The 127,386-nt window shown below is 44.6% G+C and overlaps 1 protein-coding gene across 2 annotated transcripts; it reads left to right on the top strand.

The window, feature by feature from the left end:
- The first annotated feature begins 11,851 nt into the window (after positions 1-11,851).
- Positions 11,852-93,431, top strand: Cd86 (CD86 molecule). 2 transcript variants are annotated; one of them, XM_045147716.1, is made up of 7 exons: positions 11,852-11,975; positions 59,252-59,301; positions 72,972-73,307; positions 76,870-77,178; positions 80,047-80,187; positions 89,675-89,748; positions 91,885-93,431. In XM_045147716.1, exons 1-7 carry the CDS (start codon positions 11,962-11,964, stop codon positions 91,903-91,905), a joined length of 945 nt encoding a protein of 314 aa, XP_045003651.1. In that variant the 5' UTR covers positions 11,852-11,961; the 3' UTR covers positions 91,906-93,431. The 2 variants fall into 2 exon arrangements, with proteins under 2 accessions (XP_045003651.1, XP_045003652.1); XM_045147717.1 differs by having other exon boundaries at positions 89,675-89,794.
- Positions 93,432-127,386: the final 33,955 nt, after the last annotated feature.

Here is a 127,386-nt window from a genome sequence, read left to right as displayed (position 1 = left end):
GGGGTACACTCATCACCTCCCAGTGGCTGGTGCTACCTACTCAAGGTCTGCATAATAGGAGGGAACAAGGATGGCATCAAAATAGAGACTAGTGGGAAAGAAGAAGGGATTCAGCAGAGGGAGCATAGAGGAAACTGGAAAATACAAGGCTGACATTCAGAGAAACACTTGGGCAAATAAACCACATCCTAACATAAGTATCGCTAGAAATATTCGAAGCTTATAGTTAACTGAGGTTAATCACGACCACAACAAACTTCAAATCAATTCCATATTGAATTTTGTGAAGTCCTGCTATTATAAACAAAATGAAAGATGCTTCACTCCAAGCATAAGTTATCCTTACCTCAGTACTCACTGTCCTAGAAAACGTATCTGACTTGCAAGTAAAATTTATGAGACATTCAATATGGCAAGAAAATAAACATCTGAAGAGAGGGCTGGAGAGATGGCTTAGCGGTTAAGCGCTTGCCTGTGAAGCCTAAGGACCCCGGTTCGAGGCTCTGTTCCCCAGGTCCCACGTTAGCCAGATGCACAAGGGGGTGTATGAATCTGGAATTCGTCTGCAGTGGCTGGAGGCCCTGGCGCGCCCATTCTCTCTCTGCCTCTTTCTCTGTCTGTCGCTCTCAAATAAGTAAATAAAAATAAACCAAAAAAAATTAAAAAATAATCTGAAGAGATAAAGCAACTGTTAGAACCAGACAAAGATCTGACAAATGTGCCAGAATTATCTGATGGGGAATTTAAAATAATTATAATTAATAGGCTAAGGGATCTAACAGAAAAATACATAACATGCAAATCTTTTGTCGCTGTTTTTGAGGTAGGGTCTCATTCTAGCCTAGGCTGACCTGGAATTCATTATGTAGTCTCAGGGTGGCCTCGAACTCACCGCGATCCTCCTACCTCTGCCTCCCGAGAGTGCTGGGATTAAGGGCGTGCGCCACCACACCTGGCAACATGCAAATTTTGATAGGTTATTTCAGCAAATAATGTACCTTTTATTATAGTTTTTAATTTTGTCCATTTATTTGCAAGCAGAGAGCGATAGAGAGAAAAGAGACAGAGAGAATGGGTGCACCAGAGCCTCCAGCCACTGCAAACAAACTCTAGGTGTATGCACCACTTTATGTATCTGGCTTTACGTGAGTACTAGGGAATCAAATCGGAGTCCTTGGGTTTCATAGGCAAATGCCTCCATCTCCCTAATGTACCTTTCCAAAAAGGGAATTCAAGCAGAAAGACTAAGCTATAGATCAAAACTTTGTACATAAAGACATGAGCTTGGAAAACAGAACAAACGAAGGTAAAATAACATCTGTTTTTCCTTAAATTTAAGTTTGCTAAAAGACAATGGTTTGAAGCAAAATTATAACAATGCATTTGTATTTGCACACTGTAAAGGTACAATAAATATCAGTGATTGCACAACTATAAACATTTTGCTAGGTTCTTAAAAGACTCAGTTTTAATAGGAAGCATGTCTGAATAACACAACACACTTATTCCAGATTATAAGTAGAAAGAATGATAACAATTCCAACCTAGGCCAACAAACCACGCAAAAAGTCAATCCCACATGAATTATGTTATATGTAAAATTGCAATTTTAGAACCCAGAAAAAAAAATAAAACAGTTATATTTCTAACTGGGAAATAAAATTTTGTCAGATGAAGAGGGATTGTAAAAGGACCCATAGTTTTACAATGAGATGTGCAAACTGTCTGAATTTTAATGTGGAGCATACTTGGAAAAGAGTATATATATTAAATGTGTCGCAGAATTGGCAGCTGTTGATACTGTTTTAAGAAGTTCTGGAGGGCTGGAGAGATGGCTTAGTGGTTAAGCGCTTGCCTGTGAAGCCTAAGGACCCCGGTTCGAGACTCGGTTCCCCAGGTCCCACGTTAGCCAGATGCACAAGGGGGCGCACGCGTCTGGAGTTCGTTTGCAGAGGCTGGAAGCCCTGGCGCGCCCATTCTCTCTCTCTCCCTCTATCTGTCTTTCTCTCTGTGTCTGTCGCTCTCAAATAAATAAATAAATAAATAATTTAAAAAAAAAAAGAAGTTCTGGAAACTTTAGTAGGTAAGGCTTAGCTGGTGGAGGTGAGACACGGAGGCAGTATCTGTGGGTACTGTGTCTTGAACTCCACTCTTGCTCCCTCTGCCAAGTTCAAAACAAAACAAAAACCTCCCCGGGGCTGGAGAAATGGCTTAGCCGTTAAGGCGCTTGCCTGAGAGGCCTAAGGACTCAGGTTCGATTCCCCAGTACCTACGCAAGCCACGCGCACAAGATGGTGCATGTGTCTGGAGTTCATTTGCTGTGGCTGGAGGCCCTGGCATGCCCATTCTCTCTCCCTCTCTCTCTATTACACATACTCTCTCACTGTCTCTCTCTCCTTGTGAATATGAGGTTTTTTTTTTTTTTTAATTTTTTATTTGTTTATTTGAGAGCGACAGACACAGAGAGAAAGACAGGTAGAGGGAGAGAGAGAGAGAATGGGCGTGCCAGGGCTTCCAGCCACTGCAAACGAACTCCAGATGCGTGCGCCCCCTTGTGCATCTGGCTAACGTGGGACCTGGGGAACCGAGCCTCGAACCGGGGTCCTTAGGCTTCACAGGCAAGCGCTTAACCGCTAAGCCATCTCTCCAGCCCTATGAGGTTTTTTGAGGTAGGGTTTCTCACTCTAGTCCAGGCCGACCTGGAATTCACTATGTAATCTCAGGGTGGCTTCGAACTCTCGGCGATCCTCCTACCTCTGCCTCCCGAGTGCTGGGATTAAAGGTGTGCACCACCACGCCCGGCTTAATAAAAATATTTTAAAGAAAACGTTCCATGTTACATACTCTGCTACCATGATGTTTTATAAACACGAGCAGACCACCAAGGACCGGATCCTCTGAAACCATTGGCAAAATAAATCTTCCCTCTCTTAAGTTGTTTTTGTCAAGTGCCACATACAGAGATACAGAAGTAACTAATATAGAAGATTGTTACCAGAGGAGTAGAAGGGCTGCTTTAACAAAACAACTATGAAAGGAACCCAGGCTATTGGTGTTACAAGCAGCCCTTGAGAATCTTTAAGATCTCTCACACTTTAGCATGTTTTGAAGAAAACTGAGCATACCAGGAAGTGTTTGGTCTGCCATTTTAACCTTTCAATCAGATGCTCTGTGACCTTGAGAAAAGCATGTCCTCACCAGGCGTGGGGGCGCGCACCTTTAACCCCAGCACTCAGGAGGCCGAGGTAGGAGGATCCTTGTGAGTTTGAGGCCAGCCTGAGACTACATAGTGAATTCCAAGTCAGCCTGGGCTACAGAGAGACTCTATCTCAAATGCCTCTCCCTCCCTCCAGAAACAACCATGTCTTCCATCTTGGGTTCACATCTTGGTGAGGACAAAGGAAAAAAATAAGCACAGCCAAGAAATAAAAGCATGGAGAATGCTTTATCATAGGCTAGAAAGAGCATGGGAATCATTTCCAAAACAGTGTCCTTCTTGAACAAAAGGAAGCGTGGGGATTTGGTTCAGGGAGTCCAGACATATGCATACAGAAAAATACTTTAGGGGCAGGCCCATAGTGAAAAACACATAGGGAAAAACACATAGGGGCAAGCTCAGTTTAGGCCTTAGTTTAAGACAGAAAGGCATGCCCAATTTTCTTCAAGCATCTTTGTTCAAACAGAAGGAAAGTACACTTTGAAGTTCTGTTAGATATAGGAATTTCCCCCAAAGGTGTGTCAGCCTCAATTACTTGGATCACTTTGGTCTGACCATTCCTTTCTATCCCTTCATTCCTTGCTTTTGTAATGGGAATATTTTTTTCCTGTATATATTATATGTTGTAATTATGTAACGTTTTTTGTTTTGTTTTTGTTTTTTGAGGTAGGGTCTCACTCTAGTCCAGGCTGATCTGGAATTCACTATATAGTCAGGGTGGCCTTGAACTCATGGTGATCCACCTACTTCTGCCTTCTGAGTGCTGGGATTTATAGGGGTGTGCTGTACCTTAAAAAAAAATCAGATGGTCATGGCTAAGAGTTTGTGCTGAATCTCAGAGAAGACTTGAATCCTTTTTTTTTTTTTTTTTTGGTTTTTCAAGGTAGGGTCTCACTCTAGTCCAGGCTGACTTGGAACTCACTATGTGGTCTTAGGGTGGCCTCGAACTCACAGCAATCCACCTACCTCTGCCTCCCAAGTGCTGTGATTAAAGGCTTGTGCCACCACACTTGGCTCAGAGAAGACTTGAAACTTGGAATCTTGAGAAATTACAGAAGTGTTAAAACTGTGAATGTTTATGGAGATGAACTGAATGCATTTTGCATCATGGATGGACACAAGTTTTGGGGCCAAGGACAGAATGTTATTGCCTGAATATGAAATATCATGAACAGGCTCATGTTTTGGGGTTTACCAGCTGATGATCTTTTGGGAAGTGTGGTGTTTAAAGTCTTGTGGTCATGGCTGGAGAGATGGCTTAGCAGTTAAGGTGCTTGCCTGCAAAGCCTAAGGATTCAGGTTTGAATCTCTAGGATCCCTATAAGTCAGCTGTACAAAGTGGCATGTGCGTCTGGAGTTTGTTTGCAATGCCTGGAGGCCCTGACATGCCCATTCTCTTTCTCTCTCTTGAATAAATAAATAAATAATTTGGGGGGGGTGTTGCGAGGTAGGGTTAGCCCAGGCTGACATGGAATTCACTATGTAGTCTCAGGGTGGCCTCGAACTCACAAGGATCCTCCTACGTCTGCCTCCCAAGTGCTGGGATTAAAGGCATGCACAACCACACCTGGCTTTAATAAAAATAATTTTTTTTTAAATTTTTTATTTATTTATTTGAGAGCGACAGACACAGAGAGAAAGACAGATAGAGGGAGAGAGAGAGAGAATGGGCGCGCCAGGGCTTCCAGCCTCTGCAAACGAACTCCAGACGCGTGCGCCCCCTTGTGCATCTGGCTAACGTGGGACCTGGGGAACCGAGCCTCGAACCGGGGTCCTTCGGCTTCACAGGCAAGCGCTCAACCGCTACGCCATCTCTCCAGCCCATAAAAATAATTTTTTTAAAATAAATATTTTATTTATTTATTTGAGAGAGAGAGAGAGGGAGAGAGAGAATGGCCACACTAGGGCCTCCAGCCACTGCAAATGAACTCCAGATGCATGTGCCCCCTTGTGCATCTGACTTACATGGGTCCTGGGGAATTGAACCAGGGTCCTTAGGCTTCACAGGCAAATGCCTTAACTGCTAAGCCAAAAAATAATTTTTTAAAAGATTAAAAAAAAAAAAAAAGGCTGGAGAGATGGCTTAGCAGTTCAGGCACTTGTCTGCGAAGCCTAAAAGCTCATGTTCACATCTCCAGGTCCCACACAGCCAGATGCACAGCGACGCAAGCACGCAATGTCGCACACGTGCCACAAGGGGGTGCACGTGTGTGGAGTTCATTGACTAAAGGAGGAAGTCTTTCCTCCAAAGTGAGCCTGTCTCCCAGAGTGGGCTGCGCTTTATGTAAGGAAGCCCCGAGAGGAAAGAGTCCCTCGCTCCTACCTGGCTGCCGCTGCTGCCTCTGCTGGGGAGTGCCTTCACTTGCACGTGCATCTCCCCTTCCTGGCCAGGGGGACCAGGTTTCCTCAGCTTGCCAGTGTGGACTGAAGATCAGCGTCTCTCCAGGAAGCCTCCAGGCCTTCAGTGCTGGATTGAAACTGCTGAGGAATCCAGCAGCTGCTGGGTCCCCTGACTCTGAAGCCTACAGACTGCTTTTGTTGGACTGCCATAAACTAATCCAATAAATTCCCCCCCTCCTTTTTTTTTTTTTTTTAAACAAATACAATTCATTCTACTGGTTTTGTTCCTCCATAGAACCCTGACCAATACAGGCAACAATTGGCTCCTGAGGTCTCTGACCTAACCACTGTATTAGTCCCTTGATGGGTTGATAATATAATGACAAGAAGCGGTAAAAACAAGGGCTGGAGAGATGGCTTAGCGGTTAAGGCGCTTGCCTGCCAAGTCAAAGGACCCAGGTTCGATTCCCCAGGACCCCCCGTAAGCCAGATGCACAAGGTGGTGCATGCATCTGGAGTTCGTTTGCAGTGGCTGAAGGCCCTGGCACACCCATTCTCTCATTGTTTCTCTCTCTATCTGTCTCTCTGTTAAGTAAATAAAAATAAAAAAAAATTTTGTTTTAAAAGAAGAAGTGGTAAAACAAAACAGAACAAAGAGTTGGGACCTGGTTAAAGGAACTAGGTCATCAAGTAAGTATCTCCGGGCGTGGTGGCGCACGCCTTTGATCCCGGCACTTGAGATTCAGAGGCAGGAGGTTTGCTGTGAGTTCGAGGCCACCCTGAGACTACATAGTGAATTCCAAGTCAGCCTGGGCTACAGTGAAACCCTACCTCGAAAAACCAAACAACAACAACAAAAAAATCAAGTAAGTATCTTGCCCCCACCCTTTCTCCTGGGTGCCATGAGGTGACCGCCCTGTGCCACATACTGGGCCACACTGCCCTGATGTTCTACCCAAGTACACAAGGCCCAGGAACCATAGACTGAGCTCTCTGAAACTATGAACCCCGACGTGAATCTTCCCTCCTTTATTCTTCTCTGGCATTTTGATGACAATGACAAGAGAAGTAACTAATACAGTTGGCCAGTCCACATGCTCTGTTCTCCCCTTACCCCTCTGAGGAAGAGGTCACCATGCTGCATTGACCTCTGCTCCACTACAAATCCTCTAGAGCACTGTGGCACCCCGTTCTTTCTTCTTTTCAGTGACTCCCCAGTATCTATAGAATGCTAGGTCCTTTCAGCGCACCAAGACATGCATGAAAGAAACCAGATCCTTGCCTATTTCCCACCTCCACCCCAAATGAAAGCTCTGTAACGTTCTTTCATATCCAATCTTCTCCCTAAGGGACAAGCTGTTGACTGAATCTGGTGTACTAAGGGCTCTCAAAAGCAGTGGCACACTGCCCATCTCTTTTTATTTATTTGTTTTTGTTGTTTTTCGAGGTAGGCTGTCACTCTAGTCCAGGCTAACCTAGAACTCACTATGTAGTCTCAGGGTGGCCTTGAACTCACATAGATCCTCCTGCCTCTGCCTCCCAAGTGCTGGGATTAAAGGCGTGCACCAGCACGCCCAGCCCCATCTCTCTCTCTCTCTTTTTTTAAATATATTTTATTTATTTGAGAGGAAGAGACAAATAGAGCAAAAGACAGAATGGGCACATGAGGGCCTCTAGCCACTGCAGATGAACTCCAGACGCGTGTACCCCCTTGTGCATCTGGCTTACATGAGTCCTGGGGAATCGAACCTGGGTCCTTAGGCTTTGCAGGCAGATGCCATAACTGCTAAGCCATTTCTCCATCAGCCTCTCTCTCTCTCTCTCTCTCTCTCTCTCTTTTTCTGTCAGTGGTCCCAACCATCTCAAGTACACTAGATCCCTAAGTCTATGTGAGACAAGCAAGAAAGAAACGATTCCCTCATGTAGTCCATCCTCCAAATCAGAAACTTATACATCCAGTCATCTCTTTCTCTCTTCAGAAAGTATCCAGAAAGTATGCTTTTTCTCCAGTTGTGTGGTGCTGTACCAAGGGGAGGCCTAAGGTGAGTCGGCTACAATGCTTCTCACTGGCTTTGATGTTGTTCTTACCTGGTGTGATGTGAAGGAGGGAGATCTTAATGAGCTTTAGATCTCTCACATAGAAATCTCACTGTGGGGCTGGAGAGATGGCTTAGTGGTTAAGCTCTTGCCTGCGAAGCCTAAGGACACCAGTTCAAGGCTCTATTCCCTAGGACCCACATAAGCCAGATGCACAAGGGGGTGCACACATCTGGAGTTCGTTTGTAGTGGCTGGAAGCCCTGGTGTGCCCATTCTCTGTCTGTCTGTCTGTCACTCTCAAATAAATAAGTAAAAATAAACAAAAATGCCAGGTGTGGTGGCACATGCCTTTAATGCCAGCACTCGGGAGGCAGAGGTAGGAGGATCGCCGTGAGTTCGAGGCCACCCTGAGAATACAGAGTGAATTCCAGGTCAGCCTGGGCTAGAGTGAGACCCTATCTTGAAAAACCAAAAAAAAAAAAAAAAAAAAAATTAAACAAGAAATCTCACTGTGAAGTGGTGCTTGGATTTTCCTTTCTTCTTTTTTTTTTTTAAATATATATATAAGAGAGAGAGAGAAAGAGAGAGAGAGAGAGAGAATTGGTGCACCAGGTCACCCAGCCACTATGATCAAATGCCAGGTGCGGGCGCCCCCTTGTGCACATGAGCAACATTGCATGCTTGCATCACTGCATGTGGCTAACATGAGACCTGGAGAGTAGAACATGAATCCTTAGGCTTCATAGGTAAGTGCCTTAACTGCTCAGCCCTCTTTCAGGATCTTGAGGTAGGGTCTCACTCTTTACCCAAGTGACCTGGACCTCACTCTATAGCCCAGGCTAGCTTCAAACTCACAGTGGTCCTCCTACCTCAGCTTCCCGGGTGCTGCGATTACAGATGTCAGCCACCACAGCAAGCTCAGTGTACTCTTCACTGGGAATCTCTGTGGGAGGAAGGAAAAACTAGAGTTTCCTACTCTGCCACCTTCCTGATATTTGCTGTTGGTTCTGATCTACATTCCCCTAATGATTAGTGATTTTTTTAAAAACATATTTTCATGTGCTTGTTGGCCACTTTTACATTTTCCTTGGTGAAATGTCTAAACAAGTCTTTTGCCCATTTTTAAACTAAACTGGATTCATTTTGGACATCAATCCTTAAACATTAGTGTTTTGAGCAGCCAAATTGTGGGATAATCTGTTTATGCAGCTATGGCTCACGAAGAAATACTGAAAAATCATATATAAAAATACAAGAATACAAAATTATAGTATAGAAATATTTCTTAAAAAACTGTATGTTGCCTGAAAGTATGGAAATAACATATCAATTTGATCTATGTATACTATTTAATGACTACCAAAGAGTTCATAACATGAGAAAATGCTATGATCTTAGATAAAAATTTGAGTATACATTGATGTGAAGAAACTAAAAATATTCTACTCCTTTAGTGCTTTTCACAAATAGGGTTTATATGAATTTTTGTCTTGCCTTTGTTATCTCATTTGTATATCATTTTATATTCAGTGTTTCATTTAGTTATGAGTATCATTTTATTTATCCTTCCACTCTGAAAATTTGAATCATTTATTATCTATTTTGAAATGTATTTTGCAATCTTCATGTTTTTAAAAATATGTTAAAATCTAGATAAATTCATCAAAGTTGACAATAATTTCCATATTTTTACTTGAAAATTAACAGCTTTATTTTTTTTTTTGCTTTTGCTTCCTTGTTCCAGCTAGCAGTATGATATGTTTTTTTTTTAAATTTTATTTATTTATTTGAGAGCGATAGACACAGAGAGAAAGACAGATAGAGGGAGAGAGAGAGAATGGGCGCGCCAGGGCTTCCAGCCTTTGCAAACGAACTCCAGATGCGTGCGCCCCTTGTGCATCTGGCTAACGTGGGACCTGGGGAACCGAGCCTCGAACCGGGGTCCTTAGGCTTCACAGGCAAGCGCTTAACCGCTAAGCCATCTCTCCAGCCCAATATGTTGTTTTTAAACTTCATTAAAAATAATACATGGACCTCCAGGTGTGGTGGTGCATGTCTTTAATCCTAGCACTTGGGAGGCAGACGAAGGAGGATCACAATGAGTTTGAGGCCACCCTGAGACTACATAGTGAATTCCAGGCCTGCCTGGACTAGAGTGAAACTCTACCTCAACAACAATGACAACAACAAAACCCTATAAATCTTGAACTTTTTTTCATACATGTATAAAATTTAAAAATTATCCCAGAGCTGGGTGTACTGGCGCACACCTTTAATCCCAGCCCTCTGGAGGCAGAGGTAGGAGGATTGCCATGAGTTCGAGGCCACCCTGAGACTACATAGTGAATTCCAGGTCAGCCTGGGCTACAGTGAAACCCTACCTCAAAAAACAAAAAAGGCATCTGGGGAGATTACTCAGTGGTTTAAGTGGCTTGCTTGCAAAGCCTGATGCCCCCAGGTTCAATTCCCAAACTGCCCATGTCAGCCAGATGCAAAAAGTGGTACAAACATCTGTGCATTTGCAGTGGCAAAAGGTACACTTACACACCCACATTCAAATAAAGTTCAATAATTATATAGATAATTTGCTTCTAATATTTTCCCGGTATACCACATCAAGCCGATTTAGACTTACTCTTTCCCCTCTCCAACTTGCTTTAACATTCTATACTGTGTGTTGGCTTTTTGTTTTGCTTTTGTTTTTCGAGGTAGGGTCTCTCTCTGGTCCAGGCTGACCTGGAATTCACTATGTACTCTCGGGCCGGCCTCGAACTCATGAAGATCCTCCTACCTCTGCCTCTCAAGTACTGGGATTAATGGCGTGCGCCACCATGCCCGGCCAGCACTCGCTTCATTCTTATGGGTTTCAAGTTTGATACATTTCTCATGGTTCTAGAGCACTTCATTCATTTGGAGACAGAGTCTTTATGTAGCCCAGGCTGTCCTTGAACTTGCTATACAGCTAAGGATGACCTTGAACTCCTGTCTGCCTTCACCTCCCAAGTGCTGGCATAACAGGTAGGCATTCCACCCCACGCATGGCTTCCCTGAAACACATCTTAATAAGTTAAGAAGAATATTTGGCCTTAGTATTTTGCTGGGATTTTCTTTATCTAGTTGGTTCTATATATTTTTTTAATTTTTTTGTTTATTTTTATTTATTTATTTATTTGAGAGAGACAGACAGAGAAAGAGGCAGAGAGAGAGAGAGAGAGAGAGAGAGAGAGAGAGAGAGAGAGAGAGAATGGGCCCGCCAGGGCCTCCAGCCACTGCAAACGAACTCCAGACGCATGAGCCCCCTTGTGCATCTGGCTAACGTGGGTCCTGGGGAATCGAGCCTTGAACCCGGGTCCTTAGGCTTCACAGGCAAGCGCTTAACCGCTAAGCCATCTCTCCAGCCTTGGTTGTATATTTCTACTGGCATCACACAACTGGTATATTTTCTAGGTAAGCAATGCTAACGGAGAACTAGATACTGTTTTAGTGTTTTCTGCCATTTAGGGCTAAATAAAAGGCCAGGATGCTTTCTTGTTTTGTTCTGGATTCGTTTGTTTCTCGGAACTCATCACTTCTTATTTTGGATTTCACTTTCTTTGTGTGGAATTTAAAGTCTTCACACTGCTTTCTCTAAGAGTGCACCTCCCAAGGTTTGCCTTGGCATACTAAATTAGTGAGTTTCCAAGTGGTGTCCTTTTAGTTCAGGTGAGGAATTTTCTTCTATTGTACAGCATGCTAGAGGAATCCCACATTCCCTTTCCTGGTGTGTCTGTAAATTTTATAATTAATTGCTTGTCTTTCCGCTTCTATTTCTTAACATTCTCTTTGGTCAAGGCCGCCTGACCTTAGTGTCTGCATGAGGCTTCCCAGTCCACACCCAACAATAAAAATCACACTCACAGCCCTCACAGAATCGTCAATGCACTTTTTGTTCTGTTTTGTAGATGCAGTACTCTTCTCCCCCACTTTAAACTTAACTTTATTTTCTTGGGTGTTTTTGTTTCTTTTCTCTTGTTTGATTTTTTTTTTTTTTGTTGTTGTTCTTCATGGAGTGTGTGGCGGGGGCTGGAGGGGGGTTGCTGAAAAAGCTTCATCAGAACAAGCTTTGGAATTGATTTTCTTTCTAAACCCGAGATTTAGACCTAGTGAATTGGCAAAGCAAGGAAAGGGTTAAACTGTCTCCCTCGAGAGTGTGGGCAAAGTCTTAAGAAGAAAAAGAGGAACAACTGTCAAAGCGAGTGTGCGCCAGCTAAGGACCTTCCACGGGCGGGCGAGGCAGGCCAGGCGCTGGCGAGCGCAGCTGGAACCCAGGCTCAGGGCGGCGGTGGGTGTCCATTCCAGAACGTTCGCCACAGCAGAAGCGCCCAAGATGGATCCCAGAGGGTGAGCAATGGCCTTGAACTCTGTGCAAGGGGGTCGATGAGACCTGGGGGTGTGGGTGCGTGAAGGGGAGGGTTAATCTGAGGCTCCTGACACATCCTTCCTGCTCTCTTGTCTTGAGAAGCCTGGGTAAGAGGCCTGGCTGCCTCTTACCAGAACTATTTGCTACATGAATTGAAATGCCAAAGGCAGATCTATTTGTGTGTGTGTGTGTGTTTCCGAAGGTGGTTGGTTTGCCTTTCAAGTATTATATTTACACTCATCAATTTTTAAATCAGGAATAAAGGAAAATTTAACTGCCCAGCGTTAAGCATGACAAAAATGAGCAGGCATTGTGGCCCTGGTACACCAGGGTTAGATTGGCTTAAAGGTGGAGGAGTCAGACAGAGAAGGCGAAAGGAGAGAGGCCCCAGAAAAGGAAGGAGAAGGGGACCTAGAGTCTTCAACCCGTGGGCAACCCCATCCATGGACTCACAGGCACATCTTTCTATGGAAGAAAGAAAATGTGGTCAACCTGTGATTACTGAGTCTGTTCTGAACTTGGCCAGGTATTTGTCGCTCTCATTCATTTGCATTGTATCGGGTATTGTGAGTAATCTAAGGATCTTTCGCGTGCGTGGGAGTGTGCGAATTAGCACATTGTACATACGGGGTCTGAAGGATCCTAAGATCCATCCTCCAGATTAAAAATCAAAACAACGAGCCCCAAACGGGTGGTGGAGGTAGATTCTGCCCAGGGTGGAGCAGGGCTCACGGCCGTGGTGTGTTGTAAACCCAGAATGCCCACGCGCTACCGGTCAGGGTTGTTTTCCACTGAATTTCATCTTCACAGTGGCCTCCAGGCAGCTGGCTGGCTTCTGCTGCTTAACAACCGAGGCAGCGAGGCTCAAGGGAGGGAAGCCACCAAGTAAGGGGCCCAAGGCCCCGCAGTGCCAGGGTGGAGGTGAAATCTCCCTTGCCCACTTTGTTTTATGCCCTGGGGAGAGAGCCACACCCACCCTCCTTTTGCAAAGCAGCTAGTCAGTCATTCTCTGGTACTGTTGATCTTTTGATTTACTGCTTCGGGAGTAACTTTGAATTTCCAAGTAAAGACTCTCTTCTCTCTAGAAGGTTTTTTCTTCCTTCCTCCCCCCTCCCTCCCTCTCTCTCTCTTTCCTTTTTGGGTTTTCGAGGTAGGGTCTCACTCTAGTCCATTCTGACCTGAAGTTCACTATGGAGTCTCAGGGTGGCCTCGAACTTGCGGCGATCCTCCTACCTTTGCTTCCCCAGTGCTGGGATTAAAAGGCATGTGCCACCACGAATTTTTAAATTTTATACATGTATGAAATTTTTTTCAAGATTTATAGTTTTTTTTTTGTTTTTTTTTTAGGTAGGATCTCACTTCAGCCCATGCTGACCTGCAATTCACTATTTAGTCTCAGGGTGGCCCACCTCTGCCTCCCAAGTGCTGGGATTAAAGGCATGCACCAGCGCACCCGGCTAAAATTCAGGGTTTCTTTTGTGGAGCTGCAGAAGTGATGCTATTTAGTTAGGTTAGAGGTCTTTGGGTTCCAGGCCATTGTCTACATTGTTATTAGGGTTCTCTTTGTTTCAGTGCCCTGAAACCAATTATGAACCAATAAATAGCAATAAACAATGTTGAATCATATGAGAAATAAAACTGATGCAAATTAAAACAGTGAATTGACATCTTTCTCTAAGTGGCAAATGTTAAACAAGGCAAGAATTCTCACATTACTAAAGAAGAAAGACTATTTATAATACTATTTATAACCATATTGCCCCCTGATAGAGGTATAATTTTTCTAGAAAATAATCTGGTGTAGCATAATAACAGTTCTTAAAATGTATATTCACTTTAATCAAATGGTTGATTCTTTTAGGAACTTAATAAGGATATAATAATATATGTCAGTAAAAGTTTAGTGGCATGGATATTTTTCTTGTTGCTTCTAATGGGGAAATTTTTAGAAACAAATGTCTAAATATAGGTGATTGGTCATATATGGAGTATCCACAATGTAATGTTATGTAATCATTAAAAACTATGTCAGAACAATTTGTAATATTTCTAGCATAAGGGGAGTAAGCAGGTATATTGTGCTAGCCTTTTTACACATCTCACACACACACACACACACACACACACACACACACACACACAATATCAATCAGAAACATTGGTGCCTTTATTTTATACTGTGTGCCTTTGAATTTGAATCATATTATCTGCAGGAGAAAAATACAAGTAGATTAAAAAAATATTTTACTTAGTCATTTATTTGTGAGAGAGAGAGTGAATGAGTGTATGTGTGCCCCAGGGGCCCCTGCCCACTGCAAATGAACTCCAGACACATGTGCTACTTTGTGCATCTGGGGACTGGGGAATTGAACCCAGGCCGTTAGGCTTTGCAAGAAAGTGCCTTTAACCACTGAGCCATCTCTCCAGCCCCCAAAGTAGATGTCTTAAAAATGAAACCAATAGATTTTCCTACATCTATTTAGGGGTGTATGAGCACTTATAATGTGTGGGATTCCATGCTGGAGCTTCAGTCTTTTGTGTCTTGACTTTTCTTTTTGAGGTAGGTTCTCACGCTAGCCCAGGGTTAACGTGGCGCTCACTCTGTGGTCCCAGGCTGGCCTCAATCTCAAAGCAATCCTCCTACCTCTGCCCCCTGAGTGCTGGGATCACAGGTGTGTGAATTACCACACACGGCTTGTGCCTTGACTTCCATTCCAAATGTGTTTACTCCACAACAAAGTCATTTGGTCCTCATAAGTCTGTCTTACTAGAATGTTCTATCTGGAAATGGCTGGAGCACTCATTTCCTTATTTCCAGACGTGATTGTCTGGCTCTACCATACGTCACACACTGAGAGAGAGGCCAGTGCTTTGGATACAGCCTACTGGGCTTTGAATGCTGGATCCCACACATAGACCTTCTGGATGTGTGATCTGGGACACATTGCTGAATCATTGGAACCTTCAGTTTCTTATCTGTTAAGTGGGCCTGATAATGATTGGCATAGGTAGTTGAGATGTTTTAAGTGATAATCTATTTAATAACCTTGTTCTGATAAGTATTCAGTAATAATTGTTATTAGTTACCTTGATTTTTACTACTGTTAGGGTTAAGAAACATAGAAAGTGATTGATCCATGATTACACAAATACATAATAGCGTTTCAAAGCCTAGAGTACAGGAAAGATTTTTTTACAACTCAAGTGCTCAGTGTCTTTGGAGCCTGATAGGACAGTCCGCAGACTGAGCTTTTAGGGGGTTGACCTAAGGCAGGCTGAAGGTCAAGGCTGAGTCTTCCTTAAGTGACTGATGTCAGTGGGAAGTCAAACACTGGAAAGGAAAGAAGCTGAGGCCCAGTTAGGTGCAGAGATGAAGCCTGAAGCAGAGGTCATAGAAGAGAGAGGAGATGTCTCCGAGATCACTTATGGGGGCATCAGAGAGAACAGCATGTGTTTACAAGATATTTGAAGGCTGGAGAAATGCCTTAGTGGTTAAGGCGCTTGCCTGTGAAGCCTAACGACCCGGGTCCAACTCTCCACTACCCACGTAAAGCCATATGCACGGAGTGGCACACATGTCTGGAGCTCATTTGCAATGGCTGGAAGCCCCGACATTCCCATTTTCTCTGTCCGTCTGCCTCTCTTCTCTCCCTCTCTTTCTGCTTACAAATAAATAAAACTATTGAAAGATGTTTGAGTACTAAAGTTGGCAGGATTTGGTTTTTCACACATGTAGAGACTGTGGGAGAGAGTAAGACCTAACTGAACAGTGTCGTCCTTCACAAAATTGGGGATATAAAAATCAGAGTGGGGGCTGGAGAAATGGCCTGGCAGTTAAGGCGCTTGCCTGTGAAGCCTAAGAGCCCATGTTCGACTTTCCAGGTCCCATGTCAGCCAGATGACATATATGTGCAAGGCTGCACATGCACACAAGTTAGCACACGTGTCTGGAGTTCAATTACAGTGGCTAGAGGGCTTGGCACACCAATTCTCTGTGTGTGTGTATCTGCCTCTCTTTCATTAAAAAAAAAAAAAAAAAAAAAGCCAGTCTGTTGGGCTTGGCTCAAAAACACTCAAATGTACTAATAAAAAATAAACAAGAGGGCTGGAGAGATAGCTTAGCGGTTAAGCACTTGCCTGTGAAGCCTAAGGACCCTGGTTCGAGGCTCGGTTCCCCAGGTCCCACGTTAGCCAGATGCACAAGGGGGCGCTCGCGTCTGGAGTTCGTTTGCAGAGGCTGGAAGCCCTGGCGCGCCCATTCTCTCTCTCTCCCTCTATCTGTCTTTCTCTCTGTGTCTGTCGCTCTCAAATAAATAAATAAATAATGAAAAAAAATAAACAAGAAATAGAGTGGGTTCGGGGCAAGGTGACAAGAGGAAAAACGATGTCATATTTCTAACAATGACTTTGAGCAGCTAAGGGGAGGGAGTCCAAGTAGACAGCCCAAAAGTGCAGATGCAAGATCAAAACGATAAGGACTTCGGCTGGAGAGATGGCTTAGTGGTTAAGGCATTTGTCTGCAAGGCCAAAGGACCCAGGTTCGATTCCCCAGGTCCCACGTTAGCCAGATGCACAAGGGGTCGCACGTGTCTGGAGTTCGTTGGCAGAGGCTGGAGGCACTGGTGCGCCCATTCTCTTTGTGTGTGTGTGTGTCTGTAGCTCTCAAATAAATAAATAAAAATAAACAAACAAAAAAAAACCCCATCAAAGCAGAAATGCACAGAAGAGACCTCCACACTAAATCAGACTGCCAACCTTGAGTGCCACCCTGTTCCATATCTTGGCAACGGCAGCATCACATGAGGCTACACTAGCGATGGAATTGGTAGAAGCACCATGCATACACAAAGAGATGAGCCCATGGAACCCCGGTTCAATATGAGTAAGCTCTGTGGGTTATTTCTTTTTTTTTTTTTTTTTTTTTTTTGGTTTTGCCGAGGTAGGGTCTCACTCTAGCTCAGGCTGACCTGGAATTCACTCTGTAGTCTCAGGGTGGCCTTGAACTCACGGCGGATCCTCCTACCTCTGCCTCCCGAGTGCTGGGATTAAAGGTGTGTGCCACCACGCCCGGCTCTGTGGGTTATTTCAACGTCATTTGCAGTGGCCCTGGTGCGCCCATTCTCTCTCTCTATCTGCCTCTTTCTCTCTCTAATAAATACATAAAAATATTTATTTGCAAGGAGAAAGAGAGAGAAAGAAAATGGGAATGCCAGGGCCTCTTGCCACTGCAAACAAACTCCAGACACACTTGTTGGGTACTAGAGGATCAAACCCAGGCTGTTCAGGCTTCACAAGCAAATGCCCACAACTGCTGAGCCATCTCTCCAGCCCAAGAATAGTAAGTTTTTTTTTTAAATTTTTTTATTTATTTGAGAATGACAGACACAGAGAGAAAGACAGATAGAGGGAGAGAGAGAATGGGCGCGTCAGGGCTTCCAGCCTCTGCAAACGAACTCCAGACGCGAGCGCCCCCTTGTGCATCTGGCTAACGTGGGACCTGGGGAACCGAGCCTCGAACCGGGGTCCTTAGGCTTCACAGGCAAGCGCTTAACCGCTAAGCCATCTCTCCAGCCCTCCTTCTTTTTTTTTTTTTTAAAGTGAGAACAAGAGAGAGAGAATTGGCACGCTAGGGCCCCAGCCACTGCAATTGAACTCCAGACGCTTGCACAACCTAGTGCGCACGTGCAACCTTGCACACGTGTCCCGTTTGTGCGTCTGGATGTGGTCGGATCTGGAGGGCCGAACATGGGTCCTTAGGCTTTGCAGGCAAGTACCTTAACCACTAAGCCATCTCTCCAACCCCGTTGTAAATGTTAACTAGTAGATGGATGGTTAAATAAATTAAAGAGCATTTCCTAGCAGAAGACAACATAAGACTATGGAATTACAAAGAAATAAGACCCCCAAAACAAGCAACTAGTGAAAATGTCAGAATTCAGTGGTTCCCTCTAGATTGGTCGTGATTAAAAGAAGGGAGAAGGGGGTGTTCTTTGACAGTGGTTGCAAAATCTGCAGTGAACTTACATCGCGTTGTGAAGCTAGGTGCAGTCAAATTTAAAAGCTCAGCCCCTGAGCCAAGATTGGCTAACACAGACCTTGAGAGGCAGGTAGCGAGAGGTACAGACCTGTGGTTTCTGATTATCCCCATGATGTGTGAATTGTAGAATTTGTGTTTCACCCTCGTACAAGCCCCAGCTCCAGGAGAGATGCTAATCTCCACTCTGTTGTCCCGTGTGTGCGCCTAGCCTTGGGTTTTTTTTCCATGAGAAATCAAGAAAGCAAAGTTGCCGAGGAAATCCGACTTCTACAAAATGGCTGTGTCTCGGAGGAGCTTGTTGGCCCCAGATACTAGTTTTTTTTTTTTTTATTTATCTATTTGAGAGAGACAGACACAGAGAGAAAGGCAGAGAGAGAGAGAATGGGCGCGCTGGGGCCTCCAGCCACCGCGAACGAACTCCAGACACGTGCGCCCCCTTGTGCATCTGGTTAACGTGGGACCTGGGGAACCGAGCCTCGAACCGGGGTCCTTAGGCTTCACAGGCAAGCGCTTAACCGCTAAGCCATCTCTCCAGCCCCAGATACTAGTTTTACCTTAATTCTCTGTCCGTTAGTGCAACAGAGGCTCAGATGAAAGAAAAGTAATTATGGATGGGATGGTTTATATCACAGTGGGGCCCAGGTTGTGCCGAATCAGCGCTACAAAAGGAAGGAGTTGATTGAGACTATTTGTTCATTCATTTATTCAGTAATTTTATCTAATGGGACGAAGTTGATCATGAATTGGAAGCTGCCACTATCACATCTCTTGTCCTTTGACAGGACACTATTTCGTGTATTATCTCGAGCATCACACCACAGGAGGTAGAAATCCTTAGCCCCAGTTCTCCTGCTGGTGACCACCAGGATTCCAGACTCTAGTCTGCTTCCAGACCTGAGCCCTGACCAATGATCTGTCATTGACTGAGGGTGATTGAGTCAGGGGGACTTCTAGAGGAAAGAGTTGTAGATGAAAGGATTTGAACTTGTAGAGGGTTATGTTAGGGTGCAAAACAAGCTCTGACACCAGGTAGTGAAGGTAAGAGCATGCTAATAAGGAAGCTTATAGTCACAGGTAGAAATAGCATCTAGACATGAAGTTGAAAATTAAAGGCCTGTAGATAAAAAATGGTCTCCATACCATGGTTAAAATAGCAAAGCAGGGCTGGAGAGATGGCTTAGCCATTAAGGCACTTGCCTGTGAAGCCTAAGGACCCATATTCGACTCTCCAGATCCCAAGTTAGCTAGACACACAAAGGTGAGGCAGGTGCAAGGTTGCACATACCCACTAGGTGGCGCAAGCATCTGGTGTTCGATTGCAGTGTCTGAGGCCCTGGTGGGCCAATTCTCTCTCTGTCTCTCTAAAAAAAAAATAGCAAAGCAGAGCCTTCATTATAGTTAGTTACCAACATTTCAAAAGGCTGGAGAGATGGCTCTGCAGTTAAGGCACTTGCCTGCAAAGCCTAAGGACCCGAGTTTGATTCTGCAGTACCAGATAAAGCCAGATGCACAAGGCGGCACATGTGTCTGGAGTTTATTTGCAGTGGCTAGAGGCCCTGGTGTGCCCAATCTCTCTCTCTCTCTCTCTCTCTCTCTCTCTCTCTCTCTCTCTCTCTCTCTCTCCCTCTCTCTCCCTCTCTCTCCTGCTTTCTCTCTTTCACTCTGTCAAAAACAAAAACAAAACAGAAGACAAAAAATTCTGCAGAATTTATTTAGGCCTGGATTTTCCTGTTCCTGTGGAGAATCAGAACAACTGTAATGACCAGCCACATTCTGATCTGGGCAACTGGCCAATCCAGGCAGAGGCTGCCCACATTCCCATGGAGACAAGGGTTCCTCCTCACTAGTGATCACTTCCGCTTGAGTATAGGACCTTCTCAGACCTTCAGAACGTGGGTCCAAGAGCCTCGGTGTAATGAGCAGAAGTAATCAAGGCAGAGAGTGGTGGAAATCCATCAGTGAAGGTTATGGGCAAGTTGGGATCCAGCCGGCCCACTTCCCCCGGGGGGCATCAAGATCCAAGACCAAAAGCCATTACCCTTGTCTCCAAGATCTCTGTCTCAGGGTAGGAAGGAAGTGATTTCCACAGAGTGGAACTGAATGGAGGGCTCAGAGCAGAAGCCACGTCTTTGAAGGAAAATGAAGACTCTAGACAGCAGTGAATAGAGAAGTGTATTAGCGCCCCTTCTCTCTCATTAATGGAACAACAACAACAAAAAAAATCAGTTTAAGCCAGGCATGCGTGATGACGCACGCCTTTAATCCTAGCACTCGGGAGGCAGAGGCAGGAGGATCGCCGTGTGTTCGAGGCCACCCTGAGACTACAGTGATTTCCAGATCAGTGAGATCCTACCTTGAAAAACAAAAAACGGAACAAAAAAAAAGATCATTTTTTTTTTAATTTTTTTTTCAAATTATTTATTTATTTATTTGAGAGCGACAGACACAGAGAGAAAGACAGATAGAGGGAGAGAGAGAGAATGGGCGCGCCAGGGCTTCCAGCCACTGCAAACGAACTCCAGATGCGTGCGCCCCTTGTGCATCTGGCTAACGTGGGACCTGGGGAACCGAGCCTCGAACCGGGGTCCTTAGGCATCACAGGCAAGCGCTTAACCGCTACGCCATCTCTCCAGCCCAAAAAAGATCATTTTAAGAGAAAGTTTGTTGCATCTTAGTTTGAGATGACAGTTCATCATGTGTGGGGGGGAGGGGCTTCAGCAGGCACTCGAGACAGCTGGTCGCACTGAGTCTACAGGGAGGAAAGGGAGAAGCATGAATGCTTATGAACCCCAACCTGTGAAGGAATGTCACCCACAGTGAAGGGGAGTCTTCCTACTTCAACTAATCCTATGCCCACAGGCTTATTCCCTGGGGGATTCTGGGTCCCGTCAAGTTCATAGTACGCATAAACTACCACACAGCGTAAACTGCTCACGTAGTGGCTGGCCCTAGATTCAATTTCCAGGATTCTCTAGCTTATTACTGTTCCTGGCTATCAGGAAAAAAAAAAAAAGTCTAAAAAAAAAAGAAAAGAAACCAAAATCCACCCTCTTAAATGCCCCTAAGTATATTTCCATACAAACATACAGCATGATTTTGGTTTTTGGTTTTTCAAGGTAGGGTCTCACTCTAGTGTAGGGTGACCTGGAACTCACTTCTCAGGGTGGCCTCGAACTCACGGCGATCCTCCTCCCTCTGCCTCCCGAGTGCTGGGATTAAAAGCGTGTGCCACCACGCCTGGCTCAGCATTATTTTTTAAAATACTGTTTAGGGATTGCCTGAGAGGGGCATTCAATTCAGGGGCCTTGGGATAAAGATTCCCTTAGATCAAAGGAACTGTGGAAAAGTGATTAATTTCTCTGAGCCTCAGTCTCTAATTCTATTAGAAAGTTGAGGGCTAGAGAGATGGCTTAGTGGTTAAGGCACATGCCTGTGAAGCCTAGGGACCCAGGTTCGATTCTCCAGGTCCCACATAAGCCAGAGGCACATGATGGCACATGTGTCTGGAGTTTGTTTGCAGTGGCTAGGGGCCCTGGAGCACCCATCTCTCTCTGTAATAAGTAAATAAATAAATCTAAAAAAAAAAAAAACTTAAAAAGAAAGTTGAATGGTTCCAAACTGTCCGGTGGGGAGGAGTTAATGGGTGAATAGAAGAGAATCAAGCATAGGGAGGAGGAACAGATGAAGCTGCTGTGTAGAGTCAAGACTAGAGACCTTATACCTTACAGCAACCTCAGTGGAAGAAAAATGATGAAATTGAGGCCCAGAAAGGTTTAGTCACTTGCTCAATGAGTAAGCACAGTGATTTACTCAAAAAGTGCCAAGCCAGCCAGTCTTTCAGGTTAAAAAAAAAAAAAATATATATATATATATATGGTGACATCTGTCTGACATCCCAATAGCCGTCACATAGCATGGTCAGCTTGGCAGAAAACAGGTCAGTTTGGTTCTATACTTTGCTGAAACTTGAACTCATTAGCTGTGACACCTGGGCAAGTGGCCTAACTTCTCTGAAAGTCTGCTTCCTCGTCTCTCAACAATTTGTCTTGTTGTGAAGATTAAATGAAGGCGTGTATTTACAATACGAAAAGTATCTTCAAATACTAGCCATCAGTGAAGAGGTACTGACTTCAATCAGTAAACATGGGCTCAGCTACACTCTGGACCTGTTACCAAGTAGTAAGTACCAGGAAAGCAGAGAGGGGTGAAACAGCCCTTTTGTGGCTCTGGGGAGAAGGCCTTCCTCTGAGCGGTGAAACTGAACACTTATGAATGATAAGTAAAGAGTGTGGTGTGAAAATAAGGAAGATAGAGGCATGGTAAAAAAGAGGTAAGGATAGAGGAAGGCTGCAGTGTATTGTGGGGAAGAGTAGAAGCTTGCAGCAGAAAAGATAAGGTAGAGGTGGCTTAATGATTGAAGCACTTCTCTGGAAAGCTTAAAAGAACCCAGGTTCAATTCCCCAGGACCCATATAAGTGAGATGCACAAGGTGGAGCATGCATCTGGAGTTCGTCTGCAGTAGCTAGAGACCCTGGCGTGCCCATTCTGTCTACTTGCCTCTCTCTCATTCTCTCTCTCTCTCTCTCTCTCCAATAAATAAATAAATATTAAAAAAGAAAAGATAAGGTAGGTATTCCAAGTAGAAGGAACAGCTTGAACGATGGGCGTGGAAGCAGTCTTCCAAAGGCCCGGGCATTGAGAAAGAGTGAGGGTTCCAGTGTGGCCGGCGGAGTTGAGAGATTGAAATGGGAGAAAATTGGACTCAGACTGTGAAGGGCATGTCTTGCTCTTTGACCACAGATCTTGTGAGGAACAAGAGCAGGTCTTTAAATCAAGGAAGTTGCATAATCAAGAGGCTATTGCAATAGTCCAGCAAGAGTTGACACTCCAAATCACTCCAAAAACTAGCCACCAGTGAATTAGAATTGGGTGAGGAAGGAAGACAGGAGAGCAAAGGTGATGGAAGCAATCGGGTGTGATTCACATTAATGGCCTGGGCCCTCCTTCCTGACCACAGTCTGCTCAAGGGCCCCAAACAAAAACACAGGGCACCTCTTTTAAAAATAATCTGTTTTGTTGGTATGCAAATAGTCCAGGCACAGTGAAAGTGCGACTCAGATGCAATATTCTGTCTTCAACCCTTCACCCACAAAGATTATCATTGCTTTATAAATATCCCTGACAATCCCAGCTGTCCACATTAAAATTGGATCAATTGGCTTATTTCAGATGGTTTTCAATCTGAAGATGTAAGTAACTCTCAAACTGAGGCACTTTAAAAAAAAAAAAAAAAAAGGAAGGCTGGAGAGATGGCTTAGAGGTTGAGGCGTTTCCCTGCACAGCCAAACGTTCTCAGTTTGATTCTTCAGGACCGGCGTAAGCCAGATGCACAAGGGGACTCATGTGTCTGGAGTTCCTCTGCAGTGGCTGGAGGCTCTGGCGCGCCCATTCTCTCCCTCTGTCTCAAATAAATAAATAAAATATATTTTTTTAAAAAGGAGGATGGGGCTGGAGAGATGGCTTAGCAGTTAAGCGCTTGCCTGTGAAGCCTAAGGACCCCGGTTCGAGGCTCGGTTCCCCAGGTCCCATGTTAGCCAGATGCACAAGGGGGCGCACGTGTCTGGAGTTCTTTTGCAGAGGCTGGAGGCCCTGGCGTGCCCATTCTCTCTCTCTCACTCTATCTGTCTTTCTCTCTGTGTCTGTCGCTCTCAAATAAATAAATTTTTTTAAAAAAAGGGAGGATGAAGAACGACATGTCATTTTATTGACAAGTTTCTCTGGAGTAGCCTCACCCCTGTGTGGTGATGGATTCTTAGAATCATCTAGATGAAGAGGAGTGAAGGCAGCTGAGATCCTGCACCTCACGGGCCCTGTTGCAAACCAGGTTGATGAATGTGTTTCAAGTGCTCCTAAATCCCCTGTGATTTACTTCTGGTTACAAAGATGCCACAGGGAAGTGAGTCATTGTATGCAGGGCCCCTGTCCCAGCCCTGTTGTGAAATGCCCATTCTCTCTCTCTATCTCTCTGTGTCTCTAATAAATAAACAAAAACAAACAATTTAGGGTTAAACTAAACGGTCACATTGGCTGTACTTTCTGTGCCCTGCTCTATTTTATCTTACTGTGCAATGCACATGTTACACACACATAAATATTTTGCATAAGGTGCTTTCACAAACCACACGCTTCCCTAAATTTCAGATACGCTGCCAATTATTAAAATGTGTTAGTTTTGTTATGTATGGCATGCCTTCCTCTGCAAAGAAAAAAAAAAATACATGGGCTTAAGTGTTCCAGCAACTCTTAACATTTAGAATATTCATTTTATTTCTCCTAACTGAGGGCATGAGAGAAATGCATGGCAGTTCTCACAATATGTGAGTGCATAGTCTTAAGCAAACAGGCCTCCTTATATTCAGAACCCTGGTCTTCTGAATTTCAGTTTAATGTTCTCAGATAACACAAATATATATATATATATATATATATATATATATATATATATATATATATATATATATATATATGACTATGAGTTTCGAACCAGATATTTTGAGTTCTGAAAAATAACCACACACGTGTCGGCATTGGTTTTTAAGTTTGCTGTTGTACGTATTTCATTCGTCATAGAAAGATTTCATTTTTTTCTGTTAAACTTTAGGACATCTGTAGCTATTAAGGGAAGTCCTGAGATGGTTAGATTGGGAACACAGCTGAATTACGTAGCTAGGCTAGAGAATTATTAAATTGGAGGGCAAAGGGGCCTGTTCTTGGCCCAGCCGATTCTCTCTACTGGTTGAAGACCCCATGATCATGCTAGACATGCTCTATGCTCAGGGTGTGTGTGTGTGGGGGGGGGGCAGGAGCTCCTGAAGACACCTGGTCTTGAGTATAGGAAAACTTCACAGAAGTAGCTGTGACCTCCACATCCTAATTAGAACCAACCTTATGCTCTTAAGATGATTGACTTCGGAGGACCTGGGTATGTTGGGAATTGCTTGGCCTCACTGGGTGGGTATAGATCTCCTGCACTCAACTGAGCGTGGCTCAACCTAGGGGGCCAGGGATCACTCTTCTACAGCTCCCCTGATTCCAAGACCAATTGAGGATATATGTCTACTTAAGACTGGTTAAACAATTACAAAATAAATAAATAAGGGCTGGAAGGTTGGCTTAGCAGTGAAGGCACTTGCCTACAAAGCCAAAGGACCCAGGGTCTATTCCCCAAGACCTTTGTTAGCCAGATGCACAAGGGGGCGCACGCGTCTGGAGTTCCTTTGCAGTAGCTGGAGGCCCTGGCATGCCCATTCTCTCTCTCTCATCTCAAAAAAAATAAATAAAAATATGTTTCAAAAAAAATAAACAGGGCTGGAGAAATGGCTTAGCAGTTAAGTGCTTGCCTGTGAAGCCTAAGGACACTGGTTTGAGGCTCTATTCCCCAGGACCCACGTTAGCCAGATGCACAAGGAGGCGCACCCATCTGGAGTCCGTTTGCAGTGGCTGGAGGCCCTGGCGTGCCCAATTTCTCTCTCTCTCTCTCTCTGCCTTTCTCTTTCTGTCTGTTGCTCTCAAATAAATAAAATATGAACAAAACAAAAGATTTTTTAAAAAAACAAGTGAATAAATGAAGGCAGATTGAAAATAGAGGATTTTCAATAGCGCCATGAGTCTGTAATTTAAGGTATGGTTGGAAGACGGTAAATATTGGTGAGACATGGAGAAATAAGTAGCAACCATCCCAGGGTGTGTATGCTTGGGTATTGTCAAGAGCCTGTAGTTACCACCACTTGCTATGTAACCCTCACACCCAGACCAGCTCCTTCCAAGAGGCGTTTGGAGGCCCAATGAGGAGGCAAGGGTGCTCTGACGGCCTCCCGGGCTGAGCCACGAGCCCCTCGCTTCTTCCTGTCCTGCTGCTTCTCGGCCTTAGCTTCGCTCCTCTGACCTGTGCGCCGGTTCTGCACTGTAAGTGATGTCCCTTCTTTTACACATGTCTCAGAAAACCCTGATTCCACTCTGCCCTGTCTCCACCAGACCACAGCCCTGGCTTGCTTTTGTTGGTTAAGCACTAGGACATCTGGAATAGAGAGAGAAAGTCCTGAGGTTGTTAGATTGGGAACCCGGCTGAATAGTATAGTCACGTCGCCACTGGACCACAGCCCTTGCTTGCCTGGACCCTGGGTATAGGATGGAGAACCCCTCTTGTGTCTCTGCCTGAGGTCCAGTTATGGCCACCTTCTCCATCAGACTCACAGCTCATTCTCTACCACAACCATAGTTCTAGAAGCCATTCCCATTCCCAGCTCAGCAGCTCTTTCTCTACAATGTGCATGCCTTGCTGACATGTTTTACCCATCAGGCTATTTTTTTTTTTTGATTTTAATGTAAGCGTCTTTTAATGGAAGTGAATGCAATCTTTACACGAACTTGGGTTGCTGGTGAGGTTCAGATATGTTTTGCGAAGCTACCGTGGGGTGCCGGGAAGAAAGTGTAGGCGGAATCTTTGCATTCCCTTGATAGCATCTGGGGTCCCTTGCCTTTCTCATGCCTCCCTTGAGGACAGCTAGGCAAAGCATGTCACTGGGTCCCAGGTTTCATGCTCAAGAAATTGATAGAATACACCTTAAGAAACAATGCACATTGCCTTATTTCTAGCATGCATGAGTGATGGGTATGAATTTGCATCAAGAGAAAGTGAATAAAAAAGGGCACCCCAGGGCAGCCAAGGAGACATAACAGCAGCCTTGGAGGAGGGTAAGGAAAGCAGAGTTTGTTAGAGTGAGGCTCCCTCCCTATTTCAGTGACTCCTTCTGGGACAAAAATGCCAAGGCTGCAAAATTTTAAGAAAGAAAGAACTTTGGCTGGAGAGATGGCTTAGCGGTTAAGCGCTTGCCTGTGAAGCCTAAGGACCCCGGTTCGAGGCTCGGTTCCCCAGGTCCCACGTTAGCCAGATGCACAAGGGGGCGCACGCGTCTGGAGTTCGTTTGCAGAGGCTGGAAGCCCTGGCGCGCCCATTCTCTCTCTCTCCCTCTATCTGTCTTTCTCTCTGTGTCTGTCGCTCTCAAATAAATAAATTAATTAATTAAAAAAATTTAAGAAAGAAAGAACTTAACCTAGAATGCTAGAGCTATATGAAGTTCATGTTTAGTGAAGGAAAAGATTGAATCCCCCTCAAAGAGAGAAGACCCACCTCATTTCTAAGAATGCTTCTCCAAAAAAAAAAAAAAAAAAAAAAAAAAATGGAACCGAAAGCTTTTATTTTTTCTTAACTTGATCTGGTCCTTAGAAAACAGTGGGACTTTTTCTTTCATTTACCCAAGGAATTGGCATAAAAAAAAAAATCTATGCTTCTGCACCAAAAATATGCATGAAATATCTAAACAGAGCTAAAAATATAATGCTGGAGATTTTTTCTCAACCATGTTGTGTGAATGGCATTTAATGACCAGTGTGGCACATGGGGAAGTGGACCTATAGACTGTGAAATTAATTCTAATTTTCCCTCCACTGGTTCAAGAACCTTCTAAAATGTCACATCATTAACGTGGTTGCTTTGCCAGGAATCAATGCATGTGTTTCATGTGTGCGTGGCTTTACGCTAATAACCTATATTTGTAGAGCAGTTTGAGATTCATTAAAAAAAATCATGAAAAATTAAACAGATCGTCCAGAGAATTCCCATCTTCCCTGTACCTATCCAGTATGTACTTTCCCCCAGTATTACCATCTCTTGTGAGTGTGGTAGGTTTGAACCTATGTTAGCACATGATTATCAACTAAGTCTACACCTTATACTGTTGTCTTCTTTGAATTTTGCATAGGCTTGGCAAATGGATACAGCCATGAACCTATCATTATGTTGTCATACAGAGAAGTCTCATCACCCTAAGAATCCTTGTGTGCTACCTGGTTACCCCTGAGCCTCGGGCAACCACCAAACCTCATCTAACTGTCTCTATGGTGATATATTTTTTTCCCCCTAGGTTGTCATGCTATTGGAATCATACTATGTAGCCTGCTCAATTCGTTTCTCTCCTCAAGTGATAAGCATTTAAGGTTTTTTTTTTTTTTTTTGCGTTCTCTTATGTCCAGATAGTTCATTAAGAATAGCTCATTGGGGCTGGAGAAATGGCTTAGCTGTTAAGCACTTGCCTGTGAAGCCTGAGGACCCTGGTTTGAGGCTCGATTCCCCAGGACCCACATTAGCCAGACATACAAGGGGATGCACGTGTCTGGAGTTCGTTTGCAGTGGCTGGAAGCCCTGGTGCGTCCATTCCCTCTCTCTCTATCTGCCTCTTTCTCTCTCTGTCTGTCGCTCTCAAATAAACCAAAAAATTATTAAGAATAGCTCATTGTATGGACATACAGTTTGTCCATTCACGTACTGAACGACATCTTCCCCATTTTTAGCAATTTTGAATAAAGCTGCTGTAAATATGCATGTGTAGGTGTTAGCATGGTTGTGTTTTTTTTTTAACTCCATCCCATCCATATGTCTTAAAGTATGATTGCTCGCTCAAGGAGTGAAAGTATGCGCAGTTTTGTATGAAATTGCTAAGCCATCTTCCAAACTGTTTCTATCATTTTTACTAACAGTGAGTGAGAGTTCCCATTTTTCTGCAGCCTTCCCAGCATCGGATGTTCTCAGGTTTGGGGATGGTCGACATTTTAATAGATGCATATTGTTACTTCACCTGCACTTCTGTAATGACATGACGTTGACCTTCTTTTCGTGGTTTTTAAATGTTTTAACATGTTATTTATTTGAGAGAGACAGAGAAAAGGATGCTGAAGGATGATGGGGGGGGGGGATGGGTGCACCAGGGCCTCCAGCTGCTGCAAAAGAACTCTAGATGCACGCGCCACCTTGTGCATCTGCCTTATGTGGGTCCTGGGGAATCAAACCTGGGTCCTTTGGCTTTGCAGGCAGGCACCTTAACACTAAGCCATTTCTCTAGCCCTCTTTTCATGTTTTGATTTGCCACCCATTACACCTCCTTTGGCCAGGAACATGTTCAGATAGTTTTCCTTTTAAAAAAAAAAAAACCTGCATTATTTATTTCCTTGCCATTGCATTTTAAGGGTTCTTTGTAAATTTTGGATCAAAGTTCACCATATATATGTGTGTGTGTGTGTGTGTGTGTGCATGTTTTGCAACTATTGTGGCATAGTGTCTTAATTTCTCTTTCTTTTAGTAATGTGTGCTGAGGCTTTAAGGGGGAAGATTTCTAAATGGGTGACCTCACAGTATCAGTCTAAAGAAAACCCTTTGCAAATGATTTATGTGCAGTCTTGGGTGATGGGAGGGGATTGTGTGTGCATCCGAGTTTCCTTCAAAGGTCCAGGGGACTGTGGCTGAGAAGTCTGCTTCCCTAGGGCTCTTGCAGCAGACCTGGAGAAAGGGAACAACTCAGTTCTGAGCTGTGTCACTTCTAAATTGAGAGCAATTAGGAATTCTGTTTACAGACACATCATATTCCCCTTTGCATAGATTATTTTCTGTACAGAGTTTGAATTCTGTCCATGAATCCGAGTACACATGCAATAGTCACTTTCCTTATCCACTTAGGCATGCGCCACCTAGTGAGCATGTGCAGCCTTGCACACTTGCGTCACCTTGTGTCTGGCCTCTGTGAGACCTGGAGAGTCGAACATGCGTCCTTAGGCTTGGCAGGCAAGCGCCTTGACCGCTAAGCCGTCTGCCCAGCTCCCATCTACTTTTTATGGGCATGTTCAGCACTGAAGATGACGCGCAAGGCTTCACATGTGCTGGGCGAGTCCTCCACCATGCAACTACACCCACAGTTCTCTTTTTAGTTTTTGGTTTTATTATTATTATTATTATTTGGTTTTTCTCGAAGCAGGGTCTCACTCTAGTCCAGGCTGACCTGGAATTCATGATGTATTCTCAGGGTGGCCTCGAACTCATGGTGATCCTCTTACCTCTGCCTCCCGAGTGCTGGGATTAAAGGTCTCATTCAGTTACCCCAGATTGGCCTTGAACTCACTCTGTAGTCCAAACGGGCCATGAGTTTGGGCTCCTCTTGCCTCCCAAGTAGCTGTCATCAAAGCTCTGTGAATATATAAAACAAAGGAACTGGATTATATATATTTATATTATATTTTTATAATAATATTTTATTAATTATATTATTTTATTTATATATATATTTATATAAACAGAATACTCATTGTATTCCCACCTCTAACCCCTTAGACAGTAGATTCCATCTTGATCATGCAAATGATCGCCTTTCTCTCCTGCAGCTCGGGCAGAATTCAAGACCTTCACTAGGTGCCCGATAAAGGGCTTTCTGTCCCAGTCTATGCTGGTTTCCATGTGAATCTCCACTCTCTGAGCCCACAGTGGTCTGTGAGGTCTGGCAACTCCCTTGCCCCCATGCACAGTGAGGAATGAGGCTGTCTTCTGAGACTGCTGCCCGTCACTGCCACTCTTAAGTGTGAATCATCACTCTTTAGGAAATCTCCCTCCAACACCCCCGCCCCCGTAGGAGCACTGAACTTGGGACGCTTGGACTTCCCACTGATCACAGAACCTTCCTTTGGTCTCCTTTCCTCTTGCAATTCAAAAAAGAGGGAAGATTCTAAAAATGCAGGCCAACTCTAGGTATCATCTGTTCCATGGGCTTTCACAAAAGCCCGAACAGGACCTTTGCCATTGGCTCGTCTCTGCCCATCCCAGCATGCATCTCTGCATCCAGAACACTCAGAAAACGACACAAATAAGCATCGCAACAAATACTGCCCCTGTAGTTATTTGTTGAAATTACCTTATGCCTGCACTGGAACGACCATTTCCACCTCTGTTCTCTTAGGCTGCCTTCCACTAGAGGCCATCGGAGGCCATCTGTATATAGCAGCAGACATGTGACCAAAATGGGGAAACTTAGCTAAGTATTTGGACATTTCTAAACATTTGCAGGTTTCTTGCTTTTGTCACACAGGGTAAAGCCTAAATGTGTTCCCTCCAAACAGCCTGCTGGGTATAGCAGATAAGCATGGGCATCAAGAACGTTCCTGGTAACCCTGGCCTCGAACCTGAGGACAGCTGGGAATGAAGCAGCCGAGGAAGTTAGGTCACCCCAGAAAAGCAGTTTTCCGAGGTCACCAGCGTCTTCCTCCTCGCCAAGCCCAGGGAACTTACTTTCATTCTGCTCAACTACCCCTCAGTGCTTTTTTAAAAATTAATTAATTAATTAACTTATTTATTTATTTATTTGAGAGCGACAGACACAGAGAGAAAGACAGATAGAGGGAGAGAGAGAGAATGGGCGCGCCAGGGCTTCCAGCCTCTGCAAACGAACTCCAGACACGTGCGCCCCCTTGTGCATCTGGCTAACGTGGGACCTGGGGAACTGAGCCTCGAACCGGGGTCCTTAGGCTTCACAGGCAAGCGCTTAACCACTAAGCCAACTCTCCAGCCCCCCTCAGTGCTTTTTGACACGAGTAGCCACCACCTCTGTGGCACCCTGTTCACCCTGGGCTCTGATGGCATGGATGGGGTCATAGGATTTTATTATTGTCTTTTTTAGAGACACACAGAGAGGATGGGCTTACCATGGCCTCAGCCACTGTAATCGAACGCCAGACACTTGCGCCACCTAGTGGGCATATGTGATCTTGCGCTTGCCTCACCTTTGTGCGTCTGGCTTACATGGGATCTGGAGAGAGATTGAGCATGGGTACTTAGGCTTTGCAGGTAAGTGCCTTAACCACTAAGCCATCTCTCCAGGATATATATATATATTTGATTTGCTGAAAGTTTTCCCTAAGCACTGACACACAAACAAAGGGACAGAGCCAGTCACTGGTGACCTGACCCAATATGTGGAAAAAAAAAATCACAGCCAACTCCCACAGTGGTTTTAAGATGAATGAAAGTCTTTTCCTCACTGCCTGTTGGGCACCATTGAACTCTCTACTAAGTAGCATGTTACTCATTCCAGGAGAAGGGTACTGGCTGGAAAGACATTTTGATTAGAGTCTTAAAAGTCATATCTCACAAGGGGCAGTCGAGCCAAGACACTGAGAGGAAAGACTACAAAGGGAATTGATGTGTCTGGCTTCAGCTGTTTGGAGGATTTTATCATCAAGGTTGCATGAATAAGTAAGACAGGGACAGCTAGATGGCAGCTTGAGCTGAGGAGTGGGGAGTGGCAGGTTGGGGATTATTATTAAAAATGTATTATAAAGCCAGGCATGGTGGCGCACGCCCTTAATCCCACAGAGGTAGAGGTAGGAGGATCGCCAAGAGTTTGAGGCCACCCTGAGACTCCATAGTTAATTCCAGGTTAGCCTGAGCTAGAATGAGACCCTGCCTTGACACTCCCCTCCCCCCTCAAATAAAAGAAAGGTATTATATGACACTGTTATTTTCATATAACTCTTTGTTATCAGATAGTGAGTTTCTCAGTATGATGAGTGAGAAAGCAAAAGCTTAGACGTGCATCTATGAAACATGACACTGAGGTGTCCTGGCTTGAGAAGTCTAGAGCGATGTCTTTAAGGTCCCTAAATCATAGAGTCAGAGAATTCCATGACCCCACTGTGTCCCCTAGTATGCTGCCTGCCTTGCGCAAAATTTAATTTTAAATAAATGTGCTGCTTTATCCTCACGGCAAGTATACCGTGACTTCTGGGAGAAATCAAAGGCCCCGAGAGGTTAGATAACTTCTCTGAAAACACAGACCTTAGGAGTGCAACCAGGGTTTGAACAGAGGTCTCCATGATTCCTAAGCCCAGTGTAACTCATAAATGCTTTGTAAAAATTGTTAGTATTAATCAAAAGATTTTGGGCTGGAGAAATGGCTTAGTGGTTAAGGCATTTGCCTGTAAAGCAAAGGACCCAGGTTCAATTCCCCAGGTCCCACGTAAGCCAGACGCACCAGGTGGTACATGCGTCTGGAGTCCGTTTGCAGTGGCTGGAGGCCCTGGTGAGCCCATCCCCCCACCCCCATCTCTCTCTCTCTCTCTCTCTCTCTCTCTCTCTCTCTCTGCCTCTTTCTCACTCTGAAATAAATAAATTAATAAAAAATATTTTTTAAAAAAAGATTTTATTTTATTTACTATTTATTTGAGAGAGAAAGAGACAGATCGAGAGGGAAAGAGAATGAATGGGGCACCAGGACCTCCAGCCAGTACAAAGAAACTTCAGAAACATGTGCCACTTTGTGCATCTGGCTTACATGGGCCCTGGGTCCTTAGGTTTCATAGGCAAGGACCTTAACCCCTAAGCCATTTCTCCAGCCCAAGATTTTATGTTAAATAAATGTACTTAAATGAACAATACCATACAGGTAGGTAACAGTAAGTGGTACTAGTAGCTAGAATGGCTGCTTTTGATTGGGTTTGGGATGTAGCTCAGTGACATCATGCTTGCCTCACATGTACAAGGCCCTGAGTTTGATTGGCAGTATCGAAAAAAAAATAATTTTGAAAAAAATAACTAGCCTGACATTTTGACTGATGAATATGAAGACAAGAAGGATATTTGAAAATAATTGGAAGGTGAATGAATTTGTGAGGAATTTCGTGTGTTCCAATATGAAAACCACATGGAGCCTTTCAGAATATGGACAATTTTAATTGGAAAACCCAGAGGAAAGCCCCCAGTGGAATTTATTCACATAAAGGGTGCTGTTTCCAAAAGATGTACATAATGGCTGAGGGAAGTGATGACCCAGTGAGTCAGGACCCTGGACCCAGGAGGAGCCTATGGGTCCAATAGGCCCTGGATAGAAGCTGACAGATCTTTTGGGAAGACCATCCTGGGCTCTTTGGAGACATAAGGTGGACCCAAGAGGTAGACCCAAGTAATAGCAACTAAATTTAGTCAGATGATTAGATTTAGATTTCTGAGGGGCTGGAGAGATGGTTTAATGTTTAAGGCACTTGTCTGGGAAGCCTAAGGACCCAGGTTCGATACCCTAGGACCCATTGTAAGCCAGATGCACATGGTGGTTCATGTGTCTGGCTTCATTTGCAGTGGCTGGAGGCCCTAGCACACCCATTCACTCTATCTGCCTCTTTCTCTTCCCCTCTCCAATAAGTAAATAAATGAATGAATATTTTTAAAAAAAAAAACAGTTTTCAACAATAGGCTGCTTTCTGTGGAGTCAGGCTTAGTGCGTGGAAGGAAGATCTTTGTGGAAAGGTCAAAGTAAGAACTGGGAAAGCCTCAAAAGGAAATGGGAAAATAATAATGCAGACTGAGTAACTGGGTGGCATATACTGGGTGCCTGCTGAGTTACCTGCAAGGTCTCGCTTGTCTCCAGTGTGGCCGGGAGACCTTGAGGTTCCAGGATGTTCAGTAACTTGGACCAGAATTCAGCGGACAAGCCAGTGTTTGACCTGCCACTGCCGGTTCCAATGCACATTCCTTCCAGGGCACCACATGCCTTTGCTGCCTAAACCTCCTTGACTCGGTTGACATCAAACATCTTTGACTCTGTGGCTTTTGCCCTGTGAGCTGCGGGTACCCTCCACCAAAGCAGGGGAAACATACTCAGCAGGGCTGGCCCTCTCCTTCTGAGCTCACATGCTGCAGACCTCAGAGGCACCTACGTGTCTCCCCAACCCCACTGCCAGAGAGCTTTGCAGTGCCTGACAGAAAAAGGAGGCAAGGTCCTCGGACGGGATTTTATACCTAGATGTGTGAAGCCTTAACTTTGCCAAAGGCCCAGCATCAGAGAAATCACTGGATAGTCTCACATGTTGTGACTTGCCCTCATACTCAAAACAAAACAAAAAGGGCTGGGGGAGATGGCTTAGCAGTTAAGGCACTTGCCTGTAAAGCCTAAAGACCCAGGTTCAATTCTCCAGGTCCCACATAAGCCAGATGCATATGGAGGCACACGCATCTGGAGTTCATTGCAGTGGCTAGAGGCCCTGGTGCACCCATTCTCTCTCTCTCTCTCTCTCAAATAAATAAATAAAAATACATAAGGAAAAAAAATCACCCACCTCCAGGAATGGTGAACTCAGGTAACAGAAACATATTAAAGCCCTACAGTTCAGATTATGTTAATGATAGCCTAATAATAAGATAATCCAACAATGAGGCAGTGTTCTGGAAACTGGAGCTTGAGGGATCCCTGGAAGAGTTCTCCTTGAACGATTCCATCTCTGTTCTCAGCTGGGGGACAGTCTCCTGCATCCCACGGACAGCCAGTGCAGCCCACAGCAGAACTGGTACACCGCAGATTCAGATACTGCGTTCTTGGGTCTTTATCAGGCAGCCAGAAAGGTGCTGTCATCGGGGGGGTGGGGGGATTTCCTTAGGGCTTTACATGTACTTGCTGTCCAAGGACACACGTAGAGTCATTCTTGTCGCTGGAAATGCCCACCTGCCGGCAGAGGTTATCTGGAAGCAAGCGCGATCACAGCCTCGGTCTGGGGTGTTGCTGTCTCCAGCCAGTTCCCCTTTCTGTGTCTGCTGCTGTTCTGGCCTCAGGCCCGAGATCAGTCCTCTCTGAAAGCAGTCTGCGGAGGCTTGGGGGGCCCACAAAGCCTCCTTTTACTTTTCTTTCTAATATCAGGATTCCATAGTCCTTGGGAACGTTACCGTGCTTGTGTGCCTAGGCCTTGGAAGCTGTGGTGGATTGGCATCGGTGCCAGGTATGTGCTTGTGAAACCTGCAGCCTGTGGGGAAGTAAGTTGCAGCTGGAAGCCATGTGCAGAGGCGGGCAGATGGCCGGCCAGGGGATGGCTGGGGACAGAGAGCAGATGGGACGCTTAACATCTTTGACTTCCACACTTGGCATCCCAGACTGGCCTCGCTGGAGGCAGGCCATTACAGACTTGAGACTCTGAGCTCCTTGTGCCCTGGGTGAAAGGGAGGAGGATGAGGCAGAGCATCACAGCCTCGCTGCAGTGGCCTCTGCCTCCCTGTCTGGCCTTTCTTTTCTCCAGTCTGGAAATCCTTCCTTCCCTTCATCTCACCCCACGCAACTCTGCCTTGTCTCCATATTAAAAGCCCATAGCTCATTGGGAAAGAAATACTGTCATGTCCCAGCAAAACCCAGGCAGCATTTCAGTGTGTTACTCCATACGTGCACACATTTGCATTTGCAAATAAGCTTGAAATATCACTTCTATTAATAGTAAGATAAGGTTCTGGACAGACAGGTGGAAATAATTTTGGGCCTTCAAGGGACGTTCCCGCTCCCTTAAACTATAATAACTACAGAAATGGTCTGTTCATCTTATATCTAACTCAGTCTTGAGAGGACTAAAGTGTGTGTGTGTGTGTGTGTGTGTGTGTGTGTGTGTGCACGTGCTACCCCTGAAACTTCTTGTGCAAGGTGAAAATGCCAGTTAAATGATCACATGAACACACTATTAGCAAGAGGACTTTGAAGAAGGGGAAACACTCTGTGTGACCAATAACTGATTGATAGGTTTGACTTTGAAATTTTGGTCACTCTGTCATCTGTGGGTGGAAATGAGGACTGGGTTTTTATTAATTCAACCTGAGGGAGAGGGATAAAAATGAAAGGAGAAGAGGTGAGCCACATGGGGTTGTATAGCAGAAAAATCAAAGTTCAAACGCTATGTTTTAGAAACCAAGTATAGCTGGGTGTGGTGCCTTGAATCCCAGCACTTGGGAGGCAGAGGTAGGAGGATCGCTGTGAGTTCAAGGCCAGACTGAGACTACAGAGTGAGCCTGGGCTAGAGTGAGACCCTACCTCTAAACAAAAACCAAAACATGGCTGGAGAGATGGCTTAGCAGTTGAGGCTCTTGCTGATTCCCCAGTACCTATGTAAACCAGATGCACAAGGTGGTGCATGTGTCTGGAGTTCATTTGTAGTGGCTGGAAGCCCTGGTGCACCCAATATCTCTCTCTTTAAATGCCTCTTTTCCTCCCTTCTCCCCTCTCCCTCTCAAATAAATAAAAAAAAATAAAAATATGTTGGGCTGGAGAGATGGCTTAGCAGTTAAGCGCTTGCCTGTGAAGCCTAAGGACCCCGGTTCGAGGCTTGATTCCCCAGGACCCACGTTACCCAGATGCACAAGGGGGCGCACGCATCTGGAGTTCGTTTGCAGTGGCTGGAGGCCCTGGCACGCCCATTCTCTGTCTCTCTTTCTCTAGCTGCCTATTTCTCTGTCTGTCGCTCTCAAATAAATAAACAAGTAAACAAAAAAATTTTTTAACTTTAAAAAAAGTCTAGTGTAAGTGGGAGTTAAAGACTGAGATTCTGACCCTCTTCTCTCCTGCAGTTATGTCCATTGATATTTTGCTAAAGCATTCTTTTTTTTTTTTCGAGGTAGGGTCTCACTCTAGCCCAGGCTGACCTGGAATCCACTATGGAGTCTCAGGGTGGCTTCGAACTCACAGTGATCCTCCTACCTCTGCCGCCCGAGTGCTGGGATTAAAGGCGTGCGCCACCACGCCCGGAAGCGTTCTTTCTGAATGTTCCCTTGGATATTCTCAAGCTGTGGTTTGGGCAGTAGACGCCCTTTTGAATATGGGTAGAGGAATAAAAGTGTGGCTTTGGCGTTTTGGATAGCCTCATCAAGGTCCTGAGATGTGAACACTGAGAAATGTCCCTCCCATATGCCCTCTTCCATACACCATGGGATTTCTTTCTGAGTTTCCATATCATCTATTTAGATAAATTAACTCGAATTTAATTCCTCGTGTCTAAAAGCAGAAAACACGGCTGATGAGATGGCCTAGCGGTTAAGGCACTTGCCTGTGAAGCCTAAGGACCCATGTTTGACTCTCCAGATCCCACGGAAGCCAGACGCACAAGGTGGCAGGCACATGTGCACCAAGGGGCACACGTGTCCGGAGCTCGACTGCAGTGGCTGGAGGCCCTCGTACGCCAACTCTCTCTCTCTCGCTTGCTCTGCCTCATAAAAATCAATACACAAGTAAAAGCAGCAAACAAAAAGAACTTATTTCTCCCTTCCAGATAGCATTTGAATTTTAACAAGGGCTTTCAAAACTGTCTCAACCCAAGGAATGAGTAATATGGGAATTCCAAGAGCTGGAATTCACTGAAGAATATTCTGATGCATAGAAGGGGAGAGGGGGCTGTCCCTCAAATTGTGCCCATGTCACATTGGCATTTCTCTCTTTGACCATGACTCTGGTTCTGAAACAAAAAAGGGTTTCTTGTCGTGAGGTAGGGTTTGCCTGACTATTTTGTGAGGCCCGTGGCCCTTCTTCCAGACAGGCTCATCTATGAGGCTCAAAGACCTGAAAGCGCTCCTTGTCAAAACTTCACATGATTTTTACCTTTAAGCAATTTTGTATAAAAAGGGAAAACTGGGGCTGGAGAGATGGCTTAGCGGTTAAGCGCTTGCCTGTGAAGCCTAAGGACCCCGGTTCGAGGCTCGGTTCCCCAGGTCCCACGTTAGCCAGATGCACAAGGGGGCGCACGCATCTGGAGTTCGTTTGCAGAGGCTGGAAGCCCTGGCGCGCCCATTCTCTCTCTCTCCCTCTGTCTTTCTCTCTGTGTCTGTCACTCTCAAATAAATAAATTAAAAATTAAAAAAAAAAAAGGAAAAACTGGTTTTTGAGAAACCATCACTTCTTCATAAAGGGAATAGTCTTTGACTCAAAAAGATCTGATTCTATATGTAGCTAAGAGAACTAGACATCTGTCTTCTACCCAAACTTGCTATTAGGGGACAGATCTAAATGGTGATGCCAGGCTGTGCCTTTTCTCCTGGACCAGGGAGAATGAAAATACTCTTAATTTTCATGCTTTAGTTATATCAGAGGGTAAGTTAAAAAAGCAACCTTCGGTTCTTTGTGAATCTGCCCATGTTTCCCACGTATGACCATACATCTTTTTTTTGTTTGTTTTTCAAGGTAGAGTTTCACTCTAGCCCAGGCTGACCTGGAATTCACTATGTAGTCTCAGGGTGGCTTCGAACTCACGGCGATCCTCCTACCTCTGCCTCCCGAGTGCTGGGATTAAAGGCGTGCGCCACCACTGTTGTGCCCTTGTATCTGGGAGGAGAGCAAATTAAGGCCCCGAGGGGAACTGCTCCAGGAGGATATTGGGTAGGGAATTGGGGTAAGCCACAAGGAGATGTGGCTTGTGGGGGAATTGGAGGAAGTGATGCTCAGGATGGATGCTGCATATTCGCAGCCACGTCACTCAGCTCCTTGGCATTAGCTTCTTCATTCTTGCCCACGAATGAGCCTTTAATCTTGGTTTCTCTCAGCCGCTCAGCCTGTACTGTTACCTCAGACTGGTTTTGTTCTTTCTTTCTAATTTTTTTTTTGTTTATTTTTATTTATTTGAGATTGACAGAGAAAGAGAAAGAGAGAGAGAGAGAATGGGCGCGCCAGGGCCTCCAGCCACTGCAAACGAACTCCAGACGCGTGCGCCCCCTTGCGCATCTGGCTAACGTGGGTCCTGGGGAATCAAGCCTCGAACTTGGGTCCTTAGGCTTCACAGTCAAGCGCTTAACAGCTAAGCCATCTCTCCAGCCCTGTTCTTTCTTTCTAAATGAGCATGTGGGTGTCCCTGTTCATGGATGGTCTGGTGCACTTATGTGTGTGTGTGGTGGGTTGGGGCGGGGGGTTGCTACATATATGTGGAAGGACAACCTTAGATGTTATTCCTCAAGAACGCTGCCCATGTTTTTGAGATAAGTCCCCCCGAGGGCCTGGAAGTTTCTAAGAAAGCTGGAGTAGCCGGTCAGTGAGCCCCAGTGATCATCCTCCATCTGCCTCCTCAGTTCGGGGATTGTAAGTACGTGCCACCATCTTCCCAGCTCCAGACATCTTTTGTTATTGCCCTAAAAAAAGACACTCTTCCATTTCCATATGTCCTTAAAATGATTATATTTGGTCGTATCTCAGAAACTTATCAAGTAGTAGATTTTTGTGTTTTTGTTTTTCTAGGTAGGATCTTGCTTTAGCCCAGGCTGACCTGGAATTCACTGTGTAGTCTCAGGGTGGCCTCGACTCAGGGTGATCCTCCAACCTCTGCCTCCTAAGTGCTGGGATGAAAGGTGTGTACCACATCTGGCCTTAGAGAAGACTTTTGGATGCTCCCAACACACACATAAAAGATGATGAAGTGTGACGTAATGGTTATACCAGTGACTCTCATCTGATCATTTTATACTGTGTACATGTATTAAAATATCACGCTGTGGGGCTGAGAGATATGGCTTAGTGTTTAAAAGCACTTGCTTACAAAGTCTGACGTTTGAAGTTTGATTCCCCAGGACCCACATAAAGCCAGATGCAGAAGGTAGCACATGCATCCGGAGTTTGTTTACAGTGGCAAGAGACCTTTCCATGCCCCTTTTTCTCTCTTTCTATCTCTCTCTTTGTTTACCTATAATTAAAAATATTTAGGGCTGGAGAGATGGCTTAGCGGTTAAGCGCTCGCCTGTGAAGCCTGAGGACCCCGGTTTGAGGCTCGATTCCCCAGGACCCACGTGAGCCAGATGCACAAGGGGGTGCACGCGTCATTTGCAGTGGCTGAAGGCTCTGGCACACCCATTCTCTCTCTGCCTCCTTCACTGTCTGTCTGTCACTCTCAAATAAATAAAGAAAAATGAACAAAAAAATTTAAAAATATATATATTTAATTAAAAAAATCACACTGAGGTTTAGCAGTTAAGGCCCTTGAGGGCCAAGCCTAACAACCTGGGTTTGATTCCCTAGCACTCAGGCAGAGCCAAATGCACAAAGTGGCACATGCATCTGGAGTTCCTTTGCAGTGGCTAGAGGTCGTGATGCATCCCTTCTCTTTCTTTCTCTCTTTTTTTCTCTCTCTCACACACCTTGTAATAGATAAAAATACTTTTGAAAAATCACACTGTACCTCATAAATATGCACAGTTATTTCATATCAGTTAAAAATTTTAAAGTGAACTGGGGGCTGAAGAGATGGCTTAGAGGTTAAGGCACTTGCCTGCAAAGCCTAAGGATCCAGGTTCAATTCTCCAGGAACCACGTCAGCCAGCCATACAAGATGGCACATGCATCTGGAATTTGTTTGCAGTGGCTGGAGGCCCTGGTGTGCCCATTCTCTCTATCTCTCCCTGTCTGTCTTCTCTCACCCTCTCTCTGCTTGCCAGTAAATATGTAAAAATATTAAAAAAAATTTTTAAAAAAGTGTGCTGGGTGTGGTGGTGCATGCCTTAAATCCCAGCACCCAGAGGTAGGAGGATCACCATGAGTTCAAGGCCACCCTGAGACTACATAGTGAATTCCAGGTCAGCCTGGGCTAGAGTGAGACCCTCCCTTGAAAAAACAAAAAATAACTAAATAAAATAAAATAAAAGTGAACTGGGATGTGGATCAGTGGTAGAGTGCTTGCCTGGCTTGTATAAGGCCCTGGTTCCATCCCCAGCACTGAAAAATCAATTCAAAAGGTAAAAAAAAATCAAAGAAGGGCTGGAGAGATGGCTTAGTGGTTAAGCACTTGCCTGTGAAGCTTAAGGACCCCGGTTCGTGGCTCGATTCCCTAGGACCCACGTTAGCCAGATGCACAATAGTGCACACACGTCTGGAGTTCATTTGCAGTGGCTGGAAGCCCTGGCGCGTCCATTCTCTCTCTCTCTCTATCTGCCTCTTTCTCTCTCTGTCTGTTGCTCTCAAATAAAAAAAAAAATCAAAGAATATTATACCAACAAAGAGCATTGAACACAGGGTTACTCAGTCCTTACACATGTGCATATAGGTGCGTGTCAAGGATGCCAAGGAACTTAGCCAGTCAGCTCATTCAAAAGTGGTGTGTTGGGAGGCATTAGTTGCTCTTTGACACATGAAAGCAGATGTGTCGGGTGCTTCGTGTGAGGAATCTCTCCTGGGAAGATTGCTGGAAGCTGGAAAAGCCTTTCAAGGACAAAGGCAAGTATTTCCCACATTGAGTTCTTGGAAATAAGTAACTTCGGATGGCAAAGAAGGACCCAACTCTCAGAGGAAAATGGTTACCACAATGGCTTAGGTTGAAACCCCCATGACCAGCAGTATCAGAATGAGTCAATCTGGTCAGAGCCAACTTTGGTAGAGTTTCATCTGCTTTAACATAAATTGGCTACTTATCTGGTAGGCATGGTTCTTGCCTTTAGGGTGCTCTGAGCCCAAGTGTGAGCCACCTGAGCATGCCCAGTTCCAGCACCACTCCTTTGCCTTACCTTTCTGGGCTATGGGATGCTTGCTCTTCTCCATGTCTCTGGAAGAAAGCTCTGGTTCACTTGTATCAGCTCAGTAGACTCTCTCCAGGCAAGGGGCTTTGAGTGCACCACACTCCCCATTCACATTAAAATGGGAGGAAAAAGGACTGGAGAGGTGACTTGGCAGATACGGTGCTTGCTGGCAAAGCCACAAGGACCAGGTTTCGATTCCCCAGTTCCCACCTAAAACCAGGTGTACAAGGTGGTGTATGCATGTGGAGTTCATTTGCAGTGGCCAGAGGCCCTGGCGCACCCATATTCATTCTCTCTCTTTCTCTCTGCCTCTCTTTATCTCAAATAAATAAATAAAATATATTTTGTTTTAATGAAAAGAAAGGGCTCCAAATGGGGGATAGAGGGACATGGAGTACCAGGGGTCCTCCTCCATGCATCCTGGAAACCTTGAGGGTGAATTTAAAAGTTACCCAGCTTGGGCTGGAGAGGTGGCTTAGCAGTTAAGCGCTTGCCTGTGAAGCCTAAGGACCCCGGTTCGAGACTTGATTCCCCAATACCCTACAAAAGCCAGATGCACAAAATGGCACATGTATCTGGAGTTCGTTTGCAGTAGCTGGAGGTCTTGGTGTGTCCATGCTCGCTTGCGCTCTCTCTCTCTCTCTCTCTCTGTCATTTTTAAATAAATAAATAAGTAAATAAATAAAGTTAAAAAAAAAGTAAAGAGTGGAAAATGCTTTTAAAAAAAAAGTTACACAGCTCAACCATACAAACAATTCAAGAATCCCTCTGAATGGTCTCTTCCGTGTTATAAATCCACTTTTGTTGGAACTCTTCTGGTAACAGGGAACTCAGTACCTCCTGAGACAGTCCAGTCTTTAGTGGTAATGTTGTGTTTCCTCGGCTGGAGCTGAACTCTGGCTCCTTTTGACTTCCCCCTACTGGGATTGCTTGTCCTTCAACAACTGTACGCATGCCTTCCTACCCAGGGGCCCTTGGACATTTGCACACAGCCATCATGGATCTGCAGCCTTTGGTTGGTTGGTTCGTTGGTTTTGTTTTGTTTTTGGAGGTAGGGTCTCACTCTAGTCCAGGCTGACCTGGAATTCACTACGTAGTCTCAGGCTGGCCTCGAACTCACGGCAATCCTCCTACCTCTGCCTCCCGAGTGCTGGGATTAAAGGTGTGCTCCACCACGCCCGGCATGCAGTCTTTTCTTCTTCAGGTTCATAAACCCCAGTCTTTTAATAGTTCCTCATTTGACATAATTTCAATAACCCCTAGTGAATTGTGCTGCCCTTTCACTTAATAAACCCTAGGTGTTTTTTTTTTTTTCAATGTCATTCAAGTATAGTCAGCCCCAGGGAACATGATACCACAAGAGATCTGCTCTGATTAGCACAGATGACTCTAAGTTCTATGTAAAGATTGAACTAAATAGGCTTGGAGTGTGGCTCAGCAGTAGCACTTACATAGCATGCTCTAGGCCCTAAGTTCTATCTCCAACACCCCCTGCAAAAAAAAAAAAAAAAAAAAAGAACTGAATTAACTTTAGTTTAAATATCGTGCCACAGTACTACTTGAGGCCTCGTTTACTGCTGTTTTTCCCAGACTAGATGGCCCATGAGATTATCCTGTCTCCACCTCCTGTCTGGCTGCAAAATTCCTAGGATTACAAATGCATGCTATGGCGTCTGTTTTTACATGTGGGGTCCAGGGACTCACATTCCGGCGGCAAGCGTGATATCCACCAAGCCATCTGCTTTATTCACTGTGGTGGAGCTATTTCCCTAGGGCCTACCATTCCACACTTGTTAGGTAAAAACTTAAGTATAGATCTTCTTTTTAAAAAAATTTTTTGGCTTATTTTTATTTATTTATTTGAGAGCAATAGACAGAGAGAGAAAGAGGGAGAGAGAGAGACAGAGAGAGAGAATGGGCACACCAGAGCCTCCAGCCACAGCAAATGAATTCCAGACGCGTGCGCCCCCTTGTGCATCAGGCTTACATGGGTCCTGGGGAATAGAGCCTTGAACCGGGATCCATAGGCTTCACAGGCAAGCACTTAACCGCTAAGCCATCTCTCCAGCCCTTAAGTATAGATCTTTACACTTACCTTGGTGGGATTCATGTTGGCCTTTCCTTTCTAGGCCTTGTGAATTATTCATTCAGCTGACAGGCTCTTGGCTTTTCTTTTTTTTCAACATCTGCACATTTGAAAAGTATGATTTCTGTTGTTTTCAGTGTTATGAAGTATGTGAAAGTGAAAATTTGAAAAAAAAAAAGAGTCTTGTACTATCATTTTGTCAATAACTCTTGTTCACCCTCAATTGTGGAAAGAATGAATGACTCTGTTGATATGTTGTCTGCTTCCCCCATTTTCAATCCATAATCATATTCTCTTGATTATAATCCTAAACATTTCTTTTTTGTTTGCTTGTTTTGCTGAGGTAGAGTCTCCCTCGAACTTCCTTCCTTCCTTTCTTTCTTCCTTCCTTCCTTTCTTTAACTTCTGGTTCTATTTCTTTTAATTCAAAAAGTTTTTAATTTATTAGAGATAACCACCACCTCCTTCGATCCTTCCCCTAGTTAGTACCACGCCATCTGTTTTGTTTATCTATGATTATATTTCAAATTGCCCACCCAAAAGGTAGCAGCTGAGAATAATTCCTCTCACAGTGACTGGGAATCTGATCAGGCCTCCGGGTGATTCCTCCATGCTTCCCGCCGTCAGTGGAGTCACTTGACTGTAGGAAGCTGATGGCTGAGTTGACATAGAAAAGCGCTGTCCTCAGTGGCCATTGATCTCTTGAAATGTGTCTCGTTCAAATTGGCATGTGGCAGTTTTCAATTGTTGAAGATTCAGTGCCAAAAGACTTTTCAAATATCCGCTAGTCATGTTTATGTTGATTACACGTTGAGATCGCAATATTTTAGCCACATTGGATTAAATCAATTGTTATCAAAATTGTCACCTATTTCTTTTTTTTTTTTTTTAAATTTTATTTATTTATTTGAGAGCGACAGACACAGAGAGAAGGACAGAGAGACGGAGAGAGAGAGAGAATGGGCGCGCCAGGGCTTCCAGCCTCTGCAAATGAACTCCAGACGCGTGCGCCCCCTTGTGCATCTGGCTAACGTGGGTCCTGGGGAACCGAGCCTCGAACCGGGGTCCTTAGCTTCACAGGCAAGCGCTTAACCGCTAAGCCATCTCTCCAGCCCTACCTATTTCTTTTTAATTTGTCATTGGATCTACTAGAAATTTTCAGGCTCCGAAGCAGCTTGCATTTGTGGCTTACAACATGTTTGTCCCCCCCCCCCAAGTATTTATGATTATTAGTTTTATTTGTTATTGTTATTTATTAAGATCACACTTTGTGTGGATATGTCATGTGTTGGTACCATTTTTCCCTCGTCTCTGCCCCCATTCCACAGGGGACCCTCCTCAGCGGAGTTGCTGGTATTCCCCATGGGGTGGTGGGGGCAGCAGTCAGTTATTGGGGGCGGGGAGGCACTGCCTCTGGACATGACATCCCAAATCGTGGCTCTTACAATCTTTCCGCCCCCTCTTCTGCAAGATTCCCTGAGCCGTGGTGGGTGAGTTTTAAGTCTACTTCAGTGGTGAGCTCTTAGGAGCCTCTGGATCTCTGCTTTGGTAGATATTGAGTGTCCTCAGGGTCTGTCTCCTTCACCCTGGTGCTGATTGTCAGGCTCACCAGGGAAGCAGCATGATTGCTCCTCTCCCCAATTCCTCTGTGGTTTCTCCTGGGCCTTGACTGAGAGGTGAGGGGTGATTTATCTCCTTGGGTCTTGCTACTTTCTGAAAAAGAAAAAAAAAAAAAAAAAACAGATTCTCCAATGGAGAGTGAAGTCAGCATAGGTTAAATTGGATACATGTTATTAATTTAGGGATTAATTTATGGATGTAACCCCTCTTTTAGCCAAAGACTAGAGGGAGCTTGACATTGGAGAGCATAATATTTGTCTCCATAGGATTCAGACCTGTTTCCAAGTTCCAGATACAGGCTCCTTTCCACTAAGCGGATCTTTGTGCCAATCAGAAAGCTATTGTTCACCCAGCAAGGCTGTGTGCCACTATTGCACTGGCGTGTACATCCTGTAATGGTGTTTGCATCTGAGTAGCTTAGACTCCCTGCTTTGTACACACCATTGTTGGCCGCTTTGCCCCAGCAGCTCAGGTAGCGCTTTCCAGCACTAGGCAGGCTAACTGTCTGGGGACTGGCTCTCTTCCAGATTCCAGCCAGCTCTTTCTGTGTTCTGTGTCGGCAGCATATGGCATCTTCAGCAATAGTGTCTTACCTTTTACCTCAGGCGGGTAATCAGATTGCAGCATGTTTTATTGGACAGGGTTGATGCAGAGTGGGGTCAGGCTTTTTCTACAAAAGGAAAGAGCATGTTAAAAAAAAAATGTACTTAGAAGCCGGGCATGGTGGTGCACGCCTTTAATCTCAGCACTCAGGAGGCAGAGGTAGGAGGATTGCCATGAGTTCAAGGTCACTCTGAGACTACATAGTTAAGTCCAGGTCAACCTGGACTAGAGTGAGACCCTATCTCAAAAAAAAAGTACTTAGGGCTGGAGAGCTGGATCAGCCATTTGTTGCCTGCAAAGCCTAACAACCCAGGTTCGATTCCCCAATACCCACACAAAGTAGCACACGCATCTGGAGTTTGTTTGTAGCAGTGAGAGGCCCTTCCTCTCTCTCTCTCTCTCCTCTTGCAAATAAAAAATATATTTTTAAGATGTGTTTAGCTGTTCAGGTCATAAGCTCTTTGTCTCTGCTGCTCACCTCTGTATTGTAATGTGAATGTGGTCATACATATGTAAATGGGTCTGGCTATGTTCCAATAAAACTTTATTGGTAAACATAGAGAAGCCATATTTGTATCTGGTAGTTTAGCAGAGGCGGCTGGAAGGCTGGGCTCAGCTGGAACTGTTGGCGCAAGCTTACATTTGGCCTCTCTGGTGCTGAGGTGACAGAATAGTGGAACCGCCCACATATTGGGCTCAGATCTCCAGAAAACGTGCTATAAGAGAGAAAGGTAAAATTTGAAAGGCTACGGGCTGGAGAGATGGCTTAGTGGTTAAGGCACTTGCCTGCAAAGCCAAAGGACCCAGGTTCCACTCCCCAGTACCCATGTAAGCCAGATGCACAAGGGGGCATGTACATCTGTTCATTAGTGCCTGGAGGCCCTGGCATACCCATTGTCTCTCTCTCCCTTGCCTATTTCTCTCTCAAATAAATAAAGAAAAATGAAATATTTTTAAAAAATTGAAAGGCTATTTGTGGACTAGTTTAGAAAGTCCCAGAACATAACCTATTGGGTTTTTGTTTGTTTGTTTGTTTTTATTATGCTCTTATAGTCAAAGAAGTCACTAAGGACAAGCCTGGGGGTCAGGCAAGGAGATTAGCTTCATAAGTATCCATCTTGAACCTACCACTTTCTTTAAATTCCAGTTTAGACGAGACCTATGATTGGGTTTTCCAAGGACCAGGGACTTCTCATTTGTAGCACTTACCATAGTGATAACTTTGTATTTATTTATGATTATTTGATTATCACCTTGCTCTTCCGGCAAACTGTGAACAATGGCATGAAAAATAATCCCCTGAGCAAAGTCAATGACTCAATAAATGCTTTTATTTATCTATTTGAGAGATCAAGAGGGAATGGGCAAGCCAGGGCCTCCTGCCATTGCAAATAAGCTCCAGATTCACACACCACTTTGTGTGTCTGGATTTACATGGGTACTGGGTGGGCAGGCTCTGTAAGGAAATGCCTTTAACTCCTGAGTCATCTCACTGGCCCAGTAAATATCTGCTAAATGGACAAATGAATGATTAACAACTGTCCTAATGTTGATCCCAGTGACTCTATGCCTCTCCACTCTTGTGGATTTCCTTAGACACTGGTAGAACCTTACAGAAATTCAGATGCATGTGATTCCCTGGAATGTTCACACTTCCCAGTCCAGACACTACATAGAAAAGGACATAAGCCTGTCCTATCCCTCCCAGACCTTGGAGATGAACAGAAGTATACAAGAAGCTTCAGGCTCGGAGCTCTCATGAGCACCGCAGCGCATCATGTCACACCAGGGCCAAGCTGAGGCCCCAGAAGCTGGTATCTTTTAGGACCCTGTCCCTTAGGCAGCATATAGGCCCAGCCAGCAGTCAGCTGGTCCAGCCACAGGATACATGGACACAGGGCAGTGGCCAGGCCTGAACGTGGCTGGCTTGAATAGACCTGGTCCTTCTTTCACTGGTGACATCCGCTGCTCTGGTTGGAGGATGGACCCAGAGAAGCCAAGTGTTCCTCCTGGCCCTGGGGTCCTCAGCTTGACTTACAGGCACTTGTAGACACTCTTTCTTTTTAAAAATTTTTTGTTTATTTTTATTAATTTACTTGAGAGCAACAGATAGAGAGAGGAAGATGCAGATAGAGAGAGAGAGAGAGAGAGAGAGAATGGGCACACCGGGGCCTCCAGCCTCTGCAAACGAACTCCAGACACATGCGCCCCCTTGTGCATCTGGCTACTGTGGGTCCTGGGGAAACGAGCCTCGAACCGGGGTCCTTAGGCTTCACAGGCAAGTGCTTAACTGCTAAGCCATCTCTCCAGCTTGACACCCTTTCTTCTTAGTTACTGGAGAGGGACTCTGACCTACACATCTTTACATCTCTCAAACCTCTAAGAAAAACCTAATGCTGAATACACTCAATGGATGTTATTTTTCTGAAAGACCATGAATGAAAAACCATCTGAAGACAAATCTGTCCACGTTTTCCCTGATAACCTGATTACCACCCTGTTCCTGAAATGTAAACTAGGACATCTTTTTCTCTGTTTCTTCTCATTTTCTCCCATGGATCCCTTCTCTGAACTTCCTGTTACATCGGATCTCCACTCTCTCACGCCTCATTTCCACCCACCACCGCTTCATGCCCCTTCTTCTGCCTATACTAGATCCCACAAGCTCCTTTAGAGACACAAAAGATCCCCCGTCCTTTTAAAAAATATTTTATGGGGCTGGAGAGATGGCTTAGCAGTTAAGCGCTTGCCTGTGAAGCCTAAGGACCCCGGTTCGAGGCTCGATTCCCCAGGACCCATGTTAGCCCGATGCACAAGGGGGCGCACGCATCTGGAATTTGTCTACAGTGGCTGGAGGCCCTGGTGCACCCATTCTCTCTCTCTCTGCCTCTTTCTCTGTCTGTTGCTCTCAAATAAATAAATAAAAATAAACCAAAAAAATTTAAAAAAAAATTTTTTTTTTAAATTTTTTATTTATTTGAGGAGACAGAGAGAGAGAGAGAGAGAGAGAGAGAGAGAGAGAGAGAGAGAGACAGGGAATATGGGTGCCCCAGGGCCTCCAGCCACTGCAAACGAACTCCAGATGCATGCACCACCTTGTGCATCTGGCTAATGTGGGACCTGGGGAATTGAGCCTCGAACCAGGGTCCTTAGGCTTCACAGGCAAGCCCTTAACCACTAAGCCATCTCTCCACCCCCCTCTTCCTTTTTAAATTTGTTTGTTATTTTTTAAAAAATCTCAACCCTCCCCCCTCTTACTTATTTTCTCCCTTTTCTGCCCCAGTTCCCCTGCTTTCCCAGAGTTCTTGTAGGTGAGCCTAAGGTTAGAAACCTGTTTTCTTGGGAGGGCCAGAGCACAGAAGAGCTTTCTGCCTGGTGGCAGGTACTCAGCAGTGTTTGTAAAATGACTTGGAGCTCAGGACAAAAATCTCCCATGATGCAAAGGGATGCCTTTGTCCCTTCCTACCCCATTCCAGTCTGTTCCCCGGATCTAATCCTATGATTCCAAGCTCCATTGCCCCTGCTTCTTCCTTGGACTGTGTTGCCCCTCTTACTTGGAGAATGGGCAAACTCAGAAGCCTTTCTGCATGCCCCTTGTGCATAGTTGAAGCCTGCTGGTGCCTTTAAATAAAATGAGATTGAGTGGGATGAGCATTGTACCACTCACTAGCCAGGTTGCCTTGGGCAAGTGTCTTCACCTCTCTGAAACTCCATTTCTTCATTTGTACTGTGGAGGTGAATGATTTTAGCTTGATGTGAGATACGGCCATACAAGCAATCATCCACGGGACTCCTATGCGTGTTCTGAGAGGGGTCAGGTATACCAAGTCAATGAAAATGGTACACGCAGATGCTCTTTGTTTTCTGGGGGTGAAGCTCTCCTTATATGGAGGCTATTATTTTTAGATTTTGGACCAGTTCACCTATATCTCAGACCTTATTATGTTTCTAGCCATCAGAAACCTCTTCCTCCTCATAAATTTTTAGGTTCTTTCCTTCCCCCATTCTCCTCATTGCACGGTCTTTCCAGGAATAAGAGTTTCCACTTCCTGAGCCATCTGGAAAAGCCTAACTTAATGGTTGTGGTTAAAATGGGGTTGTTCTTGAGGGAACGGTGACATTTTTCTCCTCTTCTGAGCCAATAAAACTTGAGGAACTGGCTTTGTAATTCAGTGTGACACACACATATACATCCATGCACACACATACACACACACACACGTCATGGCTACAGGTGAGCATTGCAGAACACTTAACTTGTCTTTTTTATATTTATGTATTTATTTACAAGCAAGAGAGTGAGAACTGGGCAAGCCAAGGCCTCTTGCCACTGTAAATGAACTCCAGATGCACCACTTTGTGCACTTAGCTTTATGTGGGTACTGAAATCAGGACATCGGACTTTGCAAGGAAACAAGCAACTTTAACCACTAAACTATCTCTCCAGCTCCCAGGACACTGAAAATTTCTAATTGTAAGGGTCATTCTGAAGTAGGTTGGCCCCACCGCTTAGGAAGGTCACCGACAGATAGGGTTTTTACTGTACAAGGTGGGTGAGAGTAGTCTCTAACTGAGCATTCGTGAAGCTTCTCAGAAGAACTGTCACTACTGGACCAGGGCAGGATATAGAGGAGGGACAGACAGGACTGCTGTCCCCAAACCTAGGCTTACCCTGGGTAGTTTTGGAGGTCAAATCAGTACTGAGCTAGGTGCAGTGTGACATATAATCCCAGAACTTGGGAGACGGAGGCAGGAAAAATCTTGAGCTTAAGCCCAGACTAAGCTATAGAGCAAGACTCTGCCAAAAAAATTTAAAAACAATAACATAAAAACAACACAAGGGCTGGAGAGATGGCTTAGTGGTTAAGGCACATGCCTGCGAAGCCTAAGGACCCAGGTTCAATTCTCCAGGTCCCATGTAAGACAGCTGCACATGGTGGTGCATGCATCTAGAGTTCATTTGCAGTGGCTAGAGGCCCTTGCGCATCCATACTCTCTCTCTCTCTGTCTGTCTTAAATAAATAAATAAATCTTAAAACACATTCACACACACACACACACATACACACACACACACAGACAGACAGACAGACACACACACACACACACACAAACCCCCTGTCAGTCAGTGAGGGGGAATAAAGGGGAAGGGTGCCTCTATTTGGGCAGAGGAAGGTCGAGTTTCCAAACAAAAAGTCTATGTAGTCTTTGATTTCCTTGCCTGGGTCATAGTTCCTCCTTGCTGAGTAAATTAGGGAAACCATTTGTCCTAGATTCCCAGGACCATAATGATTTCATGTAATTAAATTTAAAAACACTGATTTGTTAAGTTGATAGCAAATTTGATTTTTGTATCCCTGTTAGACATGTGGGAAATTTTTTTCTTTGGTTAAGTTAAGCATACTGAGTTTTAGCTTCCCAGTGATGGGACACTCCTATATGTTAGGAAGGAATTCAGACCCCAAGGGTCCCCAACCCTCAGATTCCATGATGAATAGGACGTCCTGAGTGACTTAGTGTGAAGAAATGCACAGGTGTCAGCTGTGGCTCAACAAATGTTGCCGAACACTAAGGCCTGTTAAAATTCTGGAAGGGAGCCAGTTATGGTGGCGCACGCCTTTAATCGCAGTTCTTGGGAGGCAGAGGTAGGAGGATCGCTGTGAGTTCGAGGCCACCCTGAGACTCTATAGTGAATTCTAGGTCAGCCTGGGCTAGAGTATGACCCTATTTTGAAAAAAACAACAAAAGTATCTGGAAAGGAGGAAGAGGGCAATTGAGAACCACTCAACTGCATTTATTGAACATATTTTATGAAGCATAGGAATATGCTTGCAACATTGTCACAAGCTGCTAACTTTCTATATGTAAAAAAGCTCCTACAAAGCAAAAGGAAATCAGAGAAAGCCAGACTCAAAACTAGGCAACACAGGACTGGAGAGATTGCTTAGCAGTTAAGGCGCTTGCCTGCAAAGCTCAAGGACCCAGGTTCAATTCCCCAGGACCCATGTAAGCCACATGTACAAGGGGGCGCATGTGTCTGGAGTTTGTTTGCAGCAGCTGGAGGCCTGGCACGTCCATTCTCTCTCTCTCTCTCTCTCTCCCTCTCTCATTCTATCTGCTCCCTGTCTCTTTCTCTCTCTCTCTCTCTTTCTCTCAAATAAATAAATGAAAAAAAAAACTTAAAAAATAGGCAAAACAAAAGCACAAAGAGTATGTAGAACAAAAGATGCTATCCCTAATGCATTTGAAAAGATGCTCAGCTTCATAATGAAAGAAATCATTTGATCATGCAATGAAAACCACCTCATACACATTAGGACGGCTGCTACTTTCGAAACAAAACAAAAAGTCAGCACTGACAAAGAAATGGAGAAATTAAAACTCTTGTGTTCCTGTGATGGGAATGTGAAATGGTGTCGCTGTCATGGAAAACAATGCCGGGCTTCCTCAGAAACTCTAAATAGAATTTTCATATGATCTAACTTTTCCACATCTCAGTTTGCCCTAAAGGAAGTGAAAGCAGGGAACTGAGGAGAAATCAGTACAGCCACGTTCACAGCGGCACACTGCACAGCTCCCCCGGGTGAACAGAGAGGCAGATGCAGGCCATGCCTACACTGGACCAGTAACCTGTATAAGTATGGAAATTCTGACTGACACACGGAACAACCTGGATGGACTCTGAAGGCACTGCATCAAGTAACACAAGCCCTTCACACACACATACACATGCACACACACACACACACACACACACACAGACACACAAAAGGCAAATATGGTATGATTCCACTTATAACAGTCAGGTTCATAGTGACGCATAGTGACAGAAGACGGTTTGTAGGATTTGGAAGAGTGGGGAATGGGGAGTCGTTGTTTATTGGATCCAGTTTCTGTTTTGCAAAATGAAAAGGCATAAAGATGACAGTGTTCAGTGTTGATGGTTGCATCAAGTTCCAGGGCACATTAAAAAAAAAATGAGCATGGGTTCCGGGCGTGGTGGCGCACGCCTTTAATCCCAGCACTCGGGAGGCAGAGGTAGGAGGATCGCCGTGAGTTCGAGGCCACCCTGAGACTACATAGCAAATTCCAGGTCAGCCTGGGCCAGAGTGAGACCCTACCTCGAAACCCCCCCCAAAAAAGAGCATGGTAAATTTTATGTAGATTTTGCCACAACTACAAGTGTGTGTGTGTGTGTGTGTGTGTGTGTGTGTGTGTGTGTGTATATATATATATATATATATATATATATATTTTTTTTTTTTTTTTTAGGGCTAAAGAGATAGCTTAGCAGTGAAGGTTTTTGCCTGCAAAGCCAAAGGACTGCGGTTCAATTCCCCCAGATAAGCCAGATGCACAAGGTGGCACATGTGTCTGAAGTTCGTTTGCAATGGCTGGAAGCCCTGGCATGCCCATTCTCTCTCTCTGCCTCTCCCTCTCTCTCTGCCTGCCTCTCTCTCTCTTTCTAATAAATAAATAATTTTTGGCATGGTAAATTTTATGTGTATTTTGCCACAACTAAAAGGCATTTTTTTAAAAAATAGTGAAAGCTGGGCATGGTGGCACATACCTTTAATCCCAGCACTCGGGAGGCAGAGGTAGGAGGACCACCATGAGTTTGAGGCCACCCTGGTACTACATAGTGAATTCTAGACCAGCCTGGGCTATAGTGAGACCCTACTTCAAAAACCAAAATAGATAAATAAATTATAATGAGATGGTTAAGGATCAATTGGAAGAGGGTTTGCCTGGCATACTCAAGGCCCTGAATTCAATCCCTAGTACCACAAAAAAAAAAAATACAATGAGATGCCATTTTAACCTTCTCTAAATTGTACAGATCACAAATTAGAAAATATGCTATGTTGACAAAAGGGCATGTGAAAAATAAATTATTTATTTATTTGAAAGAGTGTTGTGTTGATGGGAATATTAACATATAATATTAGGAGAAACAATTTTTCAGTATTGGTGAGAACAAAAATTGCACAACCTTTAACCCTCTAGTCAACAAATTCTGTTCTGTTTTTGATGTGATAAAGTGTTTTGTTTTGTTTTGTTTTTTTACAAAAAGGATTAGAAACAACTTAAATGTCTGTCAAATAAGCATTGCCACCCCAGGAGAACACAGCAGACTCAGCATGAGGCTTGTAGTTCAGAACAATCCTTAAGAGAGTAAATGTGAAAAAAACTACTCACTGAATGCTGCAACCTGTGTTTTAAAATAAAATGAGACTAGAATATGGATCTCTGTTTTTATTTTATTTTGTCTAAAATCACTCCCAGGGAAGGCACTGGTAACAAGTAACAGTGGTCATTCCAGACACATCTTTGGAAGAAAGCCAGAAACCAGGGAACAAGGTTGGGAGAGGGACTTGCTTTCTGCTGTTGACCACTTATGAGGATGAATCTCGATTGACAACTTGAACAGGATCTAGGCTTATCTGGGAGACAAAGCCCTGGGCATGTCTATAAGGAAGTTTCTAGATTAGGTGAATTGAGGTGGAAAGACCCACTTTAAATGTGGACATCATTCCATAGGTTGGGGTCGCAGAGTGAATAAAAAAGGGAAAGCTTGGAGCTGGAGAGATGGCTTAGTGGTTAAGCGCTTGCCTGTGAAGTCTAAGGACCCCGGTTCGAGGCTCGATTCCCCAGGACCCACATAAGCCAGATGCACAAAGGGGTGCATGTATCTGGAGTTTGTTTGCAGTGGCTGGAGGCCCTGGTGTGCCTGTTCTCTCTCTCTGCCTCTTTCTCTCTGTCTGTCTGTCGCTGTCGAATAAATAAATTAAAATAACCAAAAATAAAGAAAGAAAGAAACCAAGGGCTAGAGAGGTGGCTTAGTGGTTAAGGCGCTTGCCTTCAAAGCCAAAGGACTCAGGTTTGATTCCTCAGGACCCATGTAAGCCAGATGCACAAGGGGGTGCATGCATCTGGAGTTCATTTGCAGTGGCTGGAGGCCCTGGCATGCCCATTCTTTGTCTCTCTCACCCTCCCTCTCTCTCTCAAATAAATAAAAACAATTTTTTTTTAAAAGAAAAAGGGAAAGCTAGCTAGGTGGGTAGGCATCAACATCATTTCTCTCTCTCTCTCTCTCTCTCTCTCTTTTCTGTCTAGAGATGTGATGGCCAAGCTGCTTCAAATCGCTGCTGCTGTAACTTCTCGGCCATGATGGACCAAACTCTCAAAACGTGAGCCCAAAGAAACCCTTCCTGAAGTCAGGCGTTTGTTGTTGCCGCCTTGACAAAGCAACCTTTACTTTTTAAATTTAGTACAGGGATGATCTATTAAAAAGTTCATTAAAAATTACAGTCTTGAAGGAAAGAAACATGACACCCTTGTAACCCAACGTCCCATGCTAACACTGTGGGATCAGAGGGAAGCGTTTGTAGCATAACTCTGCAGACTCAGTGAGGGTTTCTGGGCGTGTGGTTTAGGAGAGGTATGCATGCAGCCCAACATAAAATTGTAAACTTGCTTAAAACATTATGAGGGTTTTTTTTTTTTTTTTTTTTTTGGCCTTTTCGAGGTAGGGTCTCAGTCTAGCCCAGGCTGACCTGGAATTCACTATGTAATCTCAGGGTGGCCTCGAACTCATGGCAATCCGCCTACCTCTGCCTCCCGAGTGCTGGGATTAAAGGCGTGCGCCACCACACCGGCTGTTTTTATTCTTCTTTTTACAATTGTTTGTGTGTTTGTGTAGTATGTGTGATGTATGCACGTGTGTGCAGATGTAAATACTGTGTTCATGTGGGTAGAGGCCAGAAGAGAGCTTTGGGTACCCTCTTTTCTTGCTCATCTGTGTACTTCCCTAAAATGGGGGGGTCTCACCCTCAAACCCAGAGCTGCCATTTTCTGGTCAGCAAGCCCCAGCATTTATCTGTTGCCCACACCCTAGCTCTTGGCTGCAAATTGGGGGTTATAGTCATGCGTGGCCACACACAGAATCAAGCTCTCTGGATCTCAGGCTTACGTGACAAGCACTTTTTTTTTTTAAAACCTGTGTCTTTAAAGTATTTTTATTTATTTATTTATTTGAGAGCGACGGACACAGAGAGAAAGACAGACAGAGGGAGAGAGAGAGAATGGGCACGCCAGGGCTTCCAGCCTCTGCAAACGAACTCCAGACGCGAGCGCCCCCTTGTGCATCTGGCTAACGTGGGACCTGGGGAACCGAGCCTCGAACCGGGGTCCTTAGGCTTCTCAGGCAAGCGCTTAACCGCTAAGCCATCTCTCCAGCCCGTGACAAGCACTTTTAACCACACAGCCATCTTCCCTTGCCAGCGATTAATTTACTTTTTATAACTCGACTGGGCTGTTCTGAGGTGAGCGTGATAGGTGACAGTGTCATGTCAAAGTGTCAAAAGGGGAGGAGGGCTGGAGGGATGGCTTAGTGGTTAAGGCATTTGCCTACAGAGCCAAAGGATCACGGTTCAATTCTCCAGGTCCCACGTAAGCCAGATGCACATGGTGGCGCATGCCATCTGGAGTGCGTTTGCAATGGCTAGAGGCCCTGGTGCACTCATTCTCTCTTTCTCTCCCTCTCTGTCTCTAATAGATAAATAAAAATAAAATCCACACTCCGGGGAAGAAGTTTCAGTTATTGAGAAAAAAAAGAGTTGTTGAATGTCTTCCTCTGAGCATTTTATGCTTTTATGTACAGACTTGTGAACAAATTCGCCAGTTAGGTTTTTCCTTTTCAAAGTGGCTGTTAAGGAGCCACAAATTGGGCTGGAGAGATAGCTTAGCAGTTAAGTGCTTGCCTGTGACGCCTAAGGACCCCGGTTCGAGGCTCAACTCCCCAGGACCCACGTTAGCCAGATGCATAAGGGGGCACACGCATCTGGAGGTCATCTGCAGTGGCTGGAGGCCCTGGCGCGCCCATTCTCTCTCTCTCTCTACCTGCCTCTTTCTCTGTCTGTCACTCTCAAATAAATAAATAAAAACAAAAAAAAAATTAAGAAGCCAGAAATTGGCTGGGCGTGGTGGCACATGCCTTTAATCCCAGCACTTGGGAGGTAGAGGTAGGAGGATCACCGTGAGTTCAAGGCCACCCTGAGACTACCTAGTGAATTGCAGGTCAGCTTGGGCTACAGTGAAACCGTACCTCAAAAAAAAAAAAAAAAAAGTCATAAGCCAAACTTGCATCGCACCCAGCTCAATGTGGGCAAGTTTCTATGGGAAGCATTTAACACTGGCCTAGTCCCTAGCTGCATCCCCTATTGCCATGACTGGCTGACTTTCCTGTGTGGATCTAATGTTACGGGTCCTTATTTTGCACCACCTGTTAGCTACTCTACAGCTAGTTTGGTCTGAGATAGACAAATGGTGAGCGAAGGAGGAGGAAGAAATTAGAGGAGGAAGAAGTTACTGCATGGCACTTCCTTCGCCTGTCAGATTGTTGCAGTCCGGTTCGCATTGCTGGTAGAAATCACCCGACCAAGAGCAGCTTGTGGGAAAAAGGAGGTTGATGTTGGCTCACAGGCTCGAGGGGGAAGCTCCACGATGGCAGGGGAAAATGATGGCATGAGCAGAGGGTGGACATCACCCCCTGGCCAACATAGGGTGGACCATAGCAACAGGAGGGTGTGTCAATCACCAGCAAGGGGACACTGGCTATAACACGCATAAGCCCGCCCCCAACAATACACTCCCTTCATGAGGCGTTAATTCCCAAATCTCCATCAGCTGGGGACCTAGAATTCAGAACACCTAAGTTTATGGGGGACACCTGAGTCAAACCACCACACTTATACAGGAAGTGAAGGCTCTAGTGCAACGGCTGCCCAGTGGCCATGTGACAACGTCATCACCTGATAGTTTGTCAGGCCCAAATATTCATGGATTTCACCCCAACCTACTAAGTCAGATTCTCCGTGGATGCCTAGGAAAAGTGTCTCACGTGGTTTCCAGATGACTCTTGTGCACATTCAAGTTTGAAAACCACAGGGATAGCAAAGGAAAGTTGATTGCCAAATTTAAAGGTCTCCATGAGCTTCATGCGCTGCTCAAAAAAGCTGGGCTGGAGAAATGGCTCGGTGGTTAAAGGCACTTGCTTACAAAGCCTCACAGCCTGGGTTCAATGCCCCGGTGCCCATATAAAGCCAGATGCACAATGTGACACGTGCATCCAGAGCTTGTATGCAGTGGCAAGAAACCCTGGTGTATCCATTCCCTCTCTCTTTCTTTCTCATTCCCTGCCCTCTCTATCTCCTTGTAACTACAAAAATAAAAAATAAATAAATACAATTTTAAATGTGCTGAAGTAAGCAGTCCCCATAATCTCACTACCTAACAGCAAATGTATTTTTGCTAATGTCAATTCGGATCAGTTGTGGGGGAGGGGTGAGTGCTGCTTTACTAATCCATCCTGCCAAACAGACCTCTGCCATCTTCTGGACCCTTGGCTTCCGCCGCCCCCCCCACTTGGCATCCCCTGAGTCTAAGAGAGAGAGAGAGGAAAGGGGGGATTCATGGCCATGTTTGTAAGCAACATCTATCATCCCTGTCCACAATGTCATTGGTCAGAACACAGTTACATGGCTTATCTAGCTGCAGAGGAGGCTGGGAAATAAGACCTACCGTGGAGGAAATGGCTTTGGTGAATGCACGACATTGATGCAGTCACCCCAGGGACCCAAGTGAATCCAAACCCTTACTTTGCGAGTCATGTTTTGGGGAACATTGGTTTTTTGTTTGTTTGTTTGTTTTAGCTGCACTTTCTAACCAAGTTTTGTTTTGTCTTTTTTTTAACCTCTAGCACCATGGTATTGAGACTTCTTGTATGTGTGACTGTCGTCCTGGTCTCTGGTAAGAATTTTTTTTTTTTTTTTCCTATGTAAAGTCCTAGAATCCTTCTGCTGTGACCACAGAGTGGTCGTTACAAGCCCGGGCTTGAGGCTTGGTGGGGTTTGCTCATGTCAGCAGCTTTCCTGCAGAAGGAAGAGCCAAGACTTGAGATGAGGCGTCTCAGATGAGGACAGGCAGGCCCAGCCTGGGACAGAGCCCCCGTGTGCGAGAGTCCTCCATCTCTGTGACCTCACCCCAGGGGCCGGGACACATGGGGTAGGGTGGATTGTCCCCGTGCAGAGCTCCCGGAGGGGCACCAGAGACCACTGCACTGAGTCCCCTGTGATTTGACTCCACACAAGCTCCCTCTGGTCTTTTCTATCACCGTTGCCAATATTCTCAGGCTCTTGGGAAATGGCTAACGGGCTCTCCAAAAGCTTCCTGTTACTGAACACTGGTTTCCACGTTCCCTGTCTCCCCTCTTCCCTAGCCCAGGCCATAAGTTACAGAAGTCGCTCGCTGCGACAACGGACCACCAATCATGTTGGACAGTTTACCATGAAGCTAAGGAACGTGATGCTTCAGTCCCCTCCAAATCCCCCCTTTAGGATGCTTTACTTGGATGAGATGACCACAATTAATCTAATTAGCCTCTCTCCAGTGTATCCCTTCCTCCATCACATTCTCCCCCTACTGGGTGGCATTTTGGATTTGAATTGTGTGAGCTTTTCTGTTGCTGTAGTTGTTTGTTTTGTTTTTGTTTTTGTTTCAGTGGTAGGGTCTCACTCTAACTCAGCTTGACCTGGAATTCGCTATGTAGTCTCAGGCTGGCCTCGAACTCACGGAAATCCTCCTACCTCTGCCTCCCGAGTGCTGGGATTAAAGGCGTGCGCCACCACGCCCGGCTTGTGAGCTTTTTTAATATTCCCTACCCATACACACAGATTTTAGTAGTTTCAGGACTCATGAATTCAGCCATTTTCTGTTTCCTGCTCCTGTCTGGGCTTTGGTTACTTCAATGCAAGGGCATTGACATGCATCCTGTGACAACATGATTTCGTTTCTCCTACCCTGCCCCTCTCTGCTGCCCATTTTCTCTACCCACAACACTGAGAGGGAAACCATTCCAAACATGATGCTGGCAGACAGGAACAGCCAAGCCTCCCAAGGGGTTATAGCACCTGTTGGCCACCCCCTCACTACCTGGCACCTGGCTGCCTGGCTCAGCCACAAAGCCGTCAACTCCGTGGTGCCTGAGGGTGACCAGGAGTTGGGGGTACTCTGGAGAGATGATTTCTCAAATCACAGCAGTCTGAGGACAGGCCTTTGTGATTTGCAGTTTCTGCTTAGCATCTTGGGACTTACTGCGTCCGCTGAGTGTGAGATGTGTTAGGTGAGAACTTCATCAGCGTAGATGTTAACCAACAGTAGATTGTACCTTCCAGGACCAGTGACCTGCCACCTTAGCTCATGGTGGAGGTGGAAAGGTACATGAGCAAACATGCACAAATGCAAGAACGAGAGAGAGAGAGACTCTAACCACCAGGACTCTTTTTATCCTACTTCTTTTATTTTTATTTATTTATTTGAGAGTGACAGACAGATAGAAAGAGGCATATATATATATATATATATATATATATATATATATATATATATATATGGAGAGAGAGAGAGAGAATGGGCACGTCAGGGCCTCAGCCACTGCAAACGAACTCCAGACTCATGTGTCCCTTGTACATCTGGCTAACGTGAGTCCTGGGGAAATTGAGCCTCGAACCGGGGTCCTTAGGCTTCACAGGCAAGCATTTAACTGCTAAGCCTTCTTTCCAGCGCCTTATCCTACCTCTTTTTTTTTTAATTTAATTTAATTTTATTTATTTGAGAGTGACAGAGAAAGAGGCAGAGATAGAGAGAGAGAGAGAGAATGGGAACACCAGGGCCTCCAGCCTCTGCAAACGAACTCCAGGCGCATGCGCCCCCTTGTGCATCTGGCTAACGTGGGTCCTGGGGAATCGAGCCTCGAACCGGGGTCCTTAGGCTTCACAGGCGAGCGCTTAACCGCTAAGCCATCTCTCCAGCCCTTATCCTACTTCTTACTTGACATGTATGTGTGTGCTTTGGTGCCTGGTGCGGTTCTAAGCACTTCGTAAACATTAACCCATTTAAACATCACAATCACTTGCTGCTGTGGGTCTTGTCTTTCCCCCCTCATTTGAAGACACGGTCACTAAAGCACAGAGACAGACGTAAGCGATTTGCCCGGGATCGACATTGCCGCATGTGACAGAGCGGCGTGGATTCAGCGCCAGGTCACAGAATGTCACGTGACCACTTCTCCCACCTCTTGCTCCTGAATCCACCACGAGGTCTTTTCTTTGACAACCTGAGTAGCTCTGGTGGATAACATCCCTTTCACACCCTCCCTCCCGGCCTCTCTGCCCACACATCATCCTCTGCCGTTCCTGCAGTGAGTACCTCAGGTGTCCTAAAGCTTGGGCCCTAGTTCTTCGTATCACAGTGTCAAGCTTAGCTTTTTATTTGTTTTAAGAAAGAGAGAGAGGGAGAGAATTGGCACACCAAGGCGTCAAACTCCAGACATTTGTGCCATCTAGTGGGCATGCGTGTGCAACCTTGCACTTGCCTCACCTTTGTGCATCTGCCTTACTATGGATCTGGAGAGTCAAACATGGGTCTTTAGGCTTCACCAGGCAAGTGCCTTAACCAGTAAGCCATCTCTCCAGCCCCCTCCTTTTTTTGAGGTAGTGTCTCGCTGTAGCCCAGGGAATTCACTATGTAGTCTTAGGCTGGCCTCAAACTCACAATCCTCCCACCTCAGCCTTCCAAGTGCTGGGATTAAAGCCATGCACCACCATAGCCAGCAAGCCTAGCTTTTGTGACCTTGGAGAGATCAAAGGAAATTGCCCTGGAAACAAATATTCAGAAATCGCTCAACTAAGATGCCACCTGTACCCCTAAACTTTCTGGCTGTGCCCACTGAAAGTGAACAAGTAACACTGAGAACCTCTACCAAAACCAAGGCCAGGTGCCACTTTTGCCCATGATGTGCTTTGAAATCATGCATAAACTCCTAGCTCCTGGAATCACCAATATTGAAAGCACCAACTTAAATTCCTCCCCAAATAATGACTGAGTTTCATGGTAGTAACAGGGTATAAAGATAGTATTGGGGGCTGGGAAATAGCTTAGCAGTTAAGGAGTTTACCCATGAAGCCTAAGTTCCCCAGGATCCATGTAAGCCAGATGCACAAGGGGGTGCATGTATCTGGAGTTCCTTTGCAGTGGCTGGAGGCCCTGGCACCGCCCATTCTCTTTCTTTCTGCCTCTTCCTTTGTCTCTCTCTCTCAAATAAATAAATAAATAAAACATTTTTTTTTTAAAAAAAAAGATAGTATTGGGGGCAGACCAGATTTAAAATGGGACAGAGTGTCACCCTAGTAGGAAAAAAAAACAAAACAAAACTGGTATTGTCAATACTGTACAGAGCATAAAAAGCGAAACCAAAAAGGTATCATCCATTTTAAAGATTGAAAATAATTGGTTTGAATTTGATCTGTCTTTCCTCTCAGAGCACATATCTCTGTTTCCTGGGCTGGCGAGGAGTGACCTAGCTCAGAGCAGGCATACGGAGAGAGAAAGGCAGTGCAGCTGGCCCAGATAATCCACAGTAAAAATGAAGTGATAAATAGTTTGCTTGGTGACAGATAAAGTACAGTAAAGAAATTCTGCCCCTACCTGCCCCCCCCCCCACACACTTGGTGTCCCTCTTTGGTCTAGAAATTAGATGCTAAATTACTGCTCTGCAAGCTAAAATTGAACAAGGATTTAAGACTGCAAAGGGTATCACACGTGGCCATGGCCTTGTAGAATTAGAGCACGGCTTCTGCTCTGTACCTATAAAGCTAAAGGCTTTTCCAAGTGCTCTGTTTGCTGCTGTTCTGACATCTCCATGACACTTTTTTGTTTGGTTGGTTTTGGTTTCCTTCGAGAGACAGAGGGAGAGAGCGAGAGAGAATTGGTGCTCCAGGGCTTCAGCCACTGAAGTTGAAATCCAGACACTTGCACCACCTAGTGGGCATGTGTGACCTTGCGCTTGCCTCCTTGGTACATCTGGCTTACGTGGGATCTGGAGAGGCCAACATGGGTCCTTAAGCTTCACAGGCAAGCGCCTTAACCACTAAACCATCTCTCTAGCCCTCCATAGGACTTTTAAACTGAAGCCAGTACAGATTTTGGACAATATGTAGATCTTTACAAGAGAAGTAAACCCAGGTTATTATTTATTTATCTGAGAAAGAAAGAGAGGGAGGGGAGGAAGTACAGGCATATCACAGTCTCTTGCTCCTGCAGACAAAATCCAGACACATGTACCATTCTGTATGTCTAGTTTGACATGGGTACTGGAAAATTAAACACAGTCAGGCAGGCTTTGCAAGCCAACTGCTGAGCCACCTCCCAACTTTTAGTTTGACTTTTGTTTTAAGAATGGGGATCTTTGATGTGCTGCCCAGGTTGGCAACAGACCCACAGGCATCTAGATTTGCACACATGTATATGTTTGTGGAATGAACCCTAGGAACTGAACTGCTAAGTCCAAGCTTGTCTACGGTTAATTTTATTCACTTATTATTAACTGTCCCCTAAAAAGGTTCTGTTAGTTTAGAGCTGTACCAAAAGTATGTAAAAAGACCCAGTTCCCCACACCATCTTGAACCACGATTATGACTAGTGTTTTTAAGTATCTGCCACAATCTGATAAGCAAAAGAATGACATCATTTACAATTTATTTATTTATTTATTTATTTATTTGAGAGCGACAGACACAGAGAGAAAGACAGATAGAGAGAGAGAGAGAGAGAATGGGCGCGCCAGGGCTTCCAGCCTCTGCAAACGAACTCCAGACGTGTGCGCCCCCTTGTGCATCTGGCTAATGTGGGACCTGGGGAACCGAGCCTCGAACTGGGGTCCTTAGGCTTCACAGGCAAGCGCTTAACCGCTAAGCCATCTCTCCAGCCCTACAATTTATTTATTTATTTAAGAGAGAGAAAGACAGACAGTGAGACAGCATGAATGCGCCAGGACCTCCAGGCACTGCAAAAGAACTCCGGGCTCATGTGTTATCTTGTGCATCTGGCTTATGTGTGTCCTGGGAAATCAAACCTGGGTCCTTTGGCTCTGCAGGTGAGCACTCTAACCGCTAAGCCATCTCTCTAGCCCAAAGAATGACATTAAGGTTTAAACTATATTTCCCTGATTATTATAGAGATGCCTTCATTAAGTATTTATCGAGGGCTTAATACTTGTAAGACAAAGATATGTAGGTATTGGAAATGTGACTGTGAAGAAAATGGTAGACAGCCTTCCTTCAGAGGAGCATGTTCCAATGCACAATGAGAGGTGTCAAATGCTCGCCTGAGTTGGGGGAGAAAGCTGAGCTGCATGCCAGGTATCAGAAAGGCTGACCACGGCAACAAGACAATGAAGGAACGAAGTGTTCAACCTCCTTCTTGATATACCCAAGAGGCTAAACTGGGAGGGAAGGCTGATTTCTTTGCAAGGACCAGGTAGATGTTTGTAAACATCGGAGGCATCTTGCAAGCTCAAAGAGCCCCAAACGAAAGGACTTGGTGGTTCTATGGGACCAGTAGCAGGAACTCAAGAGTAGGGAAAAGCAAAGGAAGAAAATGAAGGGGGAACAGAAGGGAAGAGAAAGGTCGTGTGTAGCTAGTCAGAGTGGGGAAAATGCCTGCCAAGTCTCCCTTTCCCCCACACGAAGAAACATCTAAACAAATCTTCTGCCCAAGGCCTTAGATGAGGAATGAAGGGGCCTTACTGAGGAATAAGTATATAAACCAGCAACACCCACCTTGGGACTGGTCTGCTGTGGGGAAGGCAGCTGCTTCCCTCCCAAATCAAGCCTCTCAGATAAAGCTGTTGTAATTGCCTCATGATCAGGCCTGGGACGTTACATGAAGGTCTCTGGATTCCTTAGGAGAGACAGGAAATAACCAACTGCATATGTGGTATGTATGATAGGTACCACCATTTGTTTAAAAAGTCATCCTAGGACTGGAGAGATGGCTCAGTGGTTAAGGCGCTTGCCTGGGCAGCCTAAGGGTGTCCAACTCTCCAGGTTCCACGTAAGCCAGACGCCTAAAGGTGAGGCAAGCACAAGGTTGCACATGCCCACTAGGTGGCACAAGCATCTGGAGTTTGACTTCAATGGCTGAGGCTCTGGCATGCCAACTCTCTCTTTCTCTAATAAGAAAGTCATTGTAAGGGATAGAGAATGGCAAACATGTGGTCTTCCTTGACACCCTCCCTCCCATAGGCCAAAGGAATCTTCCTGTGTGAGAACATTTGACATGAAACGTACATGGATTGAAAAAGTACGAGCCTCTCTGGAGGAAGGGCCTTTCAGACATACGAGGAGAGGATTTGAGATAGAGCCTCTCTGCTCTTTTTTTTTTTTTTTTTAATTTATTTATTTGAGAGCAACAGACATAGAGAGAAAGACAGATAGAGGGAGAGAGAGAGAGAATGGGCGCGCCAGGGCTTCCAGCCTCTGCAAACGAACTCCAGACGCGTGCGCCCCCTTGTGCATCTGGCTAACGTGGGACCTGGGGAACTGAGCCTCAAACCGGGGTCCTTAGGCTTCACAGGCAAGCGCTTAACCACTAAGCCATCTCTCCAGCCCCTCTCTGCTCTTTTAAAGGAGCAGTGTGGAAGCCAGTATGGCTAGGAAAGGGGAAAGGAAGGAAACGGGCCAGCATGGCTCCAGGGTCAGAGACCATGAGGCCTTTTAGGCAGTGAGAACTTTGGATAATGGTTCTCGGTGTGACCGGAAAGGACTGAGATACAATTTCAAGGCTTTTGAATAGAAAATTGTATATATTTTTAAAGGATAATCTTGGCTTGAGGAACTAGATGGGAGGGGGCAGGGATGGAGGCAGGGGCAGGCAGAGTAAATTTGGGGGTGCCTAAGAAGAAGGTGGATAGCAGCAGCAATGGGAGGCTGGAGGGGGGTGCACATGATGCACATATAGTGTGCTTATGCATTTTAGTAGATAACATTTCTTTTTTCTTTTCTTTTTTTTTTCTTTCATTTTTTTGACATAGGGTCTAATCAAAGCCCAGACTGACCTAGAATTCACTATGTAGCCTCAGCATAGCCTCGAACTCTTGGCCATCCTCCTACGTCTGCCTCCCGAGTGCTGGGATTAAAGGCATGCGCCACCACGCCTGGCTAGTAGATAATATTTCTTACGATACAGCGTGTTGAGTCTTATATAAAATACACACTATCTACAGAATATATACACATAATTAAACACATCTCTCTGTGTAATGGGATGCCTAGATGAGCACGAACTCAAAGCAAAACTAGTTATAAAGATGACCCAAACCAAAAGCCGGGCGTGGTGGCGCACGCCTTTAATCCCAGCTCTGGGGAGGCAGAAGTAGGAGCATCGCCAAGAGTTCGAGGCCACCCTGAGACTACATAGGGAATTTCAGGTCAGCCTGGGCTACAGTGAGACCCTACCTTGAAAAAACAAAACAAAACAAAAAACAGTCTAAAACTCATCCCTGCCTGTTGATAGAGGATTTCTCCTTAGTTACCTGAAAGACAGTGTCCCCATGGTCTCCACTTAAATACAAGAGTCTTCTGTTTGCTTCATAGTCAAATGCCACACTTTTCAAGTTCAGCTCTGGTTAAAAACAAAAACAAAACAAAACCTCTGGATGCCCTAGGCAACACCTGTGCAGACTCTACTTGGCGATTTCCTAGGAGAGATCACAGGCTGATGTGTCGCAGCGGATGAGGGAAACATTCACTGAGATAGAGGAGGAAGGAGAGGAGCAGAAAAAGAAGAAAGTTGGACCCTGTTTGGAACGCTAGTGAAAGCTTTGTGTGAAAGTATCTGTGAACGATAGCAGTTGAATTAATGGGGCTAGAGAAGAAAAAAAAAAAAAAAAAGGAGAGGATGAAGACCAAGAAGTCCAAAAATAGCCACTTGAACCAGGAAGTCAGATTGAGGAAGAATAGATCATTTCAAGAAGAAGCTATGCCAACACCAGTCCATGTGACAGGGTGGTCAAATGAGATAAGACTGGGAACCCTGGGCCGGGCTCGGTAACAGTGGGAGGTTGCTAATATTCATGTCAGGACACCTTCAGGACAGTGGTGAGGCTCTGGTGGGAGGAAGCTCTGACTAGAACATTCAGAAAATGAAAACACGAGCCAAAGGGAAGTGTTCAAAGCAAGAGGTCAAGTTCAGGGAGGCCGAGCATTACCAATTTAAAATGTCGCCAGTCTGTATAATGAAACCAATCTCTCCAGAAGTGTTCAACAGCTCTGTTTTAAGAATGGTTATGCATGGGCTGGAGAGATGGCTTAGAGGTTAAGCGCTTGCCTGTGAAGCCTAAGGACCCCGGTTCAAGGCTCGAGTCCCCAGGACCCACGTTAGCCAGATGTACAAGGGGGCGCACACATCTGGAGTTCGTTTGCAGTGGCTGGAGGCCCTGGCACGCCCATTCTCTCTCTCTCTCTCTCTCTCTTTCTCTCTCTCTCTCTCTCTCTCTCTACCTGCCTCTTCCTCTCTCTGTCTGTCACTCTCAAATAAATAAAATAAACAAAAAAAATTTAAAAAAAGAATGGTTATGCAGATTAAAGTCAGTGTCCTCAGGATGAATTCTATTGAGACTTTCAGCTGTGAAATCCCTTACACAGAGAAATTCTCATTGCACTGCCCAGGGCAGTAGCCACTAACCACATGTGACTTTTCAAACTTCCATTCGTTAAAATGAAGTGAGATAAAATTAGGTAAATTTTCAGTTTTTCTCTTTAGCACTGATCCAGATCCCTTCACCCAAAGATTACAAGACACCCCTACCCCCCCCCTTACTGTCTATGTTTCTCTTGTCACCTACAGATTTCTCAGTCCTCTTCAATGCATATCAAGGGCTGGTGGTCCCCACATTCTTCAGTAGAGAGAGAGAAAAAAAAAAGCACTCAGGTTATCTGAAGAGTTCTTTTGTAGGACCCTGCACTGTGATCTGAGGTCTGGGGTTTATAGAACCGAGATCTGGATGAAGTTAAACAGATGTAAGAGGAGAACGTGACAGCAAAACCCAGAGGAATCAGAGGTTATGGGCAGAGAGGAGTGTGTTGAGGCCAAGATCCGGGACACTGGGCTATTCCAAGTCCAGGGTTATGTATGTCACAGGACGGGGAGGCTGCTGAACTCGTTTGTGAGTAAAAGTCTTTGGTGCTGACAAGGTCTAAGAACTTAGAAACAAGGCTGCAGGTAGACACGCCTATGATGAGTGAATTACTAGTTTATCTTAACAGTTGTGGCAACAAATTGTTAGAAAGACCCCATATCTAACACCAAAATTCCTCCTTGAACAAAAGGATAACAAGTAACTAGTGATTTACACCAGCCAGACAGGAGACATCTCAAAGTGGACAGAAGTCGCTCAAAGTCCCTGTGGCTAAAACAGTGTTGGTGGGGGGGGGGAAGGAAAGTGACTTGGATAAAACCAGATGACATTAAAAAAAAAAAATTATGGGAAATATGTACTGAATGAGGTTGAGGACATGGAAGAGTTTAATATGGTGCGGCGGGGCTCCCAGCAGGCCTGGAAAAGCTTTGGAGGAAGTTTAGTAAAAGAAGAAAAAGTTCTGAGTAAAATAAGCATGAAGAAGACATGATCCATGAAGCATATGGCTGACAGTTGTGGTCATGACCATGGAAAACTGATGTGCCAGTGGGGTCAGAGGTTGTCAAGGTTGACAAGATGATTGGTTTTGTGCAAAATTCAACCTACTGCTGAGGAAGTCCTCCGGAGTTTTTGTACACCACCTCCTCATGAGGGAAGTGTCTAGCTGAATTCTTGCCTGCCTATCTCATGACATTATCACAGCTTTCAGTCCCAACTACACCTAGACTATTGGTCTTCCCTAAGTGCTAGAAGAGAGGGAATCTCAGTGCTTTCCACCTATGGAATCCCAGGGAGTCCAGTCGCTTAGAGAACCTAAACTGTGGGTGTCGTCAGTGGAGAGGCTGGAAGCCACTGGGGAAAAAACAGACCTTGAGTTGACTCTTCCCCTATGGTCTGGAGGGGGGTGTGGGAAGGAAGATGCCCTATTCCTGGCTCTGAGTGAAGTCATGAAAATCAGTGTTAGTGAAGGAGCTACAAAGAGAAATTGCGAAATACTTTCAGTTCCACTCACCATGGGCTGCATAGTGGCTTGCACCCCGTGGGGAGGTGATTGAGTTTGGAGAGGGACGGAGATGAATATGTCCCGCCTTCTTCTTTCTCTGAGCCATTCGGGAGGCAGAGGCAGAGGTAGTGATTGCATGTCTGCAGCTTCTCAAGTAGGAACTCTTTTTAAAAAATTATCTTTATGTGTTTATTTATTTGAGAGAGAGAGAGAAGAAAAGAGAGAGAGAGAAAAGCAAAGAGAGAGAGAGAGAGAGAAATGGGGGGCACACCAGGACCTCCAGCCACTGCAGATGAACTTCCAACACACACCACCTTGTGCATCTGGCTTACATGGGTCCTGAGGAATCGAACCTGGGTCTTTTGGCTTTGCAGGCAAGCGCCTTAAGCTCTCAGGCGTCTCTCCAGCCCAGGAAGCTCTTTTTAAAGCAGGCAGTTCTGATTCAGACCTTGGGCAGGACCAGAAGTTTTGCATTTCTAACCAGTCTCCAAATGAGGCCAATGGCTTTGGTTCCCCAGATCACACTTTTGCTGGTGGGGGAAGAGAGAAGTGGGGTAGTTATCTTTGGCTGAAGGGGACTGGGCCAGAGAAGTTGAACTGATCTGTGAACAGAGAGTGAGTGGACAGGGAAGAAGGCATTGTGAAGCTCTGTAGAGGTGGGTTGGTGTGTGTGTGTGGGGGGGATCTGTATATCATGAAGGCAGAAGAGCCAGGCCTGGAAGTGCACACCTTTAATCCCAGCACAGAGGCGGGAAGATTGCCGTGAATTCGAAGCCACCCTGAGACTACACAGGGAATTCCAGGTCAGCCTGGACTAGAGCGAGATACTACTTGAAAAAAGGGGGCAGGAAGGGGCTGGAGAGATGACTTAGTGGTTAAGGTGTTTGCCTGCGAAGCCTAAGGACCCTGGTTTGATTCCCCAGGACCCAAGTAAGCCAGATGCACAAGGGGGAGCACGTGTCTGAAGTTCGTTTGCAGTGGCTGGAGGCCCCGGCGCGCCCATTCTCTCTATATGCCTCTTCCTCTCTCTCTCTCAAAAAATTAATTAATTAATTATTTTTAAAAAGTGGGGGTGAAAGTACTCCAAATGCAGAAGTCACCATTGCCAGTCAAGTGATCGTGTGACATCAACCAATAGCTGTATGAGTTTCAGCTGTGTGTTTGGTTCCCCCATTAGGTCATCGGTCTAGAACCCTACAATAAATTAGACCAAAACTAGAATATGTCATTTCCTCCCTTAAGCCCCCCTATCCCAACCGCATCCCAACGCTAACCGCGCTATGAGTTTTTACAGTAGGTGGCGCTCTTGATTCACTTTTTAAGAGCTTGGCAGGGGTGCAAAAGAAAGCCCAGGTTTACCTTGTAAGGTAATGACTTACCAAATAGTAAATTTTTTCTTAGGTTCTGTTTTGACTGTTTGGGGAACCCACAGAGATTTCCCCCTCCTTCCCCGCCCCCATCAGAGGCATGCACCCTCAAGTGCTTGGCAGAGCTCAGCTCTCCCTGATACCTAAGGCATTTGACTACCAACCCTTTGCCCACAGGCGCTCACTGAGTCAGTTAGTGAGGTTCGGTCACTGATGTTGCTACTTGACAAAAAACCCCGCTGATGAGGCCAGTTTAATTTCTCTCCCACAACCTTTTCAAATGAAATTCCTCTCCTCTCCCTTCACCAAGGACGCACCCTTCATTTTCCTCCTCAATGTTAACATCCTGCCCCAAAATCTCAAGTGAGGCCTCTTTGTTGAGAATCTATGTAGCTGCTCTCCCATGGCAACAAGTAAATTCATACTAACAGGACCCCTCTCCACCTCTCACCTTCCACTTTTTATTTCCTCGGCTAAGTCTCAAGTAACTCTGTGACCCAGAAAAGGACGGATATATATATAACCCCTAGGATCAATTATATTGAAGGAGCTGGGTTATGCCGGTATGCCCTGAGGGAACCCAGGTTTTTTTTCTCTGAATTCTTCGAGCATGTTCTCTTTCAGGGTTTCAAAGTTTCCAGGGGCCAGTGCATCCTGGGAGAAGTGAGTTTATTTGTCTGGGGTTTCCCCAATACTCCAAAAAGCACAAACTAACCGTCCCCAATAAAAATCCACTGCTGACGGTTCATTCATACTCCTTCAATGTCTCTGGCCACCACAACCTCCAGACAACGTTATTTCCAGTTCTCTTTTGGCTTCCTGCAGGAGTGCAGAGAAGTCACTGGGCAGAGAGCCCCTTGGCTGACTTCCTGAGTCATTTCTAGGCTGTTCTCTGTCCTTGCGCGAGCTGACTAAGGAAACAACAGTCATGGAGGAATATCTTTAAAAGAATTAATTGGATTTCAAAGACATTACTTAGTATAACCCGCCCCCCACTAAAGAAACATAATAAAAGGAGATATCAAGTGCATCATTGCCATCAGCAATCTTTTTTACCAGAACAGAGCAGAGACTAAAGAGAATAAGGCGAGGCAGGGAGGCCTGTAGGGGGTGAGATGGCAGCTATGGGAACCTACAGTGATTACAGCTGATAATGAGGTTTAAGAATCCACAGAGTGGGCTGGAGAGATGGCTTAGCGGTTAAGCGCTTGCCTGTGAAGCCTAAGGACCCCGGTTCGAGGCTTGAGTCCCCAGGACCCACATTAGCCAGATGCACAAGGGGGCGCACGCATGTGGAGTTTGTTTGCAGTGGCTGGAAGCCCTGGTGCGCCCATTCCCTTTCTATCTGTCTCTTTCTCTCCCTCTCTCTCTGTCACTCTCAAATAAAGGAATAAAAATGACAAAAAAATATTTAAAAAAAGAAAAAAGAATCCACAGAGCCACATCACAAGGAAGACTCCGAACATTTGCTCTTCTACTTCTTTAAGCAAAGAAGCAGAGACTCCTAAGTGTTGAAGCTTGGACACAGCCACAGTTTGCTCAGAAGTAGAGCAAGAATCAAAGTCCTCATCTCCAGATGTCCAACGCAGCTGCCCAGCTCCAGATCTTACTTTTGTTTTGTTTTATTATATATATATTATATATACAATATATAATATATATATTATAAAATAGATATAATATATATATTATAAAATTATATATATATAATTTTATTATATATTTATATATATAGAGAGAGAGACAGAGAGAGAATAGGCATGCCAGGTCTTCTAGCCACCACAAACGAGCTCCGGATACATGTACCACCTTGTGCATCTGGCTTACCTGGGACCTGGAGAATTGAAACTGGGTCCTCAGACTTCTCAAGCAAGCACCTTAACCACTAGACCATCTCTCCAGCCCCCAGCTCCAGATCTTAATGTGTAGCTCCAGGGTTGCCACTGATAAGCTAGCATCTGGGTGTTGGATAAAGAGAAATAGATTGCTTTGTTGTGTCGGTTCCTTCTTGTTTCCCTTCCCTAATTCTCTTTCTTTCTCTCTCTTTTTTTTTTTCTCTCTTTCTCTCTTTTAGATGCTGCCTCCCAGAAAAGTGAGGCTTATTTCAACAGAACTGCATTCCTACCATGTCAATTTGTAAATTCTCAAAACAAAAGCCTGGCGGAGCTGGTCCTATTTTGGCAGGACCAGGAAACGCTGGTTTTGTATGAGCTATATTTAGGCAAAGAGAAACTCGATAACGTGAATGCCAAGTATCTGGGCCGCACAAGCTTTGACCAGAAAAGCTGGACTCTGCAACTCCACAACGTTCGCATTCAGGACAAGGGCTTGTATCAGTGCTACATCCATCACAAAGGGCCCACGGGACTAATTCTCCTCCACAAGATGAGCTCAGAGCTGTCAGTCCTTGGTATGTGGTCAGTGGTGTGTTCGGATCACTGACTCTCTCAGATGGGATTACAAATAAGCCGAGAAATATGGAGGGTGGGGATTTGAAAAGACTGCCAGGTGGGTTACTGTGGAGAGAAGACAGAAGACAGCCATTATCAGGAAGTCCCTCTAAAGGGAGCTCAGGACCTAGGAGCAGGGAACTGAATATCCTCTGTGTTAAAAATATATATATATATAATTTACATCTTTATTTGAGAGAGAGAGAGAAAAAAAATTGGCAGGTAGAGAAAAAGAATGGGTGTGCCAGGGCCTCCAGCCATTATAAACAAATTCCAGATGTGTGTGCCCCCTTGTGGATCTGTCTTACGTGGGTCCTGAGGAATCAAACCTGGGTCCTTGGGCTTTGCAGGCAAGCATCTTAACGGCTAAGCCATCCTTCCAGCCCTCCTTTGTGCTTTTATAGTTTGTTTGTGGAGGATCAGTGAGGGTTTTCCTTAGGGACAAAATAGAGCAAGCTGAACAAAAGTCGTGCAAGACAGAAGCCATGGTGGCTTTGGCTGCTGCATTTCATTTTCTCCTTTAGTTCAAGACTCCTTACCTGCAAAAATTGTGACCTAGAGCCCCAAGCAAGAATGACAGCTGGCTAGTTTTGGTTTCCCTTTGAACCTTCTCTAGGTTGTTGGTGAGTTCTTTGTTTTCCCCACTCTGATCCCAGCAGAGAGAAGGGAAATAACCTAGAAAGTACAATCCACAAACTGACCAATCAGCTTCTCTGCTTCACTGGGCCTTGAAAAGAGTCAGTGTTACTATTGACTGTGTGATATTATCATGTGATAAAATTAATTTCTTATTTTAGTGCCTATCTCCATTACAGTTATAGATTAAGTTAACCAACACTATATGTAGGATTCAGAACAAATGTCCATCCACTTTGCAATTACCTTGATGGAGTCACACCCTTGTGTACTGATTACATTGCTTTAGATCCTTGAGTTTTGTCATGTTGAGAATGCCATATATATGCAGCCTACGTATGTAGCCTTTCAAGACTGGCTTCTTTTATTCGGCAAAGTGCCTTTTGAATTTATTCCAAACTGTTCAATTAAAAAAAAATTACTTCTGAATTATAGTTCACTGTTTATCCAATCAACCCATTGAAAGACACTGGCTTGTTTCCAGTTCTGTGCTATTATGAATAGATTTGCTGTGAACGTTCATGTGTACGTTTTTGTACAGATTATTTTTATTTTAAAAATTTTTTTGTTCATTTTTATTTATTTATTTGAGAGTGACAGAGAGAGAGAGAGAGAGGCAGATAGAGAAAGAGAGAGAGAATGGGCGTGCCAGGGCTTCCAGCCACTGCAAACGAACTCCAGATGTGTGCGCCCCCTTGTGCATCTGGCTAATGTGGGTCCTGGGGAATCAAGCCTCGAACCGGGGTCCTTAGCCTTCACAGGCAAGTGCTTAACCGCTAAGCCGTCTCTCCAGCCCTTTGTACAGATTTAAGTTTGTTATTTCTCCAGGATAAATACCCAGGCATGGTATTACAGCTGGAACTAAATTAATTCTTGATGAACATGGATAAAATAGACCGATGCCTATTCTGAAACAACATGAAAAAACAGAAGCAAAAATAGGCAGAGAATGAAGGGCTGTTCCATTTGAGCTCTGTGCATTTCAAACCAGGCTGTGGGGCCTTCATTTAACCAAGTGCTTTGTCTGTGTTTTCAATGTGTGGGCGGGCACTACTGAAGCAACATGGCGGTTTTAGGTGGGACACAGACAAGCATTTAGAAACTAGAATATAGAAGCTGGGCGTGGTGGCGCACGCCTTTAATCCCAGCACTCGGGAGGCAGAGGTAGGAGGATCACCGTGAGTTCGAGGCCACCCTGAGACGACATAGTGAATTCCAGGTCAGCCTGAGCTAGAGTGAGACCCTACCTTGAACCCCCCCAAAAAAGAAAGAAAATAGAATATAGGCGCCTGGGAGATGGCTTATCCATAAAGTGCTTGCTACACGAGGATGAAGACCTGAGTTTGATCCCCAGAAACCTCACTAAAAAGGTAGGTTCAGGGTTGGAGAGATGGCTTAGCAGTTAAGGCGCTTGCCTACAAAGCCTAAGGACCCAGGTTCGACTCTCAGGTCCCATGTAAGCCAGAAGCACAAAGGGATGCAAGTGCACAAGGTCGCACATGAGCACAAGCTGGTGCCCACGTCTGGAGTTCAACTGAAGTGGCTGGAGGCCCTGGCATGCCAACTCTCTCTCTCTCTGTCTCTCTCTCTCTCACACACACACACGCAAAAGGCCTGTTTGTTGGGCTTGCCTAAAAATTTAAAAAGTGCAAAACAATAGGTTCAGTTATGCACACTTGTAATCCTGGCTCTAGGGAGGCAGAGACAGGCAGATCCCTGGGGCTTGCTGGCCATCCAGCATAACCTTGTGGATGAAATCCAGGCCACTGAAACCCCCTGGCTCTAAAAGCAAGATGGACAGATGGTGAGCTCCTAAGTAATGACATCCAAGGTTATCCTTGGGCCTGAACCTGCACATACATGTGCATTGCACATACACACATGAGCACACATACGCATGCAAACGCAAAATAGTCTGACTCTGACTGTAACGTGTATTAGAACAATATCTTAGCATGTGACTTCAAAGACATTGCTAATATGTCCCACTAAGATCAGGTAATCCACCTTTCATAGAGCATATAAAGTATAAACAGAATACTCACAGACTATGTCAGCATAACAAACATGCATAAAGTTTTATTTTAGAAACAGCACACCTAATTATAAATTAGTACATATAATCTTCAAAGTTCCTAGCAACTACAGAAGAACAGCAAGGGATTTGGCTGGCTAAAGGCACGTGTGTCACGTTGAGAAGCTGTACGCCAGTAAACTTCAACAGCCATGAAAATATGAATGGCAAACAAAGGCAAGAGAAACACTGTGTTTGGTAAGACATGTAACTTTTCCCCAAAAATGTCGAGATTTGGCCTTCATCTTATAGCACATGATAAGGACGCCTTGACAGTTATGCCAAGACCCAGCACTCTGAGTTTGTGACTTCAAAGGCCCCCACATATCCTTCCTAAAGGTTTCTTAAAGTTAAGACCCAGGGGGCTGGAGAGATGGCGTAGTGGTTAAGCACTTGCCTATGAAGCCTAAGGACCCTGGTTTGAGGCTCAATTCCCCAGGACACACATAAGCCAGATGCACAAGGTGGCGCATGTGATCCTCCTACTTCTGTCTCCAGAGTACTGGGATTAAAGGTGTGCGCCATCACACCTGACTCCCTAGGTCTTATCTTTATTATTTATTTGAGAGAGACAGACAGACAGAGAGAGAAAGAGGGAAAGAGAGAGAGAGAGAGAGAATGGGCACGCCAGGGCCTCCAGCCACTGCAAACGAACTCCAGACGTGTGCGCCCCCTTGTGCATCTGGCTAGCGTGGGTCCTGGGGAATCCAGCCTCGAACCGGGGTCCTTAGGCTTCACAGGCAAGTGCTTAACTGCTAAGCCATCTCTCCAGCCCCAGACTGACTATATTTTCATCTCTATTCTACTTCCAGCTAACTTCAGTGAACCTGAAATAGTGCCAGTTTCTAATATATCAAGAAATTCTGGCATAAATTTGACCTGCTTATCTCGACAAGGTTATCCGAAACCTAAGAAGATGTATTTTGCACTAAAATCTCAGAATTCGACTATTCACTACAGCAGCAACATGCAGATATCTGAAGACAATGTCACAAAATTGTACAGTGTTTCTGTCCACTTGTCTGTCCCCTTCCCCAGTGGTGCAGGCAACGTGACCATCTTCTGTGTCCTGGAACTTGAGCCGAAGAAAACGCAGCTTCTCTCCCTACCTTTCTTTGCAGGTAAGGCTGCTTCCCAGGTCTATTTATTTCAGCTGATATTACACAGGATTGCTTAAGCTAAACCATCCATTGTCCCCTGCTTGCTAGGAAACTCCCAGCAGGCCATTTTGTGGATGTTATCAAGGAATGACCCAGATGACAGGTTCCTGCTGCATCTGTGTGGTGCCAAGTCTGCGGCTGACTGTTGTACTTAGATTCTCTTTGCTGGCATAGACACCTGACCGAAAGCAGTTCATGGGAGGAAAGGGTTTATTTCAAGTTTATAGTTTCAATGGGACGTTCTATAATGGCAGTGAATGCAGAGCAGGAAGCTGTTGCCTGTCTGCGTAGAAGTCTCTGTATTGGGGGTGGGGCTTGGAGCTTGGCTAATAAACCTCAAGGTCTACCCCCCCCCCAGCTTAACTCCCCCTCCGAGATTGCCACCAGCTGGAGATTAAGTGTGAGCTTTAATCACAAACACATGAGTCTATTGGGGGGCACTTTACATTCAAGCTACAGTATATGTCCAGTCTCTATGGTTACTCTTGGATGAAGAATAAAACCTTAGTGAGAAAAATAAAACACACTGTCTGACAAGGAATTCTCAATAAGACACATACATGCACACACTTACATATATACCAGTTCATGTATGCTTGCCTGCCTATGAGGCTCATGCATGCAGAGTCATTTTATTTTATTTTGTTTACTTTTATTTATTTATTTGAGAGTGACAGACAGACAGAGAGAGAATGGGCGCGCCAGGGCTTCCAGCCACTGCAAACGAACTCCAGATGCATGCGCCCCCCCTTGTGCATCTGGCTTACGTGGGTCCTGGAGAATCGAGCCTCAAACTGGGGTTGTTAGGCTTCACAGGCAAGTGCTTAACTGCTAAGCCATCTCTCCAGCCCCCAGAGTCATTTTAGACATTGTTGGTTACAGAGGTGAATACCAAGAGGCATAAGATATCTTCTGAGTTCTTGAGACTCTTCTGGCAGAATCAAAACTCCATGATGTATACACATGCGAAACCGAATTTTAAAATCTAAGTTATAGTCTTTGGAGGTGTGACTAAATTTAAATCAAACCATCAGTTTTATGGGTCTTCAGAGGCAGGCAAGTTCTTGGAAAGTTTCTTAAAGGCAGTGGGATCTTACCATTTACATAAAAGAAATTATTAGGCTTAACATTATAGGCTTAGTAAGTGGGGGGAAGTTCAAGATGATAAACTTTCAAATGAGCAGTGATCTGCACAGAAATATTCTGGGAAAGCAGACAGACAGATAGATAGATAGATAGATAGATAGATAGATAGATAGATAGATAGATAGATAGATATCCAAGATAGCATGTGTCCTTAGCAGGTGAGCCGACCACAGAAGATCAGTCATATGTGATACAAGCGCATAAAGTTTGGAAGTGTGTCCAAGATGGACTCAGAGACAGATGTGTTTGTGGTGTGTTCTTGACATGCTGTGGGAGTTGGTGCCGGTGGAAGGAAAGGGTGAAACCATTCAGTGCTTGCTAATGGGAGCCTAATACTTTAATCTCTCAACTCTTTTTTTTTGAGAGAGAGAGAGAGATGGGGCACACCAGGGCCTTTCAGCCACTGGAAGCACGCCTGACACGTGCGCCCCTTGTGGGCATGCACGGCATTGCACTCTTGTATCACTGTTGCCTCTGGCTATAGAGTGGGATCTGAAGGACTCAAACAGGGAGTTCTTAGGCTTTGCAGGCAAGCGCCTTAACCGCTAAGCCATCTCTCCAGCCCCGCCCCATTACTTTTGAGAAGAAACTGTAAGCTTCCTTCCTAGAATAAAGGCACATTGTACCCACATACCTCCCCATCAGTGCTTGTTCTGAGCTTGATCTGTACTGACAGCTTTCTTCCTTTTCTCTGTGGTCTTTTCTCCAGCTCTTGCCCCATGATTCACCCCCATTTTGCTCCTAGTGTCTCATTCAGACATAACTTGGCATATAGACGTTCTCTTGGGAACATCCCTAGGGATAGTGCCCACAGGCTGATTTAACAACAGAGCCTATGCCCTCTTCTGGTACTGGTGAGTGTGTACTGGTGGCCAGCCCTTGCTTACATGGTCTGCAATGCCAAGAATTCTTTTCCTTACTGGTCCAGGAATAGATCATGTGTCTACAAATCATAGCTAAGCTAATAGATTAGTTCATCATATTTTTTCCTATAATTTGGGGTTAATTAGAACTGTTCCCCCAATGTCTATAAAGTAGATCACTCAGTTTCCCATCAAAGCCTATTTTATGTTTTATGAACCTCTCACACATTTAGGAATTCCTATGCAAGAAAATGATTCCTAACCTTTAGGGATCAAATTCTAACCCTGACTCTAACCCTGAGGAGACATACTGAAAGGCAAGCTGAGGAAACTTGCTGTGGCCCCTGTGGAAATAAGAATGATCAAACCTTTTGACGCAGAGGTCTGTGAGAAGGAACATTCATTTGTCCAAATGAGAGGTGGTCTAGAGCTTGACCAAGAGGTGAGGGAAGATGGAGGAACAATTACTTAAGGGGGCATCAGGACCTGGGAACCTTCTGTCCATGGATTAAAGTTCAAATTACCATACAGCCATAGCCTCAGTCTAAATACTTTGCCCAGATTCCAGTATCTTGGGTCCGGTTGTCTGTCCTTTTAGTTGATGGCCACCTGGGGGAAGGAAAGAGAGGTCACTGCAGACCTTTGGTTAGAGGCATCGCTTGAGGCCCTGCGGTGGGACTGTCTCGGGCTCTGTTGTTGATTTCAGACTCCTTTGGCCTTAGAACCCTGAGGAGATGATGGCAAATAAAAAGAGCATCAGCAGATAGGAACCTTTCATAAACGAGTTTCTTGTTGAGTGAAAATCTGTGGTTATTTTTAGATCCTAAAGACCCCATTCCTGTCAAAAAGGATCAAAGATTTTGGATTGCAATTGCATTTTCAATCGTCATTGCAGTTATAGCTGTCATTGCAATACACAAAAGGAGGAAGAAACAGCGGCCTGACATCTCTCACAAAGGCGGTGAGTGAGTCTTTGCCCTCTCTGTACATTGCCACTTTATGGATTGTTTGTCTTCTTTGTAATCTGCATGTGTGTATGCATGTCTCCATTGTGTGGGAGTATGGGCATGCATGTACCAAAGCATTCGTGGGGAAGTCAGAGGACAATGTTGCGTGTCAGTGCTCTCCTCTCGCCGTTGTCGAGGGGGCGGTCTCTGGTTCCTCATCAGGCTAATTGGCCCACAAGACTCTGGGGATTCTCTCTCTCGGGATTTTCTCTCTCTCTCTCTGGGGATTCTCTCTCTCTCTCTGGGGATTCTCTCTCTCTCTCTGGGGATTCTCTCTCTCACTGTAAATTCGCTAGGATTTATGGATATGCCTGCTTCCACATCTGGCTTCACGTAGGTTCTAGAGATCCAAATTTAGGTCTTCATGCTTATGTGGCAAGTCTGTTCCCACTGAGCCATCTCCCCAATCCTAAAAGTTTTTAAATGAATACACAAGTCTGGGGAGATAGTCATCTTCCCTAGCATGTGCAAAGCCCCATCAGTACTCAGTACTGCAATATTTTATATATGCGTGTGAGTATATGTATAATATTATATACATGTGATATATATAATATATATCATGTATATGTGACATGGGGAATTTCTTCTCTGGTCCTGCCTATTCAGTTCCCTGTATATCTCCTTGAACCAGATGTGTGTCTGTTTGTAAGAATTGGAAAAAAAATTTCTTCCATGATTTTATTGAAGATATTCTTTATGCCCTTGGCCTGTAGTCCTTTTCCTTCTTGTGTGCCCATGATTCAAATGTTTGGTCTTTTTAAGGTGATCCACATTTCCCTCATGTTCTATTTATACATGTTTTTTGAACTTGTCATTGATTTTTTTTAAATTAATTAATTAATTTATTTATTTATTTGAGAGCGACAGACACAGAGAGAAAGACAGATAGAGGGAGAGAGAGAGAATGGGCGCGCCAGGGCTTCCAGCCTCTGCAAACGAACTCCAGACGCGTGCGCCCCCTTGTGCATCTGGCTAACGTGGGACCTGGGGAACCGAGCCTCGAACCGGGGTCCTTAGGCTTCACAGGCAAGCGCTTAACCGCTAAGCCATCTCTCCAGCCCTGTCATTGATTTTTGTCTCCTGGTTTATTTCCATTGTTGTTTCCTTGAGTCTTGATAGTCTGTCCTTCACATAGTCTGCTCTATTGGTGAGCGTTCTTGGGAGCCTTTGAAGTGAGTTATTTCATTTTTGTTTCCAGTAGGTTTCTCTTCCGTGTTTCCATCTCTTTCTTGAAGTTCACTTTCATTTCTTTAAAAAAAAATTTTTTTGTTCATTTTTTATTTATTTGAGAGCAACAGCCACAGAGAGAAAGGCAGAGAGAGAGAGAGAATGGGTGCGCCAGGGCCTCCAGCCACTGCAAATGAACTCTAGATGCGTGCGCCCCCTTGTGTATCTGGCTAACATGGGTCCTGGAGAATTGAACCAGGGTCTTTAGGCTTCACAGGCAAGCGCTTAACTGCTAAGCCATCTCTCCAGCCCTCATTTTCATTTCTTGATTTGACTCTCTTATTATCTCCTGGAATTTGTTCCTGCATTGGATATCCTTACTGAGTTCATCCCACTGTCCATTGGCATTTTTGATGTTGATGATGATTCTAATCCATTTCTTCAGCTGTCTATTGAATTCTTTATATCCTCTTCCATTTTAGTCAGCTGCTTATTGAGTTCCTTTTTTTGCATCTTTTACATTGCGTTGGGCTGTTTGCTCACCATGAGTACATCTTGTGGTGTGATCTGGAGAGTGGGGAAAGCAAACAGCAACAAGATCTGTGCTGGAGGGTCTTGCCTTCATTCTGTCAGATCCTGCCTGTGGCAGTTAGGTTTGCATTGCTGGTGGAAACCACCCAACCAAGAGCAGCTTGTGGAGAAAAAACAAAAGGTTTATTTTCACTCTTACTTTTTCTTTCAGTACTTGGGATTGAACCCAGGGCTTTGAATATGCTAGGCAAGCACTCTACTACTGAGTCTGGCAAGTTCCATTGTCATAAGTATCGTTCTAAAACATTATTTTAAAGGTCTGCATGATATCCTATTATATGAATATGGTTTAATGTATTTGCTTAAACAATCCCATTGGTTGAGTAGTTGGGTAATTCCAGTAGCTCTTCTTGTTTTTAGTGTGTATCTGTATTTTTTGTGTGTATAAATGTATAGATGCATATGCACATGCATGTGCAGGTTAGAGGGCAACCTTGGTGTGATCCTCAGTAATGCCATCACCTCCCTTGAGGCAGTATCTCTCATTGACTTTGAGCACATCGACTATGCTAGACTAGCTAGCCAGAGAGCCCAGGAATCCTGTCTCTGACTCCCCAGCACTGGGATTACAAACATACACCAATATGCCTGGCAGTTTTACATGGCTTTCAGGGATCAAACTCAGGTTCTCATGCTTCCAAAGTTAGTACTTCATTGACAAAGCAATCCCTCCAGCCCCTAATAGTCTTTTTTTTCTTTTTTTCCCATAATATATAGCATGGCTTTGAACAACCTCTCTATTGGCTTCTGTTTTGGAAAATGTTTAATGAGGGGAAAATGGTCTCTGACTTTATAAGTCCATGCCTAGTTGTTTATTGGTATGAATAAGGTTCTGAGAGAAGACTGGAGTTAGCCAGCCTGGTGACACATGCCTGTTAGTCATAGCATTTTTTTAAAATATTTTTTTTTGTTTTTTACTTATTTATTTGAGAGCAACAGATATAGAGAGAAAGAGGTAGAGAGACAGACAGAGACAGAGAGAGAGAGAATGGTAGCGCCAGGACTTCCAGCCACTGCAAATGAACTCCAGATGCGTGCGCCCCCTTGTGCATCTGGCTAACGTGGGTCCTGGAGAATCAAGCCTCGAACCGGGGTCCTTAGGCTTCACAGGCAAGCACTTAACCGCTAAGCCATCTCTCCAGCCCAAGTCACAGCATTTTTTGAGGATAACACAGACTAAGTTATACAGTGAGTTTGAGGCCAGCATGGGCTATATAGTGAGATTCTCAGTATAAACCCACCCCCAAAGAAAAGAGAGAGAGAGAGAAAGAAAGAGAGAGAACTGAAAAGAAAACTTGATTGGACTTCATCTCAGTAAGTTGTTGGTATTAGATCACTCATGATGGTTTGGTAAAATTGGTAGCAAGTCTATCCAGCCTTGGGATCCTCTATGTGTGTGTGGGTGGGCAGGGGTGTGATACCACCATTACTATTTCAATCCTTTCATTTGTTATGGGTCTGCTTCAGTTGTTTATATCTTTTGATCTAATTTCAATAGGTTATTTGCATTTAGAAATGTAATCATTGCTTCTTGATGTTCCTGTTTCTTGGAATACAAATTTGCAAAGTATTCCAACAATCTTTGGGCCTTAATTGAAGCCGGTTGTAACAGCTACCTCTCCATCTCTGTTTTATTCATTGGGGTCTTATTTCTCTTTCTTTTGGTCAGGTTGGCTAGATAGTTAAGAGTTAGTTAATCTTGTCTCTTCAATAACCTAATTCTTTTTTCAAGGTAGGATCTCACTCTGGTCAAAGCTAACCTAGAATTCTCTATGTGTTCTCAGGATGGCCTCAAACTCACGGCAACCCTCCTACCTCTGCCTCCCAAGTGATGGCATTAAGGGTGTGTGCCACCACGCCCAGCTTAATAAACTAACTCTTGATCTAGATCTTTCTATATATTTTATTTGAGTCTCCATTTTACTCATTTCTGCCCTAAAGTGATGATTTATTGCCATATACTATATTTAGGTTTGTCTTCTCCTTGCTGGTTTAGAGCTTTAAGGAAGCACCATGACTTTCAAGAGGAACTTTGACAATAACCAAACTTAATAAGATTTTAAAAGTGTCTGGGAGTTCAAATAAGAAACAGCTCACGTGTCTTAGTTCCTTTTGTGCTGTTTAACAGGATATCCAGGACTGGGTACTTTAAGATTTTGTAGTCTGAAAGTCCAAGATCAGGCAGATATATCTGTCGAGGGCCTCTGGTCGCATCATAACATCATAACATGAGGTGGCATTTCACTGTGAGAGCACATGCAAGAGAAATGCACATGAAATAAACCTGTTTGCAAGAGAGATACGGTGGGGGGGGGATCATGGCAACCAATCCATGAAACCCAACCCATTCCTACGTAATATATAGTAATTCTTCCAAATGTGGCTCCATGGCAGAAGTGCCCTCATCAGGGCTGGAGAGATGGCTTAGCGGTTAAGCATTTGCCTGTGAAGCCTAAGGACCCCGGTTAGAGGCTTAATTCTCCAGGACCCACGTTAGCCAGATGTACAAGGGGGCGCACGCGTCTGGAGTTCATTTGCAGTGGCTGGAAGCCCTGATGCGCCCATTCTCCCTCTCTCTCTCTCTCTCTCTCTCTCTCTCTATCTCTGCCTTTTTCTCTCTCTGTCACTCTCAAATAAATAAAAATGAACAACAAAAAAGAAGTGTCCTCGTCAGGAGCCACCACTTAAAGATTACTCTACTTGTCAAAACCCCGCATGTGCTTCAAGCACATGAACCTTCAGGGCTGAAATCATATTGAAACCATGGCATCAAGCAACCAACGATGTTTAACCTCAGAAAAAGCCATGGGAAGACAGAAGGCTTCCCTTCAGACATCTGAAAAGCTGTCACTCAGTGCAAAGAACATACTTCATTGGGTATCTCGGACAGTGAAGGTTATAAGAAGGCATAAAGAAATAAGAGCAGATTTTCTGATAGCTAGAGCTCTCCTGAAGTTGCATGGCAAAAAAATAGACTTCTTCCTTCTATGAAAGATTGACTGCTTCTGGAACTTCCCTGCTGACATGACCAACTAGAAGTCAGACAAAATATGTGGGCAGAGACGGCAAGGAAAACGTCGTTCTGAGAGCCGGGGAAAGATGACATTTGCCCTGCCAACCTCTTGCCTAGAGTTAGGATGCAAGCTACTTGGGAGGTAGGGGAGCCCTTATACAAAAACTAGCAAAACATATCACAAAGAAAAGGAACGCTACAAAAGTCCCCCGTGAACACAGATGCAAAAGTTGACAAAATCAGAAGCGAAAGTCAAGCAGTATGTTAAAAGCATGCTACGTTATAATGAAGTCGAATTTATTCTGGAAAGCTGAACACTCAAAAAACAAAGAGTAAAACTCACCATATTAATATGTTAAAATAAATGGCATGTATCATTGCCATTTTAAGACAGAAAAAATCACCTCTCATAAAATTATAAATTCAAGAGGAATGATTCAACCTGATTAAAGACATCTACCAATCCTTCTGGAAGCATCATAATGACAAATGATTGCTCCTCCTCTAAGACTGGGAACAAGACATGGATGCTCACTCTTATTACCTTTGATTAACATTATGCTGGAGAGGTACCAGCTGTTGCAATAAGATTCAAAATAGAAATAAAAGGCCTATAGATATGAAAGGAATAAAAATAACTATCCTTTGGCAAAGAATATAATCATTGCAATAGAAAGCTTTAAATTTTTGTTTTAGAGCTGGAGAGAGTGCGCTCAGTGGTTGAAGGTACATGTTTGCAAAGTTTGCTGGCCTGGGTTCAATTACCCAGAACCCTCATAAAGCCAGACACACAAAGTGGCACCCACATCTGAAGTTTATTTGCAGTGGCAGGAAGCCATGTGTTCTCCCTCTCTCAAATAAATAAAAATACTTTTGCAAATAATAAAACTCTGTTTTAAAAACTATTAGAACTGGACTTGACAAGTGGTTCAGCAGTTAAGGCACTTGCCTGCAAAGCCTAAGGATCCATGTTTGATTCCGTACTGCCCATGTAAAGCCAGATGCAGAAAGTGGCACATGCGTCTAGAGTTTGTTTGCAGTGGCTGGAGACACTTACATGCTCATTCTCTCTCGCTTCCCCCACTTGCTCAAATAAATAAATAAATATTTTAAAAAAAAACTATTAGAGGGATGGAGGGATGGATTAACGCTTGAGGCACTTGCCTGCAAAGCCAAAGGACCCAGGTTCGATTCCCCAGGACCCACATTAGCCAGATGTACAAGGGGACGTATGCATCTGAAGTTCATATGCAGTGGCTGGAGTCCCTGGTGCGCCATTCTCTCTATCTCAAACAAATAAATAAATAAATACATAAATAAGTAAATAAATAAATAAATAAATAAAAATATTTTTTTTAAAGCTATTAGAACCAATAAGTCAGTATAACAAAGTCTCAGAACACCAGGCCAATATGTAAAATCAAGACCAATTATATCTCTATGTACTAACAAAAACACTGAAAAAAAGAGCTTGCCATTTCTAACAGCATCAAATAACACTCAAACTTTGTTAATAACATCTGAGAAAGGAAGTATAAGGCTTGTATGCTGAAAGCGGCAGAACATTACTGGGGTAGTTTGAATGAGATCTCATGAGTTTTGAATGCTTGGTCCCCAGCTGGCGGCAGTTTCGGAGGTGGGGCCTTGGTGGAGGAGGAGCGTTGCTGAGAGCCGGCTGTAGGGTGGTATAGACCAAGCTTCCCTCTTGCCAGAGCTCGGTTCACTCTCTTGCCACTTCCTGCTAGCTGCTATGGCAAGACACAATGGCTGTCCTCTGTTCGGCCATGCTCTCTCCACCATGGTGAAGCTGCCCTTCAAGGCTGTAAGCTGAAATTAAACCCTCTTCCTCCCATAAGCTCTTTTGGTCATGTGTTTAGTCCCAGCAACAAGAAGGTAACTACAATCACTACGGACAGAGATTAAAGTAGACTTCAGCAAATGGAAGCATACGCTATGTTTATGGATCAGAAGATGACATTTTAAAGACATCATTTCTCCCCAAGCTGATCAATATAACAAAACAATCACAATCAAAATCCTGAATGGTTTTTTTAGTAGAAATTTTAAAAAACTGATTCTTAATAGGTATATGAGAATACAGATGGCCTAAAATCGCCAAAATACTTCTGAAAAAATAGAAATGAAATGGAGCTAGGCAAAGTTGTATGTACCTGTGATCGCACCACTTAAGAGCTACAAGCAGGATGATTGTGACTTTGAGACCAGCCTGGGCTACATAGTGAGACCTTTGGCTCACAAACAAATAAACAAAATGGTTACAAAAAAAAAATAGAAATAGAAGTACAATATTGGTAAAAGACAGACATGTCAATAGAACAAAACAGTAAAAAAAAAAACAAAAAACCTCACATAGTCAACTGATTTTGACCAAAGTACAAAGATAATTTCACGCAGAAACAATGGTATTTTCATAGTATTTTCAACTGATGATGTTGGAAGAATTAAAATCTATAAGGGAAATGTGGGCACACAAAGAAATAAGGTGGATCATAGACTAAATAAGAGTGAAAGTCAAAAGGCTTCTTAAAGAAAACATCTTTGTGTCCTTAGGTTAGTTAAAACTCCTTAGGTAGGGCTCAGAAAGCACAAACATAAAAAGATAATTGATAATTCATTGAAATTATAATTTTTCATTTCATCAAAATTATATCTTCAGAGTTCATCAAAATTTTACTTTTTGCCCATTGACTTTGTCAAGAAAATTAAAAGTCAATCACAGCCTGGAAGGAAATGTAAACATTTGCAAAATATGTATCTAATAAAGAATATATACCCGGAATATGTCACTCTAATCAGAGACAAACTATCATGTAACAGAAGGATATAGTCATACAATGAAAACCTGGTAAACTACAGAAAAGAATGGCCTATGGGTATAATAATATATATGAATTTCAAAAGTCTTATGCTAAGTGAAAAAAACTAGGCACATGAAGACTACACATTATGTGATCATATTTATGTGACATTCAAGACAAAGAAAAACTAAACAATGAATAGTTACTAGGTAACAGGATAGGGATGGATTGGATGAAACAGTGCAGAAAGAAACCTACATCATGTTTTTTATCTTTTTTTTAATTATTTATTTATTTATTTATTTATTTGAGAGTGACAGACACAGAGAGAAAGCCAGATAGAGGCAGAGAGAGAGAATGGGTGCGCCAGGGCTTCCAGCCTCTGCAAATGAACTCCAGACGCGTGCGCCCCCTTGTGCATCTGGCTAACATGGGACCTGGGGAACCGAGCCTCGAACTGGGGTCCTTAGGCTTCACAGGCAAGCGCTTAACCGCTAAGCCATCTCTCCAGCCCATGTTTTCTATCTTGATTGTGGTCATAGCTCTGTACTGAGCACATTTGCCGAAACTTTCCAAGCTTTATACTGAAAATTAGTTGCCCACTAATATACCTCCTTAAAGATGATAATCTTTAAATAGGTATACACATAAAATAGAACTACTGCTGACAAGAAACGTTTATAAGGGCTCTAGTTAATAAAGACTGCATCAAAAAAAAAAACAAAAAACACCAGAGGCATTGTTGAAAGAGTCCCTGTGGTTCCCATGTTCTCAGGTGAGCGATTCCTACTGTGAGGGTATGAATGGGACAGTAGTACAGACACAACAGTCAGGTCAAGCTAGAGGAATTGAAATCCCAAGTTGCACCTGTAATAAGTCCATACAAATAGCGACTTGAACTTGGAAGGCCTGACTAACTGGCTTGTCCGTGCAGCAGTGCACATATTTGGTAGCCCTTGGTGGCATAGCCTGGATAACTCATTTAAGACATCACTATCTACAGGATTCCCTTTTCTAAAACTTGGATTTCAAAACAGGCTGGGAACTCTTTTTTTTTTAATTTTTTTGTTCATTTTTATTCAATTTCTTTGAGAGTGACAGAGAGAGAAAGAGGCAGAGAGAGAGAGAGAGAGAGAAAGAATGGGCGTGCCAGGGCTTCCAGCCACTGCAAACAAACTCCAGATGCGTGTGCCCCCTTGTGCATCTGGCTAACGTGGATCCTGGAGAATTGAGCCTGGAACCGGGGTCCTTAGGCTTCACAGGTAAGTGCTTAACCGCTAAGCCATCTCTCCAGCCTGGGCTGGGAACTCTTATATGATCATTAAATGACTCCTAAAATGAAGTGAGTTGCTCCTTCCAGTGCTAGTTTTATATTAGCAAGGATAGAGCTGTACATGGTGAGGAGGGGAATCATGCTCAACATTAGACAGCAAGAGAAGGCTTTTGGGCTCGAGGGATGGCTTAGCAGTTAAGGTGCTTGTCTGCAAAGCCAAAGGACCCAGGTTCAATTCCCCAGGACCCACGTAAGCCAGATGCACAAGGGAATGCCTGTGCCTGGAGTTTGTTTGTAGTGGCTGGAGCCCTGGCACACCCATTCTCTCTCTCTCCCTCTTTCTCTTTGTCAAATAAATAAATTTAATTTTTTTTTAAAAAGAAGGCTTTTGCTTGAAGGATATAAAGAGCTCCTTCTCAGTCCCCATGAAATTATTTCACTGAAGTAACCATCTTTCACATATAAAGTCATAACAATTTCTCTGTGAATCCTTGAATTTTGAAACCTCTTCAAACTTTTCCTCTTCCTCTATGTGCAAGGAATATGACTTCTGAAGTTGCTTGTTTCTCTTTCAGAAACCACCAAGGCGGAGAAGGAAGAGAGTGAACAGGTGGAAGAAAGTCCTGGCTATGCAACATTGTTGAAAGAGGTTTGATCTCCAGAGTGTCTGAAAACTGCATAGGCTTAATCCTGAGGCATGTGGAAGCCTTGGGGGTGGGGGGTGGGGGGAATCCAAGCTAGAAGAGAGATAAAAGTGAGACAAGGAGATAAATACCACACAAGGGGAAGTGACTGGCTGCAACAAGCTGTAGTCAAACAAATCCATGCACAGGACTCTGATGTGATAAGCGCTGCCCAGCTCCTGAGCCAGTGGGCATCCTGCATGTGTGGAACACACAAGTGAAGCAATGAGGAATGGTAATGCTTCCTTCAGCGCCAGGGCCTTTGCCCTTGCTGTGCCCAATGCCTGGAAGGTTCTTCTGTCATTACCCTCCCATCCCGACCATTCTTCAGTTCTTGCCTCAAGCAGCACTTTCTCATAAACCTTTCCTCGGCCAGGCGTGGTGGCGCACGCCTTTAATCCCAGCACTCGGGAAGTAGAGGTAGGAGGATCGACATGAGTTCGAGGCCACCTTGAGACTACAAAGTGAATTCCAGGTCAGCCTGGGCTAGCGTGAGACCCTACCTTAAAAAACCAAAAAAAAAAAAAAAAAATCCCAAAACTAAATTATATCCACTTTGTTACACTGTCCTGTGGATACCTGGACTGTTTCTTCATAATAGCAAATAATATATACCTGTGAAATTAGTTTATGAAACACTATTAGCTAAACTTAACTCTACACAGGACATAGACTATACCAGTTAATATCGTCAAACCAGTTCAGATCATTGTAGTACCAGTACCTAGCACCGTGAATGAATTCATGCGTGAAGACATATCTGAAAGTAGTCAGTCTGCTCACGACACGATGCCATTAGATGACCTGGCTCTCCATTCCTGCTGAGAAACTGGGAGCTCAAAGACACTGAGGTCCTGACTGCCTGGTCACAGGGTCTGAGCCACTTGTAGTCAAAAGCCTAGTCACTGGACTGGAAAGATGGCTTAGTGGTTAAGGCGCTTGCCTGTGAAGCCTAAGGACACAGGTTTGGTTCTCCAGGTCCCACATTAGCCAGATGCGCAATGGTGGTGCATGCATCTGGAGTTCATTTGCAGTGGGCTAGAGGCCCTGGCGTGCCCATTCTCTCTTTCTCTGTGTTTTGAATAAATAAATAAAAATAAAATCTTAAAAAACAAAGCCTCGCCATAAAAGAAAGAGTCATGCGTGAGCCCAGGGTGCAGAGGCCACCGAGAGCTCAGTACTTACCAAGTGCCAGCAGCAAGACGAATTCCAGGTATTCTGGATGGGAAGCCAGGATACTGAGATGCTTTGGGCCCTGTCACACTGAGTCCAGAAATGTTCAGGAAGATCCTGCAGAGGGAAGGCAGCAGGGATCTGCACAGGGGGAGGGGAGCATCAGGGCCAGGAGTAAGACAGGGTGCTTGTTGAAAGAAGCTTGGATGACGGTGTAGACTGGGCTTTGCTCTTGCTCTCCCCCTCTCTCTGATAATTCGTTTCTATCGGTCACTATGACCGTGACCTCCTATAACTACCTTGCTATTAAGAATCTACAAGAAATTGCTGGAGAGATGGCTTAGCGGTGAAGGCGCTTGCCTGCAAAGCCTAAGAACGCATGTTCGAATCTCCAGGCCCCTGCGTAAGCCAGGCGCAAAGTGACAAAAGCTTGCAATGTGGCACACGCGCCACAAGGGGGTGCACACGTCTGGAGTTTGTGCACAGTGACTGACAGGCCCTGGCACACCCATATTCTCTCTCTCAAAAATAAAATAATTTTTAAAAATCTACAAAAAAGAGGGCTGGAGAGATGGCTTAGCGGTTAAGCGCTTGCCTGTGAAGCCTAAGGACCCCGGTTCGAGGCTCAGTTCCCCAGGTCCCACGTTAGCCAGATGCACAAGGGGGCGCATGCGTCTGGAGTTCGTTTGCAGAGGCTGGAAGCCCTGGCGCGCCCATTCTCTCTCTCTCTCTCTCTCTACATATCTCCCTCTCCCTCTCTCTCTCTCTGTCACTCTCAATAAATAAAAATAAACAAAAAAAATTTTTTAAAAATCTACAAAAAAGAAAGTGGTTCCACTGTGAAATCTCACCCAATGCTGTTTTCTGTTTTGTTTTGTTTTGTTTTGTTTTGTTTTGTTTTGTTTTGTTTTGTTTTGTTTTTCTTCCAGAATAAGCACTCATGCACCTGAAACAGAGGGAAAAGCTGAGTGTACTGTTTGGTCACAGTTCAGAAACACCCTCGGGCATCCAACAAAGTACTGCATATGATTAATTAACGATCAAAGTTCGCATGTGCCCATCATGAATACCCTTCCTCTCGCAAGTTTTTGGGCAACCTCTTCGTTTTCTCCCAGAAGATAAGAGAATATAACCGTGACTCCAGCTAGGTGAAATGTCCCTCCATAATAAAGCCACCTCTGTTCCCTGCACCAGGAGAAGACGCAAGTTCTGTGTTTTGCTTTGTGTGATTCATAGCACACTCATGGGCTGGAATGATTCTTTGCCTGGGGATATTGATCAGGACCAGCCTCCTCCTGCCTCCAGATCACATTTCTCTCTTAGTTTTTTCAAAATTTTGCTTTTATATGGGAGCTCCTAGTTTCAAACATTCTGGCTTTTATCTGCCCCAAATTCTAAGGCGGTGCCTTGTTTCATCTTGCATACCTGGACCTGAACAACTACCTCTTCGGTCAGGGTGGGAGTGATGTCTTTCATGATGTTATTGTGTTCATATTAATACTTTAAAATCTAAAGGAACATGTACTATAGTCGCATAACTATTACTACGTTCTGGAGAAAGGCTCCCTTATAAATTTTTTTTTTAAATCTTTTAAAAAAAATTGTCCTTCTGTCGGGATCAGTAAAGAATATGATGATTTAGGCAGTGTATGTGTGACAGTGAGCACGGACTTCTCAACTTTGGGAGAGCAGGATGGACATGGAACCAGCCCCACCCGGATGGAGAAGCCACGTCTATCTATGCTGTTGCTGATATGAAGCGAATCCACCTGCACAGCCAGAGATAAACCAGCCTTGGTAGAGAGCGCCAAAGGAAGCAGAAAGTACTATGTCTCCTGAGCCCTACCTCCATTCTTGAGAAAAGGGGACTCAGGTAATAGTCTGGAGCAGCTGTGCGTGAATGAGACCAAAATCTATGAAAGAAAAAGAAAGAAACAAAAACGTGGAGCCCAACCAACAGCGACGCACGGAAGCATTGATGTGCCTCGTCCTTCGACAAGACCAGAAGTTCTGGTGTTGTCCAAATGGACATACACAGCAGTTGCCCTGGTGGTCAGCGAAGGGTTTGGATGATGCCCAAGTTAGCGTGATATTTCATCTGGCAGGAAGCAGAGCTTGGAGGAGAGCTGTCACCTTGAGGATATGCAAGGAAGGAGGCTCAGGACTCAGCTCACAGTTAAATGGAGTTAGGAAGAGAAGGGTGGGCAGCTTGCAGAAGCTTACTTGACCTGCAGCTTCCCCAGTGGGTATGAGATGGCCCAGAGCAGAACTAATTTATCGATGACTGCTAATGCTCAAGGAAGCCACAGGAAAACTGGATACAAGAGGAATAGCCTACTAGAAGCCAGTTAGGACAATTAGTGTCAACAAAGGGCCGAGCAACCTCAGTCCAAACCAAAGGACTTTGGATGACCTGAACCACAAAAATTGTTCTTCATATTTTGGGATCCTTTTTATGTTATTATTATTATTTTTTTACAGGTAGGGTCTCACTGCAATCCAGACTGACCTGGAACTTACTGTAGTGTTAGGCTGGCCACAAATTCACATTGATCCTCCTACCTCTGCCTCCTGAGTGCTGGGATTAAAGGTGTGAACCACCGTGCTCGGCTGGCACATTTTTTTTTTATTGAGAACTTTAGTGCATAAACATACTGTAATTGTTCTTTATATTTTACATAAAGGGCTCTGGATGGTTGTAGACTGCTGGGCTAGTCAGGCTTATTTCTATAAATATTACCATTTGTACACCCTACCCTTCCTATGTTAAAATCTCAGGACCTAGCTGGTTTCTAACATGTTCTGTGTAGAGTGGTTGTCAATAAAGCTTTATTACATTTATTTATTCATTTGTTGAAAAAGGTAACATCACAACAGATGCCAGAGAAATTCAAAAAAACATAGGGACATATTATAAAAGCATATACTCCACAAAGTATTGAAATCTGAAAGAAATGAATGATTTCCTTGATTTATATGACCTACCTAATTTAAATCAAGATGAGATTAATCACTTAAATAGACCTATAACAAGCATGGAGCTCTGAACAGTTATCAAAAATCTCCCAACTTAAAAAAAAAAAAGCCCAGGCCTAGATGGATTCACTGCTGAATTTTACCAGACCTTCAGGGAAGAACTAACGCCATTGCTTCTTAAGCTTTTCCATAAAATATTTATTCATTTGTGGTTTTGTGTGTGTGTGTGTGTGTGTGTGTGTGTGTGTGTGTGTGTGCATGTTTTCATGAGCACATGCACATTAATCAAAAGAACCTAAACATGTGTCCTTTGACTTCATTTAGTCCCTTTTTTTTTTTTATTCTTGGGACGATTTCCTGTTGCTGTTGGAGTCCTCTTCAGAAACACCTCCATCTATAACTTCTAGTGTCTTGCCTGTGTTTTCCTCTAGTATTTCAGTGTTTCTGGATTCACATGAACATCTTTGATCTATTTCGAGTTGATCTGCGTGCAGAGCGAGAGAGGGTATAATTTTATTCTTCTGCAAATAGCTATCTAGTTGTGCCCAGCAGCAAGTGACGGCGGCTGCGTGAGTTGGCTTCCAGGTACTCTATGCTGTTCTGTTGGGCTCGGTGTCTGCTTGGTGCTCCCACCACGTGACCTCTGTCACTAGTACTCCGTAGTTTAATCTTCGGTTAGGAAGTGTGACGCTTTCAATAGTGTCCTTTCTGCTCAGGTTTGCTTTGACTTACGTTTCCACACAAATCATTGGTTTATTTTTTTTTTGTTTCCTAGTCCTGAACAAAGGAAACTATCAGCAGAGTGAACAGAAAGCCTACAGAATGTTTTTTTTTTTTTAATTTTTTATTTATTTATTTGAGAGCGACAGACATAGAGAGAAAGACAGATAGAGGGAGAGAGAGAGAATGGGCGCGCCAGGGCTTCCAGCCTCTGCAAACAAACTCCAGACGCGTGCGCCCCCTTGTGCATCTGGCTAACGTGGGACCTGGGGAACCGAGCCTCAAACCGGGGTCCTTAGGCTTCACAGGCAAGTGCTTAACCGCTAAGCCATCTCTCCAGCCCCAGAATGTTTTTTTTTTTTTTTTAAAAAAAAGGTCTTTTCCAACTATTCTTCTGATAGGAATAATATCTAGATTGTATTTTAAAAACAACTGCATGTCTGAAGAGATGGCTTAGCAGTTAAGGCGCTTGCTTGCCTGTGAAGCCTAAGAACTCAGGTTTGAATCTCCAGGTCCCACATAAGCCAGATTCACAAGGGGGCGCATGCATCTGGAGTTTGTTTGCAGTGGCTAATGGCCCTAGGGTGCCCATTCTCTCTCTTTCTTTCTCTCCCTCTCTCTCAAATAAATTTTTTTAAAACCCGCAAAAACTAAATGCTCCAAAAGCAGAACTGCCAATCAATAAATGAGCTAATAAAAATGAACAGACAGTTCTCTGAAGAAGAAACACAAATAGGTCTGGAGAAATGGCTTAGAGGTTAAGCGCTTGCCTATGAAGCCTAAGGACCCCAGTTCAAGGCTCCATTCCCCAGGACCCACGTTAGCCAGATACACAAGGGGGCGCACACATCTGGAGTTCGTTTGCAGTGGCTGGAGGCCCTGGCACGCCCATTCTCTCTATCTGCCTCTTTCTCTCTGTGTCTGTCACTCTCAAATAAATAAAAATTAAAATAAACAAAAAAAATTTTTAAAAAGAAACACAAATAGCCAACAGACATTCAAAATCCCTAGCCATCAGGGGAACGCAAATTAAGACTACTTTGATCATGGAAAATGTTAATAAAAATTGAGAAAATAAAACTCCTTTGATAATTTCATCTCACCTGAGTCAAGAAAAGGAATGACAGCAAATGCTGGCAAGGTTGTGGGAAAGGGGAGCTGTTATTCACTGTTGGTGGGTGTGCAAACTGGTATAGCCACAGTGGAAATTGGTGTGGATGTTTCTCAAAAAGCTAAAGATTGAATTACCATATGACTCAGCTATACAACTCACAGGCACACACTCTGTACCAGACATAAAGATATGGTCATTGCTGCTTTACTCACCACAACTAGGAAATGGAATCAAGCTAGATGTCCAAGTGGTGACTGGATAATGAAAATGTGGCACATATATGCAATGTGATTTGATTCAGCTGTAGAGAGAAATAAAATTACAAAATCGGCAAGGAAATGGATAACATTGAATAAGAGCATACTAAGTGAGGTAACCTAGGCTCAGAAAGATAAAAATCACGTGATCTCCCTCCCATGCAGGCCCTAGCTTTTGGTGTTTGTATATAAATTAAAAGGGGGCGTGAGAGTGAGTGAATCAGAATCGGAGACTAAGAGAGAGAGACATGGTGACAGGAAGGAGGGGACAAAAGGAAATGCCATATGAAAGCAGAAGAGAGACTATGGGGGGCACAGGAGGGAAAACAACCAAAACCAAAATTGGTTTGAAATACAACTGTGGTGGTTTGATTCAGGTGTCCCCTATAAACTTAGGTGTTCTGAATGCTACATTCCCAGCGGATGGAGATGGGGAATTAACACCTCCTGGAGGGAGTGTATTGTTGGGGGCGGGCTTATGGGTGTTACAGCCAGCTTCCCCTTGCCAGTGTTTGGCACACTTTCCTGCTGCTATGGTCCACCTTATGTTGGCCAGAGGGTGATGTCCATCCTATGCTCATGCCATCATTTTCCCCTGCCATCGTGGAGCTTCCCCTTGAGTCTGTAAGCCAAAAGAAACCCTTTTTCCCCACAAGCTGTTCTTGCTCAGGTGACTTTTGCTAGCAATGTGAACCTGACCACAATAACAACATAGCAAACCCTAATTCTTTATAAGCTAGTAAAAATAAAATTTAAAAATACTGTGTAAACAAATAGGAAAGCATATTTCCTGGAAATACCCTGGTTATAAAATAGTAGTATAAAAATATAATATATTGGGGTTGGAGATTTATCTCAGTGGATGAACGCTTGCCTAGCAAGCATAAGGTCTTTGGTTCAGTGCTAAGCACTGAAAAAAAAACCACAAATCACAAAAATTATAAAACAGTATTTTAAAAATAATGTAAGGAGAGCCAGAAAGATTCTAGAACAAGGAAAGCCTATCTGGACTCTGTGAGGGCAGAGTTGTGACTAGCTTCTCCACCAGTTGATGCTGGGTACTGGAAACAGTGCCTCAAAACATGTCTGTTCAAAGATTAAATGAGGGCTGGAGGCATGGCTTAGCGGTTAAGGCATTTGCCTGCAAAAGCCAAAAGATCCCAGTTCAATTCCCCAGGACCCATGTTAGCCAGATGCACAAGGGGGCGCACACGTCTGGAGTTCAGTTGCAGTGGCTGGAGGCCCTGGTGTGCCCATTCTCTCTCTCTATATATATATCTGCCTCTTTCCGTCTCTCTGTCTGTCGCTCTCCAATAAATAAATAAAAGTAAACAAAAAAATTATTTAAAAAAAATGTAGGCTTGCCTTAAGAAAAAAATAATAATTAAAAAAATTAAAGGGCTGGAGAAATGGCTTAGTGGTAAGACGTTTTCCTGCAAAGCCAAAGGACCCAGGTTCGATTCCCCAGGACCCACGGAAGCCAGATACACAAGGGGCACATGCATCTGGAGTTCGTTTGCAGTGGCTACAGGCCCTGGCGTGCCCATTTTCTCTCTCTCTTCTTGTAAATAAGTAAATAAAAATAAGAAATTATAAAAATAAGCTTAAATGAAACTTCACTATATCCTTTGGTGGAAGCACCCCTCCTTTGTGCCTAAATTTTCTAGATTTGCTGTGTCCCAGGTCTAGAGGAAAGAAAAGAGAAAGGGGTGGAGAGAGGTCATCATAGTGCGCTAGCTAGCTGGCATCACTGCTGGTTTGTCATGGGCCCAGAGCTCTTCTAACCCTGATTATCTCGTGGAATCCTCACAGTGACCCTGATACAGCTGAAGGGATATCTAATGTCTCCTTTGCTCATGAAGAACTTTAAGTGCAGAGACATCAAAGTAGTCTACTGACTGTCGTTAACTTTGCTGGGGTGGGCAGTGAGGGGGGTGGTGTTGAGAAGACCCTACCTTCACACCCAAGCCCAGTCCACTTTCTTACCTATCCTCCATGGCTGTACAGGAGATAATATTTCGTTGGCAGATTGAGTGCCTGCACTACATCTTACACCACACTACCTCAGCCCTCAAAAATGGTGACCCAAGGGGCTTGGAGAGATGGCTTAGAGGTTAAGCGCTTGCCTGTGAAGCCTAAGGACCCCGGTTCGAGGCTCGATTCCCCAGGACCCATGTAAGCCAGATGCACAAGGTGGTGCATGTGTCTGGAGTTCGTTTGCAGTGGCTGGAGGCCCTGATGCACCCATTCTCTCTCTTTCTTCCTCTCTCCCTCTTTCTCTTTCTGTTGCTCTCAGATATAGTGACCTAAGCAGACTGGTCACTGAGCTTTCCATAAATCATTCTACCTTCCGATAAGGTCAGAGGCCATGGACAATGAGGAACATAACAAGAGCAGTGACGATGAGACTGGTCAGAGGGAAAGTGAAGTCCATTTGTTGACCATTTATGACTCACACCACCCCTGCTATTTATTATTATTTTGCAATGTACCCTGTCCCTCGCTCTGTCATTCTGAAGTCACTTCCACCCAGTCAGTGTCCTCACATTTGCACATCCAGACTTGAAAGCCAAGAGTCATCTCTGACCCTGGCCCTCTGGCCTTTCCCTCATCCCCGCACCCACACCCACCTTCCTGGTCATCACCAGACCGCACAAGCATTCTCATTTATCACCCTTCCCCCCTTCTTTTCTTTTTTTTTTTTTTTTATAATTTTTATTTATTTATTTATTTGAGAGCAACAGACACAGAGAGAAAGACAGATAGAGGGAGAGAGAGAGAATGGGCGCTCCAGGGCTTCCAGCCTCTGCAAACGAACTCCAGACGTGTGCGCCCCCTTGTGCATCTGGCTAACGTGGGTCCTGGGGAATTGAGCCTCGAACCGGGGTCCTTAGGCTTCACAGGCAAGCGCTTAACCGCTAAGCCATCTCTCCAGCCCCCCGCTTCTTTTCTTATTCAGACCTTTGTCTACTCATTCCAAGAATATGAAAGCCACTGCCCAAAGGATCTGTCTCCTGTCCCTCCAACCCTGGACTCAATCCTTGCAGAGGAACGAGAAGAAGGTATCCCTCCCTCTCCCTTGCCCTAGCCATGCCTCTCTGGTCTTTTCCTGTGTGTGTGCATGTTTCCCCTTACTCAAGCAGATTTGGTTTCATGAGGGAAACCAGAAAATTCTTGCTCGGATGATCAAGAGAGGCATCGAGCTGCTTTGGACTAACCCTTCCTATAAACACATACATCTTTTGTTTAGGTTTTTTTCGAGGTAGGGTCTTTTTATAAAATTTATTTATTTATTTATTTGAGAGTGACAGACAGAGAGAGAAAGAGGCAGAGAGAGAGAGGAGAATGGACGCACCAGGGCCTCCAGCCACTGCAAACGAACTCCAGACGCGTGCGCCCCCTTGTGCATCTGGCTAACGTGGGTCCTGGGGAGTCGAGCCTTGAACTCGGGTCCTTAGGCTTCACAGGCAAGTGCTCAACCTCTAAGCCATCTCTCCAGCCCAAGGTAGGGTCTTAACTGTAGCCCAATCTGACCTGGAACTCACTCGTGTCTTCCCAGGCTGGCCTTGAACTCATGATGAAACTCCTTCCTCAGCCTCCCATGTGCAGTGATTAAAGGTGTGTGCCACCACGCCCAGCCACATACATCACTATTGTATCAGTTTTCAGTCTTGCCTGCATGCTACTGTTCTTAGGGATTTTGAAAAATTGTGAGGTCCCATGGCCTTCCCTCCAGAAAGAGATTAACTTAGAGGTCCGGCGTCCTGCATTGCCCTTGGAGGCACATTTTCAGGCTTGCTCTAATCTGAACAAAACATGCCCCACGTCTGGTAAGCAATACTCACCCCGAGCTGGACCCTCCGTTTCCTGAGCTCCATGTATATGTCTTTCTTATTTAATCCTCATCTGTATCTGAAAATGTATTCATCTGACTTTCCCATAATCAATAACTTGACTTGGTTTAAGTTTGGGGCTGAGAATCATTTTCATTCACTATAATTTCCAGTGCTACTGTTGAGAAATCTATCAATATTCTGACTCTTTTTGGATGCATTTAGACTCTTCCCTCCAATATCATATAATCTTTTCATAAAATGTCTTCATCTGGGCTGGGGAGATGGCTTAGCGGTTAAGGCACGTGCCTGTGAAGTTTAAGGACCTCGGTTCGATTCTCCAGGTCCCACGTGAGCCAGATGCACATGGTGGCGCATGCACCTGGAGTTTGTTTGCAGTGGCTAGAGGCCCTCTCTCTCTCTCTCTCTCTCCCTCTCTCTCTCCCTCTCTGTCTCCCTCTCTGTCTCTAATAAATAAATAAATTTAAAAATAAAATGTCTTCATCTATTGGTATTAACAAACACTCAAGTGGTCTTTTTTTTTTTTTAATCTGAAAACTCATAATCACTTCTATGTACGTTTTCTTGAATCCTTTCATAGATACTTTCTCCCCTTACTTTCTCTGATATCTCAGTTTAGATACTGACTACTCAATGGCTAACTTCCTAAATTGACTCTTATCTTTTTCTTCTGCTGTTTATCCTTTTGGTTTTTGTTCCACTTCTTAAAGATTTCCAGAACTTTATCTTGCAAACAGTTGTATTTTTCATTCCTGCTATAATATTTTATTTCCAGAGTTCTATTGTTGTTACAAACATTTTATTTTGCAAGAGGGCTTTTTTTGTTGTTGTTTAGTAATTATAAAATCATTTCTCAGTTCTCCAAGGATTTTAGAGTTAGGGTGTTTGTTGTTAAGTTTTACCCCTCCATTAGAGCAAAACCTCTCATTTCATGGCATTACATACTTTTAGGCAAGTGCCCTAACCACTTAGCAATCTCTGCAGCCCTCCTATACTTTTAGAACTTATAAAAGGAGTCAAGTTGTCCTTCACTCTCCCAAAAGAAGAGGGCTAGGTACCACAGGGAACAGAGAGCAGGTTCTGAAGAGAAGAGGAATGAAAACCTGATACTCATAGAGAGGTTTGCCCAAGGATATTTAGCATTTGACAAGAATAAAGGAGAATTTCTGAATCTTGCTATCTAAACCATTTTTCCAGAATCTAACCAATGTAGTTTATTATTCTAAGCAGTTATTTTTAAGAAAATACTTTCTTTTGTTTTTTGTTTGTTTGCTTGTTTTTTCAAGGTAGGGTCTCACTTTAGCCCAGACTGACCTGGGATTCATTATGTAGTCTCAGGGTGGCCTCAAACTCACAGTAAGCCTCCTACCTCTGCCTCCCGAGTGCTGGGATTCAAGGCGTGTGCCACCACGCCCGGCTTGCTTTCATATTTTTAAGAAACTATATTCTTATAGCCAGTGCATTAATAAGCACTAAGTGTACAAGGCATGGACCATGAATAAAATAATAAAGAGATCCAAAGTAGTTTTTGTTTTACAGTCATTTCCTATTGAGTTATACTGATAGTTACAGGGATTAATAAAATCCCACTGGCAAATGAGAAGAGGCACCTGTCAGCATTTCTCAGAGTCTATGCACACAGGGTCTAAGTCAGAATTAATGAGGTTTGCCACCGAAGACACTGCCTACTAATTATGCTTCCAGAATAAACAAAGTCACCCCGCCTTCCCCATCCTGGCACCTCCACTTTTCCTATTTACATGTACACAAACATAATGAGGTATATGTGTGTATATATAAAACAAGTTTTACTTGAAAAAGTTTACAGAGCTCAGGATCTGGGGCGGGGGGGGGGGGTTTCACTATGTAGCCTCAGGGTGGCCTCAGACTAACTGCGATCCTCCTAACTCTGCCTCCCCGCCTGAGTGCTGGGATGAAAGGTGTGCGCCACCACACCTCTGGCTCAGTATTCTTTTTTTTTTTATTGCGACAGACACACAGAGAAAGACAGAGGGAGAGAGAGAGAATGGGTGCGCCAGGGCCTCCAGCCACTGCAAAGGAACTCCAGACGCGTGCGCCCCCTTGTGCATCTGGCTAACGTGGGACCTGGGGAACCGAGCCTCGAACCAGGGTCCTTAGGCTTCACAGGCAAGCGCTTAACCGCTAAGCCATCTCTCCAGCCCTCTTTTTTTTTTTTTTTTTTTAAATTCTAGAAACATTCCTTTAAAAAGCAGTCATGAGGGGTTAAGAAATTACTCAGGGCTTCAAGGTGGTTTGCTTGCAAAGCCTGCTAGTCTGGGCTCTACTCCCCAGTAATCACAGAGCGGTACGTGCGTCTGGAGTTTGTCTGAAATGGCAAGAGCTCCAGGCACACCCATTTTCTCTCTGCCTCTCTCAAATAAATAAATACAATTATTTTTAAAACAGTCACAAATTCCGGCCAGAAATTCGCTGTCCGTTCCTCGTGTGTGGCGGTGTTTCTCTTCCCATGACCTGATTATGTATATATCGTTGATTCTGAGATCAAACACTGTGACATACTCAACGTACAGAGCAGAAAGGCACCAAGTTGCCCCAAGTCTATCAGAGACTGAAGAAATGTAGACAGCACCCAGGAGAGCCCTCCTGCTGCTTTGATGCGCTAGATGAAGGCAGAGAGGAAAGCGATTTACCAAACACTGAAGAGAGCCAGATGAGGACTCTGGCCCCCAGTCTCCAGACCAGGACACCCTATACCCAATTATGCCCTTTCACTCCTCCTGTTAGCTGGGGGACTAGAAAATGGACACCCACAAAACAGCGTCTACTGTCACAAGGGCATGGTCCTTCCGTCAGACCCGACAGCGCTGCCCTTTGCTGTGTGACATGGGACAAACGACCTTGTCCCTCAGTTTCCCCATGTCAGGGCTGACAATATAGATTTACTAATAAAATCAAAGGCAAGCGAGGATCAAGTCGCTCACTGTACATGGGACTTTCGGACCCTTATTGTCGGAGGCCGAAGGACTCCTTTATCTTCCCTGTGTCAAGATTTTTCCTGGAGTTCAATGCTACCTCCTTCTCTACCGAGGTGACGAGAGGCTCCATTCTTACTAAAGGTAAAATCCTAAGCAGTTCGTGGTGTGTGTGTGGGGCCAGGAGTTCCTCACCAAGATGGCTGTGGAGATGGCTTGGCAGTTAAAGGTGCTTACTTGTGGAGCCTGATGGCCCAGGTTCAATTCCTCAGTATCCACGTAAAGCCAGATGCACAAAGTGGCACATGCATCTGGAGTTTGTCTGCAGCGGCAAGAGGCCCTGGTGTGCCCATACTCACTGTCTCTCTAGCTTGCTCTCTCTCTCTCAATATATACATTTAACAGAAAAAGGACTTTAGGACACCACTGTCTTGAAGGAAGTCAAGCAGGGTATAGTTTGGGGTTAGGGGGGTTGTTCAGATTGGAGGCATGAAAACCAGTTAGAAAGCTAGCCCAGATGTGTCTCAACAAGTTCGGTATTTCCATTGATGAACTCTGAAAAACCTCCTGACATTTCCTGGTAGAAGTGGCCCTGATTGACGTGGCAAGCTTATCAGACCAGGTGAAGAAGGGCTGCGTGGATTCCATGACCTCAGCAGATCCAGAGAGGCAAATGGAAACTGTGGGGCACAGGGCTCAGACAGGAGCGCACATCAAGTGACATCAGGGTCTCAGAGAGCAGAGCATGGAGCAGGGGCTGCCAGATAATTAAAATCCTTTCTAAAGTTCATCTTTTAAAATTTTTTGTTGTTGTTTATTCTTACTTATTTTATTTGAGTGCGACAGAGAGAGAAAGAGGCAGAGAGAGAGAGAGAGAGAAAGGGCGTTCCAGGGCCTCCAGCCACTGCAAAGGAACTCCAGATGCGTGCTCCCCCTTGTGCATCTGGCTAATATGGGTCCTGGGGAATGGAGCCTCGAACCGGGGTCCTTAGGCTTCATAGGCAAGCGCTTAACCGCTAAGCCATCTCTCCAGCCCCTAAAGTTCATCTTTTATAAGCCATCCATACACCTGAAGCTTACTATTAGAACACATTGGGGTGTCCGGGTTTCGTTCCTAGGCTGCCTGTATAACACAGACTGGTGGCATGCTGTTTCTACCAGTCCCCTGGCCACTTTTTGACCACACACTTCAAGTATTTGCCTGCAGGCATTAGGCCTTCCAACCTCTGAAAGAACAGTTGAGCTGCGTCCACCTGATGGGAAAAACATCGAGCCCTCCAGTGCAAAAAAATAAGGCCACTCTAAATAAATCAGTTCTTTCACACTTTCTCTTTTTACTGATTAACTCATTTTTCCTCCAGTTTTCTGTTTGTTGGAGTCTCAGACTCTTAGTGCTGGGGTTATACTTGAGACTTGCTCTCGAATTACAAAGCAGAGGAGGGAAAGGAATGCTTCCTTTAATGTTAAAATAATCCCTGACACGTGGCCACTTTATCCAAACCAGCCATGCATATTAACGTACACGAATGTCCTCAGGGTTGAAAGAGTCTGGCTGGAAGGGGGGAGAAAAAAAAAAAAACAAAACTCATTGCAAGTCTTACTGGGCAAATGGCAGAGCATAGAGAATTTTGACATTTTTTAAATTCTCCCTCAGGAAGTGCTCATAGCCAGAAATGACTAGAATTGGCTTATTTGTAGAAGGAAATATAGGTAAAATATGAGGGGAGAGGATCTTGATTTTCGGGGAGTTAAGCGCTGGAAAACATTTCCACATCTTGCCATCATTGTCACTCTCTCCAGCAGCACGATCATCATAAGAAAGACCTCGTTGAGCATATAACACACCAAGCACCGTGTGCTTAACAAACGGTTTCACACACATCACTGTGGGGTGGGGTGGGGGGGGGAGAAGAAGAGGAAAGCCTGAACTGTCTTGCAGAATTTAGGAAGTTGTTATAAGAAAAGAGGGGAAACCCAAAGGAAGCAGAGGAAGTAAGATAGAAAAACTTAAAGAAGGGCTGGTATTGTGGCTTAGCCACACAGCATTAGCCTGGCCTGGGTAAGGTCCTAAATTTGACACCCTATGCGGGACAAAAAGGCTTCATTTTAATTGTGACCAGGAACTGTGAATGCAGAACGGCAGAGATAGGACTTCTTTTTTTAAAAATTTTTTTAAAATTTATTTATTTATTTGAGAGCGACAGACACAGAGAGAAAGACAGATAGAGAGAGAGAGATTGAGAATGGGCACGCCAGGGCTTCCAGCTTCTGCAAACGAACTCCAGACGCGTGCGCCCCCTTGTGCATCTGGCTAACGTGGGACCTGGGGAACCGAGCCTCGAACCGGGGTCCTTAGGCTTCACAGGCAAGCGCTTAACCGCTAAGCCATCTCTCCAGCCCGAGATAGGACTTCTTGATCTTAGGGTCGGGTAAGGATGTGTGGCTGGAGCCCAAGCTGTTCTACACTCAGGCTCAGTTGTAGGGATCACGGGGTGAGAAGTGGGGTCAGAAAATGGGAGAGCGGATGGGAGAGATGGCCAAGCAGTCAGTTAAGGCACTTGTCTGAGAAGCCTAAGGGCCTACGTTCAACTCTCCAGGTCCCACATAAGCCAGACGCGCAAGATGACGCCAGCTCACAAGGTTGCACATGGGCCCAAGGTGGTGTATATGCGCCTGGAGTTCAGTTGCAGTGTTTGGAAGCTCTAGTGTGTCAGTTCTCTCTCTCTTTCTCTTTCTCTTGTTTTCTCATTAAAAAAGAAAAGTAAAGAGCCGGGCGTGGTGGCGCATGTCTTTAATCCCAGCACTCGGGAGGCAGAGGTAGGAGGATCACCATGAGTTCGAGGCCACCCTGAGACTACATAGTGAATTCCAGGTCAGCGTGGGCTAGAGTGAGGCCCTACCTCGAAAAACCAAACAAAAAAAAAAAGCAAAAAAGAAAATGGAGGAGAGTGGAGATTAGGAATAATTCTTCTTAAGAAAGGAGAATGTAGGAATAGGTGTTTGATTTGGGAAGTTTGGAAGTCTTGTCAAAGGATAGTAGGTCTTCAGAAAAGCAGTATCTGTCCCTCTCCTTACTGTCTGCTTCTTGACGCACTGGAAGATGGGGACAGTCTTAGGAGAGCCAGACACCGGTGATAGTAATGCATGTTGAGCGTATTTGCAGCCATGCAGGGCCTCTTCAGTTACTCCTTACTTTCCACTCCTCCTACCTTTTTGTAAATTTTTCTTTTTATTTATTTTTATTTATCTATTTGAGAGCAACAGAGAAAGAAGGAAGCAGAAAGAGAGAGAGAGAATGGGCGCTCCAGGGCCTCCAGCCACTGCAAACGAACTCCAGATGTGTGCGCCCCCTTGTGCATCTGGCTAACGTGGGTCCTGGGGAATCGAGCCTCGAACCGGGGTCCTTAGGCTTCATAGGCAAGCACTTAACTGCTAAGCCATCTCTCCAGCCTTTTTAATGTTTTTATTTAAAGATTTGTTTTTATTTATTTATCAGAGACAGAGCGAAAGGGAGAGAGAGAGAGAGAATGGGCACACCAGGGCCTCCAGCCACTGCAAATGAACTCTAGACGCACGCACCACCATGTGCATCTGGCTTACGTGGGACCTGGAGAATGGAACCTGGGTCCTTAGGCTGCGCAAGCATGCTCCTTAACCGTTAAGCCATCGCTCCAGCCCTCCTCCTACCTTTTTTCTTTAATTCCTCAACTTAGTTTTATTCACCAAGTCAGGCTTCTTCCTCCATACAAGAGAAATAATCTCAAATAGACATACAGCTTGACCCAGCTGTCTCCACAGTTACAATATTTTCAGGCCCTCTCTCTCTCTCTTCTCCTTTGTAGTTTCATCCTGTTCAGCTGCGATGTCCCTTCCATGGTACCCTCTTCTAATTCTTGGTGATCATAGCGGTGGAAAGTTCTATGCAGCCTGTGGGACGAGAAAAGTCACCAATGGTCTCAACCTGCAGTGGGTGCTACAAGTTACCCAGCTGGCCACCCAGGCAAGACGTGCCCTCTATGCAATGCTTAGGATGGATTTGGGTTGGCGAGGCTCACAGGCTCATCCTGGAAGCAATCACCATAGCCGCAGGGCTTTTATCTATAAAACAAATATCTTTATTAAAAACTTTACATAGGGCTTGAGAGGTGGCTCAGCAGTTAAGGCACTTGCCTGCAAGGCCTAATCACGCAGGTTCAATTCCCCAAGTTCCCACCTAAAGCCAGGTACACAACGTGGTGCATGCATCTGGAGTTTGTTTGCAGTGATTAGAGATTCTGGCATACCCATTCATATTCTCTCTCTCTCTCACACACACACACACACATACACACACACACACACATACACTTTATCTCTCTTTCTCCTTTCAAATAAATAAAATAAAATAAAAACTCTTCATATAATTCCCTCTCACCATCCTCCTTTATCTCTCCTCCTGACATCCCTCCACTGAGCCCCATTTTTCCCCTTTTTCTTTTTGGTTGTTTGAGGCAAGGTCTCACTCTAGCTCAAGCTGACTTGGAATTCACTATGGAGTCTCAGGGTGGCCTCAAACTCACAGCAATCTTCCTACCTCTGCCTCCCAAGTTCTGTGATTGAAGGTGTGTGCCACCACGCCCAGCTTCTTTTTCTTTTTTTCCCCCTCCTCTATCACCCACAATAACCTGTTGGGGGCTCCACACTATGCAGCTCTTGTGAACATAATGACAACCACTGTGAGGTCATGACCACAATGACTACTTTATGTTGGGGAGACAGAGTTTCAAAGCACTCCTCCTTCTCCTTTGGTTCTTGTTCTTTAAAAAACATTTATTTTGGAGTTAGAGGGATGGCTAGTGGTTTAGGTGTTTGCCTGCAAAGCCAAAAGATTCAGGTTCGATTCCCCAGGACCCACGTTAGCCAGATGCACAAAGAGGCATATGCATCTGGAGTTCGTTTGCAGTGGCTGGAGGCCCTGGCGCACCCATTCTCTCTCTCTTTCTCTCTCTCTCTCTCTCTCTCTCTCTCTCTCTGTCTCTGTCTCTCTATCTCTTTCTCTGTCAAGTACATAAATAAATAAATAAATAAAATGTTTTTAAAAAATTACTTATTTTCAAGGAGAGAGTGAGAAAGAGGGAAAAGAGGAATTGGAACATCAGGGCCTCCAGGTGCTGCCAACAAACTCCAAAAATATGTTCTGCCTTGTGCATCTGACTTTATGTGGGTACTTGGGAATCAAACCTGTGTCCTTAGGCTTTGCAGGCAAGTGCCTTAAGTGCTGAGCCATCTCTCCAGCCCCAGGCTCTAATATTCTTTATGCCGCATCTGCTATAGTCCCTGAGCCATTGAAGGGTTCCCATTAAGTTCTGACACTCAACTATTATTTCTTCTGAGCAGTTTGAGGAGTTTTGAGTCTCCCCAGTAGTCACCACCATCTGAAAAAGAGAGACTTCTCTAGCCAAAAGCAAGATCAGCACAAATATATATATACATAAACATAAGTATTGAAAGGGCAATATGGTGGGTATTCATACAGCCAAACAACAGTATTAGCTTCCCCCTTAGAGATTTTTTTTTTTTAATTTGGTTTTTCAAGGCAGGGTCTCGCTCTAGCCCAGGCTGACCTGGAATTCACTATGGAGTCTCAGGGTGGCCTCGAACTCATGGTGATCCTCCTACCTCTGCCTCCCGAGTGCTGGGATTAAAGGTGTCCACCACCATGCCTGGCTTACATTAGACTTTTAACTTTATTAAACAGGCCTAAATTATTCTTAAATATGTGGACTGGGGAATGCACTGCACTGGATGTTGTTTGTTCCTCAACCAAGTCCCCTTTACCTAACCTCCAGGGCCTAAGACTGCCCACTGATACCCCACAGCAGCCCTCTCTCTCTGAGCGGCTCTGCCAAGCGGAATGCCCCTCAATGCTACTTTTAGCCTATAAATATATATATATATATATTTTTTTTTTCTGGGAAAAAGAGATTTATTTTGGCTTATAGGCTCAAGGGGAAGCTCCACGATGGCAGGGGAAAACGATGGCATGAGCAGAGGGCGGACATCACCCCCTGGCCAACATTAGGTGGACCACAGCAACAGGAGGGTGTGCCAAATACTGGCATTAGCCTATATTTAAAACTTGATTTCATTCATCACCACTTTTGGGATTCATTTGGTTTTCTTCAAAATATTGCACTAATGGGCTGGAGAAATGGTTTAGCAGTTAAGCGCTTGCCTCTGAAGCCTAAGGACCCTGGTTCAAGGCTCCATTCTCCAGGACCCACATTAGCCAGATGCACAAGGGGGCGCACGTGTCTGGAGTTTGTTTGCAGTGGCTGGAGGGCCTGGCCCGTTCTCTCTCTCTCTCTCTCTCTCTCTCTCTCTCTCTCTCTCTCTCTCTCTCTCTCTCTTTCTCTGCCTCTTTCTCTCTCTGTCTATTGCTCTCAAGTAAATAAATAAAAATAAAACAAACAAATTTTAAAAAAATATTGCACTAAGATAGCATTCATCGTGATTACCGAGGTTTTGGCATATCCACTCGAATTTCACCCTGCCAACCTCATCCTAACCCTGGCACTAAGAAGCTTTACTCCAGCTCTTCATCATGCCTCCAGGGGCAGACCTCAACCAATGATTAACTAATGTGGAGGTATAAAAGGGCACCCACCCCACCCCAGGCCTCTAGGCTAACTCTGGTAGAATTTGTATGCTACAGCACCCCAAGAATTAGGCTCCAATTCTAGTCTCCTGCTAGGACCACGTTCTTGCTGGGTTTTATCCCTACCTTAATGATTGCCTTCCTTATTTTCATTTTTAATAGTTTCTTTTTAAACAAAAATATTTATTTATCTGCCAGAGAAAGAGGTGGAGAGAGAGAGAGAGAATGGGAGCTCCAGCTGCTGCAGACGAACTCCAGATGCATGCACCCCCTTGTGCATCTGGCTTACGTGGAACCTGGGTCCTTTGGCTTTGCAGGCAAAGGCCTTAACCGCTAAGCCATCCCTCCAGCCCAGTTTATTTCCTTATTTGAGAGAGAAAGAGAAAATGGACTCGCCACAGCCTCCGGCCCCTGCAGACCAACTCCAGACCCATGCACCACCTTGTGCATCTGGCTTCCGTGAGTACTGAGGAATCTGGGTCCTTAGGCTTCTCAGGCAAGTGTCTTAACCACTAAGCCATCTCTCCAGCCCAATTTTTCTTGAGGTCATTTCCTACATATCACTTAGATAAGGTTCCCTGCCTTAAGCTCAGCTAAGAGACTTGATGTCGGGAAAGAACCTACAAAAGTCATGCCAAGCGGGCTGGAGAGATGGCTTAGTGGTTAAGCGCTTGCCTGTGAAGCCTAAGGACCCTGGTTCGAGGCTCGGTTCCCCAGGTCCCACGTTAGCCAGATGCACAAGGGGGCACACGCTTCTGGAGTTCGTTTGCAGAGGCTGGAAGCCCTGGCGCGCCCATTCTCTCTCTCTCCCTCTATCTGTCTTTCTCTCTGTGTCTGTCGCTCTCAAATAAATAAATAAAAAATATTAAAAAAAAAAAAAAGTCATGCCAAGAGTGGGACTTTGTAGTTACATAATCAGCGAGGTGGCAGTTAGCCAAGTGTTGACATTGCCTGGATGTTATGCTTGAACGTATAGGTCCGTGGTAGTTTGAATGTGACATGAGACCCTCATGTGTTTGTGATTAGACCTCATCCTTGATGCCCAACTGGTGGAGACTTTGGGAAGTGAAGCCTTGCTGCTAGAGAGGGTGTGCCTCTGGAGGTGGGCCTTGGAACTTTGTAAACCAGTCCCCTTGCCAGAGCTAGCTAGTCCACTCTTGCTGCTGCCTCCCTGCTGCTGTGACAAGATATGACACCTGTCATGCTTATCCCACTGACATGAAACTTCCCTTCAAAACTAAGCAGAGGGAAAGAGAGATGGCTTAGCGGTTAAGGCACTTGCCTGCAAACCAAAGGACCCAGGTTTGAGTCCCCAGGACCCACATGAGCCAGCTGCACAAGGTAATGCAGGCATGTGGAGTTTGTTTGCAGCAGCTGGAGGCCCTGTGTGGTAGTTGGATTCAGATGTCCCCCATAAAATTAAGTGTTCTGAATGCTAGGTTCCCCAGCTGATGGAAAATGGAAATTAAAGCCTCCTGGAGACAGTGTTTTGTTGGGGGCGAGCTTATGGGTATTATAGCCAATTTTTCCTTGCCAGTGTCTGGCACACTCTCCTGTTGCTATTGTCCACCTGATGTTGGCCAGGGGGTGATGTCCACCCTCTGCTCATGCCATTGTTTTCCCTTGCCATCATGGAGGTTCCCCCTCAAGTCTGTAAGCCAAAATAAACCTCTTTTTCCCACAAACTGCTCTTGGTTGGGTGACTTCTACCAGCAATGTTGTGAACCTGACTGCAACAGTGATGTTAGTACCAAGGAGTGGGATTTCTGGCAGACACCTGACTGTGTGGCTTTGGCCTTTTGGAGATGATTTTCAAACGGAATGTGAAGGATTTGAAACCTAGGCCTAAGAGACATCTTGTAGCACTGTGAGTACAGCTTGATAGACTATTCTGTTCAGAGCTGAAAGACCTGAATGTAGTAAGAACTAAAGACTATGAAGTTTGGCTTGTGAGGGTAAGAAAGAGCTGTGCCTGGACTGGGCTAGAAGCAGTTTGTGTGAGAGGCTCACTGTTATACCTGTGTCCTGAGAATTTGTGTAGGGCTGCTTTGTGTAGAAATGGATTGGTATGAGCAGAGGGATACGGCACAGGAATGAGATCTTTGGGCTGAAAGTTCTGCCTGTTCAGCTGCAATTATATAAGAGATTACAGCCTTTGAGATTGGGCCAGTTGACCTGCACTGGGGCAATGGGAAGAATGTAGACTCTTTTGAAGGGGCCTGAGTGCTCAAGGAATGTCCTGTTCTTCAAAGTCTGCTTTATTCCCCCCTGGATTAACAAATTGGCGCCCTACCTGGTATTGTGAAGTATAAGAAATGTGGGAAAGAGAGGGTCATTGAGTTTGCAATGTGGTCTTGTGTTTTAAAAACAGCATGGGCAGTGTGAAGCAGGCTTGCTGGATGCCTGCATGGAGGCCTGATGGAGCCATGGGTTCATGGGTTGCAGTGGAGACCCAGGACCACAAGACAGCTGCTAAGGAGAGCTACTGGCCCCAGATGAAGTTTTCCAGATCTGTGAGTAGCCTAGCTGGAGGGGCGGAATTGGAACTCCAGAGACTTGTTGCTGGTTAGTATTATCAGACTTGGAGGCTTGTCATTGGCTGGAGTTGTTGAACTTGGAGCTACAGAGTAAGATGTTTTCCCTGTTTAAATCTTGTATTGGTTGAATATTTCTTTTCTATGCCCAATGTCATTTTTTGCAATGTGAGCATTTATTTTGTGCCATTATGGGCTTTTGGGGGATTTTTTTGGTATTATGGTTCAGTTAAAAGACCTTAGACTATGGGGATATTTTCCTGCAAAGCCAAAGGACCCCCGTTTGACTCTCCAGGTCCCACGTAAGCCAAATGCACATGGTGGTGCACGCATCTGGAATTCGTCTCTAGTGGCTGGAGACCCTAGCATGCCCATTCTCACACACTCTTCCTCCCTCTGTGTCTCTTTCTCCCTCTCCCTCTCGCTTTCTCTAATAACTAACTAACTAAATAAAAGTAAAATCTTAAGAAAACTAAAATAAAATATTTTTTAAAAAACTAAGCAGAAATAGACCCTTTCCTTCCCCCAGCTGCTTCTGCCCAGGTGTTTTGTCCCGGCAATGTGAAAAAAAAATAACTGCTTTAATGTCCTTCCAAAGTGCATATGTTGGAGCCCAACAAACAAAGTGATCCTATTAGAGGTGAGGACTTTATGGAGGTGGTCAACTCACAGGTATTCTGCCCTCATGCACGGGGCTGGTGTTCTACAGAAGAGAGTGAAGGGCCGCCCTCCGCACCTTTCACCCTTCTGCTTTCTGACTTGCAAGAACGCAAGAGAGCACTATCTATGAGGAAGAGAGCAAATGCTCTCCAGGATTGACTCTGCCTGTGCCCTGATCTCAGACTCCTCATTCTGCAGAATGATAAGTCTCATAGCTACCTTCACATTGCCAGCACAAAGCATCTGGCCAAAGGCAGCTCCTGGGAGGAAAGGGTATGTTTCTGTTACAGGCTTCAGGGGAAGCTCCATGACGGCAGGGAGAAAAGGTGCCATGAGCTGAGGTTGGACATCACCTCCTGGCTGACTTCAGATGGGCAATGGCAACAGGGAGTGTGTGCCAAACACAATACCCATATGCCCTTCCCCCAAAACACACCTCCTCCAGCAAAGCTCCAATTCCCAAATCGCCACCTACTGGGGACCAAGCATGCAGAACACATGAGTTTGTGGGGGACACCTAATTCAAGCTACCATAATAAGCAATAAATGTCTGTTGTTTAATGAATGTTCTGATGTAACTTGCTGTAGCAGCAGGAACAGAGTAACATGCCATGGTAGTGGACTACTAAGATGCTTACCCCCAGTGAGCTATGATAAAATCCAGGTATAAAGGGATACACTAATTCGTATACTACACTAGGCCACTGGTTTCAGAGGATTCACATTAAAGCCTCCCCACTGAGAGGGGGCTGGGAAGATGGTTCAGTAGTTAGAAGGGCTTGCTTGCAAAGCCTTCCTTCCTGGGTTCAATTCCCAAGACACCCACATAAGCCAAACATACACACACACACACACACACACAGACATACAACCAGCCCAAGCATCTGGCTTTAGTTTGCAGTAGCAAGAGTTCCTAGTGTACACACACACATACACACACACACACACACACACACACACACAAATAAATAACTAATAATATTGCTGAAGTTTCCACATGCTTAGCCTGCAAGGTCACTGAGAAATAAAGCTGGAGCTAGCTGAAAAACCATATCCCTGTAGACCAGCTGACAGAAAGCTCGAAAAAGCTATGCTTTTTTTTATGCATGTAGCCCTATGGGAGAGAGAGAAGTCATCAGTGGAGATAAACAGTAGTGAATACGGCAAGCCGTAAGTTTGGCCAGCCAGGCCAAATGACCAAATGGGTTTAATAGTGGCATGTCTGTTATGGGGGGAACCAACTGTTCACTAATTGGACTAGAGGCCTGCAGCAAGGGAGGGAACACATGCCCGATACTGAAAACCTAGTCAAAAGCCTATGACAGGCAAGTCTTGAACTCTAAGGGTATAACACCTGCTGGGGTCTGGCTAAATGTATGTATTATGCTCACCAAACTGCCCTGTAAGCACTTCTTTTTTTTTAAATTATTTATTTATTTATTTGAGAGCAACAGAGAGAAAGACAGATAGAGGGAGAGAGAGAGAATGGGCATGCCAGGGCTTCCAGCCTCTGCAAACGAACGCCAGACGCGTGCGCCCCCTTGTGCATCTGGCTAACGTGGGACCTGGGGAACCGAGCCTTGAACCGGGGTCCTTAGGCTTCACAGGCAAGTGCTTAACCGCTAAGCCATCTCGCCAGCCCCTGTAAGCACTTCTTAATGTTCATACCCATATATTTATGCTACTCTCATTTTCGGTTAGAGAAGCTTCTCTTTTCAGATGGTGGTGACCTCTGGGATGACCAAAAAGCACCATAGTGCTGAGAAGAAGTGACAGAGGAGTGTTCAGCACTGAAACACTTCTATTACTCCTTCCAAGGCTCAGGGTCCATTGCAGAAAATGCAGTGGGAAAAAAAAAAATGGAAGAGCCAAAGAAAGGGTAGAACTGCTTACAATGCACTCTTCCAGACACTAAATGGCCTGGGTATCCATGACTTTGCAGTGATTGATACTACCTACACAAGACCAGTATATTAGGAGGAAAAGATGATGACATCAAAATAAAATAGAGACTAATTGAGAGGGGGAGAAAATATGATGGAGAGTGAATTTGTGAAGGGGAAATTTGAAGAGGAAAAAATAAGTCATGGTTTCTTGTCTAAATTATGGAAGTTCTCAATAAAAATAAAGTTGTAAAAGGGGCTGGAGAGATGGCTCAGCAGTTAAGCGCTTGCCTGTGAAGCCTAAGGACCCCGGTTCGAGGCTCGATTCCCCAGGTCCCACGTTAGCCAGATGCACAAGGGGGCGCATACATCTGGAGTTCGTTTGCAGTGGCTGGAGGCCCTGGCACGCCCATTCTCCCTCTCTTTCTCTCTCTGTCTGTCACTCTCAAATAAATAAAATAAACAAAAAAATGTAAAAAAAAAAAAAGTTGTAAAAAAAAAAAGTGGAAAGGGCTGGAGAGATAGCTTAGCAGTTACGGTGCTTGCCTGCAAAGTCTAAGAACACATGTTCGAATCTCCAGGTCCCATGAGACCAGACACATAGTGATGCAAGCATGCAATGTTTCACATGCACACAAGGGGGCGCATGTGTCTGGAGTTCATTCACACCAGCTGAAAGGCCCTCATGTGCCCATTCTCAACCTCTCTCTCCTCTCTCTCTCTCTCTCTCTCTCTCTCTCTTTCTTTCTTTCTTTCTGTATCTCTCTTAAATTTTTTTAAGTGGAAAAAATTAAAAATAAAATAAAGTCAACTGGGGACCTCTTCAAACTATGTAAAAGGAGGACTGGTGATGTGGTTCAATGGTCAAGTGCATTTCCTATGCAAGTATGAGAGTCCAGGGGGCCAGAGACCACCTGAGCTCATGTCTCCAGATCCCACATAACTTGGGTGCGGCCATGCACAACTCTGATGCTACTCCTGTGGGGAGAGGGTGCACATGGGAGAATGGCTTGGACTCACAAACTTGTAAGCTCTGAAATCAGAGACTCCACTGCAAGGGAAACACAGGTGGGTGAGAGATGGAGAGGGAGACCTGACGCTGTTCTTAAGCTGTCGCAGGCTGGCCAACGGAGTGCTGCATCAGCACATTCACCATACAGACTGCGCACATGCCAAAAAAAGAAAAACAGGAGAAAGCCGGGCGTGGGTGGCACACGCCTTTAATCCCAGCACTTGGAAGGCAGAGGGAGGAGGATCGCCGGGAGTTCGAGGCCAGCCTGAGACTCCGTAGTGAATTCCAGGTCAGCCTGGGCCAGAGTGAGACCCTACCATGAAAAACCAAACTAAGTAAATAAATAAAATAAGAGAAATAAACAACTACCCATGCATACTCACAGCATACTGCCACATGTGTGTGAAGGAAGGCAGAGTGCCACCAGGGAGGCCAGGTGCTGGCATGTCCACTATCCATAGCTCCCCTCGGTGACAGCTCCATTCATTCTACCATTTGGCAGCTATGGTTTGTACACCTTGGCCAACACATTGCTTGACACCGTTCTTCTCCCCATCTTCCCTGACAAGGGATAGACCCCAGGCTTGACTGGGTGTTGTTGGCTGTCTCCAGATGGCCTGCTGACTAAGCGTGGTCTGTATGAGTCACTCTTGCTCAGAGAAGCAAAGTTCTGAGAAAACTGAGACAGCAAACAGGTGACAGGAACGTCACACACCTGGCGTCAGGGCTTTGTTTGGAGCGCGTAGGGGTGGAAAAAGCACTCTGGAGCTGTCAGATGAACCTGATCCAGATAAAATACTCCGCGCTTAGATGAACAGACAGATACCGATTTATTTGGAGTACTGCTTGGAACAGAAGCACATAAACACTTCCTATACCTTAAGAAGGGCCCTCACAGTAACAATAAAAATGTAAAACCAAAGCTAACATGGAGATTTGGGGGAAAAAAAAAATCACATTGAATTTATGAATCCACATTTTCTCTAAAACTACTGTCTGAAAAAATAAACCATCATGGGCTCAAGGTTTCATGATTTTAGGAATAAACTCTAAAATAGCAACAAAAAAAGGGAGGGAGATTTCTCCCACTGTTTTCCTTCCCTGGCATCTGTAGTCAGGCCTCTGCTCTCCTGGCTGTGATTTTCTTTAATTTTTTTTATTTATTTGAGAGCAACAGGCAGAGAGAGAGAGAGAGAGAGAGAATGGGCACGCCAGGGCCACCAGCCACTGCAAACGAACTCCAGACGCGTGCGCCCCCTTGTGCATCTGGCTAACGTGGGTCCTGGGGAATCGAGCCTTGAACCGGGGTCCTTAGGCTTCACAGGCAAGCGCTTAACTGCTAGGCCACCTCTCTAGCCCTTGGCTGTGACTTTGAGTTATTTATCTTCACTCATTCTGTTCATTTCCTTGCTTGTAACAATGGGAGTAATACCGGTTCACCCTGAGTCTTTTTGTTGCTTGTTGCACGGCAGGCATTAATATCATAATTGTCTAGCACCCATTTCTTCCGCTTAGCTCATGAAAGCAAATACCCAGCAGATGTATTACTGTTTAACTAGCTGTACTTTCATTTGGGGGGGCTTCATCAAGTACTGAGGATGGTACCCCCAAGAGAAATGTACCCACCCCCACCACCACAGAGGCTCCCAAATATGTTCCACAAATAACAGGCCTGGCTCTATTTCTCTTCCACCTTCCTAGACAAAGAATAGTTCTTAAAATAACGAGCTACTGCCGGGCGTGGTGGTGCACGTCTTTAATCCCAGCACTCAGGAGGCAGAGGTAGGAGGATCGCCGTGAGTTCGAGGCCACCCTGAGACTCCATAGTGAATTCCAGGTCAGTCTCAGCTACAGTGAGGCCATACCTTAATAATAATAATAATAATAATAATAATAATAATAATAACGAGCTATTTCATACTGGTCACACTTACGTATATGTCTCCTCACCCAACCGCAGAACCTTTGCTCCACACAAAAGGTTGCAAGGCGTTCGCTTTACCAAGCAAGACATGGGTCTGCTGCCGTGCCCCACGCTCAAATCCAGAGCTCTGTCCCATAGCCTGGAAGCCTTAGGTCCGCTCTGATAACTTCACTGTCTCACAACTGACTTCCATTCTCTCATCCATTTTATCCCTTGCAGCTACGAGATGCCAAGTCACAAGCCACAGGAAGATGGTGTGAGTCTTCAGGGCCACCAGCTCTGACCAGCACTTCCCCGAGTGTCCAGTGGTAGCTTTAGCTCCCTTATTCAGTTCTGCTGGTGAATGCTGCTATAGGGCCTGACCCCTGGGTCAGAAGGGGACTTGGTCTGAACTACCCTCAGTCTCTAACACTCTGTGATGTGGCCTAATGAGGGAGTCTCAGGAAAAGGAGCTCATTTTGCAGGTTTCTCTGGAAAAGAGGAAAATTTTTGATAAATTCAACAGATTATCTAAAATCCAAGAAGATTTGCTTTCTACCACAAAGGGGAAAAGGGGGCTAGAATTTTAGGGCTGGAGAGATGGCTTAGCAGTTAAGGCGCTTGGTGGCAAAGCCAAAGGACCCAGGTTCAATTCCCCAGTTCCCATGTAAAGTCATATGCACCACGTGGCACATGCATCTGGAGTTCACTTGCAGTGGCTAGCAGCCCTAGCACATCCATTCTCTCTATATATCTATCGATAACCAAGTAAATAAATAATAAAAAAGTTTTTTTTTAAGGCTAGAATTTTATATCTCAAAAAATATCTCTAGCCAGGCATGGTGGCACACACCTTTAATCCTAGTACTTGGGAGGCAAAGGTAGGAGGCCTCATGAGTTCAAGGCCAGCCTGAGAATACAGAGTGAATTCCAAGTCAGCCTGTGCTAGAGTGAGACCCTACCTCAAAAAACAAAAATAAACAAAAAAGAAAAAAGTATCTAAATAAAAATAAAAAGGGCTGAAGGGCTGGGCGTGGTGACACACACTTTTAATCCCAGCACTCCGGAGGCAGAAGTAGGAGGATTGCTGTGAGTTCGAGGCCACCCTGAAACTACATAGTTGGTTCCAGGTCACCCTGAGCTAGAGTGAGACCCTACTTCGAAAGACCAAAAAAAAAAAAAAAAAAAAAAGGGAGGGAGGGCTGGAGGGATAGCTTAGTGCAAGGCCAAAGGACCCAGGTTCGATTCCCTAGGACATACATTATGCAGATGCACAAGGGGGCCGCACATATCTGGAGTTCGTTTGCAGTGGCTGGAGGCCCTGGAGCACCCATTCTCTCACTCTCTCTTCCTCTTTCTCTGTCAAATAAATAAAGAAAAATAAAATATTAAAAATTTTTAAAGTATCTGATCAATTATTTGGCAAGGACGTATGATTCTTTACCAATTCTATTTTCTTAGTTATCACCCAGGAACAACTTCAAAAATCAAGAACTGAAACAAATAAACAAACCTGTGGAAATGAACTTGTTATCTCGCGGTTAAGGTCAATACTGGGACAGTTGAGATGGTTAATCTTGAGTTCACAGGTGTGGGGCAAGATGGAAAAACACGGTTTATAAAAATAGTCCCGAAGGCTAAAGGCTACAGGCTCTCTCTAATCCCAGACCACATCACCCTGATAAATAAGGAAGTGATGCTTATTAAGAAGAGCTTAATAAGATTGCCCCTCAATAAGATTGCTCTCCAGCAGCAAACCGTGGTGGACAGCTAGGGGTCACTTCCTGCCCCTGTCCATCAACACTGGCTACAGCCCGTGGACATGGCTGACCAGGGCGCGGAACCACGTGATTCATTTTCCCCCCACCCCACCACTACATGGGTATGAGTGTACCACCATGCTGTGGCAAGGCACAATTTGGTTGTCTTTGTTTTTCTAACTGGTACAGCACAAAACGAGAGAACTTGATTTCCTGCCTTGCCTGTGGAGATGTCTTAAGGCATAGTTTCTAAGTAGGGTGGCTGACTGAGGCCATGAGGCAATGTGGCTCCTTCTGGCTAAAATGGGCCAAGACTCAGACAACAGAGCTTAGTTGTGCCACTGACCATGGTGGGCATCAGCAACTCAAACCACCATGCATCTCCTCAATTCAGAGATGTCTATGATTTTCCCCCCAGTGGAAAGGGGGAAGCATATTTCTGTCTTGACAGTCCCAGAAAGCCATCTAAAGAGGAAAATGACTAGTTTGAACAACAGTCACATTTTCACCACAATGCTCTTTTCAGGGTTGTTTTCAGCCCTCCATGTCTCTATCACCATATCCCTTCCCTTATGCCTAGATGTGTATTAAGAGTTTAATTTTGAGCCGGGCGTGGTGGCGCACGCCTTTAATCCCAGCACTCGGGAGGCAGAGGTAGGAGGATTGCCATGAGTTCAAGGCCACCCTGAGACTCCATAGTGAATTCCAGGTCAGCCTGGGCTAGAGTGAGACCCTACCTCAAAAAAAAAAAAAAAAAAAAGTTTAATTTGGGGCTGGAGAGATGGCGTAGTAGTTAGAGTTCTCACCTTCAAAGCCTAAGGATGCAGGTTCGATTCCCCAGTACCCACATAAGCCATCTGCACAGGGTGGCACATGCATGTGAAGTTTGTTTGTGGTGGTTAACAAAGCGATGGCCATTTGAGTTCAAGGCAGCAATGTATAACCTAATCATGTCAGAATAGAGGCCAGGCATGGTGGCACACGCCTTTCATCCCAGCACTCGGGAGGCAGAGGTAGGAGGATCGCCATGAGTTCGAGGCCACCCTGTGACTGCAGTGATTTCCAGGTCAGCCTGAGCTAGTGAGACACTACCCTGAAAAAGAAAAAAAAAGGGGGGGAGAAAAAAAAACATAATTATATCAGAATAATTCACCTATAATCTACTACCCTGATGTTTTTTTGTTTGTTTGTGTGCTTTTTTGCAAACTGTCAGAGGGATAATACATTCCCTTCCTCGCTCTCAGTAACCCTGGTGTCATGACAGTTCATGGAACGGTCTTACCATGGTTTGCTGATTTTGCTTCCTCCACTTCAGACTCTTAAATACATTCAAATGTTGAGCTAATAAGGATAATGACCTATGAACATTTCTAGCTTTTATAGAGTAGTTACTTCATGATAAACTACCAATAAGGGCATTTACAAAACCAGAAAACATGAAGTTTTTGAAACTTTGGTAAAATATGGGTAAAGTGGTTTCCACTTCCATCTAGGCTAATAGGAACCCTGATTTTGCTACACAAGGAAAGTTCTTTATTAAGTATAATATATTCTCTGGAAGGAGATGTCCTATGACTAATTTTTTCTTTTTACAGACTGCATTCTTAGAGGTGAAATAACTAAGTAAAAATATGCATATTTGGCCAGGCGTGGTGGCACATGCCTTTAATCCCAGCACTCAGGAGGCAGAAGTAGGAGGATCTCCATGAGTTCAAGACCACCCTGAGACTACATAGTGAATTCCAGGTCAGCCTGGACTAGAGAGAGACCCAACCTCAAAAAACCGAACCAAAACAAAAATGCATATTTACACTTTTGGAAGATGATGTCAAATTGCCTTCCAAACCAACAATACAATGTAAGCTTTATCAATCATTTTCATTCCTCCACACTGTCTCCAATTATTATCAAACTTAAAGTGATGTTTAAAAAGCTGGGCATGGCCAGGCGTGGTGGCGTACACCTTTAATCCCTTGGGAGGCAGAGGTAGGATTGCTGTGAGTTCAAGGCCAGCTTGGGACTACAGAGTAAGTTCCAAGTCAGCTAGAGTAAGACCCTACCTCAAAAAAATAAAATAAAAAGCCAGGCATGGTGCCGCACACCTTTAATCCCAGCACTCGGGAGGCAGAGGTAGGAGAATTGCTATGAGTTTGAGGCCACCCTGAGACTCCATAGTGAATTCCAGGTCAGCCTGGGCTAGAGTGAGACCCTACCTTGAACCTCCCTCCCAAAAAACCCAAAAAATTAAATAAATAAAAAAAAAAAGAAGAGAGGCCGGGTGTGGTTGTGCACGCCTTTAATCCCAGCACTTGGGAGGCAGAGGTAGGAGGATCGCCGTGAGTTCAAGGCCACCCTTGAGACTACAGAGTTAATTCCAGGTCAGCCTGGACCAGAGTGAGACCCTACCTCAAAAAACCAAAAAAAAAAAAAAAAAAAGAAGAAGAAGAGGCTGATACTTGACTATTGACCTCTGACCTCTGCACATATGCACACACACGTGAGAGCCCACACACATATGAACATGCATATATGCACACATGCACATGAAAAAAAAAGAAAAGAAAGTTTTCTTGCTAATATGATGTCCAAATGTCATTTTATTTTACATTTGCCACAATTTCTAGAAAAAGGTTAATGTCTTTTGCTGCTATTGTTGTTTTCAAGATAGTTTTCACTGTAGTTCGGGCTGATCTGGAATTCACTCTGTATTCCTAGCTGGCCTCAAACTCACAGTGATCCTCCTGCCTCACCCCTCCTGAATGCTGGGATGAAAGGCATGCACCACGACACCCAGCCCAGTGAACGTCTCTTTATATTAGCTGTTTTCATCAGCGAGTTGTCTATTTCTAACCCTTACCTATTATCTCTTAGATTACTCATATTTTACAGAGGTCCTCTATTACCAAGACATGCTGCCCGCTATGTCTACTACAAATTTTTACTTCCTGCTGTCTTTGTTTATAATGTCTTTTAGTGCATATTTTTTTTGCCAAAGGGGAGGGCATTATTTTGGGTGTATGTGCGTGTTCACGTATGTGAGGTTAAGTCTGCAAATGCCAGGGTACATGCATAGAGGCCAGAGGTTAGTCCTCACCCTTCATCTTGCTTGACGTGGGGTCTCTTACCACGGCTTGCCAGGCTAGTGCGCTAGGGTTACAGATGCTCATGTTACTGCATCCAGCTGTCCACAGGTTGGGGAGATGTAAACTTAGGTTCTCATTCTTGTGAAACAAGCATTGTATTCACTGAGCCATTTCCCAGCCCAGTGTACAGAGAAGATTTGAGTCTAGCTATGACGCATCCATCTTTCCCTTCCGGCATCTGTGTTAGGAAAAATATTCTCTCAAGTTTTGTTCCATTAATATTTTGCATATGTAGTTATTTAATCCATGTGGAATTTAGCTCTGCATATGTTGTCAAGTGTCATTTTTTGGGGTCTAATCTGACACCTCCTAATTACTAACTATATTACAAATTTGTTATAGTGAAATAAATCATTCATTGTTCTTTTAGGATATTTTATTTATCTATTTATTTGACAGAGAGAGAAAGAAAGGGGCACATAGAGACAGAGAGAGAATGGGCACACTAGGACCTCTAGCCACTGCAAACAAACTCTAGACACATGCGCCACCTTGTGCATCTAGCTTATGTGGGTCCTGGAGAATTGAACCTGGGTCCTTTGGCTTTGCAGGCAAGTGCCTTAATCGCTAAGCCATCTCTCTAGCCCTCATTGTTTTTCTTCTATTACATTTTTACTAGTTATTTTTTTCTAGATGAACTTTAAAATTATCTTGTAAAGGATTACCTTTTTATTGAGAACTTTAATATATGAGCATATTGCAATTTGGTCATATTCCCATCTGGTATACCTTTGTGTGTGTGTGTGTGTGTGTGTGTGTGTGTGTGTGTGTGTGTGTGTGTGTTTTCAAGGTAGGGTCTCACTGTAGCCCAGGCTGACCTGGAATTCACTATGGAGTCTCAGGCTGGCCTCGAACTCACAGCGATCCTCCTACCTCTGCCTCCTGAGTGCTGGGATTAAAGGTGTGCGCCACCACGCCCAGCTATGTAACAATCCTACTTCTGCCTCACAAGTGCTGGAATTAAAGGCATGTGCCACCACACCCCACATCTATACCCTCATGTCCACTCTCCCCCATTCCACTGAGGGCCCTCCTCAGTGGGGTTATCAAATATTATCATGGGGTCATAAATGCATCTACACCTATTAGCAATAATTCTCCATTTTCACTCCCCAGCCCTGGCAAGTACTAACCTATTTTCTGTTTCTACGGATTTTCCTGTAATTATACCATGTGCAATTGTTTGTGTCTGCTTTCTTTCATTTGATATAGCAATTTTAGTTTTGTCTATATTGTGTTATGTTAAATGTATTGCTAATTAATTCATTGTTATATTTTAATAACTGGAATTTTCTTGATTTCATTTTCAGATTGTTCATTGTATGTAGATATATACTACACATGGACTGGAGGGATGGCTCAGTGGTTAAGGCATTTGCCTGCAAAGCCAAAGGACCCAGGTTTGAATCTCCAGGGCCCACATTAGCCAGATGCACGAGGGGGCACATGCATCTGGAGTTTGTTTGCAGTGGCTGGAGGCCCTGGCGCACCCATTCTCCCCGTCCCTCTCTCTCTCTCTCTCTCTCTCTCTCTCTTAAATAAATAAATAAATATAAAAAAGAAAAATAGAAATATACTACACATAATACATGTGCATGTGTGTTAAATATTCTGCAACCTTGCTGTACTCATTCATTTGTTCTAATAATTTTTGGTGGCTTTCTTGAGATTTTTCTTTTTTTATTTAATTTTTATTAACATTTTCCATGATTATAAAATATATCCCATGGTAATTCCCTCCCTCCCCACCCCCACACTTTCCCGTTTGAAATTCCATTCTCCATCATATTACCTCCCCATTACAATCATTGTAATTACATATATACAATATCAACCTATTAAATATCCTCCTCCCTTCCTTTCTCCACCCTTTATGTCTCCTTTTCAACTTACTGGCCTCTGCTACTAAGTATTTTCATTCTCACACAGAAGCCCAGTCATCTGTAGCTAGGATCCACATATGAGAGAGAACATGTGGCGCTTGGCTTTCTGGGCCTGGGTTACCTGACTTAGTATAATACTTTCCAGGTCCATCCATTTTTCTGCAAATTTCATAACTTCATTTTTCTTTACCGCTGAGTAGAACTCCATTGTATAAATGTACCACATCTTCATTATCCATTCATCTGTTGAGGGACATCTAGGCTGGTTCCATTTCCCAGCTATTATAAATTGAGCAGCAATAAACATGGTTGAGCATGTACTTCTAAGGAAATGAGATGAGTCCTTTGGATATATGCCTAGGAGCGCTATAGCTGGGTCATATGGTAGATCAATCTCTAGCTGCTTTAGGAACCTCCACACTGTTTTCCACAATGGCTGGACCAGATTGCATTCCCACCAGCAGTGCAGAAGGGTTCCTTTTTTTCCACATCCCCGCCAACATTTATGATCATTTGTTTTCATGATGGTGGCCAATCTGACAGGAGTGAGATGGAATCTCAATGTAGTTTTAATCTGCATTTCCCTGATGACTAGTGACGTAGAACATTTTTTAAGATGCTTATATGCCATTCGTATTTCTTCCTTTGAGAACTCTCTATTTAGCTCCATAGCCCATTTTTTGATTGGCTTGTTTGATTCCTTATTATTTAACTTTTTGAGTTCTTTGTATATCCTAGATATTAATCCTCTATCAGATATATAGCTGGCGAAGATTTTTTCCCATTCTGTAGGTTGCCTCTTTGCTTTTGATTTTTCTTATAGGAGGTCATGTCATAAAGACTACTTCACTTTTTTTTTTCTTTCTAATCTGGATTCCTTTTACTTCTTTTCTTGCCTAACCGCCCTTGCAGGAACCTCCAGTATAACCCTGGATGGGCACACTATTGCTGGGCTTGTCTTTCTCCTTATCCAGAGTGGGGGTGGGGGGTGGAAAGCACTCCAGTCTGGGTTACATAGTGAGTTTGAGGCCAGCCAGAAATATGTAATGAGACCCTGTCTCGATAAAACTGTAAAAAAAAAAAAAAAGAAATCACATAAATAATAACTGTGGATTTTTCATAGATGTTTCAGTTTAATGGAAGCTCTTTTTGAGTCCTAATTTGTTCAGTGCATATGAACAACACATGTTTACCCTCGCCTATATTGCTTCTGCCTGTGCTCTCATGTCTTCCCATGCACTTGGGTTATTCCTTTTTATTAATTTTTTAAAAAATATTTTTATTTATTTGAAAGAGAAGAGAAGAGAGAGAGAGAGAATGGGTATGTCAGGGCCTCCAGCCACTGCAAATGAACTCCAGACACTTGCATTACCTTGTGCATCTGGCTTAGGTGGGTCCTGGGGAATTGAACCTGGGTCCTTTGGCTTTGCAGTCAAGCACCTTAACCGTTAAGCCATCCCTGCAGCCCACCTATTTCTAATGTCCTTCCCATTTGTGCCTGAAGCACTGTGTCTAGTATCCATATGGAACAAACCTGTTGGGTTTGTTTTGCTTATGTGGATTTGTCTTCATTTCTCATTTATTTCAAAGCAGGGTTTTGCTGAAGACAGAATTCTTGGTGGAAAGCTCTGTATTTCAGCACTTGAGTATGCCTTCCAATGCCATGTATCCTCCCTGGCTGCTGAGAACTGCCAGCCATCAATCTTCTTGAGGAGCTGGGGGCCGGGGAGCTGCTTTTCTCTTGCTGCTTTTTCCTGTCTTCACCTTTTAAAAATATTTTAAAAATAGCGGGGAATCCCCTAATTCCTTATTTGCCTTGATTGGTACCTCTGAGCTACACAAATTCAAATTAGATTATGTAAAAATTTTTTTAATATATTTATTATTGTTATTAAAAGATGTTTCATATGGATACATCAGGCCCCCATCCCTCCCCTAGAAGTGCATCAGCTACTAGCTCATTGCCAGGATGAAATGCCCAACCAGAAACAGATTAGAGAAGGAAAGAATTTATTTTGGCTTACAGACCCAGAGGCTAGAGTCCATCATGGTGGGAAGGCTCGCAGGAGGACCGCAAAGCCGACATCGTCGCATCAGTGGGGAGGAAGCACAGCGAGAACCGCAAGAGCCCCAAGATAACTCTTCAATCCTGCCTCCAGCGACACGCTTTCTCTAGCATGACCGCACCTCTTAAAGGCTCCACAATCTTCCTGAACAGGGCCGCTCACTGGGGAGGAAGTATTCAATCACATGAGCCTATGGGGGACATTGGCGATCAAACCACAGCAAGAAGTTATTGGCAGTTAATGGTGGCTGAGGGGGACAAGAGACATTTTCTTCAGTGATGCAGGACGTTCTCCGGTAAATAATCCCCTCCCATAATTAGGAAGCAATGCTAATTAAACTCTGTGGGTCACAGGAATGCACAAGGAAACAAAGACATCAAAGTAGAAGAGGAGTGGGGGCTGGAGAGATGGCTTAGCGGTTAAGCGCTTGCCTCTGAAGCCTAAGGACCCCGGTTCGAGGCTCGGTTCCCCAGGTCCCACGTTAGCCAGATGCACAAGGGGGCGCACGCATCTGGAGTTCGTTTGCAGTGGCTGGAAGCCCTGGTGCGCCCATTCTCTCTCTCTCTCTGTCACTCTCAAATAAATAAATAAAAATGAACCAAATAAATAAATAAATAAATAGAAAAGAAGCTAGACATGAAGAAGGAATTCAGTGGAAGGCGGACAAGGAGATGGCCATTAGAAGGTAGTAGAAGGGGCTTATGGTCAAAATACATTAAATACATCTATGAAAACTGTCAATAAAAAGCATACAAAACTCCATGAGGCATCTTATTCTCCAGTTTTTTTTTTCTTCCTGGTTTTCTTTTAACCAATTTATTGATGCTTACTGTTTTTAAAACTGCCCTGAAATCCAGGGTGGTGGCTCATACTGGAATCCCAGCAGTAGGAGGCTGAGGCTAGCAGATTAACTCATGAATTCAAGGCCAGCTTGATCGAGACAGTGAGTTTGCAGCCCAGCCTGGACTTCAGGAGTGAGACCCTGTCTCAAAAAATAAAAAAGAAATTTTAAGGGCTGGAGAGATGGCTTAGAGGTAAGGTGTTTGCCTCCAAAGCCAAAGGACCCCAGTTTGAT

The sequence above is a fragment of the Jaculus jaculus genome, chromosome 4 (genome assembly GCF_020740685.1).
Source record: "Jaculus jaculus isolate mJacJac1 chromosome 4, mJacJac1.mat.Y.cur, whole genome shotgun sequence".
In the NCBI taxonomy this organism is placed as follows: Eukaryota; Metazoa; Chordata; class Mammalia; order Rodentia; family Dipodidae; genus Jaculus; species Jaculus jaculus.
The sequence above is the reverse complement of the archived record's forward strand: the minus strand, read 5'-3'. Positions and strand labels throughout refer to the sequence as shown.

What these genes read in the sequence shown, in the direction of transcription:
- Cd86 (XM_045147716.1), top strand. An exon ending in GACTGTCGTCCTGGTCTCTG is followed by an intron (nt 59,302 to 72,971) that starts GTAAGAATTTTT and finishes TCTCTCTTTTAG; the next exon opens with ATGCTGCCTCCCAGAAAAGT. An exon ending in TGACATCTCTCACAAAGGCG is followed by an intron (nt 80,188 to 89,674) that starts GTGAGTGAGTCT and finishes TTTCTCTTTCAG; the next exon opens with AAACCACCAAGGCGGAGAAG.